Source organism: Pinus tabuliformis, chromosome 3_1, assembly GCF_031772625.1.
Source record: "Pinus tabuliformis cultivar Carrire ecotype Pingquan chromosome 3_1, CPIR1, whole genome shotgun sequence".
Taxonomy (NCBI): Eukaryota; Viridiplantae; Streptophyta; class Pinopsida; order Pinales; family Pinaceae; genus Pinus; species Pinus tabuliformis.
The window spans coordinates 244,481,711-244,625,889 of NC_142301.1; the positions used below are offsets into that span (position 1 = coordinate 244,481,711).

Sequence of the window (144,179 nt, forward strand, 5' to 3'; positions counted from 1 at the left end):
AGCTTAAGCATGGTATCCCTGGTCATCACATTAATGGCAGCCCCCAGATCAATCAAGTTGTGAGGTATAATAGTGCCATTGATATGAACATCTACTACAGGACTTCCAGGATCTAGGTACTTTGGGCAGATGACTTGTCCTAGCATAAGGTCTGACAGTTGTCCTATGACATTGATGGTCGAGGCATCTTTCTTCCGTCTGCTTGGGTGTTTGAAACACTTCTCCTTCACCAACTTGTTATATATTGGCACATCCTTGATGGCTTGGAGAAGTGGTATTTTTACACACAACTGCTTGAGCTCACCCAGAAGCTCATCCTCCTCTGGGTTGGGTTGTGTGGCTATTAGTCTCTCAGGAAAGGGTGGAATAGCCTTTGGTTCACTTTCCTGTTTATCTTCCTCATCCTCTGGGGGAGGAGGTTGGCGATCTGGTAGAGTCTTTCCAGATCGAAGATTGATCTCCTGGATCTCCACAGCATAGGTAGGGCATGAGGTTTCCCCAGTGTATACCTGCTGGGCCTGTCTATTGTTGGGGTTCGGGTTCGGTTGAGCAGGCATTTGAGGCTGCCTTGGAGGAGCAGGAGGTAATGGCTGAGGTTGAACTGGTGGTGGAGGCAAGATGGCAGGAGGAGTGTTGTATTGGGGCCTCCACCCCGACTGAGGTGCATTCCATTGAGGCTGAGGCTGGGTATGTGAGTGATATGAATGAGAAGTAGGTTGAGTGGGGTACTGAGGTGGATAAGACCATGGAGGAGGCATGGACCATGCAAGATGAGCAGGGGGACCCCAGGAAGGCATAGGAGCCGATTGGTTGGGGCTATAATAAGCTTGAGATGCCCCTTGCATCCCCTGCTGATAAGGTCTAGATCCCTGTGGCCTCCTTTGGTTGAGGTAATAGAGAGGCTCTGTGGGAGCTTCTGTCCCTTGGTACATGGCTTTAAACCCAGGTAAGGTTGGACACTGATTTGTGGGATGGTCCTCCTCACAAACGAAACACACTTCAACCGAATGCAATGGACATTCGTTCTTAGGGTGCCTCCTTGTGCACCTAGGGCAGAAGACAGCCAAGGCTCTCTCAGCCTCTTCTTTCTTTTGCTGAATCCTGAATGTGTCAAGCTGCATGGCAATGGTTTGTCTCACCTCACTCTTAAGATCTACTAATTGATTTGCAAGCTCATGTTTGGAGAAAGGGACACTAGTTGAGAGGTGGTTTCCTCTACCTCGTTTCTGAGCTGCCTTGGAGTGGTTTCTAAACACTGTCTTGATGTCCTCATAAGGCAGTTGGTAAATGTCCCCCCCAGCTAACATGTGAAGGGTATCTAATAGGTCTTCAGGGACTCCTCGGAGCAAGACCAACTTGAGGGATTCAGGGTCAAGTGTGCACCTGGCCCGCTTATAGCTTAGTTGGAACCTCTCCTCATAATCCTCTAAGGACTCATCATTTCCCATGGACATCCGAAAGATTTCCCCCTTTGTTTCCTTGGACCTACAGTAATCCCGGTACTTGGTGTTGAAAGCTTGCTGCATCTGAGCCCAAGTGGTGATACTATTCCCAGGTAAGCCCATGAACCAGCGTAGTGTTGCATCCTTGAGAGTGGAAGGGAAAAGTTTCAACTTTTGCTCATCTTCAGTATAGTCATAGGTTCTACAAAGGACAGCAAACTCAAACAGGAAGGTGTCTGGATCTTCAGTGGTTAGTCCATGGAAGTGAGGTAAGGCAGAGGGGCTAATGTTCTTCATTTTCATCTCTCCATTGGTCTCTCGGATGGGGAAGGCACCTTCTATTCTCTCATCTTCTCTTCTATTGTCAGCCATAGCTTCAGATGGATTGGTCTCTAACTCTTCTTCTACTATAGGGTCTTTGGATATCTCAGGTTGTTCACCTATAGGTTCTTCTGGGTCACTGTCACCAAAGAAGAGAGAAGGGTGACTCAGTGATGTGGTGGGGGTGTTTGGTAGGAATTTGCCTGATCTATCTCGGTTCCTACGAGGCATGAAATGGAAAAGACTTTCTTTTTCTTTTTGATTGCTTTTGCTTTGCTTTTCTTTTGGTACCTGCAAAACTGAGACAGATTGATCTACAACTAACTATGAAAGATGCAAAATTAACTGAAAGCAGGAAAGAACTAATCTACTTTGCTCAAACGAAATTGCAGAAAGGAAATGCTAGTCTACGCTTGCATAAAGGAAATGCTAATCTATGAAAGCAGGAAATGCTAATCTATGAAAGTAGGAAATGCTAATCTATGAAAGCAGGAAATGTCTATGCTACGTTTGCAGAATGGAAATGAAGTAAACTACTCAGCAGAAGGCAAGAGTAAGGAAATAGAAGAAAAGCAACAATAACTAATACTCTGACGCTTCCCCGGCAACGGCGCCAAAAAGATGGTGGGCTCCAGTATTGTAGCAATAATGCTACAACTCCTGGAGCTTCCTGTCTCTTAATTTTATCAACCCGGTAGTTCGTACAAACTTGGAAGCGACGGTGCTGTATGCACAAGTACTAGCTCTTGTCGCAGCTGTCACTTGGTCAGCTGGCACAAGTCCGCTAGGGCTCAAGCCAACTTCTATAGGCTCACAGAAGAAGCTTTATCAATGATGGATGAAAGCTAACTCGAAGGAGACTAGTCTAATTGCAGAAGGAAACTGAAAACCAATAAAGCATGGAAACCCTAATTTGACTAGCTAGACCCTAACTATGCAAAACTGTGAATGAAACAACTACCAATAATGCCATTACTTGCAGTGAACTGAAATACATGCATCTAAGCTACTTGCATCTGAAAAATCATGTTTTTGTACTTTTTCATTAAGTGGTTGGATTTATTGTGATGATGCTTTTGATTAGGGTTTGGTTGTGCAGGAGTGGTTGGAATGGAAGGAAAGCATGGGCAAGGTCAGGATGGCTAAGGGAGGTCCCAGAGGGTCTCCAGCATCAGTCCACAGAAGCCTACCACGTTCGGATGCTCAGCAACCGAGTTTGCAGGTTTCTACAGGAAGTCTGCAGGGGATCCTACAGGAAACTCAGGGGTTTCTACAGGAAGTCTGTGCAATTCTACAGGATGATTGGCCGTGGAGGTTTTGGGAGATGGTGGAGTGTTGGAGTGGTGTGGAAGGATAGGTGAGATGGAGATGGAGCTGGTGATGGCTCAGGAGCAGAGAAATCAGATGGAGGAAAAGTGCATGCAGAGGGTTGATGATTGGAAGGATGGAATCAACGAAAGTGTAAGTAAATGGAGCTAAGCGAATAATGGATGAGTTGGAGGGTAAATGCGTTGGTCAGAGGCTGAGTAGGGCTTGAGGAGAAGTCAAGATGAAGAAGAAGAAAGTGGAGTGATAAGGAACAGCGTAAATGAAACAAATAACTTATGCACCAAAACGAGAAATTCATTAACCTATGATAACTGTGCCATGAAACCTATGAGCAGCAATGGAAAACCAAGAAACGAAACTTATGCGTGGAAATGGAATGAAGAAGTATGGTTCAATGTCAAAAATACATGGATGGATCTTCAATGAAAATGTTTATGTTGCAGCTTGCATGGAAATGAGAAGAACTGCTTTTCTTTTTGGTGGTTGGTTATGGGCTGCACCCCAATCCCTAACAGAGATGGCAGTGAGCCTTTACAACCTTTTTGCTGGAGCTCCAAGAGATTATATCTATCCTCCTATCGAACTTAAGCAACTGAAAGCAAATCACCATAAACTAATCCTATCTAAGCTCATGAAAAAGACTAAATTAACAATCTGTAAATTCGAACTGCATGTGGAAGTAAACAAACTCAAAGTGCTGGAACGAAATGCAAACACATTACAACACTGAGGAGATCTATTGCTCTCAGGTTGGGCCCTAACCTGAGAGCTATAGCTCCCTTAGAAACTCAAAATGAAACCAAAATCTGACTGCCTTTATTCATAAACGAAAGTCTGATGACATGCCAAAATGGCTTACAAAACCGAGCTGTAGCTCGTACTTCCAAATTACAAGAATAATACCCAGGTTCAAAAAGCTTCTATCCAAGGCTACGGCCTCAGTATTTATGCCAAAACGATCATCCAACAGGTGTCCTTGATTTTAGGAGCTCGGCTGTCCAACTGAAGTTTAACTGCGGATCCTGTAGGACAGTCATAACTACTGTTCCTGTAGAACAGTTATAACTGCTGTTCCTGTAGAACAGCTGGCTGCTTCTAAGCTCGGTGGGGAGATGGATTGGAGCTCGGAGCTATGGTGGGAATCACGAGGAAGGTCCCCAAGACCGTGGACATCCTCTCCTAAAAACCAGCAGTGCCACCTCATTGTCTCCTTGTCTCCTTTCTCGTTGTCTTTTCTCCCTTTTAATGCCAAAAACCTGAAAGCATCATGCATTAGTCACGTAGATAGAATGTCTACCCTTCTTCCTACAAACAACACGAATAAACCAAGAAATGAATGCATAAGCAATAAAAAATGAATGGTTTGAGCAGAGCAAGTAGGCCAAATGAGCCCAAATTGTACCAAAAATTGGGGCTCATCACCTTCCATGGGGCTGGGCTATTTGCCCCTCCTTTCGTTGCGGGATTGAATTCTCTATAACATGAGCTGCTGCTTGAAATTATGAATGAAATTTTCAGCCATTGCATTCAGTTTGTCCGTGGATAGGCCATCTGGGTTTGTGCCATCTTTAGTCCTAACACAGTTGGTCATATCTTCATTATGAGGAACTTCCAAGACGTTGGATGCGGCCGCGGCCACTTTAGATTTGTTCATTCCCACATGAGAAAAGCTTTGGGTTGGCTCAACCAGAGAAGAAAAATCATGGGTTTTTCCTGAAAACTGAGGCGGAAATGGAGGATCAATTGGAGGAGAAAATTGATGGGTTTTTCTCAGAAACTCTGGAGGATTTGAAGACTCAAGCTGGGGAGACAAACGATGGGTTTTTGGTGAAAAAACGGGTGGGTTTGGAGCCTTACCCTTAGGAAATTTATGTTTTTTCGGCCTTGAAGGCTCAACCGGTGGAGGCCTAAATTGCAGCTCCTTTTCTTCTTCAAAATTCTGTCCATGTTTATCAAATGTAGTCCTACGCATATTGCCAGCTTTCTTCTTATTATTATTGCCATTGGTGGGACCTCTGCTAGAGGTGACTGCAATAGTCCCAATGACCAGATTTAATTTGTATAATTTTGATTAAGGATTTATTTTATTTTGGTTAATTTATTGACTAGGTTTAGTTTGGATGATTGAATTATTATAATATTTATTATTTTGAACCAAAATACAATTCTTCAATTTAACATTTCTATCGGCCTTTATTTGCACCTTTTGGGGCAATTGCTAGTTATTCAAATTACACTTAGTTAAATATTTGTACTTTCCCGTCACCCAAATTTCCACAACAAAAGATGTCTTTTAAAATGCTTTCTTGAAACTTCACTCAAGACTCTCAATATTTGGCCTTTTTAAAACAAGGTTGCCATTTAAAATATTTTCTTGGAACTTTTTAAAAGTAGGTTGCCATATTTTCTTGGAACTTTAATTAGGAAGAGTGTTATTATTTTATTTTAAAATTATTTTTGTATCGAGAGTAGTTATATAATTTATATAATTTAGTATGGAGTAGATCTCAAGTAAATATGTAAACGTAAATGTAAATGTAAATATTTAATTTGTAATGTTTAATATTTAGTATTTTAATCTAATGTTGGCCTTATACATGATAATCTAATTATCATAGGTTAATTTTTTTATAAATTATCATTTAAAATTTTTAATCTAATGTCGGCCCTAAACATTTTTAATCTAATATTTATACATAATAATAATTAGATTGATTTCTAAATAGGGTTGACATTAGATTAAAAATGTTAAATGTTAAACATTACATGTTAAATGTTTATGTTTACATTATGGTTTGTTAAACATTACATGTTAAATTTTCAGTTTACATTATAAATTTAAAAGATAAAAAGATTTATGAACACATATGGTAAATAAATATAAATATAAATAAATTGGAGGTATGGTAAATAAATAAAAATAAAAATAAACTAGAGGCATGGTAAATAAATAAAACCTCTTTTTATATTTACTCCATAAACCTATTTATATTTACGAAGGCTCAAAAAAGAGGTTTTATTTAAATGATGCCTATGGGTCAAATACCATTTTAATACCATGGGCCAAATACCATATTTATAAAAGATGTATGGTAAATTAATAAAAATATAAATAAACTAGAGGTATGGTAAATAAATAAAACATTTTTTTATATTTACTCCATAATTCACTTTATAGGTAGGAACATTCAAAAAAGAAGTTTTATTTAGGTGAAGCATATGGGCCAAATACCATGGAAATGGAGATGTGTTTTCTAATATATATTGTAATGTAATATAACTAGCATTTGCACCAGATGTTGCAAAGGAAACGATGTAAGGCATAAATTGAAGAACACAAATACAACAAAAGAATACTTTGATAAAGAATAAAAATATATTGAATGCTCAAATCAATGCCCCATTAACTGGAACCACTTAGTAGACATATCTATCAACATTATGATTTTACACAATGATCAAGAAATTTCTCATATACAAACAACACCTTCCACAACAACCCTTTGTCACATCCACATTTTAAAAAATGCCTTGGAAAGTGATTGGAATCTCCCATATTGCCTTTTTCATTATGCAGATAAATCTTCCCTATTGATGTTTTCATTATGAATACTGTTAGTTCGTTGTTCTAAAGTGTTAGTGTGTTAAATTCAGTACTATAAGTTCCAGAAGTGAAAAACATTCCTCAATTAGCATAATATGCATTTTTCTCTCACCATGTATTTTCAGTCAAAGAGCACAAGTAACAAATTAACATGTATTTTCCTTTCATTATTTTTATCATAGAGCCAAGAAATCTACGCCTTATCTATAAAGTAACAAAAACATTTTGGAATAAGTTTAATATTTCAACCTAGTGTCTAACCTATAAAGTAACAAAAACTTTTTGAAATAAATTTAATATTTTAAGCAATTGACTAACCTAATTTAATAATTGAAAAATTCTCAAAGATGAATTATACTCCATAATAAGAGAGCCAACATTGGAGCCCATACTTTCACTAAAACCAAAAGAAACACAACCACTTGTTAAGAAGAAATTCAAGTAATAATAATAAAACAAAAATAATAAACATTAAAGTATAAAATGGTATTTCCAACACACACGTATAAATAGACATGCTCTATGTCCATTGTTAGATTAAATGGGCGTGGAGAAAATTAGTAGAGAACCCAAAATTGTATTTCTAATTAGGAGAGGGGTGGAGAAATGCTTTAAATGCGGGTTGTTGTCATTCTAATGAAACCCTTTGCAAAGGGGATGTTAAGATTCTGAGAGAGAAGCTAGGCTTGGTAGAGAACACCTTCCTTGTGAAGACAGAATGTCAGTGTTTGGTTGCTCAGAGTTGTTCTCCTAAAAAAAGGGGCAGATGAGTTTTGAAGAGGAGGGGCAGATGAGTTTTGAAGATTTGCAGGACGACTTATAGATCTATGAAAATTCCTTCCATATAGATGCTTGGCATCTTCTATTTCTGACCAATGTAAGTTTATGACATATTATATGAAAGTTGTGACCGATACCTCTCACATTATGAGCCATTTATGATGGGAGATTCACATGCTAAGTAGGGAACATCTCTTGAGGAACGATTATTTGTTATATTGGCTAATGATTCCTTTGACAGAGAGATATTTTTGTAATTTCTGTTTCCTTTCTTGTCAAGTCAAGTTGGGAGAGCATTGTAGTTAGGCTTATATATAGCTAGAATGAGTAGAGTGAATCTATATGAAAATTCCTTCCATATAGACGCTTGGAATCTTCTATTTCTGACCAATGTAAGTTTATGACATATTATATGAAAGTTGTGACCGATACCTCTCACGCTATGAGCCATTTATGATGGGAGATTCACATGCTAAGTAGGGAACATCTCTTGAGGAACAATTATTTGTTATATTGGCTAATGATTCCTTTGACAAAGAGATATTTTTGTAATTTCTGTTTCCTTTCTTGTCAAGTCAAGTTGGGAGAGCATTGTAGTTAGGCTTATATTGTGTGGATAGGAAAATATTAGCTGTTGTTTCAAACCACGCGGTGTAACTTTTATATTGTGTGGATAAAAACATATTAATTGTTGTTTCAAACAACTGTGTGTTGTCCACTATATTCATGTTACTGAATTATTAGATCTAGTTATCTTCTGATATGCCATGTTTGTGGTCTTTGAGTTCACCATTCAACAGATGTATTTAAACAGATTGGAAATTTTGATTGAAGTTTTAGTATTGGAGTTTTTGCTCTTATCATGGAATCATCACAATGATCACTATAAATTATTTGAATAAACTATCATACAAGAAAATAAAGAAATTCAATGGAAATACAAGGCAATCTAAACATTCTTATCATGAAGAAAAATAGGCATATGCATTTCTGATAAAAATCCCTTATTCTCCACGGTGCAATCAACAATAATTGTATAACACCTTGCAAGCTTAGCATAGTCATTCAAGAAAATGCTTACCTCTGATAGATGAATCCACAGAGGCGATATTTGCACCGTAACGAGGTTTTATTTTCCCTGTTTCTTAAATTTCATTTCCATAACATATATTTGAAACCAATTTATCTAATAAATTTCATTTACACTACCTAAATAATTTAAAGAGAATCCTTAATCTATGTGATCTTTCCATTTGAACCATCCTTATTTATGACATATTATTTGCAGGTCGTAGATATTCCACAATATCACATATTCTCACCAATGACTTTGATTCTACACAATATCACACATTCCCACCAACGACTTTGACTCTACCCCACATAGCTGCATGGTCATGATTACAGAAGATGCTTTCAAATATTTTTAGCAGTTTCTTACACACTCACATGTCCTTATGGACAAGAACTTACAACATTACATACATACTTAATTATGAGACAGATAAACGTGAAGGCCAACACCACTACATTACAGTTCTAACTTGATAGTGCCAAAATACTTCAAGTTTACTTCTTTGCTGCATTATTCCTATTACCAAAATGAGCAACAACTTTGGCTGCCCTGTCAAGAACCCCAGCAACCATCAGTGCTCCTGTTGCAAAATAACTGTTGTTGACAACTGTTGTTCCTGCGTTGCAAACTGCATGCCCAGCTATAATCAAAGCTGCTTTTGATATCTCTCCGAAGAATTTGCCAAAATCTGCCACCATTGTTGCAGCAGTGTCACTCCCAGTGGCCACTAGTCGACCATTGTTGGCATTTTCTATCATGGAGATGAGATGGTCATCGCCTAGATCCAACAGTGAGATTGGCAGTAGAGGATCTATGAGAATGGAATTTATGCCTCTGTGAATTAAATCTAAGCAGATTGCAACTCGGAGAGGCCTGGTGAGAGCCACTGGTTGAAGAATATTTCTGTAAAATTGATTCGCAATTCAACAGTTTTATTGATTACTTGTTGCATAGCCATCGGCGTCACTGCACATAGTATTTTTGTCCATTAAGTCAATCCCAGGAGGCGCAATATTTTTTTATATCCATCTCTCGAACATTGTGGAGATTTCTGCATTTGTGAAAGCCATTTATGGAATTAGTACAACGCTTTGCTGCCCATGAAGTCAACACCACCCGACACCTTGTGGACATTTCTGCATCTTTTGAAAAGCATTCAGGGAATTAGTATGGTGTAACATCCCATACCCAATTCGAATTACCTGTCAAGAAAGAAATTAGAGTCAGAAATGGAAATCAGCGCCGAGATTCATAAGCAGTAGAAGCTAATCATTAAACAGTCCAGGAGTGGGAAGGCGGGACAGAACTGTGGTCCAAGTACTGTGATAGAGAGCTCATAGTGTTTCCAAACCTTCGATCTGTACAGCAATATCGTTTACTACAACAGACCATATAGCAGGCTATACAGTTTTCCCTGTAGGTTGTTTCTTCTCGATTTTTGTGCAGATCTGTTTCTGAGGTGAGTTTGATTAATTGTGGAGCTGCTAGATTGTAGAGCCAAAAAACATACCATAAAATTATGCTTCTTCTTGCTGCAGTTGCTCTTAAGATTCTGCATCTCCTTCTTGGGCTAATGTAGACACATATGAGTTGTTATTTTGGTTCTGTTCTCACTCATGTAAACCCTTCAATCTTGCCCTTGTGCACTCTATTCACACATGCTGAGGCACTCAACCTCCTTCAAGGGTTACATCAACATGGCTCGATCTCCTTTATTGGCCTTAGACCAAGCCCTAAACCAAACTCAACCTTGCTCTGGTGACATATTGTTGTATTGAAATTCATTCTGAATGTAGTGATGAATGCGTATGTTTTGTGGAAAAAGGTGCGAGAACCTTAATTGACATGTTAAGATCCATTTTACACAAACTGCTCCCTGTGGAAAAATGTCTACTTGCAACACATTGTTGTGTTGATATAAATTCTCAATTTAGTGACCATTGCCTTTGTAGAAAGAAGGTACGGATTAATCCAATAAGGCATCAATAAGTTTGAATCTCAGTATTTGAGACGGTTCATAAAGCATTGTTGGCACATAAAGCTTTACCAATTGGAAGCTAGCTTTGGAGTACAAGTTCTTGGGTTGATGTGATAGCCTCCTTGCACAAACTTCCTTTGTGTAGTGCCATCATTGCTGGTGGCTTTAATGGCATGCCTCATGGACCATCTTCAGCATTTGATTGTGACCTATGTGATGTTATAGGGTATGTTTCCAAAATGGCATATCCCTTTGTTGAAATTCCATTCCATATTAGTATTCTTCTGTCTTATCTTTAGCTTTAATCTTGTGACATCTAATTTATTGCTTTTTGACCTAGCTAAGCATTTTTGTTACACAACTGTGGCACACTTGGGTTGTGTATAGTACAACTTGCATTTGAAACAATGTTCAAATCATATTTGTATCGATGCTCATTAACCCCAACAACAAACATAGGCACATCCTTGCGTGGAGTTGAGATAACAACTTTTTTAGCACCTGCCTGTTAGAAATCAACATAAGAAAATTATTATATGGAGTTCAAATTGTAATTTCCATTGTTGCACTTTATACCGTTTGAAATTTACAAAATTAGATATGTTAATAGCCTTTCAAATATTTTTGAATGCACCACAAAAAAATCATAAAATAGATTGTTCTCCAAAGAAACTGAAAACAAGCATGTTATTTTTTAATCACCTCGTCAATTTCGAATAGTCACAACCATGGAGCAATTTTAAGGTAACCTTTCATAGGTGACTGCTCAATTTGAAAGAAGTTTCAACTTAGAATAGGGTTGGTTATGCCGATATCAGTCAACAATGTCAATTTTATAAATTGAGAAAGAGCCAAAGCGGACATGTTATTGCCAAATTTCCTTACTCATGTAGGGAGGGAGCGGTATTACATGTGACAACTACTTAGTTACCTCAAATATCATTTATCAACTTTTGGGTACACAATCCTGAATCCTAGGATAATAAATGGAGTCAATTTGGTGGGAGTCCAATTGTAAATTGGCACCTAAATCGTTTTAGATTTGGTGAGTCAGGTTATATGTTTATTCCAGCAACTAAATCTCTGAGTTTTCTTTGAACCGAAGAAAAAACTGAGAGAAAAGTTTCTTATTTCTTTGATGTGAGAGAAACTATAAAGAAGGTTCTAAACTCTTCAGTTTTCTTTGAACCCAAGAAAAAACAGAGTAAAGTTTCTTATTCCTTTGAATAGTGAGAGTAACTTTCTTGGAACTTTCTCAATAGTCACTGTAAGGGAGGAGGAATATAATTGCTTATCAGTCAACAATGTCAATTTTGTATAGTTGTACAGATCTGTACAGCAGTATGGTGTACTACAACAAACCATATAGCAGGCTATACAGTTTTCCCTGTAGGTTGTTTCTTTTCAGTTTTTGTGTAGACCTGTTTCTGAGGTGAGTTTGATTAATTGTGGAGCTGCTAGATTGGTAGGTAGATTCTGGAGGTTTTATTGTAACCTTTGAATAAGGAATTAGAAGCTGATTCTGAAAGAGAAATTACCTATGTATGCGAAAACTGTTTTATGCTTCCTATTTACTTTTCCAGCTATTCTATGATTGTTGATATGGTCCGAAATTATTTTCTACATTAATTAAATTCAATAATTGATTTGTTTGATTGAGATCATAAGGGAAAGAATCACTTAGGGCTAGAATTTTCTACAATTGGAACAATGTACAATGGATTCATTATTGAACAATTAGAAGCTAAAATGCTAGAAATTTCACAATGGATTCATGATTGAAACCATTATGGAACCATTAGAAGCTAAAATGTCAAAAATTTCACAATGGATTCTCCACTTCCTTAACCATCACCTCCATCTGCACGTCCTTTGGTTCCTTTGGTTCAAATCAGATTTGTATTGGATACAGAGACGATTTCGGACTGCAAGTTGGCCTTTTCAATTTTGTTTTAATCCCATCCACCTGGCTAAGCATTTTTGTTACACAACTGTGGCACATTTGGGTTCTGTATCGTACCACTTGCATTTTAAACAATGTTCAAATCAGATTTGTATTGGTGCTCATTAACCCCAACAATAAACATAGGCACATCCTTGCTTGGAGCTGAGATAACAACTTTTTTAGCAACTCCCTGTTAGAAATCAACAAAAAAAAAATTACTATATGGAGTTCAAATTGTAATTTCCATTGTTGCACTTTATGGAAAGGCAGTGTTATGGCCTTTGAACCAAGACCAGACATGAGGGTTCTATGAAGCATGGTATGCATTCCTTTTCCTTTCATATCACCACCTTCTAACATTTTAAACATGATTTCTCTCTTATTTAGATCTACATTTTTCTCTACAAAGTTGCCTTGCTCTGCAATGTTCTTTGATATCGATAGTGATACGAACTTGTTTTATTTTGGTAATTAAAAGATGTTCTTAATACTTATTACTGATCTAAAAAATTTATTACAAAACTGGGGTGGCCAAAGCCAATCCCCCTGTTGTGGTTTGGAAGTGGCTTTTAAAGCTTTTATGCATGATATTCTAGCCATATTTACAATGGCATGATATGAATTTCTCTAATATACATATCTACCCTGTAACAAAATTGGCCTCCTAATGGTTGGACTGATTTGCTTTCTAGAGATCAGATTGATAGCCTTTAAGATTTTAATACCTTGGATGGCCCCATCTTGCAACCCATGATAAATATTTTGATAACATAAGAAAACCTTCTTAAATGGCTGCAAAACCTTCCCAATGCCTCAGTCCTTTTTGCTTCATTCTTCGCTCTTTATCAGTGCTGTGTTTGCAATGTATGTACTCTGTTTTGTCTCTATTTGTAGGATGGATTCTTTGTCTTTCTCATCTCAATGGGATACATGCATGATGGGATTCCTCAAGTTGTACAACCTTAATTCCACTTCTTCCTTCTAGTCCTTCATCAGAGCTCCATTCTCCAACATTTCATTTGCAGGATTGATGGTCCATTCAGTGTGCTTGTGTTGTGCCTCATAACACATTTTCAGCCAAGTATAGATTGGCTAGCTTGGTCAGCATGAATGTGAATGAGAGTCCAATGCAACCTAGTAAAAATACGTCCTGATTCTCTGTTTTAAGGTTCAGGGGAATGGGTCTGTGGGGGATACATTGGGGATTCTCCTGTTCTTTATTTTGGGTTCCCACTCTGCCCCCAGTTTTGAGCAAGATGCCCATTCTGTCTACCACTCGCTTCTTTGGTTTCTCCTCATATCTTCCTCTTGCTTTGTAGGTTGCTCCTCATATCTTCCTCTTTTGGAGGAGATCTTTGCTACCCTTTGAGGATGAAAGTGTCCGGCCCTACACATTTTCCTTTCTCGCACATGCCAAATAGATATAAAGAGTTTTCCCTCTTATACTTAGGACAAGGATCAAGCAATCAAAGAAAATCACAAAGCCTAGGGCTTGACAACTAAAGGAAAGAGGAAGCATGACATGGTCTGAACTTATAAAATTAGGTGGAAAGACACCTTAGAAACGGAACTAAAACTATGAAGCTGCAATGGATAAACAATAGAACCTGCCTTTAAAATCTGAATCTTCGAGAGAACTAGGCACGATGTTAAACTATCCAAGAATGGATGACCCAACCCTTTTGGAAGAACTCTATTGCACACTTACTCAACACGATGTTAAACTATCCAGGAATGGAAAATCCAACCCTTTTGGAAGAACTCCATTGCACACTTGATTTAGAATCCCAAGCCAAATAAAAAAGCAGACGCCATAGAAGTGCACTTTGTAATATCCACAATGCCATAGTCTAACGAGGCCAGGGTTTCGCCCAGAAAATGATAGAAATTCTGGCATAATTTTAAGAAAATTTTGCCAATTTTTTAAGCAATGCGGATTACAGCTATCAACGTCGCCTGCTCCACCAACGTTGGTGATGAGGACCAGATTGAAGTACGAATGACCATTAATGGTGAAACGAATTCCGCCCTTTCTTTGACAGGGTACCCTGAATCAAGAAACCGACACCAATTCAAACCCCATATCAAGAAACTCAAAACAACTTTTTAACAGAGCACTGCCTCTAGTTCAAAACCCACATCAAGAAACTCTAAACAACGCTAAAGCTAGCAGATACAGACAAAATCCACAAACCTTCTGTATTGAACAGGGACGATTACATATTCTGAGGGCAAAATGATCTACAGGGAAAATGGCTTACGCGGCCCTCATGCAGCGAAGAAAGAGTCCCCTCGTCCTCTGTGGCCCTTGTCCAAACCCTTCTCCCTTCTCTGTAGGTCCCCCGCCCTCCTTTGCAGCAACTGCACCCTCCTCAACACCCTCGCCCTCCTCAACATCAAACGCGGATATTTGCGCGCATGACGGGTTCATTAACGTGGTTAGGGTAAAGTTCGGTAGGTAATATAACTGATATATTAACTAATAACTAATACGTTAACCTTTTTTAAGGGTTTTTAAATGTTTTATTACATTTTTTATTAAATTAGACCACTGATTTCTGTTCAATCGTCTAACAATAGATCCGATGGCTACTATTAGGACAGAAAGGCATTCTGGAGGGTTTATTTCAAAGGGAAACGCCTTACGGTGTAAACATTTTAATTTGGTTAAAATAAAATAATAATATAAATATAAAAATAAAAATAAAAATAATAATATAAATATAAAAATGATTTGTATTTATGTGGAATATAGTTTATTTAAAAAAATAAATTAAACTAATTTAAATTTATTTTAATTCTTCATCTCTTAGAGAAATCAAATTTCTTCAAATTCAAACTATTTTTAAAATGAAAAAGATTTAATCCTTTTACATTTAATAAATTCATAATTAAAATGAATCTATGTTAATTTAACTATACTTTAAAAAAACATTATAATTTAACTAACTAAATTGAAAAAATCTATTTTAAAAAATAAAATTAATTTTAAAACTTTTTATTAATAAATTTTAAATTTGATTTTAAATAAATTTATGTGCATTAGTAAATTAACTTATAAAATAAATTGCTCGACCATAATAAATAATATATAGGTATTTATACATATTTTCCAATTTAGAATAGATTAGAATATACAATATTTACACAAATATTAGAAATTTAAATTGATAACCTATTCAAAAGTGTACCTATCACTATCAACCTAAAATCTCACGAATTTTAATCAATATAATGTTAATATTATTTAAAAATATGATCATTTTTATAATTTAAAATTATGTTGTTTGTTTTGTTTTATTTATTTATATTAATTTTAATCGATATAATATTAATATTATTTAAAAATACGATAATTTTTAAAATTTAGATTTTTTTAAAAATGATTTATTTGATTAATATTCAAGTGATTATGAAAAATTTTGAATATGTATTTATTGTATTTTATAATAAAAAAAGGTTAAATGATTTTTTAAAAAATTCTATTATACAATTTTAAGTAAGATTATGATTTTTTGTTTTTAAAAATATATTTTTGAATGTATAAATAGATTCAACATTTTAAAAGGCCACGTAATCTAACTAATAGAAGAAATAACCCTTTTCCAAAATCAAGTTGTTTAATATGTAAAGATCAAGTGCCACAAGGATTTTTTAAGGTGTCGAATTCATTTATGCATTCAAAAGTCCATTTTAAAGAACAAGAAATCACAATCTTACTAAAAATTGTCGGATTCCGATCAAAAAGTCATTTAGTATATTAATTGGACAATGCCCTAACCCCTCGAGACACTTTAATTCTACATATTAAACAACATAAACTCAAATTTTTAAACTTCTCAACCATATTTTAATCAAAATTAACCATTAAAATACCTTGAAAAATGCCATTTCATTTATTATTCTTTTAATAATTCAACTAACCACTATTACAAACCATAACGTTTACAAGAAAAAGTGGAATCACATGGCATGAATCACAACCTCAAATAATTGCATTGATACTTGAAACTTTCCAAGAGGGTTACCTATCCTTTTTGAGAACATCACATAATAACCGAGAGTTTCTAAAACATCATCCATCATTTACGAAACTTGAACTTTATAAGAGAAGGAACCCTTAATGAATGATTCTATGAACCACAATACTTATAAGGTCAATACTTATAAGGTCTTGTAAATAACTAGCAAATTAAGTTGGCATGACCATGGAGAAAGACCACTTGGTTAATCATGATGAGAGTGGATGGGTGCAAGTCTAACATGTTATAATAAGTTATAATGGATGCTCCGCAATTTATTTCATTAATTTCAATCTATTTCTTCATCCATGTGAGTATCATTTAATGAGTGGCAAGTGGAACATGCAGGTAAATGATAAATAGATGCCAGCTGTAAATGTGATTTTTTTTTATTAATTTTAAGGAGCAGTTTTTAAGTGGGATTTTTTGGAGTTTTGATGGATTTTTGGCTAGAATTTGGTGAAAAAATTTGTGGCTAAATCTTGATTTGTGTTGTTTAAACTGTTTTTTTGGATTCAACACCCTCAAAAACCCGTGTGGCACTTCGATTGTTAGGAGTTCACCTGCCAAACTTGCGATTTCAATGAAACCTTGCCAGATTGTAGACAAATTAAATCGGAAAATATATCGGAAAACTTTCCAAAAAGTCAAACTTAAAGACTACTCAGTTTTAGTCCCAGTTCTTCACCTTTGTGAATACCACTTAATGCAATAATTGTCATGTAGATTTCAAACTCATGAGAAATAAATCTATATGTACAAATCTCATAGAGGATTATCAATGCTATGGGGTTCACTTCATTAATTTCAATTCTAATTTTCCACCTACTTCACTATTTTCAAGAGGCTAACTATTTTCAAGAGTGTCATTTTATGGTTTTTGACTTTTTTTTTTTTTTTTGGGCCAGAATCATAAAACAATTTGATCTTAATACAATTTTTTTCATTATTTAAATTACCTTTTCAAATGTATAAATAAATTTAGTGTGGTGAAAAATCCTTAAGATATTGAAATTATGTAAACTACATTTTTCAAACTCCCATTTTCAACAAATCCCTATGAAATTTTGTATAAAATTAACCAAAAAAAATATAACAAATAAAAAAATTAAAACATAAAACAATTACACTATTATCTTTTCAAAAATAATAATCCAAAATAATTCATTTAATTATTCTCATTTTTTTTTCTTTACATCGTGGGTCACTCCTCTTTTGCACTAGCCTAGATCCATCTTAATTCAGTGTCCAGCGAACTTAGCCTGGATCCATCTTAACTCAGGGTCTATCAAACTTCCAAAAAAATTAAATCTCTTAAGGTGCAAACCTTTTTTGAATGTAAAATTTGAGAAAAAAATTATACATAATAGATTTTGTCCCTCTAAACACGTGATACATCCAAAATTAAAATAAATCTAAATTAATTTAAAATTTAAAAATTACAATTATTAATTTTATTTTGATGTAATTTGACAAAGTTAAAATATTTACCAAACTTATTTTTACCACATGTATTCCATTAAAAAAAATATTTATTATTCCTCGGGACACAATAACTATCCTAATATAATAATATTAAAAATAAATTTGCATTAATAAAAATATTTAAAAAATAATTAATTTAATTATTTTCGCTCCTCCTTTCCTGCCATGATACAAGTACAATAATATTACAATTAGATTTACATTAATAAAAATATTTTAAAAAGTACTTACCTTTTAGCCGCGTGCGAATTTCAAACTTACCCTCCTTAGAGTCGGTTCTCCTTCTAGATGAATTTGTCAACAGAATCAGGCCCGATTTGTGGTTCTAATCCTCAGTTCGGCTAATGACATTTGTTACCACAATATTTTACCTGAATCCAATCTCAACCTCGAGCTGAAATCATGGATCATGCACAGAGTGCGCCCTATTTCCTTGCCTTAACCCCAGTATACTCTTCGACCGCAATCTAATCCTTGGTCAGGTCAAATTCAAGGCGGATCTCAATTATGATTCACAGTCAAAGCTTTGAACTTATAATCTACTGCCCACGGTCGAAACAATTTTGCTCTTCGTAGGTCGCGGTAAAAGGTTAGGAGTTGGGCCCTGCTTTCTTTATAAAAGAGTTCCGAAATTTGGCTGAGTATTGATGTCCAGCCGAAAAGTTTGGTCAGAATGTCACAACAAATCTGACATTACATGTAGAACCCTTTTTGTTCGGGCACTCTAGTTCCTTATGTTCCATCTGCTTCCTTCAACTGAATTCAACTCTGTATGCCTTTTGGTGGGCAGAGCGCAGAAGTAACTGAACAACAATTGCAAGATTCTGAATGGAGTAAAGATTCACGTCTCCTTGGCTACTCTGTAGTGGAAGGAACAACGGGTGTTTACATCTTCTACCAGGAGACGAAGTAGATCATGGACTGAAGGTATGTTTTCAGCTTATCAATCTTCTATTTTCTTTTGAATCCGACGATTTCTTTTCCGTTTTTTTCTCTCTTTTCTTCTTTTTGAAATTTGAATAAAGCTGAGCTGAGCATTGTGATGATATCTAGTTTTGTGCTTTTGTCGCCAATGAAACAGCCTAATTGCTGCCATGATATGTTGGTTTGTAGATCAGTCCATTTTTTATTCTAAATGGTCCCAAGTCAATATCTGATGTGGGTATATCACACAATTTCATGCCTAGACGAAGCTCATGTTTAAGGAGGCCATTGTGTAGAAATCATAACGTGAATAGAATGAATAAGAAACAGTGCAAATTCAGATTCATATGCTGATAATCTTGTTTCTTGTTTGGCCAGATGCACATTAATGTGAAACCACATAACATAGAACACATTTAAAGGTGTTTAGCTTTGTCTAACATGATTGATTTTCAGATATAAGCCATTCATCTGCCTCTGTTGCATGCTTTGTGTTCTATAGGCATTTGTAAGCATTTTTATGTGCTTTCTCTTTTAGTTATGGATCGGTAGTCTACAGCCTGGGTATCCATCAACATTTCATCTGAGCAGTGCACTGAATCTAGATGGTGGATCGTATACATTGAATATGGATACTAGCACAGAGCCATTTAGACCAGGGTTTGACACGCAGCTTGATGTTGCTAAACTCGAGGGTGACGTGTCAATAACCGGAGTTCAAGATATGCAACCGCGAGGTTCATATCAGACCTGGGCTTAGATAGGTTTGCACTAGCTTATAATCTTTCAAACGAAATCTTAATGTGTATAGCTTTCATTGCAGCTGCACTTTATCTAGAGGAGCATCAGGAGAACTGAATCACTGTCATCTGTCTGATATGGCTCTTGGGAAATATGGCCGCAAGGAAAAACGTCCGTCTTCTTGTTTTTCATCAGTGGCAGTGGTGGTTTTTGTGGGATTCTGCATGCTTGGAGCGTGGGCGTTAATGTCCATATCTGTGGTGCCAGCACAGAGAATTAGCTCACCTGTTGCAAGTACTAATGCAAAAGTGAACGAGAAGATCAATGATTTGCATGATTTTGAAGACAGCCAAGGAGACCTACCGGACAAAGCCATCAAAGGGGATGACAGTGCCGAAAAGACATCAGAATTTGACCAAAAGGCGCAATCTCTTTCAGGTACTGCAGATGAATTAGGAAAGGTACCAAGAGAGCAATCTGATGAAGGAAAAACTGGTGAAGAAACGAATATCAATCAGAGAGATGATGAAAAGCTGACTGCAGCGGGGAATAAAGATGCTGATGAAAAATTATTTGAGAAATTAGACGATAAAGATAAGAATTGGGAAAACGAAAAGATTAATGATGGTTTACCAGGAAAGGTTGAAGGTGATGCCGGTGATAGTAGGGGTGGCCAGACTAAGGAGGATGTGGCAAATCTGAATGAAAATGGACAGTCTAAAAAAGGAGAGAAGGTTATGGATTCCGGGTTGGATGATACATTGCCAAATACTGGAAAGTCTGAGATTCTGAAGGAAAACAAACTTGAATCAGCGGACTGGGAGACACATGACGCTGAAGCTAAGAAAGAAAAGTTTAGTCAAGCCGTATCCAACTCAGATGATGAGAAAAAATCTTCACAATCTGAGGATCGGACTACAGATCAGAAGTTCTCGGTGGACACAAAAACTAGCAAGCAGGCTGAATACGGTGAGGAAGTGTCAAAGGAATTGAAGAAGGAACAAAAAGAACAGGGTAATGGAGATTTAGGGCACCAATACAGCTGGAAACTTTGCAATGTCTCATCTGGTCCAGACTACATTCCTTGTCTTGATAATGAAATGGCTATCAGACAACTTCGCAGTACTGCACATTATGAGCATCGAGAAAGGCATTGTCCCGAAGTTCCCCCTACATGCCTAGTTCCTCTTCCTGAAGGATATAAGAAACCAATAACATGGCCCACAAGCAGAGCTAAGGTTCTCTCTCTCTTCCCTAATTGCTTGACTGAAATTAACTCATCTCTGTACCATTTTATCTCTATTATGACTTGTAAAATAGACTTAGAACACATTACTGATTGTTAGATTCTTATTTATTGTGCAGATATGGTACAACAATGTTCCTCACACCAAACTTGCAGTTGTAAAAAGAGCTCAAAACTGGCTTAGGGTATCAGGGAAATATCTTACTTTCCCTGGTGGTGGAACACAGTTCAAACACGGAGCTCTTCATTACATTGATTTTGTTGAAAAGGTGAATCCTTATCTGAATACACATTTCAGACATTGAGGTTTTCTAGCGTACATGGTCTGTCATTTTTTGCACATTTTTGTGTAACATCCTAATAATGTTTTTGTTCTCATTCTTTACCTCTGCTTGCATGTCCAAGTGTACATGGATCATAAATAATTTTTGTTGCCTTGTATATTTCTAGAGAAAATTCATGGGGCAAACTCATGGGGTTTGTTTCGAGTGCATTTCCCCTATTTCACACTTACAAATATTTCGACTCAAAAGGCAGGATGTATATACTATATATACTTGTTTTGGGTTGTTGTGGGTATTTCTGATGGTTGAATAGCGAGTAATTCAGGCAGGAAGGATTCTTGGTGACCCCCTTCAATTCCTGATTCAAATTTTCCTTAGATGTGGCCACGTCTTTTGGTTCATGTCTGTCAGCTCTCCCTTTTTCTTTTTTCTACAAGGCATCCCCAAATCTCGTCCTTTTTTATTCTTTTCACTATCTGCTTTTATTGGCTCTTCTACCTTATTCTAATCTCCTTCTGTGCTGACCCCCACTCTCCATAATGTAGATCACCTTTTGCTTTGGTGGGTAATTGTTAAATTGTTTCATTTACTTGATTGCTTCTACGTAATCATCCCTTGTCCTTTCCATGTCATCTCTGTGCTTTTGGATCATGATGACATTGATGTGGTGTCCTTCCCCACCATAATTGTGGGAATGCTGTGTATGGATGTCCCTGCATTTTGAATTATCTTTGCTGTCTCTCTCTTCATCAGCCTCTCTCTCTAAGCCATGCCTAACTAAATCATTAATTGATGTGACCTTTGTCTCTCTCTCTTCATTATATGCCAAGTGTAATGGGGGATCATGGCAGGGTGGAGCCCTTGATTTTTTTTTTTTTTTGGGAGGGGGGTAGTTTTTTGCATTTTTTTTTTGGTGGTTCTTGTGGCACATGATTTTCAATTTTGGTAGTTTTGTTGCACATGGTTTTTAACCCATGGTTTTTTAATTTTGGTTAAGGAATTAAAGTTATAATCTGTTGGAAACCTAATCCTTGAAGGGTTATGGTAATTTGTCATATTCACTTGAGCAGGAACATGGAAGTCTCAAGGGAATATGAATAGGTGTCGGGAGTCCAAAAGACCTTTTGAAAGATGAATCCAAGTGTTAAAACTTAACATTGTACTTATATGTGTATCATTTCAATAATATGCATTACATGCTTGCCTTACTCTCTTCTTCAATCTTGTGTCTCAAACAGTGGAATCAGAGCTCCATTATTCCATTATTCCCGCTCCATTATTCCATTATTCCCGCTCCATTATTCCCACTCTGTTTATCTAACTCCATTATTCCTGCTCTGTTTATTCTAACTCCATTGTTCCTGCTCTGTTTATCTACCAATCTCTAAGTGGTGTGTAGAAAATCCTTTGCGCATTGTGCTTTTGGTATAAAGGCCTCTACTCATTGTGCTTTTGGTAGCAACATCTCTGAGGTTTGGCCTTCCCTTTGTCTGTTAGTGTAGAACTGTCTCTCCTTTAGGTATTTTTATAATTCCTGTTCCTTCGCCCCATGTCCAACAATCTCAGTGTACTTTGTACAGGTGGGCTGCTTTTTTTTGTCTCCCATGTGTGTGTCCATTTGTGTCTCTGTGGCATTACCTGTCCTATGTTCACCTCATTTGTCATGCATCCTGAGAAATTCAAGCCATTTTCAAGCACAACTATGAGAGGGGTGCCCCACCGGGCTGATGGAGATGAGGGAGACATAGTAGAAAGTGGGTATCCTATGCAAATTTCAGAATACTGAAGGATTTTGAGAGCCAATTAACAAGAGAGTAGGAGAAGGCATGGCCCATCTACATGTTGAATTGTACAGGGAAGGAGAGTATCCCAACATTGGGCTTGGCAATCTTGTGAAGAGGTTGACAATGTCATGACCAAAACCCTAGAATAAATTAATATGTAGCGACATTCATTTCCATAGGTTGTAGGAGGTTTTCACCTAATTCTCTATTTAAGTTCTTACTTTGTGAGCAAAGAAAAAGTAATGCCTCCAAAGATTTTAGCGGAGTATGCAAAATTGGCTAGGGGTTGCATGAGACATGGAATTGTGAGCAAGTAGGGTTGCATAAGACTTAGAGTCATAAGCAAAGTAGCCAGTGGGTTTGATGTGACTCCCTATTATCATTTTCATTGCTTTCCATCACAGGTTCAAAGATAATCACCTCTTGTATAATGTTTTCAATTATAGCAGAAGAAAAGTTGCATCTTCAAATCTATTAAAAAACTATATATGCATATTTGTTTGTAAACTTTCAACACATTCTTCGAGGTCGATGACCTCGATTTCCTTTATGTTGTTATCGGGAAGGAGACACAGAATGAAGGGACGTTTGGAGATGTTGTGAAAAGAATCTCAGTTGACTCCCTTGAACAATGCACAGTTTTTGATGTGATGAGCTTTGTGGCAGAAGACCAGTCTCTCCTCTAGTTCTTTTTCCAGCAATCTAAGAAGGGGGGATTGTGTAATGATATCTAGGGTTCAATGAATTGGGATTTCTTGATTAGGATATTGTAGAAAGTTTCCTTTTGAATGACCCCTTTGAAGGGTGTGTAACCGTAGAGCATCCCATAGAGTGGAATTTGGTAAACCTTGCCTGTGGTTAATCTCATCAAAAGCATAAATTCATTGAGCAATAAGTATGAGACATTAGATTTTCTAGTGAGTTGTCTAACAATAGCTATTTGCACATTTCTGTTGAAAAAGGTACCAAGGAGGTGTTTCCTAGGCATTTATCTTTTTGGCCTAGGAAGACACATTAATTACCTTTTGCCTAAATGACGTTATGAGTTTTATTAATGTCAAAGGAGCTAAAGTATTTTGTATGAGTCATGTATTATGTATTTTTATTTATTAAAGTCACGTGTTTTAAAAGTGACTTTATGAGAAAAGTACTAAGTACGATTTTTTTTGTTGTTGGTTTCCTAGGCATTTATCTTTTTGGCCTAGGAAGACACATTAATTACCTTTTGTCTAAATGACATTATGAGTTTTATTAATGTCAAAGGAGCTAAAGTATTTTTTATGAGTCATGTATTATGTACTTTTATTTATTAAAGTCACATGTGTTTTAAAAGTGACTTTATGAGAAAAGTACTAAGTACGATTTTTTTTTTTTTTACTTTAATTTTATTTTTCGTAAGGAAAAAATCGTAATTTCCATTAATAAAAGTGAAAATTAGATGCTGTAGATGCTAAAAAGCATATAAAAAATGAGGACTGCTGTATCAAATCCTAACAGAAGTTCAAACCATCCAAAAAGCCAAAGTTCATATATCATGTTACAAAAAACATCAGAGCCTGTTATAACAGGACTTTATAATAGCAAAAAACATATAGACATATCTGCATATATTGTTCTAGAAGGAGCCTGTAGTAACTTGATCATATACGCAGTAAAGCCATAGAGAAAAAACAAGACTGTCAGAATCATTCCTGTTCTGCCGCAACCTGCAAACCCTCAATAAATGGTTGATGGTTGTACTCGAAATGATCTATGCCAACCTGTTCTGTAATCTGCCAAGTACTCCATGCTTGCTGTGCACCCAGCTAGGAAAGCTCGTCAGATTTAACATTTCGTTCCTTGTAAATGTGTTGACAAAAAATGTAGTCAAAATTTCCTTTAATCCTTAAAACATCCTCAAGAATAGGGCTAAGTGTGTGCATGTGACATACAAAAATGTCATTGAACCAATTTATTACCACCCTGGAATCCCTAAAAACTTGCAGCTGGCGGCACCCTTTTTCCAAGGCAAAAATAAGGAGAAATTTCAAACTTAACAATTCAGCAAAGTTATTTGAGCCCTTCCCTAAGCCACTTTTGAGTTTAAAAGAATGATGCTCATTTAGATGAAGAATGGCACCTCCTCCACATTGACCTACTACTTGCAAGGAACCATCAAAATAGGCCCAAAGCCTGCATCTGTCCACTTGTTCTTTGCAAACCTGATGAGTTCTGTTGACAACAGGATCAGCCAGAATGAGTTCATATATGGCAATAATATTACCTGTCATCCTATCATTGCACATCGGTTTATCTTGAAAAATAATATTATTTCTACCAAGCCATAAGCCCCAACTGATGATAGGAGGAAGATTTCACAACATTTTAATATCAACCGCATGCCACCAAGCTTTCCATGCTTCCCCGAAGGACTTGCCTTGCCATTGATATCTCACTGCCAACGCCTCACATACCTTCCTCCACACCTGGATAGAAACAGGGCCCTGGAGGAATAAGTGATTCCTCTGTGTTTTTACAAAAGGGGTAGCTGTTCGGACCAACAAAGCAACGCTTTTGGAGATTTTCAGCTGTAGGAATTCTGTTTTTGAGAAGGCACCACTGGAATAAGTGGGCTTTCACCGGGCATTTCAATTTCCACAAGTGTTTCCACCACCATGCAGGCTCCTCAGGTGCCTTGTCTGCATATATGAAAATATATACTTAGGAAAGTACACTTTATGTTATTAAAGTGACTTTTATATTTTAAAGGTGATTTTATTAGAGAAAAAGTGCACATGGTACAAAAACATTAAAAAGTACTAGGAGGCTCATTAATTGAGGGGGACCACATGAGGGAGGGGGTCAAGTGGGGGCTTGATCTCATCCATTTATCTCATGGGCTGAGATTTAATCTTAGCCCTTGATTTCAAGGGTTAGGGTTCTCCTAACTTATGGAAGACAAAAAGGGAAAAGGAAGAGAACGCTTGCATTTGTTATTCTCATGAGCCATTGAGAAGAGAGCAAGGAGAGAAAGAAGGCAATATTGCAGCCCAAGGAGGAGTTCAAACAGTAGGAGGAGCCTGACATGTTCAGCTGATACCCAAGCACAAATCCTGAGATTCTAGGCACGAGTCTCAAAAGTTTTGGGTAGTTGTTCCAGGCAGTTTTTAGAGTGGTTTCCAGGCAGATTCTCTGAGTGTTTTTCAGGCTGAGTTTAGGCCAAGTTTGCAGGGTCTTTAGGCTGAGTTTAAGCCTAAAATTTTGGGTGGAGTCTAGGTTGAGTTCAGGTCGAAAACAATGGTGATTCCCATATCCTAGCAGTGCAAAATTCAAGGTCTATCCCAGTTCTAAATTCTGGGTTTATTTGTGAGAAATTTTGTCTTCTACGAGCACACAGTTTGAGGTGTTTGCGGTCAAATAGGTTTCAGAAATACCCACGAGATTTTTACTCAGTTTGGCAGTTAGTCAAGCCATTGTTAGTTGCATAGAAAACAAATCAAAGACAGTTTGAGTTTATGACTGAGAGAAGGCTTATTTCTCAATGTAACCAGAGAGTGACTTCAACAAGCTAAAAGGGGAGATAAGTTTGATTTTCTCTGTGTGTATTATTCTCCTTATAAGCAATCTAAAAACTCATCGAAGACTGGTTTTCCCCTTGTGGGTTTTTCCAGTGTCTTAGACCAAGAATAAATGTCTAAATTTATGTGTGTGTGCTTGCAATAATTTCTTGTATCAATTGTTGAAGTGAAAAGAGTAGTGTAGTCTTTTGTTTTAAGTTAAATGCAAATTTTATTTTATATCAGTCATATATATATGATGGGTTTTGGGCATTAAACCATGCAAAAACTTGAAACTGGGTGGGCTACAACAAAGCAAAATTTTCTACATGGTATCAGAGCCTGAGAGAAGTCAGACTCGAGATTTGTCATCAGTTGATAGAAAAACCAACAAGCAAACTTCTGCCATATCAGTGAACAATAGTCACTAAACTCCAGTTAGAAACCCAAAGAATTGTTGGTTGAGAGGGAGGAGATTGCCTAGTAGTAGATTTGCTCCATTTGTTGGTTGAGAGGGTCATGATGACTCGTTTGAGGGTGGAGGACAGATTGAGTGGGGCTGATAATTTTGGTCCCTAGAAGGAGAGGATGATGCTTTTACTGGAAGAGGTTGAAGTATGGGACATTGTGGAGAGTCCTATACAACCTCCTACTGATGCTATTGAGTTTGTGGAATTCAACAAGAAGAATGTGAAGGCAAGGAGAGTCATCCTTGATGCCATCAAAGACCACTCTTTCCCTCATGTGACTGGGAAGAAGTTTGCCTACGAGATGTGAGAGTCGCTAGTCACACTACACTAGAGTTCCAATGAGAACAGGAAGATAGTGTTGAGGCAAAAGCTAAGAAAGACTAAGATGACCAAGATCGACAATGTGACCTCACACCTCACCAGTATCTCATAGGTGAAGGATGGGTTGGCTGCCGTGGGAGAGGCTATCCTAGAGGACTAGTTGGTTAGGATTGCACTTGATGGTTTCACCTAGAAATGGGATGGACCCATTCATGACATTGTGGCCAGAGAGCACATCTAGATTGGGGGAGGATGTGGGACGATTTTATCTAGGAGGAGACCAGGAGGAGTGCCAAGGAAGACAGTCAGAGTGGTGGGGGAGGTGAGGAGGAGAATGTTGCTTTTGTAGCAAAGGACAAGAAGAAGGCCAAGAAGGGGTCTTCTAGTGGAGTGAAGCAAGAGAAGGGGAAGCATAAGGCGAAGGACAAGGACATTAGCAAAGTGAAGTGCTTTGCTTGTAGGAAGATGGGTCACTATGCTGTTCAGTGTCCCAACAAGAAGTGTTAGAAGAAGAAGGGAGTTGCAACTTTAGTAGAGGTGGACGAGTTCACTCCTAGATTTGACACAGAGTTTGCCTTATCAACAGAGGTGGATGAGTTTGCCTTGGTGGTGAGTTTAGCCACTCATGTCACACCTTCCCATGTGTGGCTTGTTGACAGTGGAGCATCCTGCCATATGACTGGAGTGAGAGAGCTCTTCATGAGTCTCTCAGAGGATGATATTGACTTGGAGGTTGTGCTTGGAGATAACTCCAAGGTTAGACCAGCATGACTGGGGACAATAGCACTTCAGAGGGAGTCATTACCTCCTCTGAAAGTGACAAATGTTTTTTATTTTCCATGGCTGAAGAAGAACTTGATATCAGTCTCCAACTTGGAGGACAGGGGGTATGAGGTGGTGTTTTGAGGAGGATAGGTGCAGATATATCCTAGAGGATCTAGTGTCAAGCATGCTAGAGTGAGTGGAGTCCGCAGTGGGAGGCTATACAGGTTTATGTTTCAACTTATTAAAGCCTTGGTGACAACATCAATGAGTTGTGTGAGATTTGGCACAGGAGGATGGCCCACTTGCACCATGGAGCATTTAAGATGCTGAGGGAGATGGTTACTTGTTTACCGGAGTTCAACACTGAGCATCATGATGTGTGCAGGGGGTGTGCTTTGGGAAAGTACACCAAGACACCTTTCCCGAGCAGTGACAACAGAGTTGCAGGTATCCTTGACTTGGTACACTGATGTTTATGGTCCTATGTCTCATGTATCGCCGAGCAAATGTGAGTACTATGTGACCTTCATTGATGACCACTCCAAGAAGACTTGGATTTTCTTTCTGAAGACCAAGGATGAGGTCTTCAAGAGGTTCCAAGAGTTTAAGGCTCTTATGGAGAACCAAACAGGGAGGAAGATCAAGGTGTTGAGATCAGATAATGGGGGCGAGTATACCTCCACAAAGGTGATGGATCCCAGGAGAGTGCACTCAGTGGCTGCGAAACATTTATTGAGGTACCTATAAGGCACAATGGACTATGGTTTGGACTATGTCAGGGGAGATGGAGTCAGATTGATTGGTTGCATGGACTGAGATTCGGGTGGTAGTGCTAGTGACAAGAAGAGTACTTTCGGGTGTTGTTTCTCGTTGGGCTCAGCAATTGTGTCATGGTTCAACAAGAAATAGACGTTAGTGGCATTGAGCAATGCAGAGGCAGAGTATATGACAACTAGTCAGGCAGGTTGCAAGGTACTTTGGCTTCGTAAGATGCTACATGGTTTTTTGGTTAGAGGCTGAGGCCAACTACGATAGACTATGATAATTAGAGTTGTATGAAACCCTCTGAGAATCCGGCATTTCATGACCGGTCAAAGCATATTGAGATCATGTACCACTTCATCAGAGACTAGGTCAGAGGGGAGCTGTGAAGCTTGAGTATATATCCACTGATGAATAGGTAGCAGACATTCTCACCAAGTGTTTGCCAAGGGGCAAGCATATATTTGTCATAGATAGGATGGGAGTGATGAGCAACACCTTCCTCGGTAAGAGGGGGTGTTGAAAAGGGTACCAAGGAGGTGTTTCCTAGGCATTTATCCTTTTGGCCTAAGAAGACATTGTAATGGCCTTTTGTCTAAATTACATTATGAGTTTTATTAATGTCAAGGAGCTAAAGTACTTATTATGAGTCATGTACTATTTGCTTTTATTTATTAAAGTCACGTGTTTTAAAAGCGACTTTATGAGAAAAGTACTAAGTACACTTTATGTTATTATAGTGACTTTGTGAAAGGAAAAATGCACATGGTACAAAACATTAAAAAGTACTATGAGGCTCTTTAATTGAGAAGGACCACATGAGGGAGGGGTTCAAGTGGGGGCTTGATTTGTTAATTTTAGGTAACAATGGTATGTTCTATGCTTGAGAGCAATTTACTTCAATTTTTTTATTAGCCCAATATCGATATCCAGTTTAGCAATCACATCAGCGTGATAGTAAAATGCAGATAGAACATAAACATAAACAATAGAAGACAAGCCAAGACAAGAAGACACAAGATGTGGCACTTGCCAGGGACAAACCTCAATGTGGGGAACCCTTGATCAATTCTTCTTATATTCTTCAATTGTTCAGCAGAGAGAGAGATAGTACAAATTACAAATTTGATAACTTATGATGACAGCAAGAATCCCTAACCAGAAAAGTCAACGTTGGTCAAACAGGGCAAAATTCTTCCTCTAAGCAGCTCGGTCAAACCTGGTGAACTTCAACCTCCAAAAACAAGCCCAATCAGCCCAAAACAGTCCGGAAAAATCAAGTCAAAAGCTGGTCAACGAAAGTCAAACTGTAGCCAGACCTAATGCGCAGTCAAAACAGGTCACACTAGAGGTCAATGCAGTCAAACAACAGTTCTGCAATTCGACCAACGCAGTCAAACAGATCCTCCTTTCTTTGTACGTGTGAGAGACAGGTACTCAGATTTGCGTACACAATCAAGTGAGGAGAGAGAGATGTGTGAAGATGAGATGATGATGAAATGACTTGAGGTCTCCTCTTTTTATATGCAACGTTGAGGATGAGCTGGGGGTTTGAATTCTTGTTTTGCTTGCTGGCCGACCTTGACAATTTGTCCATTATATAAATAAATTCATATTTTCATTTTTACATGTCAGAATCGGAAGATTTTTAGATCAATCCTACACCTCTCGGAGAGAGGAATCCAAGAAAAATATCAGGTGTCATTAATAAGATGACCCATGTGGAGTTTGGCCCTAGTTGCCAATTTTAACATGATCTCATTCATTTATCTCATGGGCTGAGATTTAGTCTCAACCCTTGATTTCAAGGATTAGGGTTCTCCTCGCTTAAGGAAGACAAAAAGGAAAAGGAAGAGAACACTTAGATTCATTATTTCTCATGAGCCATTGAGAAGAGAGTAAGGAGAGAAAGGAGAGAAAGAAGGCAAGATTGCAGCCCAAGGGGGGAGTTTGAATAGCAGAAGAAGGAAGCCTGAAATGTTCAAATGATACCCAGGCACAAATCCCGATATTCTAGGCCTGAGTTCCGAAAAATTTGGGTAGCTATTCCAGGCAGTTTTTAGAGTGGTTTCCAGGCAGATTCTCTGAGTGGTTTTCAGGCCGAGTTTAGGCCGAGTCTGCAGGGTCTTTAGGCTGAGTTTAAGCCTAAAATTCTGGGTGGAGTCTAGCCTGAGTTTAGGCCGAAAACAGTGGTTATTCCCATGGCTCAGCAGTGCAGAATTCGAGGTCTGTCCCAGTTCTAAATTCTGGGTTTATTTGTGAGAAATTCTGGTTTCTACCAGCACATAGTTCAAGGAGGTTGTAGTCAAATAGGTTGCAAAAATGCCCAGGACATTTCTGCTCAGTTTGGCAGATAATCAAGCCACTGTTAGTTGCGCAAAAAACAAAGCAAAGACAATCTGAGTTTATGATCGAGAGAAGGCTCATTTCTCAATGTCACTAGGAAGTGACTTCAGCAAGCTAAAAGGAGAGATAAGTTTGATTTTCTCTGTGTATTAATCTTCTTATAAGCAATCCAAAAACGCCTTAAAGACTGGTTTTCCCCTTGTGGGTTTCTCCAGGGTCTTAGACCAAAAATAAGTGTCTAAATTTTATGTGTGTGCTTGCAATAATTTCTTGTATCAGTTGTTGAAGTGAAAAGAGTAGTGTAGTCTTTTGTTTCAAGTTAAATGCAAATTTCATTTTATATCAGTCATATGTATATGATGGGTTTTGGGCGTTAAACCATGCAAAAACTTGAAACTGGGTGGGCTACAACAAAACAAAATTTTCTACAATTTCTATGTTTGAAAGCTATGCAAATTTGTTGCAATTACTCTCTGCTTCGAGTGATCAACAGAAGATCTTTGGCAATCCTCAACAATCCCAACATCATTGGCATTCTCTGATCATAAGCATCAAGAACACATTTATAATCAAGAATAATGATGGTAACTTGCAAATAGTTTGTTTGTAAGTTCACAACCTATTGAATTGCATTGTAAATGTGTGCATTTTCGGTTGAAGCCAACACCCATCATTTGCTAAACTCGAGTTGTTGAGAAAATAGCCATAATTGATGTATTATTAGAGTTATTGAATACTCTAATACTCTCTACTGTTGATGATACAATCAAAGTCGACAAAGCCACTCCTACAGATGTTCTAACTTGTTTACAATATTAGCAGGACAAAATTGAATACCTCTAGCTTGAATCACAGCTCCCATGGGATGATTTTTTTTTTATGTATCTGCCATGGGATGATTTTTTTTGTATGTGTCTCCCATGGGATGAAATACAACAAAATAGTCATCATTCTAGAATCTACACTAGTCTTTGTTCAGAACAATTCTCTCTTTGAACTTTAGAAAGACTCTTATTAGTAACTAGCACATGATGCCACCTCGAAAGTAGATTCAAATGAAGATGAAGAAGTTCTACTTGCACTTCCCAAGCCCATCATCGGACCCTGGGAAGAAATCATCAACAACAAGCACAAAACCGGTATTGGATATAAAAAGGAAGTAACCTTTCACATTTCGATTACGTCAAACAAATCTAGTTTCAAAGTGCTAGGTTTCTTCAAGAAAGTTCATCTTCACTTGCCACATCAAATTTCCCAAATGTCAACGTTGTCATTGAGTTTCCCACGTGAAGGATCAATGTTTCAGTCTTCATCCTCGTGAGCATTGTGGAGGACATAAGCATCTTTTAAACAGATGTTTCAAGTACCTTACAAGAGCAAAGATTCACCTTGAATGGATTGCTTCTTGGCAGTGGTCATCAATAGCCAAGAAGATATATCAGTCATACTATAGAATTCATTCTAGAGTATTGACACATCTTTGCAGTGGAGAGATTTTTGAATTCTCACCTTGTATCCAACAAGGGGGGATATTGATGCAGGAGCATGTGACTTGGAGGGAAAAATCTTCAAACTTATTCCAAAAAATAAAAAAAAATCTATAGGCAAAGGAGTCGGGTCCTTTAGCCATCAATTTCCATGCTTTTCTAGTTTAGGTAAGGATAGAATTTAAGAAGAAGATCATGTTGTAATAATCGCTTTATGGATAAGTTGTAATGGAGGTTCTCGAGAGGGATGTCTCGCAGAACTGTTACTCATAATAACTAAGTTTCTGTTTTTAGGAACTGGTTGCTAAAATGGACCAGTAGATATGTAATTGGCATGCTTTTGTAAAGGGATAAGGACCGAGTGGGCTTTATCTATTAATTTCAAAAGGAAATAATGGGACTTCTCTGTGTGGGTTGATCCCGGAGACATTGTGATCTTCAAACACTCTCTCTGTGCATTTGAATTTATGGTTCTTTGTTAACTGGTAATTGTATGTGTATTTGGTTGCAGTTCTTTTCTTCTGAACCTTGTTAATGGTGATTCGGCCCTGTTTTCTTATTAATACTTGCTGTAAGCTTATTGGTGTGGTTTTTCCATATATCGGCACGCCTTGTTTCCCTTATAAGCATTGTTGAGTTCCGCAAGCGGAGACTCTATTTTACACCAGAAACCCGTGAAAAGACTTAGCCTGAACGAAGTTCTGGACCTGAAATCTTATTAAATCTGGTTCATACCCGTATCAGGTCTGAACCATTATTGCATCGCAGAACCACAGGGGAGTAGGAAGGACCTTTGGAATTGCCGAAGTCCAAAACTCCGATAGCTCGGACCTGAAATACTATAGAGCAGGGTGAATAAGTTGTTGGGTCCACGAGGCTTATCACATCGCAAGATCAGAGCGGGAAGAGCCAAGCGTTTGGACTTTTGGAATCGCCGATAGCGAATTCCGATAACACTACCATTATCGCATCGCAGAACCATAGGGGAGCGGGAAGGACCTTTGGAACTGCTAAAGTCCGAAACTCCGATAGCTCGACCCGAAGAAGGTGAATAAGTTGTCGGGTCCGCGAGGCTTATCGCATCGCAAGATCGGAGCGGGAGGAGCCAAGCGTTTGGACTTTTGGAATCGCCGATAGCGAATTCCGATAACACTACGTGTTATCGCATCGGGGAGAATAACATTGAAAGGCCGATAGTTAACCGCCGATAGTGTTATATGCATATAACGCATCTCTTTAAAATCTTGCGCCGATTGTGTTATTCTGTTCCTTTGGAACAAAAGCCCACCGACTGTGTATCTTGCGGTTAAAACACATTTTCCTTGTTTTAAAGCAAAGATAGTCTATTTTTATAATTCCTATGGGATTATAGTCCTGGTAAAGGAAAACAGGCCTATGGTATGATTTGCGTCCGATAACGAGGGTTGAGGGTGATAAAAAGGGAACCTCATGAAGCAGTCAATCTAACAATAGATGACTAATACACCAATTGAAGCAGAAGGAGAAATTCAGCCAAAGTTAAAAGAAATTATATCAGGTTTCGGCCGTTTGTCCATATCGCCTGCACCCAGGCCACCATTAGTGGTATCAGAGCAACCTGTTGACACTGAATTGAATCTCAGAAGTAGGAGAAGGAAAGTTAATATGGCTTTCAGAGTTGGAAGAGGACGAGGACGTGGTGGAAGAGGACGGCCTGTTGCAAATGCTGAAGTGATGGAAGCTGTGCAACAGATGCAAGCTAGATTGGATGCATTAACAACAGGAAGAAATATAGATGATGGAGATGTTAGTGAGCCTGAGGTTGAAGCTGCAGAGGAAGAAGCTGTAGCAGTTACTCCTGAGATGAGATTCTTCCAGTCAGTGTTGAGATCCACAGCTAGGCCAAAGACCGAGGTTTCAATATATGAAGGAGGACTAAATCTAGAAGAATTGATAGACTGGATTAATGGCATGGAGAAATTCTTCGACTATGAAGAAACAGAAGATGAGAAGAAAGTAAATTTTGCTGTCACCAAGTTAAAAGGCCATGCAACACTTTGGTGGGATGGTGTGGAGGCAGAAAGAAAGAGACTAGGCAAGCAAGCTATCAAGAATTGGAGCAGGATGGTAGCAAAGCTAAGAGGTAAGTTTCTACCCAGTAATTATCAACAAACCTTGTTCAGACAGATGCAAAATCTTAGACAGAGATCTATGACAGTGAAAGAATACACAGAGGAATTCTATAAGGTAAGCATAAGAGCTGGAGAAACTCAGGATACAGATGAGAAGGTGGCTAGATATGTGAATGGTCTTAGGATGGACATTCAAGATGAGATAAGTATACTGTCTCCTAAAATAGTAGAGGAAGCTTATCAGATGGCACTGAGAGCTGAAGAAAAACTCATGAGGAAGCAGTCTGCCAAAGGGAGAGGTACTTTCTGAGGAAGGGGAAGTCAAGGTGGTAGAGGAAGATCTACAACACCTAAAGATGGAGCTAGCAGTAGCTCAACCCAGCATGCACCCACAGGAGGTGATGCAAGAGGCAGAGGGAGTTTTTCTAGAGGAAGAGGAGGCAGAGGAAGAGGAAGAGAAGTAAGATGTTATAGATGTAACAAATTGGGACACAGAGCTTTTGAGTGCCCAGAGAAAGCAAAAACAAGTCAGAGGAATGCCATTGTTGCTCAAGCTGAGGGAGAAGCAACAACAACAACAGTGACAAAGGAAGAAAATATACCAGAGAGAGGAGAATCTTTGGTAGTTAATAAAGTTTTGCTCAAGCCAGCAAAGGAGATAGTCAAACAATCACAAAGAAAGACTTTATTCAGAACAGTGTGTAAGGTTCAAGGGAAATGCTGTCAGATGATCATTAATAGTGGCAGCACTGATAATTTGGTCTCTACAGAAGTGGTGGAGAAATTGAAGCTGAAGACAATGAAACATCCAACACCTTACAAGGTGTCATGGTTACAAAAGGGACATCAACTGTTAGTGAATGAACAATGTGAAGTGGAGTTTCAGTTGGGTAAGTATAAAGATAAAATTGTATGTGATGTGATGCCAATGGATGTGTGTCACATACTCACATATTACTTGGAAGACCTTGGCAATATGACAAAGGAGCTATGCATGATGGGAAAAGAAACACCTATAAGTTTAGAAAGGATGGTATCAATCATACATTACTGCCTCTGCAAGAAGAAGATGCATCAGGAAAGAAGATTGATCCAAAAACTCTGTTCCTAGGAGGAAAGGAATACTTGAAGTAGATTGAAGAGAATGAGGTAAATTTTGCTGTAATTTGCAAGCCTAAGGTAATAATGACTTCTACTAAAGTTTCTGATTTACCCATTGAAATTCAAGAAATGTTGGAGAACTATTGTTATATTATTGTTGATGATTTTTCTAATGAGTTACCACCCATTAGAAGAATTAGCCATCATATAGATTTGATTCTTGGAGCAAGTCTACCTAACAAAGTAGCTTACAGAATGACTCCTACAGAAAATGAAGAGGTTAGGAAGCAGGTGCAAAAATTGCTTGACAAAGAGCTGATCAGAGAAAGCTTTAGTCCTTGTGCAGTACCAACAATGTTGAGTCCAAAGAAAGATGGAGGCTGGAGAATGTGTACAGATTCAGGAGCCATCAATAAAATCACAATCAGGTAAAGATTTCCTTTACCTAGAATTGAAGATTTAATGGTTTGCTTGAGTGGAGCAAAGTATTTTTCAAAACTGGATCTTAAAAGTGGGTATCATCAGATAAGGATAAGAGAAGGGGATGAGTGGAAAACTGCCTTTCAGACAAATGAAGGATGCATGAGTTGAGAGTATTGCCTTTTGGATTGTCAAATGCACCAATTACGTTTATGAGACTCATGAATGAAGTTTTTAAAGAGTTTATTGGTAAATTTGTAATAGTATATCTGGACAATCTATTAGTTTACAACAGGTCTAAGGAGGAGCACATGAGACATCTGAATTATGTCTTACAAAGGCTACAGCAAGAGAAATTATTGCTGAATTTGAAGAAGTGTTCATTCTTGAAAGAAGAGCTAGTGTACTTGGGTTTTGTTATTTCTGCTGAAGGACTGAAGATGGATCCAGAGAAGATGAAGGCAATCATGGAGTGGCCTTCACCTAAAAGTGTTTTTGAGGTAAGAAGTTTTCATGGTCTTGCTAGTTTTTATAGGAAATTTATAAAGAATTTTAGTAAGATCAATGCTTCTATTATTGAGACCATAAAGAAAGATAAGCAACCATTTAGATTGATTGCTGAAGCAGGAAAAAATTTTCAGTTGTTAAAGAAGAAAATCACTGAAAAGCTAAGTCACCGGATTCGTCCTAAACCCCCTACGAATGCCGAATCCAGCGAATCCGACACGATTTGGTCCGGATTCGTGTCCAAATCATATGACACGTCGTGTCCTTTTCCGACACGTCGAATCTGAGGTCGTGTCACGATTTTCAAAAGCGTGTCGTGATTTTGGGAAACGTGTCCTGTTCATGGTAATGTTAAATTCTTAAAGTGAAAGTGACATCTAATCTTCATTTTCATCCTTTTACTTAAATTTTTAACATTACCATGAAATGACTCAGGATGTTTGAGAGTGGTTCTGGCCTCATTGGATTTCATATGGAGAAAGTAGAATTTTAGATTTCATTCAAAATCCAACAAACTTATCAGTTTTTCAGGATTTTAGGATTGGGGGATTGCAATGTTTCCATTGAATTTTGTCATGTATTAGGGTATGGAACTCGTATTTAATCAAGAGCACCAATCCCTCTGTGTACCTTGATGTTAGTGACATTGGTTGTCGAACTCTTGTATCATGACCCTCCTAAAAATGTACGCATCACTCAAACAAAATCTTGACTTGACATGTTATGCTTGTTCTATCTTATGTTAATGCTTAAAGGGTGATATTAATGACAAAGATCCCTATACAGATACAGAGGTAATGACAAAGATACCTCTGGATATTAATGCTTAGAGGGTGATATTAATGACAAAGATCCTGATTTTCCAACAAGACTAAAAAATTAGACATTTCTCGTGGTGGCAAGGGGGCTAAGCATAAGAAATAGACAATAGATTGACATGTATTTGAATTTTGTATGTACTATGCATGCTAATAGCTATAGATGAAGAACTATGTTTGAAATCAATAAATTTGTATCATTAATTAAAATTTGTGTAAGAAATATGATAATATCTAATTTTTAATATATATATATTTTTAATAAAATAATATATAACGTGTCCTAACGTGTCCTGTTCCGGGGGGTCAGTGTGTCCAAATCCGACACCACGAATCTCGAATCCTACGTGTCCCGAATCCCCGTGTCAGGTGACTTAGCTGAAAATCCTATTTTGGTTCTACCTGATTTTAGTAAACCTTTCCAAGTGAAGTGTGATGCCAGCGGAGAAGCTATTGGAGGTGTATTAAGTCAGGAAGACAGACCTATAGCTTATTTTAGTGAAAAGCTGAATGATTCAAAGAAGAAGTATTCTTCTTATGATAAGGAGTTCTATGCAGTTGTGCAGTCATTGAAGAAATGGAGGCATTATCTAATGTCAAAGGAGTTCATACTTTATTCAGATAACCATGCACTACAATATATTATGCAGCAGCCAAAGCTTAATCAGAAACATGCCAAATGGGTAGAGTATCTTCAAGGTTTCCATTTTGTCTTGAAGCATATAAATGGCCAATCAAACAAAGTTGCAGATGCCTTAAGTAGGAGAAGTGTATTATTTCAAGAGAGTCAAATCCAAGTGTTGGGTTTTGATTTTCTTAAAGAATTGTATGAAACAGATCTAGATTTTAAAGAGGCATTTGAAGCTTGTAAAAATCCTATTTTGGTGGATAGGAGTAAATGGTTGGATTACTTCTTACAAGATGGACTGTTGTTTAAGAGAAATCAGCTGTGCATACCAAATTGTTCTATGAGGGAGAACTTAATCAAAGAGAAACATAGTGGAGGACTTGCAGGACATTTTGGTGTAGAGAAGACTTATGAGCAGTTAAATAGATTTTATTTCTGGCCGAAAATGAAATATGAAGTGGAGAAGTATGTGAAAACTTGCAAAGTCTGTCAATATGCAAAGGGAAGGAGTTAAAACACAGGTTTGTATATTCCATTACCAATTCCAGATAGGCCTTGGGATATGGTAAGTATGGATTTTGTTTTGGGCTTACCAAAGACTCAAAGGGGTAATGATTCAATTTTTGTTGTAGTGGACAGATTTTAAAAAATGGCACATTTTATTCCATGTTATAAAACTAGTGATGCTTCTCACATTGCTAATTTGTTTTTTAAGGAGGTTGTAAGATTGCATGGGTTGCCTAAGAGTATTGTCTCAGACAGGGATTCCAAATTTGTTGGACATTTCTGGAGGACATTATGGAAGAAGTTGGGAACTAAACTAAGTTTCAGCTCTGCCTATCATCCACAAACTGATGGACAGACTGAAGTTGTGAACAGGAGTTTGGGCAATCTTTTAAGGAGTCTTACTGCAGAACATCCAAAGCAATGGGATCAAGTGTTGGCACAAGCTGAATATGCATATAATGACTCACCTAACAGGAGTATAGGACAGAGTCCATTCCATATTGTTTATGGAATGCATCCAAGAGGAGTATCTGAGTTAAGAAACTTGGGAAAAGATGAGATGAGAAGTGTAGAGGGAGAAGATTTTGCTTCAGAAATGCAAGCAATACATGAACAAGTGAAACAACAGCTGCAGGATAGTAACATCAAGTACAAAACCAGAGCAGACATGAGAAGAAGAGAGGTGAACTTTGAAGTTGGAGATCTGGTTTTAGCACACCTTAGAAAGGAGAGGTTTCCAAATTGGGAGTATAACAAATTGAAGTTCAAGAAAATTGGACCGTGCAGAGTATTGAGGAAATTTTCTGCAAATGCCTATGAGATTGAGTTACCCCCTAATGTTGGAATATCACCAATTTTCAATGTTGCTGACCTGTACAAGTATGAAGGTGAAACTACAAATGATACAGAAAAGGATCAAGAGACCCAAGAAATTGACTGGGTAAAACAGTTACCTACAACAAAGGAATTGCAGCCAGAAAGAATTATGGACAAGAAGGTGTTTAAGAAAACAAGGGGACGAGAGTACTTCCAGTATTTGGTAAAATGGAAGGATCAGCCAACCGCTGAAGCTACCTAGGTCACATAAAACATGCTATACAAACTGGGCAGTTCTGTAGATGAGCTCATGGACAGGAACCCATGAAGAATTTTGTCCTCAGGAGTTTGATGCAGGAGCATGTGACTTGGAGGGAAAAATTTTCAAACTTATTCCAAAAAATAAAAAAAAATTCTACAAGCAAAGGAGTGGGGTCCTTTAGCCATCAATTTCCATGCTTTTCTAGTTTAGGATAAAGATAGAATTTAAGAATAAGATCATGTTGTAATAATCGCTTTATGGATAAGCTGTAGTGGAGGTTCTCTAGGGGGATGTCTCGCAAAACTGTTACTCATAATAACTAAGTTTTTGTTTTTAGGAACTGATTGCTAAAATGGACCAGTAGATATGTAATTGGCATGCTTTTGTCAAGGGATAAGGACTGAGTGGGCTTTATCTATTAGTTTCAAAAGGAAATAACGGGACTTCTCTGTGTGGGTTGATCTCGGAGACATTGTGATCTTCGAAACACTCTCTCTGTGCATCTGAATTTACGGTTCTCTGTTAACTGGTAATTGTATTTGTGTTTGGTTGCGGTTCTTTTCTTCTGAAGCTTGTTAATGGTGATTCGGCCCTGTTTTCTTATTAATATTTGCTTTAATCTTATTGGTGTAGTTTTTCCATATATCGGCACACCCTGTTTCCCTTATAAGCATTGTTGAGTTTCGCAAGCGGAAACTCTGTTTTACACAGCAAATTCGTGAAAAGACTTAGCCTGAATGAAGTTTTGGACTTGAAAACTTATTAAATCTGGCTCATACCCGTATCGGGTCTGAACCATTATCGCATCGCAGAACCACAGGGGAGTGGGAAGGACCTTTGGAACCGCCGAAGTTTGGAACTCCGATAGCTCGGACCTGAAATACTATAGAGCAGGGTGAATAAGTTGTCGGGTCCGTGAGGCTTATCGCATCGCAAGATCGGAGTGGGAGGAGCCAAACGTTTGGACTTATGGAATCGCCGGTAGCAAATCCCGATAACGCTACGTGTTATCGCATCGGGGAGAAAAACATTGAAAGGCCGATAGTTAATCACCGATAGTGTTATATGCGTATAACACATCTCTTTAAAATCTTGTGTCGATAGTTTTATTCTGTTCCTTTGGAACAAAAGCTCGCCGGCTGTGTATCTTTCGGTTAAAATGTATTTTCCTTGTTTTAAAGCAACGATAGTCTATTTTTATAATTCCTATGGGGTTATAATCTCGGTAAAGGAAAACAGGCCTATGGTATGATTTGTGTCTGATAACGAGGGTTGAGGGTGATAAAAAGGGAACTTCATGAAGCAATCAATCTAATAATAGATGACTGATACACCAATTGAAGCAGAAGGAGAAATTCAACTAGAGTTAGAAGAAATTATATCAGGTTTCGGCCGTTTATCCATATCGCCTACACCCAGGCCACCAGATATTAGCGATTGAGAGTTGGACTTCCAATTGCAAAGTCCTATAAATAAAGCAGAAACAAGAGAGCTAGAGCGACAACTAAACCCTAGAGCCAGTTTTGTCAAAGCTAGAGTTGAACCTATAACTAGAGTCATGTTCTATGAACACGATTTGGTTTGTGGTCATTCCAAAGCCACCATTTGGTTTGCGGTCCTACCTAAACCACCACCCAGTAGAAGCCTTACTACTTTTTCTCGACTTCAGTTTGTGGTCATCTTTAAACAATGTTGCATGAGTTTCTGGAACGTGGGAACTTTGGGAACATGGGTACGGGTGTCTGGAATGGCTAGAGGTTTCTCCAAAATTTACAGGAAACGGCTAATCGGGAGCAGTAATATTATATAATAAAAAAATAAAAATATAAAAATTAAAAATATTTTTTTAATTATATAATTGATATAATAATCAAAATTAATATTGAATCAAAATATTCAAATATTAAAATCAATTTAAATATATAAATAATAAATATATAATCTCTCTTATATATAAATATATTCTCTCGGTGTCTCTCTCCCTGAGTCTCTCCCTTTTATATATATAAAATGTCAAGTTCATTATCAGTTCTCTGACACATGACTAGTCTTTGAAACAATCTAGCTTAAAAATACAAAGGAACAATTTTACATATGTTTCTCTAGTTATTCTTAAGAGAAAAAAGCAAGCAACTTTAATGTTTAAGCATTGATTGCCACATACAATATGCACACACAATCTTCTGCCATATATGTACATAAACAATAAAAGAAATACTCATCAGCATGACATCCCAGATATCGCCCTTATGTTGAGGTGCCACACGCTTCCTTAATCCATCAAGAGATTGCTCCACTTTCTCAATTAAGGATATCAGCGTTAAGGATGTCTTTGGCCTTTCTTTCTGCTAAGGTTTCAACATAGGCTCATGTTTTGTGGGTAGTTCATCATATTTCTCTATAGGCTAACGCTGAAACTCCAAAAGAAAAACAGTCTTTAAAGCTCTTGGAACTTTCCCCAGCTCCCATTGCAGCTCCCACTGAAAAGGTAACGTTCCAATACAGTTCCAAAGCTCTCGGGAGCACGGGAACCATTGGAACGAGTTTCCCACCTCTAGGGAGCGGTTCCAATGTAACAGAGTCTTTAAACCACCATCTAAGAGCACTTCCATTCCGCAAAAGACATCGACTTCTAGCTAGATTTGGAATTGTTTTGGGAAGTGCTTTAGGCCACGTTCTAGAGTTGGTGGTCAACTTTAAACCGCCATTTAGTAGAAGGCTTCAACGTCTATTACCACAATTGGTTTGTGGTCTTCCGTAAACCACTAGATCTAGAGAGCCCATTCAACTATTCGCTGTTATCCACTTCCATATTTCAACTTTCTACTTGAACTCAGACACGCCCCTATGGATTAAGGGGGGAAATGCTGGAAACCTAATTGTTGAAGGGTTATAGTAATTTGCCATATTCAGTTGAGAAGGAATATGAAGAGTCTTAAGGGAACATGAAGAAGCGTTGGGAGTCTAAAGGACTTCTTGGAAGATGAATCTAAGGGTCAAAAACATTATACTTATATGTGTATTCTAATGAATGCAACACATGCTTACCTTACTTTCTTCTTCAATCCCGTGTGTCTAACATAATCTAATCTAGGTCAAAGGATTAGGGTTTTGGATATTGTAGGATCTTATATATTTTATTGTAAATGATGAAATTTATTGATGATAAAAATTAGAGGTGGGACTCTAAACATTTTGCGGCTTTTCTCGATTAGGGATTTCTAGGGTAGATCTCTAAGTATTATGTGTGATTGCCATTGTTTACTTTTCGGTTTATAAAAACCTGTGTATGCATTGTCTACAGTAAATGTTTAGAAGTTACAACCCTAGTGTTACCTTGATATCACAAGGCATTAGTGATTGTAATTTTATTTTGAGTTGGAGTGTCGAGTGTGTGTGCAATCATTATGAATGATCATCTTCTAACTAGTTTTGGTCATTTGGATTTGAATTTTGAATCAAGGATTTCTTATTTCAGAGTTTTTTGGCTTATCAAGTACCTCTCTTATTATTTATCTTTCTAGGGTTGCCTGATTCATTGAGTTCTTCAAGGCATTAATATTTTTTGTGTTGTTTAGTTCATCTGGCTGCCATCTCTAAAATGTGTAGTGTATCATATTAAAGGAGTGTCCCAATCATGTATCAAATTAGATTCCCCACATCACATTCAAAGTTACAAATTTTGTTGAGATTGAGTTGCAGTGTCGTCTAAATTGTATAGTGCAAACTCCTACAAAATACCTTGTGATCTAGTAGATTTTATGTGGTTGACGTCATTGCCAAATTGATTTTGCTTTGCTCTGGTTCACCTATGTTCAATAGTGTGGGCTACCCTAGTTTCAACCTAATCTCCATATTGAGTTCGTCTAGTTGCCATCTCTAAAATGTGTAGTGTATCATATTAAAGGAGTGTCCCAATCATGTATCAAATTAGATTCCCCACATCACATTCAAAGTTATAGATTTTGTTGAGATTGAGTTGCAGTGTCGTCTAAATTGTATAGTGCAAACTCCTACAAAAATACCTTGTGATCTAGTAGATTTTATGTGGTTGACGTCATTGCCAAATTGATTTTGCTTTGCTCTGGTTCACCTATGTTCAATAGTGTGGGCTACCCTAGTTTCAACCTAATCTCCATATTAACTTTGAGATATGTTGAATTTTTTCATCTTTTGATTAAAGGTTTTTGTTTTTCAAAGTGCCAAAGACTTTTGTTTTATGAAGAATCTTCAATTGTGGTCTTGATACTTATATGTCTACAATTCAGTTTTCCATATGTTCTTTTTAAAGTTAAAAATATAAATACATATCTTTGGATCACTTTACAAAGTTTTCCAACTTTGTGACTAAAAAAAGAATAAAAAATATTGACCACTCATTCACATACTATTGTTACCCCCCTTGTTGGAGAATCTAGTAGGGAAACTATATAAACAATTTTACTTATCCTTAATAATTGCTTGAGAACTTTAGTTAGCGTCAAACAATTATCAAGAGCATAAATAATATAAAGACAATAGACACAAGAAGTAGGCTCCAAGCCAACGAAAAACTCCTCCAAGGGGAAAAGCAAGAAAGAATCTCTTTTCTTTTTATAGGATCAATTCAAATGAGAAATCCAAGATCCAAAGACCAAAGTCAAGACCTCCTCCAAGCACCAAGTCAACCCTCCAAGAAATCCTTCTTCAATGAGTCAAAGTCAACTTAAGTCAAACCCTACAAATTTGCTTAAAACTTGGATTTTTGTGCCCCAGTCACAAAATTTTGGACCTACAGTGATTTCAGAAATCTCGGCCCTTGCAGTAGCTTCTCAAAAACCGTAATTTCGCATGTGTGAGAGAGAAATAGGTCAAAAACTCAAATTCCTGTTTCTTTCTTGATTTTGACTTCTTTGACTTTCGCTCTTCTTTTCTCCTTCTTGCTTGAGATCGAACTATTGAAGTGTGTGTGCTAATGAGGTCGAAGCTTCTTCTATATATATGCTTCTCATGAGGTCAAATCTAAGTCACCAGGTTCGAGTTCGAGTTCGAGTTCGGCGCCCATGAAATTCGAATAAAGTTCGGCAACTAAAATTTTGTCGATAAAATTTGACATATAGAAATTCGAAAAAAAAAATGTATATTAAAGATAGATATGCATATGAGAAATTAATTTAATTAAATTATATAATTTAATTAATATACTTAATTAATATACCATATGCATATCTATATTTAATATACATTCTTAATTTAATTAATATACTTAGCGGTATCTCGTAAGCGACATAAACGCAAAATATTGCTTTCAACTTTGAGAGTGAAGAAATATAACATTACCCGACACATTATCAAAAGGAATAAAGATGGTCGATTTTGAGGATCTAAAATATATTACACTATAAGTCTAATGCCTAATATCTCGCAAGTGTGAGCAAGTTGTTCTAACTTCTAGTATATGTAATATAAGTCTAATCCCTAATAGTGCAGAGCACAATAATATCCTCACAAGTCTATTAATTGTATGAGCCAATTAAAAATGAAATTGATGTAAGATATCTTGTTGTGTGAGCGAATTAAAAATCAAATTGATGTAAGATATTTCTCTAGGGGTGAAGGATGGTTTTATTCTTCCATCATATATATATATAAACCGATTCAAATTATACGATTATTTTTTGTTATGTATAATTTAATTTTTCTTCAATAAATTTATTTATTTAATTATTTCATATGCGTAATAAAGTCATTTATCTAGTTATTCAATGTGTAACAAAATTGAGATTTTATGCCATTTCTTTCACGCCTTGTCTTCCAACAAACTTCTCTTACACTGATTTGGGAGATATCAATGCCTGTTCAGGAGATACGAGTCTTTGTTTCTGGAAAAACCCGAGCCCATCAAGGTGTAGTCTATGGCGTCTGCAATGACCAGCGGCGGCAATGAAAACTTGAAACAACGAAACCCGAGTCAATGAAAGTTGAAACCAATGAAACCTAAAACAGGAACACTCATACTCGCGGGCGCGAAAAAAAACGAATTTAATCTGCTGCCGGCGAATTTCAACGCATCGAAACGAATTTAATGGCGATTTTATTCGGCTAAAATTCGAATTCGGCATGAAATTCGAGTTCGCCGAATTTAATGGCGAACTCGAACGAACATATTCGTTTGACCTTCAAATTCACCGAATTTCGAATTTTATGCATAAAAAACGGCGAATCTGGTGACTTAGGGTCAAATAGCCCTCTCTTAGGCTGACTTTTCACTGGTAGGGCCAACTAGGTCTTAGAGGTCATTTTGATTTTCTAGACTCAAAAATAAATTCTTTTACATGTTACAACTAGCCCAAATGGGTTTTTTAGAAATGATATTGACTTTCTTGACTTATGACAATTATTCTTGTGACTTGACAAACCCTAGGAGCATGAAATGCATGCTTGACCTAGTTAACCATCTAAATGGAGCATGAAACCCATGCTTGAAAATAATATTTTTCTTTCTTCTTTTGCTTGTTACATAAGATATATAGAATGACACGAGTACAATGACAATTATGAAGACCGAAACTAGTTACATTTTCCAGCACCCCCACCTTCTAAAAATGCACAATTATTATTGACTTATGAGCACTTCTGTGGGCACCACTTAGTTAGGCTACACAAGGATTTTTGTGGACACCACTTAGTTAAGCTACACAAGGATTTGTTTGTATAATTTATTTTTTCATTATCATTTTCTTGTTGCTCAAGCAACTTGTTTTAGCACAATATTATAGGAACACTTGAGATGCATCTTTGCTCATGAGAAGTTGTGTTTTCTCTTAGTGGCACAAGAACATGGCCCACCTACATAATTAGGAAACAAATTTCAATAAACATCTTCCATGTCAATCTACCCTTTCAAGTAATGCTAATACAAGGTAACTATAGGTCTCCATATTCGTTGATGATGGATCAATTGATTTGGATGAAGCAATGACTAAGGTTGATCAAGCTGCATCTAATACATGATTATCTATTGTTTCTGATGCCGACAACATCGACAATCTCCAACTGGTGGCCCAATTTCAAATGCTATCGTGGTTGTGTTACATTTGCAAATCTCAAAATCTCTACTTTGATAGTCACAACTGTGTTGGGGCTAATTTCGTTTAGTTGTAAGGAACACCTAGAAGTCACAATAGTAACAACTTCATTCCATGGCTTGAAATTTAGAAATCGTGCCCAATAAAACCTCAATACACAACAATGGGTCCACGATGGTTTTGGCCTGGATTTGCTTTCTTCATGTGTTTGGCTCTGGTTGGGAGTTCAGGTTAATTAGTGATGGGCTCTTTTGTTAAGGTCCAAATGGTTCGGCCCCGGATTCGTTCGGGTTGGGTCCCACCTAGGTTCAGGACTTTTGTAACAATCCTTATGCTGTTTGGGCCGAATGGCATATTCGGGACTCTGAACTTTTCGGACCCTCAAATGGCTGGACTTAGTATAGGGGCCCACATCAGTTCAATGTCTAACACCTGTGAGCTCTGTGCTTCTGATAGCCCCGCTAATCCTTGATCTGATCTCTGACGAACAATAAGATCTTACCTTGATCTTCACTAACTGTTGTTCTACTGTTAGAATAAGGGATTACTGAGAGGGCGGGTGAATCAGTAATTAGTGAGGTTCTTAAACTCTACACTCAATTCTTAATTTCCTTTCACTCTTGGCAATTATTTATGTGAGTATTCTTAATACAATATGTTATCACAGTTTAATTTCAAAGTAATGGATTTAGGGGTAATGGCTGAGAGCATTTGTTTAAATTTTTTCACAAAACTCAGGCGCACTGACAATTAATTTGTTAGTGTTGGTTCAGAAAATTTGAAATGGTGGCGCTGACAAATCAAATGTCAGCAAATATTTAAATTTGATAAAAGGCACATGCTGCCAAATTAAAAGACCGCAATGATGTATATCATTTCAAATGGTTCATGTGAAGTTGTTACACCAATTTTTGTGAGGTTGTATGAATGACCTAGTGGATTGGAATGTTGCACTATCCTCAGGAAAACATGGTTATGACATAAATGTTCCTAATAACATATTAAGTCATAAGAAATATGGTTGATTTTTGTTGAATTGTTAGTCTTCAAAATATTTTGTGGTGCCATCATTTGGTTACGAATGGTAACGGTCCCTTTTTAACTTCCAAACTTACATCGATGAGCTGACAACTCTAGTAAACTCAAGTGTGATTTCTATGAGCAGAATAGTCATTTACCAAGTGTCAACAATCAAAGGCAAGGAATGACGATGAGGGGAATATGGGTTTTACAAAGTGCAAATCACTCAGGAGAAATGCCAACTGTATATTTTAATTTACAATCTTCCCAAATTGACAAAACTTTGTTTTTTCCTATAAAAGACAGTAACTTCGGGCACAGTTTCCAAACAAATGGAAATGAATTTTTGAAAACCAAAAGAGGTTTTTGTTGGGAAATGACCGATTAACAAAAACCTCTCTCATATTTTACACAACTATCACGGTTTGGGAGATTCAAATGGCTTTTTGAAGCCTATTTTTCAGGAATTTGCCTAAAAAAGCTCATGGACAGCTGTTGATGAGCCACCTCATCAATTTGACTTGGGGATTTCCTTCAACATCTTAAGGCAACACTTAAATGGCAGTTGACATTCTTTACCACAAAATCAACAAATAGAAGCAATCCCAGATTCGAAGGCATAAAGTTAGTGGATAAAGGATGAAGTGGCAGCAGGGCATGCAGATTTTATGGTAAGAAACCAACAGTCAAAAGTTCAGTTGGCAGATTGACAAGCACATAGTTAATGAACACAGGTGGCAGTCAGATGCATATTTCAAGACAGGAAATTAGAGAATAGATCGAGCATTTCAAGGAGATTTGACTCCAGTAGCCTCAACAACTCGAGACATATTGCAACCACATTTGTTTTAGTTTATCTTTATGATTTTCATTTGATTTAATTTCCAGCAAATGCTGAGCAGATTGTTATTATTTTGGCCTATTTATTCATCACTTTGTAATAATATAGGGTTGAAAAACATTTGAAAGGGACAAAACTCTTTGTGGTTTCAGATATTTATATATTGCTATATGCGGTTTTACATAGACAATTTGCAGAGATTCATGTGCGAATGACTTCTGATCTGTTTTTCTTATGGTATTTAGTTTCCCTTTATGCTACATATCTTAATCATCAAGTCTTTAGTATTTTGGATAAAAATTATGAATTTGAATTCCTTATGAATGCTCAGATTCAGGTTATTTGAATATTTTCCATGTTTTCTACTTAAATATTTACAACATAAATCTCTTTGCTCTGTTTTGATATTTATTTCTGTAATTTGTCTCCACATCTTCATGGTAATTTGTTTAAGAAGGGATATCCTATCTTGCCTCTGTTAGAGTTGTTTATGTGCACTGTGATTAACATTCTTTTCACTAGACTCCAGAGTCCATGCCCAATGGTCCCTGTCCTTTCATTCTAAATTCATTTCACCTATTACCAATTAAATCTGGTCAATGAGCTTAATGAGTGAGTGGTATAGTTTTAAGGAGAGATTCATCTCCGGATTGAAGGGCCAACTTCAAATCTCAAAGCAGTTTAGAGGTTACCTCAAGAGTTTCTCCAACAACCAAGATAACGTTTTGAGTGATAACACAATACATGTACATTGTAAACCATTCACATGAACATAGAATACGTCAATTGAGCAACATGCACATATTGACACCGGTATTTTTATGTGGAAACCCAAAGGGAGAAAACCACCAATTTGTTTGTTATTATGATGTAATTTAAGCTCCTACTTAATTACATCATGTTGTTTGTGAGCACCCACTCTTAGAAGGCCCCAACCCCCTTTAAGATAGAAAGCCACTACTTGCCAAGAGGCACCAACCTCTTTTGAATGCAAGCCACCACCTGCTCTAGCTCCTTGTTCTACTTTACATACAATTTTCAAACTGAAAATAGAAGCCTAAACAAATGCTCAGAAATATAACACATGATCAATTGCTCCACACATCACCTTCCTCTCTTCCCCGCAGTCCCTCTTTGCGTTGCACACTTCACTGCTCAAACAACGTTGATCTCGACCCTCAGTTGCTCTATATAACAATCAACTCTCGGCTCCAATCTCCCTTCTGCTCACACACACATGCATCACCTCGCTCTTATCACAAGCTCTCAATACTACGACTCACAACAATGCTACATCGCCCCATACACAGTTATAATCCAGGGTTTTGTTTCTTTGTTACATAGAGAATGATGTTATCTCAACTGTCAGCCACTCTGCCCGAAAGTGTACTCTCAGCATGGTTCTCCATCCTGCTATTGTGTCCATAAACTTGGCCACTGCAACAACATTAAACCTGGTAATGGGCACCTGTGTGTTACTCCATGCCGAGGATTGAATCTCAGTCAAACTAGGCACTACTGCAACGTTAATCATAGAATGGGCTCTGAGAGTTTTTCATTTTGAGAATCAATTCTCTGTCAGAGTACACGCTTCAACAAAGCTCTCCATGCTTATTAATTGTTCACTGAGTAAGGCTTGTACATAAGGCATGGCTCATCTTATCTATATTCAGTTCTTCTGCACCCAACAATGTTTTTCAATTAATTTTTCATGGTGTGCAAGAAAGACTTGGTGTGGCTTGTTTAATTTGAACCAGGCTGATTCAATTGTTCTATACATCGTGGTTCTTACAACCTCATTTTATTCTTCTGGACGATTGCCCATTATGGCTCATTAACACTGATTTTGCCATTGCCGCTACTTTGCAGATCTAGCTGCCGACCCATGCAACCTCCGTTATCCATGAATATGGCATAATGCCACATTTGGCCCACCTGCCAGAAATGGAGGACATCTCCCAAAGCTGTTGATTGATCCCTCTATTTTTTCTTTATTGCTTTTGGCCATAAGACTCTTGGTCTCAATATCATGCAACAATGCCGCGAAACCACTATAGACTAGCTCTTGGGCCCTTCTTTGAACTATAGCCTTGAGGGCTTAAACATCATGCAATAAACCTTTGCGTCCTTGGTCACATGGCACCCACACGGCCAACTCCTAGGCTAGCCTTAGCCTCCATCCTTCTTGTCCTGACGCCTTTTTTTTATTTGGCTCGAAAGCTCATCATCACAATAACACACAAAACCTTGACCTGGATGCGCCTTTCGTCATTTGAAGGGACCGTTAAATGTCAACAAAAACTTTGTCTCCCGGCCCTTTACCCTGACAATATTTTCTGACACTTGTTTATTTCCTCCAGGGTACCAATCAACTGCTTATTGGGCTGAGTTGGCTCTGACAACTACCTTGTTAGCCCGACGCCTAGTCAGCTCACCAGTCCCTTTTCGCTTTGCTCCAAAACCTTCTGGGTTCCTGTCAATGGGATGATGTCATGCTGATGTCATACATACCATGTGTTGTTACCAGAGTGGTGACATGTGTCAACCGAATTTGGCCCATTAGGCCACCCAAAACCGTTGAATTTGCTTGCCACGTGTCCCTTTTACTGGCGTTTTGCTGATGTCATCACCGACCAATATGATGTTGGCATGTGCTTGCTATGAGGAGAGAGAAACAGTGTCCCGAGCCTTGTGTTTTGCGGCCAATTCCTTCGTTAAATTTCTAATGGAAAAACCACTGGATTCATGCTTTTATACCTTCACTTGTTGCCACACTGCCTGATTGTTTATGATCCCGACCAGGGTTGCGAGGGAGCGCCCCCCCCGCTCCCAATTTGCGCTCTGAGCGGGAGCGACTCCAGAGCACCTCAGGAGTGCGCTCCCTAAAAAAAAACGCTCCTTGCCTTTTCGGGAGCGTTTAGCCTTTTTTGCAAATTTTTTTTGCAGTAATGTTCCAAATGCAATTTTTTTCAAAGAAACAAATAAGTTTTGAGTGAGGCAGCGTAATGATCAAGCCTATGGCCCTAGTATTGATATGTGATTCACGGTAATGTTAAATTCTTAAAGTAAAAGTGACATTTCATTTTCATCCTTTTACTTAAATTTTTAACATTACCATGAAATGACTCAGGATGTTTGGGAGTGGTTCCGACTTCATTGGATTTCATATGAAGTAGAATTTTGGATTTCATTCAAAATCCAGCATGTAGAATTTCCTGCAAATTCTCTACAAATCTACCTCTGAGATCTATGTAGAAAATCTCACTGTAGATTAATTCGATAATGCAATATACCAAAGCAAAATACTATAATCTACTTCTACTATCAAACTTATGGAAGCTTAAAGATTGAGCTGAACACATATAACCATAAGAAGAAGAATCAATGCACATGAAACACATAAAATACTCAGGGGAAAGCCTTAGCTAAAAACCCCACTATTTGTATTATCATACAGGGTGGAAATACATCAGAATTATACAAAGCCTTTGCTCTCACATCTAGCCAGCTCTCAGTACAATCCTCCTGGATGCTCACAGGCAATCAAATCTTCTCACAAGCCTTCCCCTCTGCCCTCCAAGCTCCTATTTGCTTACACAGTTGCCTCTGGGATGATCTCCTTCACCCAGTGTAACACTGTTCTCACACACTGCTCTAACACACTGTCAGAACTGCACAATCCTCAAGGAACCTTTCCTTGACTGCATGGATGAGTTTCCTTTATAGGAGAAAACATGCAACTGATAGTACACTGTCCTTGACATTTAGCTCAACTGGGTCTTTCTCAGAACAGACATGCATGAGTTATTGATGAGGGAATCTTCAGTTATATGGAGTACACTGGTTGAGTGCATGCATGTATCAACTGACTGATAACTCACAATTAGTTCCTCAAACAGTTTGGAACTAATTTAACTGGACTTAACTCAGTAAACTGAGCTAACTAATTACAACTCAAATATAACTCAATCTTATCTCCTTAATTAAGGGATAATCTCCTTAATTTAAGGGATAACTGTTGCATGAGTTCAGAAAGACTTCTAACTTGAATTTCTCCAACTAATTAATCCATAATGAATTAATTAATTATTTCCAAGCAACTGGTGAGACTAAATTCGATTTTGATTCACAATTTTAATTCAAGGACAAATTAAAATTGGAATATTTTGGATTCTATTTTATCATTTCTTGTTGCTATTTTCAACACAACAGACTTATCAGTTTTTCAGTATTTCAGGATTGGGGGATTGCAATGTTTCCATTGAATTTTGTCATGTATTAGGGTATGGAACTTGTATTTAAACAAGAGCCCCAATCCCTCTATGTACCTTGATGTTAATGATATTGGTTGTCGAACTCCTCTCATGAGCCTCCTAAAAATGTACGCATCACTCAAACAAAATCTTGACTTGACATGCTATGCTTTTTCTATCTTATGTTAATGCTTAGAGGGTGATATTAATGACAAAGATCCCTACACATATACAAAGGTAATGACAAAGATACCTCTAGATATTAATGCTTAGAGGGTGATATTAATGACAAAGATCTTGGTTTTCCTAGAAGACTAAAAAATTAGACATTTCTTGTGGTGGCAAGAGGCCCAAGCATAAGAAATAGATAATAGATTTACTTGTCTTTTCTAGTTTCTAGTAATTTTTATAACTATTGACTCTTTCATATTTATTATGATTTTTTTTTAAACAATATATGACAATTTAAGTTTGAAGTTGGCAATTATAACTCATTAGTAATGAATTATGAATATGATGCTTCATGAAAGTTGAAAGTTGTTTCATTTCATTTCATGTTAGATATTATTTTTTGTAATGGTTACACTTAGCTTACAAGTACAACTTTGGCGATCAATTATGATAAATGTTATATATTGAATTTTGAAAGCTTGAAACTTTAAGATTGATGAATCATGAGACTCAATATGTTTTATGTTACTATGTTACTAACATGTGGACGTGGTTGATGAAGATTATAACTTCTAGATGATTGTTGTTATATGGTTCAATCTTTTTTTTTTTTTTTTTTTTTATATCTAATTCGTCATTCTACATGTTTTTGTTGGCATATATGTATCAAAATATAAAAAATATATATATTATATAAAAAATGCTCTAGATTCGCTCCCAAATCGGGAGCTTTTGAAAATGTCGCTCTTGCACCCGTTTTCGCTCCTGCTCCCAAGTAACACTGATCTCGACCCTTCACCTTCACATCCCTTTAAAACATCTGGGGTACTCCCATTGTGCCTACGTGTAGGGAGGGCTCCACCGCCGACTAATCAAAACATTCCTTGTTGCTGCCAGGTCCATGTCCCCTGATGCTTCCATCTCGACGCTCATCTTTTGTACCCCTTTAAGATTTCCGGGGTCCATCCGTCGGGCTTCGCTGTCAAATGGGACCTTCCACTAACCAACCAAAAATATCTTTGCCCTTGCCAGGTCCACGTACCATCTTTTTTTTCTAGTTGTTCGCCTGCATTGGGTCCCACATAGGCTGATGGTCGAGGGTCGAGGCTTTGTTCTCCACCCAAACTCTGCTATGCAACCCGACTTTGGATGGTCTCGACTTGGCCAAACTCTGACTAAGTCCTTAATGAAAGAACCTTTTGTCTGCAAATTTCAACTGGATGTAACTCCTGATCCACAAGCCCTTTTCCAGACTTCAATATACTGTTGGAAAGCTCTTTCCAATCACTATCCAACTATGCCACTTTTAGGAGCATTTGAAACGATCCTCTGAGGCAAAAATTCCTTCAAAGTCTGGACCAACAAACTGTCATAACCATAAGATTTTATAGCTTCTTTGCATGTCTTGCTACTATGATGGTTCTCTACTTGAAGACTACAATAACCTTAGGACTCCCCCTAAGCTTGACATCAGTGCTAGCTTGGTTGGCATCAATGCCAACACACAGGATGCCACCAACCATTCAGACAATGCCAACTGCCCAACAACCTCCCCCTTTGGCATTGATGACAACAGACTAAGCTCCTCATGAAACCAGACCAAGCTCCCCCTAAAACCAAGCATGGTTTTCTCCATCTTTATACTTCCTTTGGCATTAATAAACTTCTCCCTCTTTGACATCAATGGCAAAGGATGCACCCAAAAACTCCCCTAAAACTTTGCAGCCTACTCTTCAGTTGATCCCACAAGCTGAGTAGCTACCAATGCTCATTGTGATTGAGTCATTTGGCTGGAGGAGAGACAACTCTTATTTGTTGCCTAAGATATTCAAAGGGTTCTCGTGCTAGTGGCTTAGTGAAAATATCTGCAAGCTGCTCATTAGTGGCCACATATTCAAGTCGAACAACATTAGCAACAACTTGTTCTCTTAAGAAATGAAACTTGATGGGAATGTGCTTGGTATTTGAGTGCACGTTAGGACTTTTAGAAATGTTGATAGCGCTAGTGTTGGCACACATGATTGGAATTGGATTAGTCAACTCAACTTTGATGTCCTTTAAGGTTTGCTTCATCCAGAGAATTTGTGAGCAACAAGTGACAACTACCAGATATTTTGCTTCAGTTGTTGATAATGAGATGGAGTCTTGTTTTGCTGACCTAAGATACTAAACAACCTCCCAAAAAGAATGTTGCGCTAGAGTTGCTTTTCTTGTCATCAATACTGCCTGCCCAATTAGCATCAGTATAGGCCTTTAACTTAAAATCTTTACTTCTAGCATACCATAGCCCGTAGTCCGCTGTGCCTTGCAAATATTTGAAAATCCTTTTTACATCAATGACATGGCTTTTGTGGGGACAGGCTTGAAATCTGGCCACCAAACCTACGGGTTGCATGTATCTGGTCTTGAGGATGTGAGGTACAACAAACTTCCGATCATTGATCTGTAGACTGTCTGATTTACTAGCGCCGTCTCATCTTCTCTGCATAACTTACAACCAGTAATCATGGGGGTACTAACTGGCTTGGATTCCTCCGTCCCAAACTTGTTAAGTGTTTCTCTTAAATATTTGGATTGGGAGATGGATATGCCATCTTTGGATTGAGAAATCTGCAGCCCCAAAAAGAAGGATTATTCTCTTATCAGGGACATCTCAAATTCTTTTTGCATACAGTTTGCAATTCGGTGTCCCAACTATTCCAAGACACTGTCGAAGATTATGTTATCTACATAAACCACCACAATCAACAAGTGATCATATTCAGATTTTATATACAAATTTCTATCTGCAATGCCTCTTTTGAAGCCTTGTTGTTGCAGGTATTTATCCAACCTAGCATACCAACCTCTAGGAGGTTGCTTGAGCCCATACAAAGCCTTTTTTCAGTTTACAGACACAATCTTCATTCTCTGAGAGCATGAAACGTTTTCGCTATTCGATATATACTTCTTCTAGATCGCCATTGAGAAAAGCTGATTTCACATCCATCTGATATACTTTGATGTTCTTGTGACTGACAAAGGCAAGAAACACTCCGATGGCTTCTAATCTGGCCACAGGTGCAAAGGATTCTTCAAATTCTATTCCTTCTATTTGGGCATACCCTTTGCAGACAAGTCGAACTTTGTTCTTGACTATTTGACCTTGCTCATTTAGCTTATTTTTGAAGACCCATTTTGTGGCTATCATGTTTTTCTCTTTGGGTCTTGGAACAAGCTTCCATGTATCATTCTTCTCAATCTGATCCATTTCTTCATTCATTGCCTTCACCAAGAACTTATCTTCACTTACCTAATTGAGGTTCTTAGGCTCAATTTGAGACAACATAGCAAGGTTTGTGCATCCTGGATTGCCAAGGAAGCTCCTCCTACTTTAAACACCAAGTCTTTGATCACCAATGATTTGACTTTAAGGATGTTGTTTCTGTACATACCTTGAAGGAGTTTTGGGCCTTTGCATTGTACTTCTTTCTTCACCTTCTGCCTCTGTTTCTTCTTGGTATGAGAATCTAGTTGCTGAACTTTCTTCTCCATATGAGTTTACGTTTTCTTTGGATGTCTCAGATTGTGGTAGTATTTTATCCACTACAATGTCAATGCAACCTTCAACCCTTTTTGTTCTCTCGTTGAAGCATTTGTAGCCTTTGCTTTTGACTGAGTATCCAAGGAATTTACCTTCATCTACTCGAGAGTCAAATTTTCTAAGATTCTTATCATTTCTTTTGATAAAGCATTTTCTCCCAAACACCTTGAAGTGTTCCACGATGCTGGTCTCCCTTTCCATAACTCATAGGGAGTCTTATCACTGTTAGGCCTGAGGTGTGTTCTGTTTGCTAAATACACTGTTGCCTGTGCTGCTTCTTCCCAAACGGTCTGTGGAACATTTGCCTCATCCATCATAGCTCTGGCCATCTCTTGAATTGTCCTATTCTTTCTCTCCACTAACTCATTTTGTTGTGGAGTTTTGGCCACAAAGTATTTCCTCCTTGTGCGATGCTCTTCGCAAAACTCTTCAAACTCTCTTGAAGTGAATTCTCCACCTCTGTCTGACCTTAAGCATTTGATCTTTAGATCTTTCTCATTCTAAACTTGAGCTTTGAATATCTTGAAATTCTTCAGAGCTTCTGATTTCTCTTTCAAGAGCATTATCCATGTGGGTCTGGCAAAGTCATTAATAAATAAAATAAAGCACCTTTCTCCTCTTGGGCTTTTTGCCCTTGTTGGGCGACAAATATCAGTGTGAATCAACTCCAGAGGTTTAGAGGATGAGAACTCCTTTGTCTTGAGTTGAGTCCTTTTTTGCTTACCAAACTGACAGGACTTGCAGATTGGATTATCAGACTTTGACAATTTTGGTAATCCTCTTACAACTTTTGACTTACTGATTTTTCTTAAGCTGTCAAAATTTATATGACCATGTGTTTTGTGCCACAACCAAGTTTGACTTGTTTTCTTAGGCAGCAGCTCACTTTGGAGTCATTAAACACATACATTATTGTGAGTCCTTACTGCTTTTCTCACTAGCTTACCATTTTCTTCCTTTTGGATTTCACAGTCTTTAGATCGGAAGTTTGTAGCCATTATCGCACATTTTACTCACACTGAGCAAATTATGCTTGAGTCCTTCCACATACAACACATTCTGAGCCTTGGTCTTTTCATCAAGACTGACTATGCTCTTTCTCTTATTTCTAGCTGGAGCATTGTTTCCAAAAGTGACATTGTTCCCTCTGTCCTTTTCCTTTAGAGACAAGAATTTATTCTTATCCCTAGTCATGTGCTTGGAACCAACACTATCCACATACCATATATTTTCTTGATCATCTATAGATAGAGAAAGTCTACACTCCATGGTTTTCTCAGTCTTACGTTTCCAACTCTTATTGTCTTTTGGAAAGGTTGTTTGCAAAGCAAACTGAGATTTAGAAGCATACTCAAACGTGCTTTTGCACTCACTAGCCTTGTGCCCAAAAATATTACATTTGAAGCACTCAACTTCATCCATCAGGGGGAAAAAGGGTTCAAAAGGGTTCCTATTCCTGGGAAATGAGTTTTGAGAACTAAAATTTTGATAATTTCTGTATCTTAAATTTTCATCTCTTTCAATTTTGATTCTTCTGCAATTAATAACTATATGTCCAAAGATATGGCATTTATAGCAATGACCATAAAACAAATTTGGGTGCTTGAGATTGGAGAGTTTACGAGTTTGGGCCGGTTGCAGGTACCTTTGTTGTCTTGCTGATTGGTTCATATTTTTTTGGTGCGAGTCCTTTGAGAAGTTAGAATTCTTGTTCTAATGTTGGGTGCCTCTCTAACTTGATCTTTGTTTGTCTTCATTGATTCTTCCTTGAAGCACCTTTGCGTAGCTCTAGGGTTCTTCAAGTCCTGCGAACTTGAAGTTCATCTTTCTCATAGAAGACTCTTGTTATCTAGAATATCCCATGCCTGTCTTGTTTTCTGGAGACCTTTGACTGCTTAGAATATGGTTTAACTTTCTTGTCCCTTCAACAAACCTTTTATCCAAATCCTTCTCAGTCTCGAATCTCCCAAGATATGCTGTCAAGGAGACACTTTCTGCCTCTAGACGTTGACAGTTCTCTTCCCATTCATGAATGGAATCATTAAGAACTTCTTCTTACGTTTTTCTTCCTCTAGCTTGAATTTCAAGGACACAATCTCTCCTTTACCTATTTCAAAGATCATTTTTGTTGAAAAGTGTAACTAGGTTCGGTCTTCATAATGACACGTAATTATGATTTTATGTAATGTGATGTAAAGAAGAAAAATAAATTTATTGTATTGCTCCCTTCATGGGTTTCATGAGCAAGAGATTTTATTTTTATGTCAAGATCCCTTTGAGAGTCTTTAGGAATTACTTATCATCTAGTCATAAAATGATAGAGTCATTGTCATGAAGTCATGTTACACTTTGTATAGAGTCAAACTCCTCTATGTAAAGTATCCTCCAAGACCTTGTCACTTATCCTCTTCAAGTCAGCCTACAACGATGGAAGAACATGCTAGAAGAAGTCGACCTAACTCTTGTGATCATGTCGGCCTAAAGGACATGAGATGAAGTGTATATATAGCCACACTCGACCTCACTTGAGGGCAAGCAACTGGTCAAGCATTCGGTGAAGAAGTGCAAAGAAGAAGGCTACAAAAAGAAGTGCGAAGAAGTGAGGAGGATTCTTCTGGGCAAGAAAAGAAGGTTTCTTCTGGGGCAGCGAAGAAGGTTCCTTCTGGGGCAACGAATAAGGTTTCTTCTGGGCAACGAAGGAGGTTTCTTTTGGATCAGCGAAGGAAGGATTCTTCTGGGATACTTGTTCTGGGTAACCGAGAGAGAGATCTAGAGATTGAGATTCTCTAGAGGAAGCCAGTGAGATCATAGAGACCGAGTTTCTCTAGGAGAAGTCGAGAAGAAGCAATGTGAACTATAGAGACCAAGTTTCTCTAGAAGGAGCCGAGGAGATCAGTTCGAGATCAAGAAGAAAGTTGAGAAAGGGAAGGTGCAGAGCATCAAGGTTGTGACAAGGTTCTTGGGAGGATACTAGAGTCAAAGGTCTTTGTCATCGTATTGGTACTCATCAATTGAAGAACTAGAAGAAGAATTTGGATCGGGTTTTCCTCTCAAGAGGTGAGATGTTTTGGCCCTGGCATACTGTGTCACTTGTCTTTTATTGTGCATATTGGTATTTGTCTTGATGAAAATAACACAATAATAACATAACGTAGAAAAGACTATAAGCTAAGAAGTAAAAGTATATCACAAGCAATTATCAAGCAGAGAAATCTTTTAACTGTTCATGCCCTAGACTTATCAACAATTTCCTCCTTTTTCTTAATTAGCTCCTGCTATAAGAGTTCATTCTCCTTCTCTAGCTTCTCACATGTTTTTTGTTTTTCTTCTAATTGGAGAGCTAAGCTATCTTTACTTTTAATGGCTTCTTCAAGCTTTTCTTTTTGATAAACAAATTCCTCGTTGTCTGAGTTATACATACCTTCTTCAGCTCGCAACAACTGCTCTTTTAGTTGCTTGTTCCCTTTTTTGACCTTCTTTAACTCATCAAGAGCATTGATAAGCTACCTTTCAAGGTCCACTACTACTTCTTCTTTTTCTTCTTCAAAATCTGAGACATTTTGTTTCTTGGAGTCAACTTCAAGTGCCATGAGTAGACATTCATTTGACTCACCCTCTGAAGAATCCTCGCTATCTGATTCTGGTGCAGAGCTATCCTCTTTGGAGTAGAGCCCCTTCTTCCTGAAGAACATCTTTTGATATTTCCGAGCTTTGTCTTTGGGCTTTTGATCTTTGTCCTTTTCTGACTTTTCTTTGTAAGGGCACTTGGATGCAAAATGTCCAACTCTTCCACAATCAAAGCATTTGAATGACAACTTGCCTTTATACTTTCCTGAACCACGTATTAGTATCCTGGCAAAGATTCACAACTAGAATAGTCTTGATGATCTTTGTGCTCCTTAGCCTTCTTAGACACCTTGAAAGCTGCCTCCTTTGGTTTGGTCTTCTCTTTACCTACTCTCACCTCATAGGCTGTGAGAGTACCAATCAACTGGTCCATTGTGAGACTTTTCAGATCAGTCATCTCAATGGATGAGATTTTTGCATTAAATCTCATAGGTAGAGATCTGAATACCTTCTGAACAATTACGTCTTCTTTGATATCTTCACCAAGTCCTCTAATCATATTGGTTACTTCATCAACTCTGAGGAAATACTTTGTTATACTTTCTTCTTCACTCATTCTTAAGCTCTCAAACCTCATTCTGAAAGTTTGAAGTTTGGTCTGCTTAACTTTCTCATCTCCTTCATGACTCTGATTGAGTTTGTTACATAATTCCTTAGTAGACATAAAGTGCATGACCTTTACAAGTTCAAATTGACTAATACCGAAGATAATGGCATTCTTGACCTTTGTATTATTTCCATACACCTTTTTACCATCTGCATCTGTAAGAGGGATTGCAGGGACAACATAATCTACCAACACAGAGCTCCAAACATATACCCCTAGGGACATGAGATAGGCTTCCATCCTGACTTTCCAAAAAGCATAGTTTGTCCCATCAAAGACTGGTATCTTATTTGAGCAAGCATCATGATTCTCTTGTCTAGACATGATTCCTTATAGATCTACCTTCCAGTGGTTACACTGTTTTTGAAGGAACTTGGCTCTGATACCAATTGTTGGAATAAGGAATTACTGAGAGAGGGGGGGGGGGTGAATCAGTAATTAGTGAGGTTCGTAAACTTTAAACCCAATGCTTAATTTCCTTTCACTCTTGGCAATTACTAATGTGAGTATTCTTAATACAATGCATGTACAACAATGTAAACTATTCACATGAACATAGAATCCATCAATTGAGCAACATGCACATATTGACACCGATATTTTTATGTGGAAACCCAAAAGGAGAAAACCACTAATTTGTTTGTTATTATGTTGTAATTTAAGCTCCTACTTAATTACATCAAGTTGTTTGTGAGCACCCACTCAGAGGAGACCCCAACCCCCTTTAAGATAGCAAACCACTACTTGCCAGTAGGCAACAACCTCTTATGAATGCAGGCCACCACCTGCTCTCGCCACCTGTTCTACTTTTCATACAATTTTCAAATCGAAAACAAAGGCCTAAACAAATGCTCATAAATGTAAAACTTGATCAGTTGCTCCACACAACACCTTCCCCTTTGCTTAACAGTCCCTCTTTGCACTGCACACTCCACTGCTCAAACAACTCTGATCTTGACCCTCAGTTGCTCTGTATGACAGTTAACTCTCGGCTCCAATCTCCCTTCTGCTCACACACACAGATGCAACAACTCACTCTTTTCACATAGCTCTCAATACTACGACTCACAACAATGCTACATCCCCCCATACACAGTTGCAATGCAGGGCTTTGTTTCTCTGTTACACAGTGAATGATGCTATCTCAGCTATCAACCACTCTGCCTGAAAGCGTACTCTTAGCATGGCTCTACATTTTGCTGTTGCGTCCATAAACTTGGCCACTTCAACAACGTTAAACCTGATAATGTGCACCCGTGTGTTACTTTATGCTGAGAATTGAATTTTAGTCGAATTGCGCACTACTGCAACATTAATCACAAAATGGGCTCTGAGAGTTTTTCATATTGAGAATCAATTCTTTGTTGAACTGCACGCTTCAACAAGGCTCTCCATGCTTATTAATTGTTCATAGAGTAAGGCTTGTACATCAGGCATGGCTCATTTGATTTGTACAATCTTTTCCATTTAATTTTTCATGGCGTGCAAGAAAGATTAGGTGTGGCTTGTTTAATTTGAACCAGACTCATTAAATTACTTTGTACATCGTGGTTCTTGCAGCCTCATTTTCTTGTTCTAGACAATTTCACATTATGGCTCATTAACACTGATTCTGCCATTGTCACTACTTTGCAGATCTAGCTACGACCCGTTCAAGCTCTGTTATCTATGAATATGGTGCAATGCCACATTTGGCACACCCGCCAAAAATGGAGGACTTCCCCCAAAGCTGTTGACTCATCCGTCCCTTTTTTTATTGCTTTTGGCTAGAAATCCCTTGGTCTCAATATCATGCAACAATGCTGCAAAGACTGCTCTTGGGCACTTCTTTGAACTATAGCCCGAGGACTTAAGGACTATGCAATAAACCTCCGCGTCCTTGGTAAAATGGCACCCATAGGACCGACTCCTGGGCTAGACTTAGCCTCCAGCCTTATTGTCCCGACACCTTTTTTTTGGGATTTGGCTCAGTCTCTAGCCCCATTCATCATTTTCCCCATCCGGGCCCACATGTGTCCACTGGGTCCACATAGGGATAGCCTCCCCCTCCCCTTACCTACACCTTGGGTTGGGCTTGGAATGATGCCCCAAAGGTTGACGCAACTAAAAAGGAAAGTTGTAGTCTAACCAATGTGCAAATTTGCCTTGAAAATCATGGAAATTCCGGCAAGATTTTGATAAAATTCGGCAAGGATTTTTGTAAATTTAGGTTACAACTGTCAAACTTCAAGATTTTGGGTGCCCCAAAGTTTTTGATGGTGCTGAATCCATTTCCACCATCAAAAACATGATTCAAACACTGCTTCTACGAGGCTTTTTGAATTTTTTTGGCTGGATTCCAACCACTTTTGACCGTTTGGGCAATTCCTCCGGCTCGGTAGACGACGCCAAAAGAAACAAAAAAGCATAATTTGGCCACTCTCAACAGGAAATGTACCACAAAATGCAAAAGATGGCTGGGACATACAAATTTAACACGTGGGCAAAAGCCAAACATGAGCTCTACCCCTTATTTATGGCCATCACCCTGGTTCCTATGGGCCCTAGATGAGCCCCCTCCACATTAAGAACCCGTGATTGTCCCAACCCTTGGTGGGCAATGAAATGCCCTACCTTAAATTCTACCCACCATGCTCTGATCCCTTGGAGCCCCGAGCAGTTATGAAGAAAAATCAATCAAACGCAAAAGGCATATGAAGAAGCGTGGAAAGGAAAAGGCCGGGGTAACTCATGTACCACCATTTGCTCCCTCCTACACTCATATATCCAAGTGTGGGCTTCACTCATCATAGCTACCCTTGTGCCATGACATGTGGCCTGGAGCACTCCCTTGGTCCCCACCCTGTTCTGTTACTTTATCATTTGCCACCTACCACTTGAGGGATGTACCATGGACATGTCACCCCCTTTAAAGGTTGAAACCACCTAATAGGGTCTTTGATTAATCCCCTGTTGAACTTGAAGACACTTTTACATGCCAAAGCCCATTATGGAAGGGCATGCCACCATGAAGTGCCCCATTGATTCCATGACTTGTAAGCTCTTTTACTTGATTATTCTAATGATTTTTTGTATGGGAGGGCAAGGGGACGCATTGGATCTTATGCAAGATTGTAGGTGGGTCTCCATTTGGGGCTTGGTTTCCCTATACAGGGTCCTAGCCGTCTAGAGGGCCACATTGGCACTTGTAGGGTGAGTGTTGAGAGCCATGGGCCTCCACCATAGCAGAGAGTACTTCATGGATCCCCAACACCACTCAACGATTGCTCGTGTTCCACCTTTTGGATGAGGATGATGCACTTGGTTCACCATGTCCAATCGACTCAACACTTGCACCACACACTTGGCAGATGATCCGGGGTCCAGATGAGGGCTTATGTCATCAACCTAGCTCTTGCAGATGGTTTACAAGCACTTTCGTTCCACTTGGAGACCCATGGGGATGTCCTTGTGCCCCTCACACCCACTTGGGGGCACCACAGTGACTTGCTTGGAGAACAAGGTGCCAACGTGTCCACTATGTTTGGAGTCTGTTCGCTCATCATGGCACACTCTAGTCTTCATTAGGCCTCCTCAAAGGCCCAACGATTCATTTTATTGATCCTTATGCCCTCTTGAGAGGCTTATTTTTATGTTATTGAGCTATCTTGGTGGGCTTGCTACCAAGGGATGTTATCGTTGCACATTATTTTATTATTTGGGGCAAATTAGGCAAATCAAACTCATTAGAGATTGTATAAATAGATGAGAGGTGATTCATTCTCTCATCATCACTTGGATTGGATTAGTATCTCTTGAGAGATTTTCGCACTTTTTGCTGGGATAACTTTTGGAGCTTTCTTGATGCACTATGATGTTTAGATTTTCTCTATTGTCTTTGGAGCTTCTTTCTAATGCAAAGTGGATGAATGGATATATTCTCTCTCTCTCTCTCTCGTGTAAGCCAAATTTTTGATGCTATTCTTGATGTCTTACTTGTCAAATGCATGTATATTGTTATCATTATTCTTGTATGGGTTAATGTAATGCAAAATTCTTCTGGGACCTTGAATAAATTATTTAATGCATGTGTGGCTCTTTGAGGGATTGGGTGAATGTTCCTAGAAGCACCTCTTAGGTTGAAATACCTCGAAACTTCATCTCTTTGGCAAATTTGAAGTTTAAATCCCTATTGACCTAGTTGTTTCCCTTGGAGAGGCTATCAAAGATCAATTAAGGCTCTTAGCTCACGAAAATTCCCGAACTATGTGTATCTTGACTCCATTAAGCCCAAGCAATAAGACACTATCCTCGTATCCCTTTGGTGGTCAAATTTACCTCTCTTTTCTTCACTTTTCCAATTTCTAGTCCTAACCCTAGAGGGTCGCCTACGACATCAAGTGAAATCTTTTGTAGCCATCCAAACACCTTGAAAATTGGTCCATAACTTCGTTGGGGTCTTCTCAAGGGGTCCTCCAAATTTGAGCACAATCTGACGTGGAATCTTGAGATATCGCAAGCCCTAGCTCGAGGATCATTTCTCTCCTTAGGCTGATTTGGGTTAGTGTCCTCATTTGGATCATTGCATTCAAATTTCAAAAGAAAATTAGTCCTTTGATCCTATTCTCTCCCCTAATTAGGTCAAGACCCTCCTTGAGTGATCAACTCCACACTCTTGACCTAGTTTGGGTCCACTTGGCTTCTTTGTGGTCCCACAAATCTACAACTCAAATTCCACAAGGATTACTTCGAAGCCATTCCTTCATTGGGATCCATCTAGGAACCTTCTTGTCAAAGTATATTCCTTAAACCGAAACTCAAGAGTCCCTTTAGCCCTTCCTTGTGAGCCCATCACCTTGCTTCTCAAGCAAGTAAGCCATTTATTTGAGCCTCTCTTGTGAATAGGCTTTAGGAGTAACTCTTTATCCAATCATTGATCTATTCATCATTGTGATTCCTCCCATCGGTGAAAGTTTGTAAAGAGCAGGGAGCCTTAGCTGAGGTGACAGTGGGCTATTGCTCCATTGTTGCCCCTTGACTTAGTAGTGGCTCTATACCCTCCTAGGACCCCTGCTAGTTTGAGTGGTAACATGCCTCGTTACCCCAATGATATTTCCCGACGCTTGTTTGTTTCCTTCGGGGTAAGCCTTACGGGCTTATATGTCTAGTGGCACTGTCCAACACCTCTTTTCATTGGCTTTGTGCACTATTGCACTGGCCTGGCGCCATGTTTGCCTGCTTCTTTCACCTGTTTGCCCCTATTTGCCTCCGGGATGAGCCGTGCAGGATGGTGTGTAATGTGGGGTTTGCTCAGAGCTCACATCAACCAATCCACTGCTTATCGAGTTGAGTTGGCTCTAACAGCTGCCCTGTCAGCTCGATGTTTAGTCGCTCGCTGGTCCTTTTGCGCCTTGCTCCAAAACCTTCTGGGCTCTTGCCAGCGGGATGATGTCATACATGCCACGTGTCGCTTTCGGAGTGGTGACATGTGTCACTCAGATTTGGCTCATTAGGCCACCCGAAAAGGTCGAATTTGCATGCCACGTGTCCCCTGTATTGACGCCATGCTAATGTCATCATCAACCAATATGATGCTGCCACGTGCCTACTATGAGGAGAGAGAAACAGGGTCCCAGGCCTTGTGTTTGCGGCCAATGAGGAGAGAGATTCTCCTGCTGCCACATTTCCTGACTATTTATGATCTCGACCCTTCACCTTTACATCCTTTTAAAACTTTCGGGGTACCCCCGCCGAGCCTACGTGTAGGTAGGGCTCCATCGCTGGCCAATCAAAATGTTCCCTCTTGCTGCCAGGTCCATGTCCGCATGATGCTTCCATCTCGTCGCTCATCTTCTGCGCCCCTTTAAGATTTATAGGGTCCATCCACCAGGCTTGGCTGTTAAGTGGGACCCTATGCCAACCAAACAAAAAGCTCTCTGCGACTGCCAGGTCCATGTACCAACTTTACCAGTGGTCTGCCTGCGCCGGGTCCCACATAGGTTGAGGGTCGGGGGTTGGGGCTTTGCTCTCCTGCCAAACTTTGCTGTGTGGCCCGACCTGGGCTAGTCCCGACTTGGCCAAACTCCGACTAAGTCCTTAATGAAAGAACCTTTCTGTATGCAAACTTCAATTGGTTGTAACTCTTGATCCAGATTGCCTTTTCCAGACTTCAACATATAGTTGGAAAAGTCTTTCTGAGCACTATCCAACTATGCCACTTCTAGGAGCATCTGAGATAATCTTCTGAGGTAGAAATGCCTTCAGTCTAGACCAACAAACCATCATAGATATAAGATTGTATAGCTTCTTTGTATATCCTGCTACTATGATGGTTCTCTACTTGAAGACTGCAGCAACCATAGGACTCCCTTTCAGCTTGACATCAGTGCTAGCTTGGTTGACATCAATGCCAACACACAGGATGCGACCAACCATTCAGACAATGCCAACTGCCCAATAGCTACTCCATGCATTGGATCTCCTCTGCATTGTTGGTCTTCCATTCAAATGAATGACCCGATCTTCGTCGGACTTCGTGCTGTCAGGTGATCACTCCACTCTTTGAGTTAGGAAAAGTCCTAATTCAATAAGCTATCATTATAGCACCTTCTGTTATGTGGTCTACTGTACATTGTTGATCTGTCCTTGATTTGGATGGTCCGATGATATTCTGATGTCAGACTATAGGATGTTGGGTGTCGCTTTCCTCGTTCCTCCCTCTTAATTCAATTTTGATGGAATCAATGGTCAAAATTGACCCCGATTTAGGTCAATTTTCTCCAACTTAGGTCTGTTTCTCCAACTTCAACACAATCCTTGTGTTGTGTTCTCGACGATGAATTGGGATTGTTGATCCCTATGGTTGATCAATGATAAATGGCTATTGTTTGCACCAACTATAACAAAGGTTTTTTTTTGTGAGATTTGATGGAATTCAATCGCGATTCCTCCCTCGGTCGTATCCACGAATGCTTCACCTATAAACACAAAGAGGTAATTGCTTTCTAACACATGAACAAAGGATTAATACATTCACACAGTCAAACGCTCGAAAGTTGAAACAGAGTGATTTTCATTAATCAAATGCATACACTGTATATAGGGTTTACATAAGGCTTCTCTCCTCTTATTGGCCTGATTTACATTCAATTGGCCTCTTTCTGGACTTGCTTGGCCTACCTGTGCAATCTTCCCTAATTAGCCTCCCTTTCAATTCTCTCCCTATCTATCTATCGATGCCTTTTTATTACAATATTTTACATCAAAAGATTCTGAAAGCAGAAGTGGTTCAGATCCACAAAATCCTCACTCAATCAGTCTCTAGGATCCTTTAGATCCACAAAATCCAAAAGATATCTACAACTCACCCTAAGATCTCTCTGACTCTCACAAACTTTCAAGATCTTTTCCAACAAGACCGATCTGATTTCAATGTACTTCAATCCTCAATACAACTAATACAATTCTTCTAGAATTAAACAGAGAAACATAGGAAATTTGCAATAATTTAGGAATTAGGGAACCTATTCCCTTAGTAAAAGAATGACCTATGAGGCCCCATCAACTTGGTTGATTTTGGAGGTAAAATACTTCTGCATCAGACTCTCAGGGTTAAAAAGTTTCATGACCTGCTGGTCAGGTGTCTTCAATTTCTCAATCCCTCCTGGATCCCAAACTTTATGTTGTTGTTGTTCACTTATTTCACTTTCTTGTTGTCTTGTTATTGCTTGCAACTTTCCAGGATCCCAAATTGGACTTTGTTGCTGCCCAATTTCCTTGCTGATGTAAATCTATATAATCAACTGTAGCCTGTTGCAGATCACCCTTCTTACTTGAATTTTCCTTCTCAAATCATTTTCATCATCAATATCCACATCTCATCAATTTCTTTTTCGAGTTTATCGTCTTGCTGGGAGATGCTACTGCTTCTTGGATGATATTTGCTACTGTTGCTGCATACTAGTTGTTGCATCCCTTCTTCATTCATGCCATTGCTGTTTGGCACTTTGTTCTGCTCCTCAGAATTAGTTTGAACTAATTTTGCAAACTCATCACGTGTGTCCTTCATCTTCTAAGAACTTCATCTCTTACTCAAAATTTGTCAACCTCAACTCTGCTGTCCTTGGAATTTAACTTTATCTTTAGGAAATAGTTTTGATTCTATTTTGCCTAACTACAATTTCATGTTCATCATCTTTCTCTGTACCTGCACACATATGATTAGTGTGACAACCAAAAATCATCTTGCTATGGTTATCTTTCTTTACTGGGTACTTGTGAACATTTCCTATCATTGGCTGTAATCTCTTTTTCTGACTCAGGTTTTCTCTGTAACTCTTCCAACATCTTGATCTCTTCATCAAAATCTGTGAGCATTCCATCTGAATGCTGATTTTGACTGCCTTTATAAGCCAAAATTTCTTTGATTTCCGCATCAACAAGTTCCTGCAACTGTTTACCATCAATCTGATTTTGATTGTTTATAAGCCAAAATCTGATTTACTATTTTATCTCATTTTTGACTGTTTAAAAGCATCACTGCAATCTTTCCCTTAATTATAATGACATCTTATAGGTATCTTCCGTCGCACTGTTTATGTCTGCAACATCTAAACGAGTAGTTTTAATATGCTCTGATACTACTCTGATGCCAACGACATCGACAATCTCCAATTGGTGGCCCAATTTCAAATCCTATCCTGGTTGTGCTACATCTGCAAATCTCAAAAATATCTACTTTGCTACTCACAACTGTGTCAGGATTAATTTTGTTTAGTTGTAAGGAACACCTCAAACTTGCAACAGTGACACTTTCGTTCCATGGCCTAGAATTTAGAACCGTGCCCAATAAAGCTTTAATACACAACATTGGGTCCACGATGGTTTCGGTTCGGATCTGCTTTCTTTGGGTGTTCAGTTCTATTTGGGAGTTCGGGCTAATTAGCAATGGGCGCTTTTGTCAAGGCTTGAATGGTCCGGTCCTAGATTTGTTTGGTCTGGGTCCCACCTAGGTCCAAGTCTTTTGTAACGACTTCAACACGATCCTTGTATTGGGTTCTCGACGATGAATTGTGATTGCTGATCCCTATGGTTGATCAACGATCAAAATGTACTGTTCGCTCCGACTGTAACAAAAGGTTTTCTTTGTGAGATTCGATGGAATCCAGTCCTGATTCCTCCCTCAGTCGTATCCATGACTGCTTCACCTCCAACCATGAAGTGATTGTCTTCTAAGACATGAACAAAGGATTAATACATTCACACAGTCAAACATTTGAAAGAGAGTGATTTACATTAATCAAATGCACACACTGTATATAGGGTTTACATAAGGCCTGTCTCCTCTAACTGGCCTGATTCACATTCAATTGGCCTCTGTCTGGCCTCTTGGCCTTGCTTGGCCTACTTCTGCCAATCTTCTTTAATTGGCCTCCCTTTCAATTCTCTCCCTATCTATCAATCGATGCCTTATTTATTACAATATTTACCATCAGAGGATTCTGAAACCAGAAGTGGTTCAGATCCAGAAAATCCTCGCTCAATCAATCTCTAGGATCCTTTAAATCCACGAAATCCTCAAGATATCTACAACTCACCCTGAGATCTCTCCGACTCTGACAAACTCTCAAGATCTGTTCTAACAAGACAGATCTGATTTCAATGTACTTCAATCTTCAATACAACTAATACAATTCTTCTAGAATTAAACAAAGAAACATAGGAAATTTACAATAATTTAGAAATTAGGGAACCCACTCCTTTAGTAAAATAAAGACCTACGAGGTCACATCAACTTGGTTGATTTTGGAGGTAAAATGCTCCTGCATCAGTTTCTGTTAAGATCCACTTGTTGTCAATAACAGGGAAGGTTGTATCTCTCTTTGGGGACAACATTGGCTTAGTAATTCCTATTCATCCATCATAACATGGGCAAGCTTCTTAGAAGTTCTTTGAGAAATCTAAAAAACGTAATGCTCCATCTTGCACAGCGTAACTTGTTCCATTCAAGATGATATTTTTGTCGAGCATTTCATTGAAAAGTTGAAAATCTTTTGATCCTAATTAAAATCCTAGGTTTTTTGTAAAATAAAAATGGATACCTTTTGTGTTAACTACAAAAATAGGGGTGTTGCTGAGCCTTCTCATACAAACAAAAAAGGAGATCCACAGTTCAAATTCTCCATAGATATCAAAAAACCAAGGGCTGATAGGTAATCCTTGATTGCCATATGTTGAAAAAACCTGTTGCAAGTATGAACTGATTGGCTTGTATACAACCTTACTAACTGCCCAAACAGAAATTAAGTCTGAAAACTGTAAAGATAATCAAACATTTTGGTTACTAGTGCCCAGCTGGGCTGATTTATTTCTTCCCGTCATTGAAGATGGAAGAGAGGGGTCTGTAGTCCTGGTCCATTCCATTTGCTGGTCCACTGGGTCCTTTCCCATGGCTGCTGCTTGGTCATGTCCAAAAGAACCAACTGAAGTTGATGGAGTTGCAGTTCTCAACTCTTTCAACCCAAGCTTTCGCTCTAATTCCAAGTACTTTGCTTTCTCCTGAAGATCCTCGATCATGTCTTCGTCTTCTAGCTTTCTCTTTTGCTTTCTTCTCAACCTCCAAAAGGACGATGTTCCATTTTTGTTTTTCTTATTGGGCTTTCATCTTAATCAATTGACTCTGGGTTGCCTTTATACCCGTTCCATAATTCTATTCCCAATCATTTTTCCAGGTTTCTTGTCTTCCAATTCTTAAAGATAATGTTTCTTGACTATCATCATTGTGTCATTCACACCTTCAGTTTGGATCTCAAAGAGTAGGGTGCTGACAGAATGCACATCTATTTGGATGGTCATATATATCCATTTCACAATTTCCAGAGATAGATTCCAGAGCTAAGGCCCCATAGTACACAAATTGAACAAATATTTTGTTATGCTTGTTACATCAAAATCTAGCTCCCTTGTATGATGTCAAGTTCCAAGCATCAATGAGCTATTTTTGTGCACAAGGATGCTTGGAAGTGAGGAGCGGAAGCACAAACAGGGAACAACAATTTTCAAAAGCATTTGGGTCGGGAGTGATTCAGGAGTGAATTTTATATAATATATATTTTTATATATTTTGATTCATATTTGTCAACAAAAGCATGTAGAATGATGAATTTGTTATAAAAAGCATAAAAACATGGATAAAACCATATAACAACAATCATATAGTAGTTATAAATTATAATCTTCATCAACTGCAGGTCCACAAGTTACAACATCTCGATTCTCATGATTCATCAATATTAGAGTTTCAAAATTCAGGGGATCTCCCCGATATGAAATCCCAATCAAACCTCACATTGTTTGGTGTAGGAGTCCTATCCGGTATAAAGGCCTGGTTGCCAAATCCTTAAAGATTTGCCTTGGCTCTAGCTGTTAGCACAAAAGAGTGATGCAATGGTGTCTTCAAAAAGTAAGGGAAGTGTGCCTGGTGAGTGTGCAGTTGCAACTGTGTCGAGGTTCTTCTACTGCTAATGGGAAAGAGAAGTAAGCCTCTAAGTGAGAGGTAATAGTACCACCCAAGAAGAGACATACATGAACCGGAAGGATCTGTCTAACATCCAGCGGAATAGTCCACAGTGGATGCGGCGGTCGTTACAACCAACAAACAAGGAAAGATCTGTCTAATATCCCGCGGAATAGTCCATAAGGATGAGACGACGATAACAACCGTTACAACACATTCTCAATAAGATAAGCACTAAAATAACCGAAATAGTTCAACTCTCTTAGTACATGTGAAAGCAAACATGAAATACAAACGTCTACAAAATAGTTTTACAAACATTCATAGTCCATGCATGAAGAACGCGCTAGCCTTAAAAGGCTTCTGTTACTAAGCAAAAGTTCCAAGACACATGTTTACAATGTACATCACTAGCCCCAGTAGTGGGGCAGTTGAGCCACTCCTTGCTCCTCAAAGAGCTAGCCGATCTCTCTAATGCCTTGTGGGAGGAGCCAAGGTGAAAAGTCCTTGCTCATACAATGAGGGGGATATATATATATATATATATATATATAAAACCAAGGGGTGATGCTTCCCCCTTGTGACTCTTTGACTACCCTCATCACTGTTCAACTTCCTATGACTTTTCAACTTACATGACTCTTCTTATTCATGTGTGCCCTTTGGACTTACACTTTACAATATATTTGAATACAATACACATGGTCCACAATAGTGATGTGGCATATGGCTAATCATGACATGACATGACACTGCTGACATGGACTGCTTGATGATGTGGCAATGTCAGGTCATTGTTACTACTGAGTGCTAAATGTCTTCTTGGATATGCTTTCTCTTCTCCTCCGCATGGTAGTTGCAAACTTGTGCCCATTTGCTTCCTCTTGATAGATCTGCTTGTGAGTTCAACTGCAAGAGAGTCTTTAAGCATGCTTCCCTCCTTCTCCTTCTTCATCATCTCGCCATGACTTGATAGTGTACCTGTTCCTGCAATTCACTCATTACGGGACGACATCAATCCGAAAACCCCCTAGTCTAAGATGATGCATTATTATCCATGAACTGAGCCCGGGACAAGTCACAGGCTAGGAGAAAGGGCTCAGTGACTACACATTACATAGTTCCAAGCAGACAAGGGGAGACCTTAATCACTGAGATTGTGCAGTGCGCACTCAGGCTAGATTGAGGGATATTTCTGCACAGTCCTCACTAAAGGGAAAAATTGCGCAATGCCCACTGAGAGAGAAAATTACACAGTTCAAGTAGGCAGTGGAGGCTGCGGGGTGGAGCCCTGGGAGGACAGACTGCGCAGTTTCAGGAGGCAAAGGGGACTGAGCAACTGGGAGGCTTGAAGGGCAAAATTGCACAGTTTCTGGAGACAGTGAGCTTCGGCTGATGGAAGGACACTGGAGGAAGCATCTCCGCAGTTTTGGAGGCTAAGGGAGGCTGGGTTTTCTGTGCATTGCACAGTCCCAGTAGGCAAGGAAAAGTCTTGAGGGTTGAAGATGCGAAGTGCGCATTTCAAGGCAAACTAGGAGGCATAATTGCGCAATTCTGGAGGTCAAGGGAGTCTTCTGGACTTAGGGATTGCGCAAAACAACCTTCTTGAAGGGCAAGGACTGCGGACTGTGCAGTTCCCGGCAACGGGCTCACTAGCATGGCTAAAGCAAAATACATTGCTGCTAGCATGGCTAGTTGTGAGGTAGTATGGCTAAGGAAGCTCTTTGGAGAGCTGTTTGAGCAAGTATTGGATACTATAGTGATTTACTGTGACAATAAGAGTGCGATTCGACTTGCTGAAAGTCCCATGTTCCGTGACAAGTCCAAACACATTGAGATCAAATATCACTATATCCGAGATATGGTGCAAAGAGGAGCAATGAGACTTCATCATATAGCGATTGATGACCACATTTTCGACATTCTTACCAAGCCTTTGCCTAAAGGAAAGTTTTTGATTTTTAAAGAGCAACTTGGACTAACAGATGTGACCCTTCCTAGAGAGGGTGTTCATGTATGATAAGCCTTGGATGTGCAACATCCTTGTCATGTGTTGGCAAGTGGATCCCCCCAATCAGTGATGAGCCTTGGATGAGCGAGATCCTTGTCATGTGTTTACAAGTGGTGTTAGGCCCCTATACTACTAGTGTAACCCCTTATTGTTATTAGTACAACCCACTTATTATATTGATGTACCCATGTAGTGCCCATATTGTTACCATTGTGCCCCATAGAAGCCCACTATTGTTATTATTGTGCCCTTACATTATTATTGTTATGTCGGCTCTGATTATGTTATGACCCCTTGGACTCCTATATATACAAAAGAGGTCTTTTCATTTGTATCATCGAAGAATTGTTCATTTATGTAATGTAAAGGAGGTTGCCCCCTCGAAGAGGCTGAATTATAAGGCGTTGATCTATCTTTTCTATCTTTTCTTGAGCTGGTTTCATAACATTTGGTATCAGAGCTTTGGATTCTAGGGTTTCATTGCTCCAAACAGGTCATCGTGGCATTTTCTCTATAACTTTTTTTCAGCGATGTTTCAAAAGTTGCAAAAAAACCCATTTGAGAAGAAATCGCACTGAACCTCGGGTCCGAATTTCAGAGCTTTTCGCACTATATTTGCAGAGATATGATCTGAGGAAGTTGGTCTTTTTGCAGACTCCTGAATTACATTCCAAACAGATGACCTGGGGAAAATCGTCATAACTTTCTCTCTAGGGATCGGATTGAAATTTCGTAAGAAGGTACAGAAAGAGGACGGACTGTAGTTTCTTGTATGCATTTTTCAGATCCAAAGGTCGAAATAGTGACTCGTGGCACGTCGTACAAGTTCGCTCTACTGAACTAGTCTATAATCAAGTCACTGTGGGAGATTTCGCATAACTCTTCCTTGGAGAATCCAATTTGGGTCAGACTTGTGGCATTGGAAAGAGGACACAGAGGGCTACTACAGGTCACAATTTTAGAACTTAAAGATCCGAAAGTACAGAGTTAGAGTCATTTCAAGATCGAGCTCCTAAAATCAAGAAAAAACAAGATGAGGAAGTTTGATGGCAAGGATCCGGTAAATTGGATACTTCAGATGGAGCAATATTTTGATCTACATGGTGTACCACTGTTACAAAAGGTATGTATTGCATCTTCATATTTAGAACCAGATCAATTTTTATGGTATGAAGGGCTTTGTTCTCGTAAACAACTTGTTACGTGGTCAATTTTCACAGAGGAAATGACATCACATTATGAGGATACAAAGAGCAACACCTTCTTTAGAGCAACACCACAACAATTGGAAAGAGTAAAAGGGCTTTGTGACATATTGGAAAGAAACCAGGAAGCATACCCCTCACAACTATAAAGATGGAAATGTTGTTTCTCCTAGCCTTCCACAACCTACAAGGGTTACACCACAACAATTGGAAGAAAAAAGAGAAAAAGGGCTTTGTTACAATTGTGATAGCAAATGCACTAAAGGTCATAAGTGTGCTGAGAAGAAATTATTTTACATAGAATATGAAGAGGAGGAAGAAAAGGATCAAGAAACATAAAAAAAGAAGATATACGCCAGGACCCCACCCCAGAGAAAGAAGAAATGAATCAAACCATATCTTGTAAAGCATTGGCAAGAATTACCACTCCTCAAACTCTCAAGATAGAAGGACATATCAAGAAGAAAAAGGTGAAAGAATTGAAAGATCACATCGATAAAGAAGAAATGAATCCAACCATATCTTGTAATTCATTGGTCGAAATTACCACTCCTCAAACTATCAAGATAGAAGGACATACCAAGAAGAAAAATGTTCAAGAAGTGAAAGATCACATCGAGCATCAAGAAATGAATCCGACCATATCTTGTAAAGGATTGGAAGAAATTACCACTCCTCAAACTCCAGAGATAGAAGGACATATCAAGAAGAAAAAGGTTCAAGCAGTGAAAGATCACATTGAGCATCAACAACAAGTTCTCCAAATTTTAAAGGATAACGCCACTTCGGTGCAAACTCAAACGATACAACAAGTAGATCAACATCGTAGTGAAAAATGTTTTGATGTAGGTGATTGGGTATTTTTACTGCTACATCTCAAGCAAGCTATTTATGAGAAGGAAATGTTGGCAATACTACATGCACTTAAAAAATGGCGACCTTACCGAATGGGAAGACTCTTCAAGGATGAGGATGTGGAAGCATTGTTTTGTGCTATTTCTATTATCCAACCAGATTGGATAAATGAAGCAAGGGATGAATGGAAGAAGGACGAAGAAGTATGGCCACTTATTCAAAAGTTGCAAAAGATCCCAATTCAAACAATATTTCCAGAAATTGAAGAGGAAGGAAAAATCATATTGGAACCTGGAGCAGTCACAGAAACAAGAACCTGACAGCTACGAAATCGATCAATTTCAGAGTATCTCATCAAGTGGAAGAACTTACCCGCTGAAGATTCCACATGGGAGGAAAAGAATTTTATACAGAAGTATCAAGAACTACTCAAGCGTTGAGGACAACGCTTTTTGAAGGAGAGGGGCATGTTAGGCCTCTATACTACTAGTGTAACCCCTTATTGTTATTAGTACAACCCACTTATTATATTGATGTACCCATGTAGTGCCCATATTGTTACCATTGTGCCCCATAGAAGCCCACTATTGTTATTATTGTGCCCTTACATTATTATTGTTATGTCGGCTCTGATTATGTTATGACCCCTTGGACTCCTATATATAGAAAGGAGGTCTTTTCATTTGTATCATCGAAGAATTGTTCATTTATGTAATGTAAAGGAGGTTGCCCCCTCGAAGAGGTTGAATTATAAGGCGTTGATCTATCTTTTCTATCTTTTCTTGAGCTGGTTTCATAACAAGTGGATCCCCCCAAGCAGTGATGAGCCTTGGATGTGTGAGATCCTTGTTATGTGTTGACAAGTGGATCCCCCAAGTGTGTATAGGGTGATGGATGTATCTCCCCTATGACGATTCTTCTTCATTAGATTGTAACATCATTGTTCCAAAGCAAAGATAACAAAGATCTTTGTATCAAAAGGAAATTTATCCCTAGCTGAGAGGGAGTGTTGACAACTATGGGATGAATTTCCTTGAATGGAATTTCATTTTTGGCGTTTCTAAAAAAAAAGTTATGTCTATCTTTGCAACCATGAATTTTCAAAAATAGTAAATCACCTGCCATCAATTCGTAATCATATATACATGATGGACATTATTACTATTGTCCTCTTTACGATGTTATTTATTATTATTAAAACGAAATTCAAGTCTTTCAATCATGTCATATGTTCTTACACACCTCTTACACACTTTAATGACTCGTCATAAAAAGATTCCTCTTAGACCTCTTTAATGCATAAGTTACACTTCTATTTTGGCATATGTAACTTTTCAAGGCATATGAGTTACTCCCTCATGAATTGGTCCTCTTTGCTCTTCCAATATATTTGTGCCTCTCATCCTCAATTGACACACTTGTGCTTGTGAGAAGAGAATTTGAAGTTGAGAAAGAAAGAGTTGGAGAGTCTAGAGGAAGATTGAGAGAGAGAAAAAGAGAGTCTTGAAGAGCAAGATCAGATCCTGGAGATCCAAAGTGATTCAGTGTTTGCATCAGCTACTGCTATCATAGATCTTATTCAGATTTGGGTGAACTTCTTCATTTGCTCATTGTACTTTGTATCTTTGCTGAACAATTGATTTCTAATAGAAAAAGAATCTGGTTGGGTTTTCTCCTTGTGGATTTTGCCCTGGTCATTGGCCTAACTTCTCTGTGTCTCATTGACTTCTTGGTTGTTTTCCATTGTGCATATGGTTTATATGGTTTAAGTTCTATCTACAATTACTTAACTTATTTTGCAGCATAAAGAAGTTCTGGCTTTAGGTGATTGTAACAACACAGAACATCAAAATTTCAACACTCGAACAACTAGGGAGATGCAGCCAATCCAAGTTTTTTTGTTGTAGGTGACTGACACAAATCCTTAAAATTTCGGGCTAGACTTGCAGGCCGTGATTCCAGTGTTTGTTGACTGAGATTCAAGCCGCAAGTCAGCGCTGGTTTCTGGAGCATCTGAGAGGGAGTCTCAGCGTTTTTCAAGTTGTGATTAGCAGCTGTTCAAACTAGTTAAAGTCTTCCATAGTTACAGTCTTGGGCTGAGCATTAAGGAAGTGGTCAAACAACTTTATTTCCTACCCTCCCTAGGCATGAAACTCAAGGCAGATATGAGAAAACAGTGGTGTGAAATTTCTGAAAGGGTACAACTCAGTTTGACAAAAAATCAAGGCATTGATAGTGGGTATTTATGCACAGAAATCAAAGCATGTATTAGTTTGAGCTTATGACTGGGGGCTCAATTTTTTATGTAATCTGTCAGGGACTTCTACAAGCAGGAAAGGGAGATAAGTTGATTGTCTCTCTGCTGTACAAATTCTCTTAAGAGCAATTAAAATACTCCTTGAAAATTGGTTTTTCCCTTGTGGGTTTTTCCAGGGTCATTGGACCAAATCACTTTGTAATTTTCTGAGTGTGTTTGCTTGCATTTATTCCTTGTATTAGCTGTGAAAACAAAACAGTAGAGTAGTCTTTGATGTTTTGAGTTAAATGCATGCTAACATGTATATAAGTTCATGTGTTATGATGGGGTTTGGCCATTAAACCTATGCAAAAGCTTGAAATTGGGAAGGGCTATAGTATACAAAAATTTTCTACACAAATTCCTCTAAACAGCTGAACCAAGCAGATTAGAAACAACTCCTTTGCACTTCCTCTATCGTACGGCCTCTCTCAGCCGTGTATGCATTGTACGAATGCGCAGTGCGGGCTTCCTCTGCGCACACTAGCTCACTGCATGGTCGCGCTGATTCTGGGCTAAGTTAAGGCTGTTTGGCCCCTTCCTTTTCTGCCTCTTGGTCACTGATCTTCCTTGCTGCCTGCTGAAGCCGTAGCTCCTTTCACGGAGTCAACAGACACTCTTTGTGCCTTCTCCAAAATTGGCCACTTCTGCCCCCATTCCCTCGTATAATTCAACTTAGGCCCCACCAACTCTCTCAATGGCTAAGATTAAAAGCTAATGAAGTGCTGAGATTAAATCATAAGTTGACTTTTGGATTTTGTTTTAAGTCCAACTTTAGGAAATGGTTAATTAAATTAATAATTCTGCTAATTGGCTATCTTGTGGGTCCCTCTGCTAGCCTTGGCACCTAGACAAGCAGAACCCTTACTGTTCTACTCCAATCAATTGGGCAAACAAAGGTTGTTTGGTTGTTGCTACTCAATTTCCTATTGCATGCAATAAAAGCAAGTAAGAGTCTACAAATTTTAGAAGTCCTGATGAATTGAATACAAGTAATGGTTTCCAAGAAATTTAGTGATAAATCTTTATTACCAAATCATTGCTAGGTAGGAACACCAATCACTCTCAAAGATCTTGGAGAAGCCACAATTTTTCAAATTGTCCACATCACATGGGATAAAAAACTAATCACATTGATGACTGTTGAGTCATTCAACCCACACCTATACTCTATTGTTAGCTTTCAATCACACACTTTCTAGAAGTTATGAACCAAGAAGTGGAAAGAAGAAAGCGTGGGTAACCTTTATCCATGTTAGTTTTCTTGAACCCAAGTCAGGTTTTATGTTCAATAGAATATGTACTCAGAATAGAAACAAAATTACTTTCAGTTCTGAATTTTATAACACAAAATATTCAGGAATCATAAAACCAAGCACATAAATTGTTTGACACAGTTTTACCCTGAAACCATAATGTGGGGAAAACCAGCAAATTAGGGCTTCTTTTCAGCTTCAGAAAATTGATTACAAGTACTTTCCAGGAATTTACAGCAACAGTTATACTCAGAAATTTCCTGCATTGACCAGCCCGGTGCAACCTCCATCAACCTAGCTGATTTGTTGTACGACTTGTCTCTGTGACTCAGCTATCTCATTGTTACAGCTTGAACACAATTCAGCATGTACGACCAAGTGTTTTACGGCTTCTACGACCCAGCAGAATTGGCCTATACAACCCAATTGAAATCATTCCAGAAATTTTGCTGGTACAGCCCAATCAAATCGGCCCAGCTCAGCCAATGTCAAACCGGCCAAATTCGGCCTTGTCAAATCGGCCCAGTTCTACCCTGCAGGATTGACCTGTACGGCTTGGGTATTTGGCCTCCTTGCCTGCTGGCTGCTCCTGAACTAGCCTGTTCGCTGCTACTCACTTTGCTGTCAGTTCAACTCTCTGCTCCAGCTGATTGCCCAGTTCTTGTGCCAATCAATCTGCCTTTCCAACGACCTATTTCCTGTTTTATAATTATTTGACCTAATCTCCAGAGTGATGGAGGGCTGAGATTGCATCTCCACGCTTGAGATCTACGGTCAGGTTATTATTTCAAGTTGACCCTTTTAATTTTATAAAATTTGGACAATAATGTCAAATAATTAAATAATTGTTGTGAGAGAATTACTGGTGATTTTCTGCATGTCATGGCATCTGACAAATGCAGAATCACCTTCCAAGCTACATTTTCAACAATCTATTGCTTGCAAAATGATTGATAGAGGAGAGAGAAGTGTAAAAATAGAGATCCACCAATAAGAGGCTCAACTGCCTAAGATAGCACTCCAAGAATACTTCAACCACCTACCCCCAAAAATATTTGGCAAATGACCCTCATGTAGCCTCCAATAATCAGCCTTCCTAGAATAGCCCAATTACATGTAAAGTAGACGATTTTGGGCACTAACAGTTACCATATACACACTTGGATTCAGATTTGACACGATTCAGAAGAAAATGTATTGAAATTACAATTGGAACAAAAATCGAAAGTACACATTTCATTAAATATGAAAAACATATCAATGATATTTAAAATTCCTGGGAGAGCATATTTTGAAAGTGTTCCCTATAGGGAAGAACTTCCTAATTTGCCTTATTTATTGAATAGTTTACACTGTCCATGTTATAAATGAAATCACATTTCTATTTTATAATCATTTTTTCTAACCTATTTGTTATTGTTTTTGTCATAACCGAATTTGAGGGTATTTGGGTGAGTCAATTCTTAGCTGAATTTCCATATCGAATGCCCTAATTCTGCTATTATGAATATGATGTTTGTCATATGTATGACTTTCTGGCCACGTGTATCTGTTTGCTGCTTTGATCATATCAGCTCTACCTTTATTGTCCCTATGGTTTCTTATTTTATTACATGGGCTTGCCACACAAGGTATAATCTGAAATTCCAGGTAAGCTGAGGGGGTGGCTGTGCTCTTGGGCACCACACTTGTATTTGTTGTTGTGAAAAACCGAGTCTTATGTTGCAAAGATATAAAAAATGCATCAAACACTGTGAATGGCTTTGCTTCCTCTTCTGATTCAACCTAAAAGGGTCAGCGTATCAGACTGGACACCCTGCTTTTACCACAACCCTGCTTTTATTATTGCTTACTGTGGTATAAGCTTTGGTACACTAAAGCTAGTTGTCTTGTGCTTGGGGTTATATGGTGATATAACGTAAAGTTGAGCTACTTATTTGACGGTTTTTGATGAGAATTGGCATTAGATGTTTGGAGTTAGATCTCCATTGGGAGGTCTGCAGTTTGGCTTCCTATTGTGGAGTTACACGACTCTCTTCCTGTTGCTTGAAGTAGTTCAAAGATGATTATCTGCTCTTGATCTGTTGTCAAATTTCAATTGAACTGATGCTGAATAATAACACAAAAATTGTATTAGCACTAAGATGATAAGGAAGAGATCAAGAAACTCATTTATATTTTCTGAGTACCCACGTTTTTGGAGCTTTTATGATGGTTATAACTTAAGGTTGGAGTTTTCAATATCTGTACATATATCAAAAAATTATGGATGTATCTCTTATCAAAATACTTCAATCCATGAATCATGATACCGCTAATAAGGTTTTGTATACTGCTTAGTGAGTACCTTTGTCATCTCTTGATTACTTGTTCAACTGCATGTAATCCTTACACAATTTCTATACATGGATCTCAGTGACAGTGGCAAACTATTCCCTGTACCAAGGGTTTCTGGTTCATGAATATGAATTTATCGGAGGTTTTTTGTTGATAATGCTGCCATATGCTGCATTATTGACCTATTGAATATTGATTTATAAGTGCTATTGTACATAGTACTTCTTTATTGAATTGTTTAACTGTCATCACTTTTGCTCACTGCGTGTTATTCTTTCATCTTCTGATTTGATCTATTTTCAGTAAAACAACTCTTCAAAGTGATTTATAAACTATATTCAGCAGTGCAGTCACATACTGTATCTTTAGTTTAGGATAATCTAGGGTCATGTTAGCTATTGAATCACTCATTTTGAGCGGTAAAGGTATTGATTTAATTTGATTTTTGGTGTTAATAGGCTCTACCAGACATTTCATGGGGTAAGCATAGCCGAGTGGTTCTGGATGTTGGCTGTGGTGTTGCCAGTTTTGGAGGCTTCCTGTTTGAAAAAGATGTTTTAACCATGTCCTTTGCACCTAACGATGAGCATGAAGCACAAGTTCAGCTTGCTCTTGAACGAGGAATACCTGCAATATCAGCTGTGATGGGCACCCAAAGACTTCCCTTTCCAAGTGTTATCTTTGATATTGTGCACTGTGCAAGATGTCGGGTTCCATGGCATGCAGATGGTATGTTTGTAAGAATCTAAGTAAATATAGGCTGGGAGTAGATGTTCTATTTTTTCAATAATATGCGTCAATCTGATGTGGAGAAGCTTCTCAGGTGGAAGGCTCCTTTTGGAGCTAAATCGCATTTTAAGACCTGGGGGTTATTTTATATGGTCAGCTACTCCTGTTTACAAAAAAGGTCAAGAGGATGTTCAGATCTGGAAAGGTGAGTATTTGTTCTTGTTAATTTTAACATGTTCTTTGCTTAGGTCAGTTACTTCATGAGCCCATTCTTTATTCAATTAACATATTAGCAATCATATTAGTCATTGACTTATAAGATGAAAGAACATTCAACATTAATGCAGAAGACAAGCCAAGACAAGAGAACACAATAATTGGCACAAGCCAGGGAAAAACCCCAAGATGGGGAAAACCCTAGATCAATTCTTCTTATTATTCAATTGTTCAGCAGAGAAACAGAGAGAGAGAGTACATCAATTCAAAGTCAAAATTGACTTGCAAACTCTGACCTTAGGTAAATAGATGGCCTGTTTAAAGTTGCAATTCTAGAGCAGTCACATAATGTCCTCTGAAGCTGGTGACATACGCTGCTGCTGCCCAAGGGTTCTGTGCAAACTTCTGAGCTTTAGTTAGGGCATCACAGTGACCCTAATTCAGCTCCAAGACACTGTGATTCTTTGTTCAAACTAACAGCCCTTCAATGCTGCCTTCCTGCACTATGTAGGCCTTGGAACCATCACAAGTCACTCCACAATGAACAGATATGTTACAGTATTGTATGCGGCCTACCTAGGATGTGAAAACACCTTGATTCAGCCTTCGCTACCTCTGAACATATGCGACTTGCTGTAGGTTGACTGCGGCTAGATCCAATGAAAATGTTGCAATCCCATCAATTATGAAATCCTGAAAAATGTTATGTTTGATGAATTTTGAATGGTATACGAAATTTTGTTTTCTCCGTATGAAGTTCGATGAGGTTGGACTCTTGGAGCCACTTTCAAACACTAATCTCACCTGGTGAAAACAGATTTCTAGACTTATTTACCTAGATTGAGTATATCTTATCCCTATTGGATATTAAATGAATAAATAAATAAAAAATAATTAAATAAATTAATTTAATAATTAAATAGAAATATATAAATAAAATAAAATATAATAAAATACAAATATATAATATTAAAATATATAAATTATTAAATTAATTACTAAGAAGAAAATTATTTACTATGATTATAATATTATATTATTTATTATTACTATTAGTTTTTGACTTATTAACCCATCATTAACATTATAAGATTATTTTAATATAACTTTACAAATCTAGCCGTTTTTATATAGCCGTTGATGGTCACACCTAGCCGTTTGGAAGATCTGCTCTCCCTATTTAATATGCAGTCATGATCCGACTCTTCAACTCGTCCTGACGATGAACCACATTGGTTGGTTCGAAACGCGTCGACAAATGTTTTCTACATGTGATTTATGCCGAAACCCTTCTTAAAACTGTTATGGATCACAAAAGCCTCAATTCAACAAGTCAGCCAATCAACAATAAGGTAGATATGCGCCTCATAGGTGAAAACATATTGACAATCCTTAGAACAAATCAATCACCTATCATGGGTCCTCCTATGCATCTCACCATTGAAAAATAAAGCCATACTAGCCAATAATCACACAGATCTACCACTTATCTCTCCAAAATCTTAGCTTAGGGAGAACCGCAGAAGACTTAGCTCCACTTAAGACCCTCCACAAACTATTATCATACTAGCAAGACTCCTTGGCTTCAAGTACCACCAAGGGGTCTAAACGACAAAACCTTATCTTCAAGTTTCCAAGCGATGAAACTCTAACCGTAGTATTCAAGATACTAAAAGTGCTCAAACAAACCCTATCACCTTCAAGACGAGAAATATATTGTACAAAGAAGAAAACCTAAGAGAGATCAAAACACTCTTCTCTCCACATTCTAGGGTTTACTCATGAACTATAGCACTCCATCTCTAAACACAAGATGAATGATGAGTGATGGAGAGACATGATTCTCTCCTTCCTCTATATATATGAAAGGTAAGGGAGGCTAACAATACAAATGTGGGCCTCAACCTTTACAAGCAACCAACAAGAAATGAGTGGGTTCTCACATATGAAGTGCTACACTCCTAGGGCACACATGTCAAGCTCAAAGGTGATGTTCTACACAATCAAGGCTACAATGTGATGTCATTTCAAAGATGTGTCCATGCTCCTCTACCCCAAGTCCATAGACTCCATTGCTTCTCCCAAGCCATTTGCTACTGAGTGTCTATTTCATGTACATGATCACTGTTGCAAACCAGGTTTCCTTAAGTCAACTCCAAGCCATTATGCAAGCATCCAAGTAACCCAATGCTATTGAGGGCTTAACACCCTCCTCTAGAAAGTCCAACACTTTCTTAGTGCAAGGAGTCCTCCAAGCAAGTAACATGTTGTCACAACATCTCCAATGCCCCAAAGAAGAATGCCACATAAGCATCTAGTTGAGGTATAGCAAATTAAGAGCAAGTTGCCTCCATATGTGCATGCTCATCCATACATCACATACCTTATATCCTATGGTCAACTGTGAGGGTAAATTGTGCGCCTCTAAGTGCACAATGCTCCTCCTCCTAGGTTGATTCCTTTCGTAGTCGAGCAAATCACTCCACCATTGTGTGAACCTAATGGGTTAGTCAATAAACCAATTAAGATACCATCCTCCTAGGCAAAGGCACCATCTCAATGCTCTAGCCAAGGTCAATCATCCACCCAAACTAAACTATCCATGTGTCCATGAAGCATCAACGAGGTCTAGGAGACATGATGCTCTCCTAGCAAGTTGAAGATACTTTTGGAGTACCCCAAAAGCTACTAGGGTGGACCATGTATCTAGGAGATTTGCAAATTGGTGGGATTACATACCTTACCCTTTTTTAATATCTAACCAAGATCCCATTGATAATTTTCTCTATTTTTCTTAAATATTATTAATTCCTCCCCATTATTGTTTTGATGGTCTCAGTGATATCCCTCTATTGCATAAATCCCTCTGTTACATGGGAACCGCTTCCAAGAGTTGGAAACCCGTTCCAATGGTTCCCTTGCTCCCGGGAGCTTTGGAACAGTATGGGAACGTTCCCTTTTTAGTGGGAGCTGCAGTGGGAGCTTGGGAAAGTTCCGGGAGCTTTGAAGATTATTTTTTTTGGAGTTCCGACATTCCCTGGGTATTGGGAATACAAGGTCTGTAGAGAAATATGCCGAACTGCCTACAAAACATGAGCCTAAGTTGCAACCTTCACAGGAAGAAAGGCCAAAGACATCCTTAACACCGATATCCTTAATTGAGAAAATGGAGCAATCTCTTGATGGGTTAAGGAAGCGTGTGGCACCTCAATGTAAGGGCGATATCTGGGATGTCATACTAATGAGTATTTCTTTTGTTGTTTACGTATATATATCTCAGAAGATTGCATGTGCATATTGTATGTGGCAGTCAATGCTTAAACATTAAAGTTGCTTTACTTTTTCTCTTAAGAATAACTAGAGAAACATATGTAAAACTGTTCTTTTGTATTTTTAAGCCAGATTGTTTGAAAGACTTGTTAATGAACTTGACATTTTAATATTTTATATATATAAAAGGGAGAGATTCAGGGAAAGGGACACCCAAAGAATATATTTATATATAATAGAGGTTATATATTTAAATTGATTTGAATATTTGAATATTTTGGTTCAATATTAATTTTGATTATTATATAAGTTTTATAATTAAGAAATATTTTATATTTTTATATTTTTAGTTTTTATATTATATAATATTACCGCTCTTGATTAGCTGTTTCCAGTAAATTTTGGGGAAACCTCTAGCCGTTCTCGACACCTGTAGCCAAGTTCCCAACGTTCCCACATCCCAGAAACTCATGCAACATAGATAACTCCAAACAACTTGGAGTGCTTGAGATTAATGTTGCAAATATTGATACAATATATCATTGAGGATCATGGACTTTGGATAGTGAAAAAATTAGGTAAAGCATAGGCAAAAATAAACCAACTTAAGCCTAACAACAACATCGAATAATCACATATATTTGGAAAGAAATTATTATATAAGCTGAGTAAGATGTCAAATAATGGTACATCACACATCAGTTGTTGACATTGATAGGTATCTTGTCAACACTAGAACTCGAATTCAAAACATAAATTCACATAAGGAATATAATTAATGTATCTCATCACCCCAAGTCATCTCCAATGACAGAAATGCTATTGATTCCCTCTTGAAAATAAAATAAAATTAAATACAAGCTGAAAATTTGACACATCTTGGGAATAAGAAAACACTTGATGGGAGATCAATCCCCACTCCACAATATATCTGCGAATGACAATAACAACATTTGTTTACCCGTTTCAATATTGTTGGAAGATAACGAGTAAGCTCCTTTGTGTTGATCTGCTACTGCCCTTTGCAAAATGAATCAAAAAATCACATTTTGGGATAATATTACGAACTTTCTTATAGGAGTGAAGATTTTTTTCAATCAACTTAATATATTGTCAAAATAATTGCGATATTTAGTAAAAAATCACAATATTTTAAGGTAGATGAAAAATCATGAATTTTAAAGGGTTTGATATTGGCTTGAAGAATAAATCCCGAAATGTTGCAAATATTGTGATATCTCTGTGATATTTGCATTAGTGCTTGAGATTACAATGGTTCACTTTATAGTTCACTACTCGATGATGTTTAAAAATGATTATTATCAATGCTATTATTTTCTGGTGCTCAATTATTTTCTTCTAATGGGTATCTCCCATCTAGTTGAACTACTGCCAATTGCATGGTCAGTGGCATGTAAGGTCGTGATCTTAGGTGAAATGTTTTTGGTAACTGTGTACTTTGTGTTTTTTCTCTCTATTTTTTTGTATTTGTCTCATTCTAGTTTTTATGCTATTTGATAGTATTCTTTTGCCAACATTATGAGGGTTAAATTTGTTGATTTTTCAAGTGCAATATAGACAAGCACAATTCTCTGCTACTGATAATTACTTCCAATGACATTGCGATTACTTTAGCACATTCCAGATTATCATTAAGCAATTATACTTCAGAAAATTCAACCATAAATGCAGTAGGACAATAGAGATCACAATAGAAGAACAATGCAGAATAGACACCAGAATTTACTCTAGGAAAACCCTAATTAGAGAAATACCCACCAACCTTTTCTTAGGCGAAATTGTCCAATTCAACAAGAAATACATTCTGATTTTATAGTCAAATTTGGTCAGCCTAGACCAAAAATTGTTGTGCTGATCAAACCTGGTTAGACAGACCTCAGAACTTGTGTAGATCTTCCAGTTAGCAATTCCTTGTCCTTCTGCTAGCCTTTAGGGCTACGTCAACCAGCTGTCAACCTTCTGCCAAAATTCGGCCCTAACAGACATTACAAGTCAACTCATCAACACAGAATGGTAGTGCTGTGTTGGCTTCTTCTAGGCCTGAAGCATCTCGGCCCCTATTGTCTACCTGCAGTCCTCTTGTCTCAGCCTGTGGCCTACCTCAGACTGCCTGCAGCCTTTTTCTATACTGCTGTTTAGAGAAATCCGACGCCTGAAGCTTCCTTGTAGGGCTTCAGCTCCTCAGAACAGATTCGATAGACTTCTTCCACTCCTCTCTCACGTTAAGTAGACAGAGATAAGAGGAGCAACTTGGCCTCCTTTGCAAGGGAATATTTACTTCAAAAACAGATAGACAGACTTCAAACTTCATCCTTCACTATAGATCTGTGGTTCCTCCTGTACTCGATGTTCTCACAAGATGATCCGAATTGTGTGTGCAATGAGAAAGACGAATTGGTATATATAGTGGTCTTGTGGTGCCCAAGGGGCACATCTCTTTGTGCTGGGCTGACCTATATGTTAAAGGTGGCATGAGCACTTTTAATTCAAATTCAAAATTTAATTTTTCCCTCTTTTATTTGGAGCCGACTTGAATTCAGGTTTGTTGTTTTCATTTCTTTTATTTTTGTGGGCTAATATAATTGAAGAATGCCGATCACAGCTACCAAAATTCAACAAAATTTAAAAGTGACAATTTGTTTACTTTTTAGAAAATGCATCTTATATTTCATTAACGATCAAAGGGGAGTACTTACAAGTCATATCAGTAGCCCAAACCTGAGTATGAAAATTGTGTTTTCTTGCATAGGCAAAAAAGGCAACATATCCACTTTGGCTTTAGTGTCTTGAAAATCTTTGTCTTTTGTGAAGATCCGTATCCTAGTTGCAATCTCTATTGCATCTGAACTGAAAGTTTTGATTCTCCAAATGAAGCACACAACATCCCCATTAAAGATGGTTCTAAATTGCCTCTCCCAAAAGTAGATACCATTCAAGCTTATGGTGTCCCATATGCTTCTATCCACCTTTCCCAAACATCCATTTGATTGGAACGATGACTCCTTTCCAATGAAGAAAGTGGATAGAGAGAATGTAGTGCTCAGTAGTTATCCATTCCCAAAAGGGTTTGGCCAATTTGCATTTTTACATAAATGTTGAAAGGCTTATGTTTTTTGAGAAAATAAACAATAGACATTTGTAAACCTAGTATGATGGAACCTATCTCTAACCATGAGTGTAACACACTCTTTGCCCTTCCTTGGACACGAAGTGAAGATTTTTTTATTCCTTGAAATTAGCTCTCATGAAAAGTCTTTACACAACAACATAACCTCTTCAGAACACAACAGGATACTAGCTCATGATTTCTGTTCTCTCAAAACCATTATATGGTCCATTGAAACAATGTGCAAACAAAGTCTAGAAACATGCACAAATGCATGAACTACAAAACAACCAGATCTAATCAAACATTCCACATTATTATCAGATCCAAGTTTAAAGTAATGTACACCTGCAAATAAACATTAAGGTAAAAGAAAACACTTATTTTCCATGAAATTCTATGCACAATGATTTGCTTTGGAGGATTTAGCACCCACAATATAGTGCAAAGTGATCCTTGTGATGATTGTCTACATATGACAAGGGAAACTGTGTCTCATTCCAAACCCCAAGCTATCTGTTGGGTAAACAATAGTAATACATGACACAAACCCTTGTTGGTTAGTGAAATCAAATGACTACACAAGGAAAAAGAACCCTGTTGGGTCCAACCATGAGACAAAGTAATCTTACCTAAATTAACCTGCAAGTTTCACTACCAGCCCATGATGTTAAGCATTCTTTGCTTGCACCACTAAATTAGAGCTATGCATCCTCTTTGTTGTTGTTGTTGCACCTTTCTATAGAGATCAAGATTGTGCTAGTGAAGTCCCTTGCTTCTTATCCACACCAATAATCCTTCACAAATGGTTGGATTGAGCACCTCCACAAGGTTGAAAACTAGAATTCACTCTCCCACTATGAAAGCTCCTCAACCACCATGATAAGATGAGAAAAAACAAAATTGAGAGTGAGAATTAATAATAGAGAATGGAATCCTTTTCCCTTTTCCCTTTTCCAAAGGGTCATATCTATGAAAGGTTTCCCATTGGTGTTTGCCACTTAATAAGACTTCGGATCTTACATCTCATTTCCCCTCCTCAGTGTTCATGTGCATTATTCTATAAATAAAAGCATAGGCAACTTGCTTTTATTACATCATACTTCAAAGGCTTTTTGTTGTATGCAATAAGCATAACTGGTGGGGCATCTTTACTAGTGACCATTCATTGTTTGAAATGCACATCAACGTTTAATGCATTTCACATCTAGGATATTACACAATGACAATCTTGATGTGGTCTTATTTTTCAGAATATTGTGGGTACTACTCTTGGATATCTTCCTCAATTTCTTTGGATTCATGTTTATATTGTTTCTGTTGAAACTTTACCTTCACAATGGCTTGCTTTTGATGCAAAATTTGACCTTCCTATAGGGGATTTGAAAAGGGTTCCACTTGGAACTTTTCCTTTGGTTCCACCCATATCAAAGACCAATCAAAGCTTGATTAGGATTGTTGTCACACAGAATGTCTAGGCAACACGACAACGGCTCAGATCAGGGGCTGTCACACTGATCCCCAATCACTTTGTTTGAGTTGTCTCCCAATAGGAGATTAAGGGGGATAGACCCTATGGAAATGGAAAAATGAAAGATTAGTGGGAAACCAACCAACTTGGGAGACACAACTAAGCAACCAATACTTGTTTTAGATTGCGCAAGATTTTAAGGATTCAAAATGATTTGAAGAAAGTGATACCGGTGCCTTGTGGAGTCAACTATCTTGCGAAGAAAATAAGGTTCAAGTAAAGGATGGGAAACTACTGCTGAAAAGACTCGACTGTCTCATATGCAAATGCAAAATTTAAAGCTATGTGAAATGCAGGGACTTGGTTAATTTTAATTAAAGGAGGGCCTAAAATCATTTCTAAAATGTCTAAAATGTTACTTAACTTAAGGCTTAGAAAGGTGGTGATCTAAATGTGAAAACAACTACTTATACTAGCATTGCAAAATGTAAAATCTGCACAAATAATTACTAAAATGCACAATGGACTGAAATGTAAAATGCTGGAACAAAACACCTTTAAATTCAAAAATTCATTTGTATGAAATACTCAATCAAGATCATTAGATGCATAAGTAAAACTAGATTAGTCCTACTTGCATAAGCATGTAAAAAACAAATGAACTTTAGAAATTAAACTAAATGTTTTAAACTCAGATCACATTAATGAAATATCAGTCTAATAATCTGCTCTTACATCAAATGTTAAAACCAACAATATATTCTAGTACAACAGTCCTGTAACCATGCAATATTCATAAATTTCTATGTATAACAACAGAAAAATTTAAATGACAAACTGATAGCTACAATTCAAAAAATTTATTAGTTTAATTTTTTCTGACCTATTGATGTATTTGATCTAAAAACTCAGAAATAAACTACTGAACAATAGTAAAACAATTTTCAGAAATTTGTTTGCAAAAGTTATTGAAGCTAATTCTATTTCTGCAATTATACAACAGTAAAAATGTAAATTAAATCTGCTGCTAAATTCAGAAAATTTACGAGTTTAATTCTTTCTGATCTATTGATGTATTTGATCTAAAAACTCATAAATAAACTAATGAACGACAGTAAAACAATTTTCAAAAATTTGTTTGCAGAAGTTACTGAAGCTAACTTCTATTTCTGCAATTATACAACAGTCAAAATGTAAATTAAATCTGCTGCTAAATTCAAAAAATTTCCGAGTTTAATTTTTTCTGATCTATTGATGTATTTGAACTAAAAACTCAGAAAATTACTGGAAAAAATTGCGAAATAATTTTCAGAAAATAGCATGTAAAAGTTTCTGAAAGTAATTATATTTTTGAAATGTAATGCAGTGAAAGATGCAAACTAATTTGCTGCTAAATTTCAGATAACTAAAATTTTATGCTAGTATTAGTTTTGCTTTCAATTAGATCAATGAAAGAGGTAAGGGTTTAGAAGATGTGCACTAGTCAGCCCCTAGGGGCTTGAAGACACTTGAAGATGGGCTGCCCAAGTCATTGAAAATTCTCCAATGCAAATGCCAAACTCGGAATTTTTTTGTTAAATTTTCTAGGGAAATTTGTGGAGAAAATTTAGTGATGAAGGAGGGTGAAGAAAGGGAGGCTGAAAGGAGAATGATGGGAGGCCGTAAGGAGGTGGGAGATGGCCAGCGCAGGGCCTCAAGGCTTTAAAAAATTTGCCCACAATCTTTTTGCAATTTTTCTTCAACCTGCAAACAAAATGGAGATGCCCTCCGGGTCTCAGATCTCTCTCCGGAATCCACAAAAATTACTTGCCATTTTCAGATTTTTTCCTGCACAAATAAAAGACAGAAAACCCCAAAGCATGTATATACAAAAATATGAAATACCCGAAACCCCAATGAATTATAAATTTGATATTTACAAATCGACAATAATATTCTACAGATCTAGTAGATCTGCAGATCAAAGAGATTAGCTAGATTTAAACAAATTTTGCACAAATTTAGAAATAATTTTGAAATTTTAAAGAGGTATAAGTCTAAGAACAACCCTGTAAATAAAACATTTTATAAGATAACTTCATAAATTAAAAAACAGTGGGCTCTTTAGATTATGTAAAATGAGAGTCAGTTGGTCCAACTGAGGACTTCCCCAAATGCCCAAATCCTAAATGATAACTTCTACATACATAGATTTGATTGTTAGATTAATAGAGATTTAAAATTAATCATAAAATGACCAAGAAATAGAGATTCCTGCTACTTCTATCAAATCAAAATAATATTCTAAAAGCCCAGAAATCTATGCAAGATACCTGTACACAAATCAATCTTCAAAGGCTATTAACCATCAAATGCAAATAAAAACAACAAAGTATTAAGAACAATATTATCACATAAATCTGAAAGAGGAACACCACAATCTGAAACCCCAAGGTCTTTGCATTTTATTAACTAGAAAAAGTTACAGGTTCTTTCTTAGAGCAAGTACACGATTTAGAAATCGGATCCAAATAATGGAGAGAGGCCGCTCATTTATAGAAAAATTCTCCAACGACTAGTTGGCTTGATCCTCGTCAAGGCAATCTCAACCGTTGATGAAAATCAAATAATCTTTTAATCATCACCATTGAAATAAAGTTACTTTTTAAGGAAATTCGAATTTCACTTTTAATTTTCTTTTAGTTAACTCAAAAATGATTATTTTGAGTTAATTGCCGCAAAAAATTGACTTTGACTTAACTACTATGGCCCAAGGGTTCAAAATATCTTGAAATTTTCAATATTCCCTTTGCCTGGGACCTCCAAAAATTTAAAACCTTAAAACCCACGAATTTTAAATGTTGGAGAATTTAATTTTTCGTAGGACCTAAATTAATTAAATTTATGGCTGTAGCATTTTAAATTATTTTAAGCAGAATTTTTAATTAATTAATTCATGAGGGGATTATTGATTTTTCTAACCCTCTAATATTTAGCCATGGTGTCTAACTATGAGAGACCATACACTAAATATTTTTTACATGAAATATTACATTTTTAACCCATGAAGGGGGAACAACCGTTCGTTATAGACCCTCAAAAATTACCGATTTTTGCGACACAAAATATGATCTAATAGACTAAGTGATTTGTAATAAAATAATCTAACTAAATAGTTAGAATTATTCCCAAATCATTTTTACAGAGACTCGATAAATAACACTAGGACTCATTTAAAATCCCGACGACAAAATCCACCCTAGCTTTAGGGTGAGGCTAGAGGGAAAAACTCTTCCGATCGTCCGTGTTTAGAAACACACATGAATCAGTGAGACTAAAAGCTTCATATGATAGAAATCATCATTAGAAAAATAAATTTACCTAGGTTGGTACATACATTTGTCTTACTAGGATCATTTACATTACAAAATGCACAATGGGTTTACAAAACTCCAGTGTACATATAGCTAATAATGATGAATCTATGGATCATCTGAGTGCTCGGACATGATGGAAATCCATGCATGAAAAGATGTATAACTATGGGGTAGTTGACATGGAGTGGTCAACAAGGATAAAAAACATATATCTTCAATAAAGAAACATGTATGATGAAACACAACGAGCAATATGAAATCATGTTATTTTTGTGCGGACATTAGCCCTTGTATTGTCATGCGTGTATTGTTAAAAATCATATATGGTATCAAAACAAAAGGGATTCTAAGAGCCAATGACACGAGGGAGGTGTAGATCGTTTGTGGAGAGCATTGAACTTGAAACCTAAAAAGGGATTGTTGGTCTAGTAAGATAATATAAGATAAGTTGACCAATGTATAACAAATCACTATAAATAGGTGAATGTAGTTGCTAAGTATATCATTGTTGATCTAAAATGGGAATGTAAAGGTTACTCCTATAAAAACAAGATAAAATGCAATGTAATCTATAAGAGGTAAGAAATAATACAAGAAAGCAAAGTACAAAATTTGAGTGCGAATACAAGGTGTGGATATTGTTTGAAACTAGAGTCTTGGAGGAAAGGCTTGTATGAGGGTACAGAGGAATGAACATCAATGCTTGGTGAAGCTGTTGCTTGAAGTCGGGGATGGAATTCTTCCCTCCTAGCCAACAACCTTTGTGTGTTTATCTCTCCTGACATTCAATGCTGTAGAAAATAAACTTTTGATGGACGACTCAATGGAAGAGTTAGTCTGTGATGTATCTTTCTGTTTAGAAGAGACAACTTCTTGTTAAGAAATGGTCCTTCTAGGTTTCATAGATCTAGAAGTTGAAACAATATTATTGTTTGCTTGTTTCTTGGTGCCTTTATTCAGTGGGAGCACTAGAAAGAAATATGTGATTAGTTGGGATACTTTGGTTGGAGGGAGGAGGGTGGCTAGAGTGAATGAGATTTCAGTCGGAGGGCCTCCTCCATGATCAAGGAAAGGCATTGCTGGTCCACTGTTTGGAGATGGAAATGGAGTTTTGGGGAACCTTGAAGAGGTAGTAGTATCGCCCTCAGATTTAATAGTAGGTGGGGCAACAAAAATTGAAGTGCTCCTCAAATCAATCTCTTGAATATGGTAGAGCTAGTCGGGTCTATATATAAGAGATATATGGTGTTTGGCTTCCACTCGAAGTTAGTGTCAACCAACCTTGAAATGGCCAAGAGGTATCTTTATAGTTTGCATTGAATGAAGTGTGTAAGAAGGTTGAACATTCAAGCCATCCTTTAGCTCCATGAAGTGCTCTACATAGAAGGCCCTTGGGACTCAACTAGCCTGGTGGGACGATCCGAGTGACATGGAAGTATTGCCTTATTGTCTATAAATGCCTTCTTTCATATCCTATTCAATTCTTGCTTGGTCGGTAGGATAGGACCAAGAGTGTCTAAAGAATACTTGATCGAAGAGAGGCAAGTCCATTGTGATGCCAATTTATTGTAATAAACATTTGACCTCCAAAATCCAATGATGGACTTGCTTGTTAGGGTTGGTTAAGGCGATGGCCTTATAGAGGAAAACTATGTGAGGTAAGGATAATGATCCCTACTAACAGTCAAGTCATCGAAGTTGTGAGCACGATACAAAAGTGTGAAAATGGTTTTAAACTAGAAGGGATAAGTTGCAAACTTTGCCTAGATGATTGCTAGGGAACGGTCCTCTTGCTCGTGATAATGTCGTGAAGTACGAGAAGTTGAATTCTCTTTGTCTTGTCCTAATCAAACTCAAATGGACTAGGCACCCAAACCTTTCATCCATAAAGGATTTTATGGGCCTGATAATAGTATCCAAAAGATCCATCTTCAATGGGTTTGTTTTATCCTAGAAGTAGCTGTTGCCACACCAACAAAATTGTTGAGAATCACAGTAGCAATATTTGAAGGTTGTTGTTGTCTATCATTATGGAAGTTTTGACTTTGGTTTGAGGCCAAAAAAAATTAAGTTGTAGGATTATTCCTTTTGTAATCCAAGCCCATTATTCCTTTTTTCCTTTGTTTTTTAAATAGGGCTTCTCAAGGAAAATTTTATTGGGCTATGATGTCAATTGTTAGCTTCAATGTTGCATGGCTGTGTTGCTCCCCCGTTTGCACCCACTTTGAAAACGTGCATTGGATGGGAACAAGGTTATCAAAATTGAGACTTAGATTGAGGCTAGAATTAGCTAAGGGTCAAATTGGGATTGGATTGGAATCGACAACTAGAATTAGCTAAGGGTCAAATTGGGATTGGATTGGAACCGACAACTAAAACATACATAAAATAAGCAAGTTTTAATAAAAATGATATATTTATGTACATCAATATGAGTCTAAACCATTGGACATGAACTATGCAAAACTTACTCATGTATATAGCATGTAAGGGTGAATATAACAAATGTTAATTTCTTTCCTCCATTGAGAAAAGGAATTAACTTGGTATATAGCTTGAAGAAAATTTTCTATGCATTCTTATCTTTCCATGTAATAGAGTACTTTCATTGGTACTAGTACTATTTGTTGGGAAATGTAGGGTATTGGAAATCAAAGTAGGATCCATAAATTTTATGGGAAAAAGAGTTCTTGATCTTTTCCTATTTTTGGCTGCATTGGTGCTTAGCGAGGGTTGGTCTAAATCAGAATATGTTGAATTCGCTAGTTTGTCCAATGTTCTTCGAACAAACCTCTGGTCCAATTTGACAATTGGGTTGGCTCCCTTTTGCTGGGAACCACCTTGGACCAATTGGTTTTGGCTCTATCCAAATTTTTTGGTAACATTGGATGCTAGTGTTGTGAGAGCAACTTTGTGAGTGTGCTATCGAATTTCCCCCATTCTGGAGTGTTCTTTGGAGCATGTTGCTGACTTGGGCAAAGGTACTCCCAAAAATGCTCTCCTTACCAGTGGGTCACACATGATTTTATTCTTGTTTTACTAATTAGGGTTTTGAAAATTGCTCATGGCAAGATGAAACAACTATAGGTAGTAGCATCATCTCTTTTTTTCATCTCTACCTGGTTACCTTTTACCAACCAAACAAAAGATGAATACAATCATTCGAGAGGGTATTTACAGGAGCTATATATAGGTCACTTGCTTAGACCCTCAACAAGGGTTACATCCAAAGGTGGCCTTGTTACCCCTCAAACTAGCAAGGGTTCTAGGAGGGGATCCTATAGAGAAACTACTAGGTTAAGGGGCAACGATGGAGCGATAACACACTGTCACCTCAACTAAGGCTCCCTTCTCTTTACCATGAATGTAGCTAGCCTGCAACATTCAAGTTAAAATCTTTTGGCTACGAAGTTGCAAATCATGGTAACTATTTTGCACAAGTGCAGGCATAACCTCAATTTGTCCACAAGGGTCAAATATGTTGCTAGGGAGACTTTAACCTTGGGGAGCATAGGTATTCTTGGAATATATATGCATTATAATATATAAAAATATATATTCATACATGTGTGCAAAATACTTTTCTCCCATGAATTTTGTTGGGAAGGATAACTTGGTGCTTGTGCTGTCAATTCGTACTCTCACTTATGCTTAGCTTCATTGCTTGGCAAAGCTAGTTTTTTATTTTTTGAATGTGTGGTTGATGGACACTGGAGATCGGTGGCTGCTACGTCCACAAAAACTATTTGGGCGGATCCACACGAAGGGATCACTTCCCGCTAGCTCATCAGTTGTAACAAACAAAGTTCGTATACACAATAAACTACTTCAAAAGATCTGATATATCTAAACATCCATGATAGGACAATAATATATTAGAGAAGAATATTTGAATACAAGTGAGATGATTGAGTTACAAATGAAGGTCTGCTTTATATACCTAAGCAGTTCCCTTTCATGAATGGTCATATCCTTTGGGGACATGCCTCTTGATTAACTAATTACTAATTTACTATTTAGTTAACTATTCCTTATTATTATTATATTTATATTTTATTCATAACATTGCCTTCCTCTTCAAAAAGCTTTGTCCTCAAAGCTTATTGTTGACAAGGCACATCATCTGTTTCTTTTTATTTAAATCTTTTCGCATCTTTCAAAACTCTTTCAATTCTTGGAGTTGTCATCTTCGTTGATACAAGATGATAGGATATTTTAAGAGATAAACAAAACTGTCACACTGAGAAGGAATCCGACCATCCTAAATCAATCTTTTGTGGACTCTTGCGGTTACTGAAAACTTGAGATGGATTTTTATCACAAGATTGAATTATGGTGACATCGACGTTCTTGAGAACATAAGTCACTTGTTTCTGGTTGAGATATCTGCTTTTATAATTTGAATGGCGATAATGAGTTCTTGTGATGTGATCTCTCAATTTGTTTGTGGTAATTTCGCGGTTTATTGAAGGAATCTGATTTCTTTCAGGTACAATAGTCACTTAATTAATTGTGAAATCTTCACTTGAAATTTCTATTGGTTGAACTGCAACTTCTGAGTACATCTTCGCTTCATTTGGTTTATCCTCTTCTTGAATTGTAATATTGATTGGATCCATATTTGTTCCCTTAGCTTCAACTTGGACTGTTATGACTGTGGATTTCGATACTTCTTCTTGTGTAAGTTGTTCTAACTTGTCTTTTAGCGACTTTTTTGTCACTTTTAACCTTCTTTATTTTCGTAAGAAGATTTTGATTACGTGAAAGTTCTTTGTTTTCTGAATTGTTGACTTTAGCCTTAATATCCTTATTTTCATCTTTTAAACTTTTGATTTGTTCTAATAATTTTTTATTAAGGTTCTTTAAACGTAAATTTTCCTCTTCTTGTCAGATAGGGGCTTCTTGAGTTTCTTCTTTGTGACCTTAGTCTTCTAGGCTTGTGTAATTAATTTTTCAACGTGCTCCTTGAGGCGAGAAATTTCTTCACCTTTTCCATTACTTCTCTGTAATGCATATTTGCAAGATCTTCATATTCTTATAACGCTTTCTTGTTTTGCCGAAGTTTGGTTATTTTGTCTTTTTCTTGATCTTCCAACTGCACTTTCTCGGTACACTGGATTACATCTTTTTGTAAGAGTGATGATGATCATTCCACTTGCATTTTGGATTCTGTTTTCTTTGTTTCCTCATTAAAATCTGCATGTTGCCGCTTAAATATTTCCATTAATTGTTCTATATCTCTTGAGATTGATTGTTTTTGTGCATCACTTAGAGATTCGACTAAGGTAAAAGTTTTGTAACATTTTTTGCAAACCACATTTTTATTTCGAAATGACTCTTGACAATTAGAATATTCCTCTGAACAAAACAAACATTTTGAAAAAAAGCCACTGCTTCTTGTGGACGCCATCTTTTTTGTTTTTTCTTCACTTTTGTCTTTTAGTGAGTATTTGGCCACATGAATTTTTAGTCACCCTAATAATAATGATTCAATCAATCACATGAAGACCTTCCCCAAGTGGGGAAGAGAGGGATGCCAAGGGGAAAAAGTCCCCAGGCTCCCAAGAGAAAATGTTAAATTTTATTAAGGGAGGATCCCCTTATATGATGAGAAGGATATGGAGTTTTTGCTCATTGGGAATTGTTTACAAATGATTCTCTCAAAGGGGAATGGTACTTTTTCCCAAAGAATTTTGTTACAAAAAAGGGACCTTAATAAAATAGGAAATTACAAATCACCTTTGAGTTTGGCTCTTCAAGACCCACAACCCAAAAGCAATAGAAAGAAAGAGTTCCTTGGAAATTAAAGAGATCCTTCCACCAAAATGTTAAAAAAGGAAAAGCTTTCCTCAAAAGGACTCCCAAGAATGGTGGTTTACAATGATTTAATTTCAAAGTCCTTGGATGGCTATTGGCAGTACCAAGCCTGAAGGAGAAGGAGACTTGAAGTCTGTCCAAGAAAGAAACTTTCGCTGCCACAAAGCAGTCAACAAAAGATGCCTGAAAAGGCTGTCAAATCAGCCCCTAAAGAGGGGCTGATTTGCTGCCCAAAAGCCTCTAATGAAATAGTCCAAAAAGAGCTTCAAGAGAGGGCTTTCCTTGCTTGCAATTCAACCCTATGAACCGGTGAAAAAGGCAGCCAAATAACCAAATTGGTAGGGCTCAAATTCTCATGAAAAACCAAAAACAATCATGAGCAAAAATATAACCTAAGCTTTGTTAAACTGTTGATTTTAATCATCTACAGGAAAAGGTTTTGTTTGTTCAAGGATAAACGAGGAAATATTGACTCCCTTGGACAAATGGGACTGATATTAACACAGCAGCCCCTTAGAAGAGCCTAGAAGCTCTAAATCTTCAATATAAGCGCAAACAAGTAACCAAAGTTCATGAAATTCATTTGATGGAAGAAAGCCAAATAGTGGCTAGTGGAACCCTCTCAAATATTCCTCGAAGATCAAAATGTGGCAGCCCTTTGGAAGTGGTTCGAGTGAATACTCCTAATCTGCTTGGATATTAGAGACAACCTGCAAGTACACATCACAACTTCTCCAAATGCTTGTTAGCAATAGCTAGAGACTTTGCAAGAGAAAAGGATCAATGTAAGCTATTCACAAGTACCCACAATGATTAGATCAAATGTAAAGTCTACCAAATGAAATGTAAATACTTACTAATCACTTCCCTGAGATAACACTATCCCTCTAGGGATCTAAGCTTACAAGCTATGAAACAAACTAAAACATCAATAAGTTACCTCCATCAGCAAGCAAGACAAAGCACCTTCTGACCTCCAAAGTCTTTGATTTTATTAGAGAAATAAAAGAGTACAAATTCCAACACCGTTTTCCCAAGCATAAGCTTTTCGACCGTGACAATAATAGAGCCCAATGGGTCTCTTTATACAAGAATGGGAGGGAATCCCAATGTGAAATGATGAAACAAGTGTCAAAGATGGTGATAATCCCAAGGGGAGGTCGAATCTCCATTTGTAGCAAAGACTGACCAAGTGTGAAGTCGAACTGCTGTAGGATCTCAAAAGACTGGCAACGTATTCTCCAATTGTTGTGTGTATCTCCATGTTGGCTGGTGTGAGTTAAGAAGTCTGCCAAGTGTGGAGATTTAGTGGAGATAAGTGGGAGCCATATCCAACTAAACTAGTAGCTAACAGAACGGCCCAAACAGGTGTCTTTTTTTAGCTTGCGTGAGGAATTTCTTTGCTGTACATATGGCTGAAGTGGACTGCTGCATGGACCCCTTGTAATTGTGTGTCAATAAGTGTGGATGGGTGAGAGTTTGAGGGGGAGTTGAATCCCACTGCAAGTCCCAATCATATCTGAGTTTAACTGCCAGCCAAATCGTAATCATCAAGAAAGGAACTCGACCTTGCCATGTAAGCAAATCGACCCCCACAAATAGGCAATTAACTCGACCTCATCAAAACTTGTAGCTTAGTCTTCCAAGGTGGCTGCCAAGTCATGTTTGAACAGCTTCCCAACCATCTTTGTCTTGACTTTATTTTGCACATCATTTTCACTTGGTGACACATTTATTATGTTCACAATTTATTAATTTTTTGCATTTTTTTCCACCACTTTATGCCACTAACATAGGAAAAGTGGGTTTTGAGGCGGCATGGTTGATTTTTTGACCCTCAAAGTGGACCTTAGAAGGATGTTGGGATGGAGAGCATGATTTTTGAGTATTTATATGCCCCAACATCTTCTAGGATCATTTATTTACAATTTTACAAGGAATTTAATTAAAAATTCCGTTTTGCGAGAATTTTTAATAAATTAAAAATTTTGCGACGCTTTATATATGTCCTAGTAAGGTAATATACATTGAATCTAGGCATTAGGATGGACACAAAGCTTAATCATCAAGCCACATTCTAGCTTTGGAGGTGTGTGAGTGAAAAAACTCTAGTTATTCATCGCTGAAAAACAAGAATAATTAGCTAAGTGAAGAAAAACACTCTGGAGTGTACTCACTTGATGATTGAGTGCCGAGTCACCTAACCTGTTACAACAGTTCATCATACTAGCGACATTTAATACAATTTCCTCTAGCTTTGTGAAATTTGAGAGAGAAGAAAGTAGAAAGAGGAGAGAGAAAACTTCAGCAGGTGTCTGTTGACTTCTGGACTTCTAAAAAAATTGATGAGTGCCCTGTACATTGGGCCATGGGGTCTTCAGATTCTCTTTGGTGTAACCTAGCAGATAACACAGCTCCAACCCTCCGCAAGCCTTAGCCTTCTGAAATCTGTTTTGCTTAGGTGACAACTATGACAGGTTCAAGACTTTGCTCTTCAAAATGTGCACATAGGACAGGCCTTTATGTCAATGTTCTAGTTTCTTTTATAATGGTGTTTGTATAAATAGAAAAACTTACATTGAGTTGTTATTATTGAACTTACTCATTGTTGAACTTGAACCATGTGACATAGCATCCCACTGAGAGCCCACGGCACAATTGAGGTTGAGGGATAATAGACATTTAGAAGCATTTGAAAAAAATGTTGTGCTGTTTTGAGGTGTTAATAGATTGAAACAAACTGGATCATTTTTGAATTGCATCACAGCTGATTCATTCCCATTGTGTTAGCTTGTTTCAAGGACCACTCATCTCCATGTGTTTCTGATTCATTTCTTACATCATGACTTTAAATAAGTTTCAAAACCTAACACTTTTTATACCCTATGTTTAGTTAATTAAATCGTCTTGCATTTTATATTGGAGTCTGCCCCAGTTATAGTTGCAAAAGTCATGTGGTTGTTTCCATTTCAAGAGGTTTATCAAAAGGCCTATTCCAGCTTTGAGGAGCTAAGCACACTTCTTTTGGTGATCATATATTACATTGGTTTGTACAATAAAATTTACTTTAAAAAAGAATAAAAAAAGGATAAAGTGTTAGAGGCCTTGTTTGTGTTTTTAACTGAAACTAAGAAATTTGTATTATATAATGCTGTAGCTGTGCTAAACAGCGAATTCCATATTACTTGTTGAAAATAATACCAAGGAGAGGTGTTACTAGGCATTTATCCCTTTTAGCCTAGTAGACACATTAATGACTTTTGACTTGGTGACATTTATGAGTTATATTAATGTCATGGGTGGAAGAGATACTTAAAAGTGGTGTACCATGTACTTTTTCTAATATTAAAGTCACTTGTACTTTATAAAGTGACTTTATGTGTAAAGTACATAGTTCACTTTTCTAATATTAAAGTGAGTTGAGAAAATCACTTTATGAGAAAATTAGAAAAAGATATACAACTTGAAAAAGGTACTAGGAGGCTTTTAAGTAATGGGGCCAATGTATGAGGGGGTCATTTGGGAAAAGTGATCTCAACCACACATCTTGAGATTTGGAGATTAAATCTCAACCATTGAATCCTAGGGTTAGGGATTCAATCTTTTCCAAAAGACAAAAGGAGAAAAGGGAGGCTCATTCTTCACTTCACACTTGAGAGAGCAAGAGGAGAAGAGGAGAGGAGAAATTCAAGGAGAGTTTGTAGCTTGAGGAGGAGAGCTTGAATTCCTAGGCAAAGGAGGCAGCTACAACAACACAGAAATCAAGGAGTAAGGCAGCCATAGAGAAGCACAGAAATCGAGGCAAAAAGGCACGCATTTCGAGGCTCAGGGCTGCATGATTTCTGAGGAGACAACTGCACGAATTCTGAGAATTCTGGGCACAAAATTCTGAGAAAGGAAGGTGCAGAAATCGAGGCACCGCCCAGCACAGGTTTCAAGGCACTGCTGTCACCTATATGCACAAATTTCGAGGCATCTTCAGCACAGATTTCGAGGCTGACTTGGCACAGATTTCGAGGCTGCTTTCAGAGCACAGAAATCAAGGAGCTGCGCTGTGTGAAAGTGCAGGAAATTTCTGGGCATGAAATTTTGTAAAATCTGGAAATTATTTCAGTGGGCGCAAATTTCCAGAAATTGCATTTAAAGCTTTAGCTAAAGGGAGATAAGTACTGTGGTTATTTTTATGTACTTAGACTAATTTCTGAAGCAATAAAATCCTCTTTTGAAGACCGTATTTAGAATAATTTCTCAAGCAATAAAATCCTCCTTTGAAGACCCTTTTTTTCCAAAAGGCTGCAAGGTTTTTCCGGGGTCACCTTGACCAAAAATAAGTGTCTCATACTTGAATGCTTGCGTAAATTTAGCATTAATTACAGCTGATAGGAAATGTGTTAAATAGTAGAAATACTATTTGAATGTGTACAAATAATGCATTCTGAAATTTATATCAGCAAGAAAAAACATGTGGATTGGATCAAATGAACACATGCAAAATTGTAAACAGGGGTTAGGGTGCAGATCATTAATTTTCTACAGTTCTATCCATAGTTTTATGCAAAATAAACAGTTTCTTTCATGCAGAAAGCAGACCTTACATATGTCAACAGGAAAAGTATCCCAGTATTTTTTACAGCTATATATGCTGAATACTGAAGTAAACATAGAATATCCTAATAACTTCAAAAAACATTAAACTTGATGGAAAACATGTTGGCTGATAGCCTTTGAAGGGACATGCTCTGGCTTCCCAATCTCCATGTCCTCAACCAGCTGATGCACTGTTCCTTTCTTGAAATTCCCTTGGGCTGAGTTCACTGACATTTTTGATGGGAGGCCCCTGGCGAAGTTGCTTCACTCAATTTGACAACCATATCTCTCGGCAAACTGCATTCAGCTTCTAGTCTAGCAATTTGTTGTTTCTGCTGCACAAGATTTCTCATGATTGGTGCAAATTGAGAAATGGAATGATGCTCATTGTCATTTAGCTCTGTGGTTAGTAAAGTGATAGAAATCCTGTTATGCTGAATTGATTATTCATGATTCCAAAGAACTCTTTGAATTTCTTGTAGCTCCCTGAAATCCTAAGGGCAACACAAAGACCAGAATGCTGTCTTAGTGGATCCATTGATCCTGGGGAATGGATCAGCGGATCCCTGGGTCAGATCCTGATCCTGATTTGGAAACAGATTTGGACGTGCTTGGATCTGGTAATGGAAAGGGATCATCCACCACAAAATGTATGCCGACATTAATCTGTGCTCCCTGCAATTGAGAGGTTTTTTTTTTCAAATACTAAAATGAAAATTATAGCTTGCCATTTTATATTTACAGAATCTTGGTCTATGCTCACTCACATGTGCTCACTTGCAGCTAGACTATAAGCCATGTTTTCACCCAATTCTGTCTTGAAATTTAAATTCAGTCTTATCTCAATGGTCAAAGAGTGTCGCGACACGGTGAACGGAAAATAGAGACATGCAAAATTTACAGTGAGCAGCAAATGGAGCTACAAAAATATACAGTGAACAGAGAATGGAGCTATGAAAAAATAACGATAACTGGGGAATTTAATCTTATAAGATAACATATATAAATAACCTTAATTCTATATGTGTATATTTTTTGCATGAGAAATATCATTACATTCCATATGGGGAATACATGTTTTGATCCTTGTGGGATTGCTTAGACAACAAGACTCAAAGCCATTACAAGAAATACTCATTATGAGCTCAACTTTGACATGTAGGATTTGAAACCTGTGGGGAGGATAACAACATATCTCCCAACCACCCAAGCTAAGCCCAATGACTATAATAATAATAGCAATTATTATTATTATTATTATTTTAATTCTATATATATATTTATAGATATATATATTATCAATATTAAAGTCTTTATTAATAAATATATTAAAAATTTATGTATATAATTATATAAATAACATTATATAGATATGTGTGTGTATACACAGCTGTATATATATAAGGATGCACACACATACACACATATATATAGCTTGTACTGACATCTTCACAAGACCGTTGAGCAAGGAAAAGTTTCAATAGTTTAGCAGATTCTGTGTGTAAAAGGAAATAAAATGGTCATTAAGAGGGTGTATAAAAGGTTGTAATTCCCATTTTAGTTGGATTCCCTAGTTTACTGAAATTAGTAATGTTGGCTTTACAAGTGTCAATTTTGGAGGGGAAAAACAATTTTTGGTAAGAGGGTTTTTGGATGTAGGTCTATATTTTCTCTTATCTAGACATTCAGCTTGGAGTTGCTTTGCTTGTACTTGCCATTTCCCTGCAGGCATCTTCACAAGAGCGTTGAGCAATGAAAAGCTTCAGTGGTTTAGGGAGATTGTGTGTGTAAAAATAAATAAAATGTGTTAGGATATTCTGACACATAGGAAATAGTTAAGTACAACTTGGTCTAGTGTAGAATTAGGTAAAGTGTGTTTCTTTATTATGTACTTTTGTAACTTACAATCCGACGGTCATGATATGTTCTAGACATGAAGTGATCCGACGGTTCATTCTCTCTTTGGTATTACCGACACTTGATCTGTGGCTTAACATCAGATTGGTCCATGATCTCTATTTAAAGAGCATGGAGGGGTCATTTGTAGTGTAACCATTCATGAGAGAAGCTTATGTAAATTTTCATTCTTTTATTAATAAATTCCCTGAAGTGGCCACGTTGGCTCAGGCCGTGGAGTGTTTCCCTCTTTGAGGGTTTTAACCACGTCAAGAATACTAGTGTATTGATCTGTGATCTGTTTGTGAGCGATGTCCTTTGGTGTTCTATCTGAGGAACTTACCCTGTAAATTCCTACAAAATGATCATTAAGAGGGTGTATAAAAGGTTGTAATTCCCATTTTAGTTGGATTCCCTAGTTTACCGAAATTAGTAATGTTTGGTTTATAAGTGTCAATTTTGGAGTGGAAAAACAATTTCTGGTAAGAGGGTTTTTGGATGTATTATCATGTAGGTCTATAGTTTCTCTTATCTAGACATTCAGCTTGGAGTTGCTTTTGCACACTCGACATTAAGATGATCAAGGAGTTGCTTTCCCACTCCACTTTTTTTCTGTACACTGGATGTATTTTTTCTCTCATTTACCTAGTGTTGTGGTCATCCATAAAATTATCTATCTTATCTTATCCTTGTCTATTTTAATTTTTTATCCATGACAGCCAGTTTTGAACTATCAATCTGTGTTCTTATGCAGTATGAATTCAAATGAATTGAGGGTGGAACCTTTTTCTTATCTTCTCATTTATGTGTTCTTCCAAAAATTCCTGAAAATAATGAAGAATCAGTCCTATTATTTTCCCGCACTAGTCATTTCTTCTATTGGTTTTCAACCATTGACTCAAATTACTTCCACTTAATGGTGAGTAGGTTGTAAGGTCATGAGCTTGGGTGAAATGTTTAGAAGCATCTTAAAAATGTATATTTAGGTTTTTCTCTCTATGGATTGCTTTCATTTTAGTTGGCATGCTATTTGAGAGTTTCACTTCTTTCCTTGTCCTAATTTATGAGGATATAATAATTAGTTTTGATTCTTTCTTATAGTTCTTAGTAAATTATGCATGCGAGTTATCTTCAGGCTAAATATTTTTGTTTAGTGATGTTTTGCAGCTATGTCTGATTTGACGGCATCAATGTGTTGGAACCTCGTTGCAAAAAAAAATGATAGGGTCAATGCAGTTGGTGTTGCGATTTATCAAAAACCTACATCAAATTCATGTTATGATTTGAGAAGGAAGCAAGATCCTCCTATGTGTGATGAGACTGATGATCCCAATGCTGCATGGTATGCATTTCCAAAAGTGTTTCCTATACATCCGTTGAAATTAATCATCTATAAAGTCTTGTTTCACTTTTTTTTTTATTCTTTGCCAGGTATATTCCCATGAAGAGCTGCTTGCATAAGGTGCCAACTTCTGATGGTGAGCGTGGGACTGTGTGGCCAGAAGATTGGCCTCTAAGGCTCGAAAAACCTCCCTTCTGGTTGTACAACATGCAAGCTGGATTATATGGAAAACAAGCAGCAATAGACTTCACATCAGACACTGATCACTGGAGACGTGTTGTCACCAAGTCTTACCTTACTGGGTTCGGAATCAACTGGTCTACTGTTCGGAATGTTATGGATATGAAAGCAGTTTATGGAGGGTGGGGATATTTCACCCTTTCCCATACTTTTGCCTATGAATATCATAGCTTCTGCTTTTTGATATTCTGTGGGTGATAAATTCCCACAGAATTTTGCATGTGGGCTTACTAGTACGACTTTTAATTTTTCAGTGGTTTTTTACTATACACGATCTTAGCTAGTGACACCTTATCAATGGATAGGATGAGTAGTTGCATTTTTATTTGAACTGCATTTTTATTCGAACTAAAGAGATTTACATAGTAAAATCGCTAACTTATACTATTAACTTACGTATTAGCGGCTTTTTTATCAGCTAGCGGTCTTATTCTTATGTTCTAGAAGTAACGATATTTTATTCTCAAGTGTGATATAAGATGGTATACTTGACAGGTTTGCTGCAGCTTTAGCAGGACAGCATGTTTGGGTAATGAATGTTGTGCCAATAGATTCTCCTGACACACTTCCAATCATCTACGACCGTGGTTTATTTGGTATTTATCATGATTGGTGTCAGTCTTTCAGTACATACCCCAGGACATATGACCTTTTGCATGCTGATCACCTGTTCTCTAAGCTTAAGAAAAGGTTGGGATAAATAAATTACTTAACCACTTCTGCCGACATTGTTTTTGTTTAATCATCTTCAGACATTTTTGGATTGTCTCACTGTCTGCTCAAATGTTATGTTAATAATTCAATTGTTTACTATAGGTGCCAATTGGAACCTGTAATGGCAGAGGTTGATCGGATATTACGGCCAGGAGGCTCTGCAATTTTTCGAGATAAATTAGATATAATAAATGAATTGGAGACCCTGATAAAATCATTGCACTGGGAGGTTCGACTCACATACTCAAAAGAGAAGGAAGGGATCCTGTGTGCACAGAAGACTATGTGGCGCCCAGCATCGTCCTGAATGTTTGCAAAAAATGTTTCATTTTTTACCAGGTTGACATGATATACGTGGCCCTGGAATTTAATCTACCTTGATTTTTTTCGCTCAAGCAAAGGGTAGAGCGGGTGTATGTTTTATCTTTGTTCTTACTGACATGGTCATTAGATTGTTTGGCTTTATGTGCGGAGCCCCTCAGATGAAGCAGATCAATTTTATTCAAAATTTGTAAGGTGGGCATAGTCTCCAACCTTTCGTGTTATCTATTGATCCTTTAGGGCTTTGGCTAAATTCTGCAAGGAGTTGGCCGTGTTGAGAAAATCTATTGATTTATGTAACATTATATGAAAGCTTGAATTGAATTTTGCATTATTTTTACTAGTGGTAACTGTACTCCATAGTTGAATGCATTCGATAAATGTCCACGTGGTACCCAGCATTGTCTTGGATACAAAAAATGCTCATTTCTTACCAGGTCGATATGATAGATGTAGGCCTAGAATTTAATCTACCTTGACTTTTTTTAGCTCAACCAAAGGTTGTTGTCGTGTATGCTTTGTCTTTGTTCTAATTCTCAGATAGTCGTTAGATTGTTTGGCTTTATATGCAGTCCCTTAGATTGACCATTAAAATATATTCAAAATTTATAAGGGCGTCACATTTTCCAATTTTCATATTGTTTATTGGTCCATTTGGGCTATGACTGAATTCTTCAAGGAATTGGCCATCTATAAAATATTTATTAATCTATGTAACATCGTATTATTGTTCTAAGTTGCATGGATTTGGTTAGAGGCACTGGCTATGGTATCTGTATCTGAAATAAGTGTGATGACTTTTTAAAAACTCAGGATTTATATAAAATTGTACGAGAGGTTTCACTTTTGTTTCAATGCATTATTTTTACTAGTGATGAGTGTAATAGTTGAATGCATTTAATAAATACACATGGTGCTCAACATTGTATTGAATGCAAAAATTGTTCATTTTTTACCAAGTTGACATGATATATGTAGGCCTGAATTTTAATCTATTTTGACATTTTCCAGTCAAGCAAAGGTTATTGTGGTGTATATTTTATCTTTGTTCTAATTCAGAGAGGAGTTGTCTTTAGTGCGACTTTTTGGACTTTCCGGTGTCGGAATCTGGTGGAAAAATTTGAGGTGAAATCTTGATTTGTGTTATTTAAACTAGTTTTTTCACTGTATATATGGATTCATCACCCTGGAAAACCCATAGGGCACTTCGATTGGACATGATTATCCATCAAACTTGTGATTTCAATCAATTCCTGTCGGATTTTAGAGAAATTACACTGGAAAAACCTACCGTAGAAGCTTCCAAAAAGTCACACTAAAGACAACTCCATTCAAAGATAGTCATTAGCTGTTTAGGTTTGCATGCAATCCCTTAGATGATGAATTTTTTTTTTCAAAATTCAGGTGGCCATAGTCTCCACTTTTCATATCATTTATTATTCCATTAGGGTTGTGGCTAAATTATTCAACAAGTTGGCAATGTGAAGAAAATCTATTGATTTATGTAGTCTCGTATTTCTAAGTTGCATCGTTACACATTATGTTTTGTCTTTGTTTGTAGTTTGATATGGTCATTAGATTGTTTTGATTTATATGCACAGTCCCTCAGATGACACATCGAAGTTATTTGAAAGTCACAGTCCCTCAGATGACACATCGAAGTTATTTGAAAGTTGTAAGGTGGGCATTATCAACTATTGATCTTTTAGGGCTTTGGCTAAATTATGTAAAGAGTTGGTTGTGTATAACTTTTTTATTGAGTTATATAAATTTGTATGAAAGGTTTCATTTTTGTTTCAATGCATTATTTTTACGAGTTATGAGTGTACTAATTGAATGCATTAAATAAATACCCATATGGAGCCCAACATTGTATTGAATGCAAAAAATGTTCATTTTTTTACGAAGTTGACATTTACTGAGGAATATGCTTGCTCAACATTTATGACCAAATCCATCATTACATGTTATGTTTTGTCTTTGCTTGTAGTCTGATATGGTCATTAGATTGTTTAGATCTATATGCAGTCCCTTAGATGACACATATCGAAGTTATTTAAAATTTGTAAGGTGGACAGTCACGGGGGCTTCACTCAATGAACTTCTGACATAACACATGCATTCATGGAATATTAAACAATACCCTTAATTTGACTACATATTGGAAAATACCTCTAAAAATCACATTATTTAACCCCCAACATTGTATTGAATGCAAAAAATGTTCATTTTTTTACGAAGTTGACATTTACCGAGGAATATGCTTGCTCAACATTTTTGACCAAATCCATCATTACATGTTATGTTTTGTCTTTGCTTGTAGTCTGATATGGTCATTAGATTGTTTAGATTTATATGCAGTCCCTCAGATGACACATATCGAAGTTATTTAAAATTTGTAAGGTAGACAGTCACGGGGGCTTCACTCAATGAACCTCTGACATAACACGTGCATTCATGGAATATTAAACAATACCCTTAATTTGACTACATATTGGAAAATAACTCTAAAAATCACATTATTTAATCCAATACACCTTTCCAATTTTAAAAACCCCTAATTTCACTAGATATTGTAGGTATCCATTTTTTCATTAACATTTTTTTATACCCCTTATATATTTTTTCATTAACTTTGAGCTTCATTTTTTATACCTATGAATATAAAAGCCCTTTACCTCCTATATATCCCTAATATATTATGTCATTTTTTTTCTCAATATATATCCCCCAATATAAACCCATGTTGTATGGCATTGCTCCCCCCATGGACATAGTCTCCAACCTTCAATGTCATCTATTGATCTTTTAGGGCTTTGGCTAGATTCTATAAAGAGTTCGCTGTGTACACAATTTTTAATTGATTTATATAAAATTGTACGAGAGGTTTCACTTTTGTTTCAATGCATTATTTTTATTAGTGATGACTGTACTAGTTGAATGCATTTAATAAATACACATGGTGCCCAACATTGTATTGAATGCAAAAATTGTTCATTTTTTACCAAGTTGACATGATATATGTAGGCCAAAATTTTAATCTACTTTGACATTTTCCAGTGAAGCAAAGGTTATTGTGGTGTATATTCTATCTTTGTTCTAATTTAGAGATAGTCATTAGTTGTTTAGGTTTATATGCAGTCCCTTAGATGATAAAATTATTTTTTATTTCAAAATTCAGAAGGTGGCCATAGTCTCCACTTTTCATATCATTTATTATTCCATTAGGGTTGTGGCTAAATTATTCAAGGTGTTGGCGATGTGAAGAAAATTTATTGATTTATTTAGCCTCATATTTCTAAGTTGCATAGATTTTGATAGAGGCATTGACTATGGCATTTGAGATAGATATGACAAGTTATTTGTTTTTAGATGGGGAACTAGCAACCTCCCTCGATATATACAACATCTCACAAGCCACATATATTAGAAACACATAGTTCAACCTAGGATCGAGATATCTGGAGACCATCGAAAACTGGAGCCGGGATCCCAAACTCCAATGGAATGCCCATCCTTTCAGCCTTACTATGATAGGCCATGTTGCTGGAGACTTGAACTTAGGTGGATGGGATGGAAAACCACTATCTCAACCACTTGAGCTAAGAATTGTTGACTAGATACGACAAGTTATTAGAATGTGCATCCACCTATATGCATGAAAAGAAATCAGGTGACAAAATTTAGATTACGATTCATGGATTTCAAATTAGGAAAGAAATCCGAAAGATGTGTTGTCATTAAGAGATGACCAAGCCAATGTTTTTAATTTTTATATTTTGATTCTATTATAAAAGCTAAATTGTGTTAGTTTGACTAAATTTTTGAAATTATAAAGAAATTTGGTCTAGTTTTTTTTTTTTGGAATTAAAAATAAACAATTTGTAGCTAAACTTATGATGATAATTCTCTATATATTTACAGTTCTTGTCTAGAAATAACACCTTTCATGAATGTTAAGGAATAAGCTTAACATTTTTACCAATTCCCTAATCATTCATTATAAATTTTAGGGAATATTAACTAATTCCCTAATCATTCATTATAAATTTTAGGGAATATTAACTACATCTTTAGATAGCTAATGATACTCTAGGGAATACCATGAACTTATAGGTAGCTAGACAATTTTTTATTTTCAGAATATCAAGAAATTATATTTGAAATCTTCTAAGTATTTGTATGAAAGAACATTTTTAAATATTTGTAATGATTTTAACTATTTGTATGAAATACCATTGAAGAGAAGTTTCTACGTGTTTCTAAATATGTTTAACATTTGCCATTGTAATTTGATTTCTTGATGTTTGATGAGTCATGTCTTATATCATTTATAAGAGATTAGAATTAGCACTTTTGTAATTGTTTAGTTTATTTCCTTCATTTGATTAGCTGAAATGTTGGATGAAATGGTTTATACGCTAACAAAAATGTTCAATAATTTGATTGATACACCATTTCAAAAGCTTGAAATGCCATTGCAATGTTTTAGTGGTGTTTCAATGGCATTTGGTACAAGAAAACACTTTTGAAATACTGAACACTTTTCCAACACTGTGGGGTGGAATTTCTTTATTTTCTTGAATGCATTAACTAATTGTCCATATCATTGTTTTGCTTGAAGGGTGTGAGATCATAATTCTGTATTGATAAAGAATTCAATAACTATTAGCAATGTTAGAGAAACAATTTGTTAGCCCTAAAATGGTCACATGTCCATTACTACTGGTTTGAATGACAACTTCAAAGTGTTTTCCAAAGAGATCCATTCTAAACAAAAAACATTGGAGGAATCATCTTTACACTTTGTCAAATGTTACACATATTAGTCTCTGGAGCATGAATTGAAGTAAGAAGTCAACTAGCGGAAATAAGGCTAGAGGGAATTGCAACATGGATCAATGGTAACAAAAGTATATAGGAATTATGAATAATTGTAGTTAAGGCATGAAGATGAAGATATATTATGGAGGTGTAATTGTGTTGTTAATTTATAGTAAGAACCGTTGAAAATAGCAACAAGAAATGCTCAAAATAGCATTGCTATAGATAGCATTTTAGGATATATTCCAATTTTAATTTGTCCTTGAATTAAAATTGAGAATTAAAATTCGAATTTAGTCTCACCAACTGTTTGAAAAATAATTAATTAATTCATCTTGATTTAATTAGTTGGTGAAATTCAAACATGAAGTCTTTGTGAAGTCATGCAACAATTATCCCTTTGATTGAGGAAGTTATCCCTTAATTAAGGAGATAAGGATGAGTTGTATTTGAGTTGTAATTAGTTAACTCAGTTAACTGAGTTAAGTCCAGTTAAATTAGTTCCAAACAATTTGTGGAACTAATTGTGAGTTCAGTCAGTTAATGCATGCATGCATGCAAATAGTGTTCTCCAGATAACTGAATATTCTCTCATAAATAACTCATGCATGTCAGTTCAGACAAAGACCTAGTTGAGATTAAAGGCAGGGACAATGTACTATCAGTTGCAAGAATATTCCCATGTGAATATCTCTTGCATGCAGAAGGAATTCATTCCTTGAGGATTGCCCAATTACTATAGAGGTCAGAGCAATGTGTGAGGTGAGAATCACACAGGTGGCAGTTGGAGGAACCAGGAGAAACTACGCAAGGAAATAGGAGGCAGGCATACGTGTTGTCTATTATGTCTATGAACAGCAGTGAGGGATCGTACTGAGAGCTGGATAGCTTGAGAGCTAAAGCTTTGTGTAATCTTGAGATATTTCCACTTGTATGATAATATAGATAGCGGGGTTTTTAGCTGAGGCTCTCCCCAGAGTATTCTTTTGTGTTTCATGTGTGATTGAATCTTCTTCTTTGTTATATGTGTTCTGGTTGATCTTGCTCAATCATAACCAATTTAATGAGAATTTCTACATGGTATTAGAGCAAAGGTGATCAAAGCGGAGAACAATATACAAAGAAGGGAGAAGTTCAAAGTTTGAGGTTCTTGATTGTAGGTACAAAATCGATTTCTTATCACATCTCAAAGTTCACTAATGGCGTTCAATGGCTTGAGACTCGAGTATGCCTTGGATGGCAGCTTGAATTACATAGCATGGAAGGATCACATGAAAGCAGTATTAGAAGACAACGGTTTGAAGGACTTCATTGATCAAGAAGTCCCCAAGCCAGCAACAGCTAATGCCCAAGAATTGGCGGAATGGAAGAAATGTGTGGCGAGAGCGAGGAGGATTCTTTTGGAGGGAGTTCGAGACCATATTGTCTCGAGTCTCCATGGGAAGGAGACTCCGTTTTCAATGTGGAAGACATTGAAGGATCTATATCAGAAGAGCAACGACCAGAGGAAGCTGGCGCTGAAGGACAAGCTTCGGAAAATCAAGTGTGAAAAGGGCGACATGATCTCTAAATATCTGAACAAGCTCACCACCTGCAGAGATGAGCTTGGAAGTGTAGGAATCACGACAGCTGATGATGACATGGTGAGTCTTGCTCTCCTCGGTCTTCCTAAGAGCTAGCATAGCTAGCAGGACTCAGTGAATGGAAGAGAGAAACTATCAGATTGGGAACGACTGTGGTTGAATCTGATGTAGGAGGAGACCAGGAGAAGCACCAAAGATGGTTCTTCATCAAATCATGATGATGAAGAAAATCTAGCCTTATAAAGTAAGGCACAGAAAGGGAAAGGGAAGGCTTCCCATTCCAAATCGAGTTCTTCCCATGGTGGGAAGAAGATTGACAAATCTAAAGTGAGATGATTTAATTATCATGAGGTGGGCCATTATGCAACTAATTGTCCATTGAAGAAATCCAAGAAGGGATCCTTGAAAGGATTAGATGGTGAGGCACTGGTCTCATAGTTCGAATTGGATTTTACCCTCATCGCATGCATGGTTTCATCGATGGTGGGTTGTGTTCGGTACCTGGATAGTGGAGCCTCATTCCACATGACCAGCGATAAGAGTTTATTCAATACCTTGGAGGAGAAAGACCTCCAGATGCGAATAGAGATTGGCGATGATGGAAAGTATCGTGTTTCAAGTGAAGGTACAGTTGTGTTTCAGATGGAGCATGGAGCTCCTCTCACCCTGACTGATGTAAAGTATGTGCCTGGACTGAAGAAAAACTTGGTATCAGTCGCAATGTTGGAAGACAAAGGCTATGATGTAGTCTTCAGTAAAGGAAAGGTGTTCCTAAGACACATAGCCACGGTTCAGACACATTACATAATCAGTTTAAGCTACAGTGAGAATTTCTACAAGAACTTGGATGACTCCATAATGTATAAATTTAAGGTGGGTACTATCATTGGAGATATTTTTAATTGATTATAGAGAAACTACAAAGTGCACCTTTATACTTGTGTGCATGCTTTGACCCTTGAAATAACCCAACATTTTGATTAACGAAGTAGGCAACAATGGTGAAATTTGTAGACTTTGGTGAGAGTGTATACATCTATGACTCTAGGAATGTAGATAATAAGTATGAACTCAAGTAGTTCAAATGAGGGTGTACTTGCATGAAATTTCTAACCACACTTAGAGAGTTAGCTTAGTGGTGGGAATATTTCCGACTTCCCCATGACCATGGAGAATCTCAACCTCATAAGGAGATGTTGGGAGAGATTAATCACTACATATCTAGAAAGTATAATATTGTAGTCAAGGATATGATAAAGTATTGTTTATCAGAATTAATGAGGTAGATGATCCATAGTGAATTCTTCAAGGATCCCTAATCCAACATATAAGTTGAAAATAATATTCCCACAAAATACTTGTATGTGATTATAATATAAGAATAAAATATAATAGTATAATAATGATGTAATTACTTGCTCCTATCCATAGCTCGATGCATTAAGAGCCTCAATAACTCACAAAGTGTGTCGGTATGTGGCCACAAGTGAAAATTAGCTAAGATATTTTGATATTGTTCAGGCTCAATAAATTTGAGGATGATTCAGCCATATAAACAATGATTCAACATATTTTGTAATTTTTGGAGATAAGTTGATAATCATTGTTTGAAAGAGGTGAAGGAAGAGATTTTGAAGGACTATGAGGAACACACTCATCAAATATAGCCTATACTTTGGTGAGTATAATGGATAGAGTATGTAGCACACATTCCATGAGGTAGGTGGCATTAGGAGAAATTTGAGGTCTCAAATGAGCATCTTATGGAAAATAATAAACTAATAGTTATAATAATTAATGAAAGATGAGTTTTCAAAGGGAAAGAAAGGAAACTACTATTTTTCATCTATTTTAAAATTCTTTTATATGTGTACTCAAATTTCAAGTGTAGGCATTTGTTGGATGCATAATTAAATTCTGCATCCAATGAGTGCCTACATTGGAAATTTGAAATTCACATCTAATGAATGCTTACACTTCTAATTTGCATAAGTCTATAGGGAGATAAATAAAAAAATATGATTAAAAAGAATTGTTTTCTTATTTCCCTCCAAAAATATTTACCCTTATGGTTGACATCATCATCTTGAATTTTAATGGTTTTTCAAAAAATGTTTTTAACGAATTTTTTTTACTTTTAAGGTCCATTTTGACCTCAAAATTCCCCTAATGACCTATGCTCCTCTTCCAAAAATCCTGAAGTGTGAAATAGAGGGCTTTTGTCTAGGCAACTGCTTATAAGGAGTCATATTAAAGACATTACAAGTAAGTGTGTGCTTGATGATGAATGTTACAAGCTTCATGCTTTGACAATGATCCATACAATGGGCCATTTTATTAAGTGTTATTATTCTATTCAAACACACCATTCCATTCAGTGGAAGGAACAATGTGTGGCCAAGAGATGTCTTGGGAGTGTAGACACTAATGGAAGGTGCTAACAATTTTTATTCTCCTTATGCATTAGACTTGAAACACTTGATCTTTTGTTTATATTAAACATAAACAAGGTTTTGTTGTGGAATAAACAACACACCCCCCTAAATTTTCTCTGTGCCACCAATGCATACAAAAATTTGATGGCCCCACCTACCCCAAAGTCTCAAAATATCCCTATCAAGTTTGATTTGACCTTTCCTTAGCTGAATTCACTGTTCTATTGGCCTTGACACGATGTAAGATGAACTTCGAGCACAATTTTGAGAATTTTATCAACCTAGAGATACATGGCCTCAAAGATGCTCAACCTAGCGATATAGTGCTGAGATGTTGGTCAGTCCAATGATACAACATTGGGAACTTGGTCATGCCAATGATACAATAATCCAACAATTAATTTCCACATTGACAAGACACATAGTGAAATGACTTAACTCAAATTTTTGTTTTGCAAACTTGCTTTCTTATGTGCTATATCACCTTGACATTCATCACCTAGCGATACAATGCTACAATATTGATCTAGCTAGTGATGTAACACTCAAAAAGTGATTTAACTGGACATTTTTCTTCTCGTATTCACTTCCTCCAACAATGTATCATTCCAAACTTGGTCAACTGATTGATATATTTCCCTCGACTAGGTTATCTCAACGATATAACACTCCCCCAATAGTCACTTAAATCATGAAACTTGCTTTACAATCATTAGTAACTTAATGATATATTGCTATGATAATGTTTATCTAAGTGTTATATCACTAGGATGATGGTTATCCCAACAATACACCCTCTCTCTTTTGGTTATTGTTGCTTAGCTATTTATCCCTTTTGTAAGATTGAAAGAATCAATTCCAAATAAAATTTCCTCGCTCCTTGATGGCCCCACCTACCCCAAAGTCTCAAAATATCCCTATCAAGTTTGATTTGACCTTTCCTTAGCTTAATTCACTGTTCTATTGGCCTTGACACGATGTAAGATGAACTTCGAGCACAATTTTGAGAATTTTATCAACCTAGAGATACATGGCCTCAAAGATGCTCAACCTAGCGATATAGTGCTGAGATGTTGGTCAGTCCAATGATACAACATTGGGAACTTGGTCATGCCAATGATACAATAATCCAACAATTAATTTCCACATTGACAAGATACATAGTGAAATGACTTAACTCAAATTTTTGTTTTGCAAACTTGCTTTCTTCTGTGCTATATCACCTTGACATTCATCACCTAGCGATACAATGCTACAATATTGATCTAGCTAGTGATGTAACACTCAAAAAGTGATTTAACTGGACATTTTTCTTCTCGTATTCACTTCCTCCAACAATGTATCATTCCAAACTTGGTCAACTGATTGATATATTGCCCTCGACTAGGTTATCTCAACGATATAACACTCCCTCAATAGTCACTTAAATCATGAAACTTGCTTTACAATCATTCGTAACTTAATGATATATTGCTATGATAATGTTTATCTAAGTGTTATATCACTAGGATGATGGTTATCCCAACAATACACCCTCTCTCTTTTGGTTATTGTTGCTTAGCTATTTATCCCTTTTGTAAGATTGAAAGAATCAATTCCAAATAAAATTTCCTCGCTCCTTGTTAGAGCAAGGTGTCAACTAACTTAGCTTGGGTATGGTTCAATTCATTCTATCTCATATTTTGATTTCTTTTGATTTTGATTTTTTATTTTGTGAACTAATTTGCCCACCTCTATCGATGGCCCGACTTGTCTCTGTCACTCTCAAACAACTTTCTCACCCCTTTCTCTCCATCGACTAAGCAAATATAATGCTCCTTTCCAAGTAGATTGTTGTACCATCACATTTCCTGTCAATATGCATCCTTTTATGTTGATATGTGGTTTTCATTGATGTTAACCCAAGCAATACCAAGAGATCCCCTACTGTTTTTTGACTAATATGACATGGAAATTCATGTTTTATCATGTCAATATCATCCTTGATGTATTCTCCTCGCTGAGCCATTTTCAGTGTTATGTAGCACGTCACAAGAGCCTTCATGATTTGTAAGTTATGCTTGATTGAAGTTGAAGGACCCAATTTGTGGGTAAAAACCCCATGGGGTGGTGATGTGGAACCTCTTTTTGGTCAAGTCAAATGATCAAATGATCAAACCCTTTCTCCATTATTAAAATAATAGCAAATGTTATACTTTAGAGGGATTTCATAATTATTTTTAAGAATCAAAATTAAAAGTGGTTTTTGAGTCCCAAATCTTATGGCTCAAGGAAAACTTAGCACTAAAATTCTCCAACGACTCATCTTTTGGAGGCCCCCTTTTAATCCAAGACAAAACCTATATAATGCCAATCAATTGTCATTCATAAGGCATGAGCTTAATGATTAATTCTATGTGATATTACTTTGAAATATTTCGATCCCTATGGATATAACGAAAGATGAAAAGAGAGGGTTTTGGGAATTTTGGTTTGCACTTGTTTTGGTTTGTACTTGGTGGCTAGTTGGTTTATTGTAGGAAGGAAGTCTCGGCCCTCTAACGTATCATATTTTGAAACAAATATCTATTTTTATTGGCCAGAGGATATCGTCTTGATTATTGTAGGACTACAAGGCCTCTTAGAGAAGACCCAAATCTATAACATTCACATTATTACAATGAAGGATCAATGAATAGTATTTTAAAGCCTGAGTCTAGTGTTATATCCCTACAATTAAGGACCGAACCACTTAAAAAATACCTTAACACCGAACTTAAAACACCTCTGTGGCTTGAAGGGACAAAAAATATAGTCCAGGTCCATTGTTTTAATTCTTAAAGGAGCAATCAATTCGACTCTGTGATGTCTGCAAGAGGTTTCGATTTTGTGTTTGTTTTTGAATTTTGAAAGGAATCATTCCATATCAACAACGGTGTTCTGAGCAAGAGGATTCAGTTCAAGTCTTTTTATTTAGCAAAGTAGACCTATCCCTGCGGTTTTTTGTATGGCATCTCAAGACCAAATCCATTGAAGTATTGTGAGATCATGACTATTACTTTCGGCCATACAGTGACATGCTAAGGTGAAGTCCTTTATGCACGCGCGCACACACATATACATATTTTTTCTAGTGACTGCTCCAAGAAGCTGACCTAAACAATAGACCAATCTTTGTGACTGTATAGTATGATAACTGATCAAACAATTGCCCTTAAAACTGAAGGAGGTATGTGTTGCAAGTGTTAAGTAGCCTATGTTTATACATATTTCAATAAACCATAGATTGAAGATAGAACATTGAAGATTTGTTATCTAATTACTTCAGTAAGAGTTCCATGATTAATGCAAACAAGGCAGTGACATCAACACTTCGACACAATAAACAAGCCTTTAGTGGCAAGGATTTGAAATGAAATAAGGGTTTCATCACTTAATGTTATTGCAGAACTACTTCAGATAAGGGTACAAAATCATTGGGATTAAGACTTAAAGAAGGTTGACAAACCTACCACTATGATAAGAAGATTATCAAAGGACCAGTGGCAACTCTTGCATACTCGAAGGTATGATTGCTCTTGCAATTTTTGTTTAGTGCTTGTGTTCTGAAGGAAAAGAAAAATGTTCTCATTTGGTGGCTAGTCTATGATGTATAAACAAGCAAGGCCTTGAGCAAAGCAAAAAGTGTAGTATACAGACTCACCATAATTTTTACAGTCATTACTATTCTTGAGTAAGTCTACTATAGTGAGGGTTTCCAAATTGATAAAGGCTGTAGTATTGTACTGAGGGATATATTGTATCATAAAATTTACTTGAAGATGTATTTTATCAGTTTATGTTTAGGGTTATTATTACAGTAGAAGTCAAGCAACATCTATGGGCATAAAACATCAACTATAGGTAGTAAGAGTTTTTTGTTGGGTTTGCATTGTCCTATTGGAAGCATATATTGACATGTTCTTTAGATGACAAAAGTTGAATATTTGTAGAAAGAATTTGCATCTGACTGCAATAAGGTTATCATCAACACTCAACCCTTCACCATTGGTATCTCCATCAGAAATACTTTTGTTCAACACTTCATAGAAGAAGTCACTTGGTTTTCAATTTATGTAAAAAGGGTTACATATTAATGTACATCTGAAGCAAAATAGACAAGAAGATAGTTGGAAATCATTGTAAGTGGGTCATTGTCCTTGGTATGGGAGCTGTGACAAACACCCTCCAAAATTTTGCCTACACTCGAATTTTGGAGCCTACTGTGGATCTTGCGATCGAATGTTCCGTAGTCACTTCTTGGATGGTAATGCTATGTTAATATTTCGAGCTCCCTTGTTGGATTTCAAGTGTTGAAATCACTTGCTCACACATGCTCATTTTGCAACAAGTTCATGAGCACATTCTTTTACGCAAACTTAAACAGGCATAACACAATCCATCAAGATAGTCTTGATGCAATTTTCAATCCATGTCGACAATTAGTGTGCACTGTCATTGACCTTCCCTCACTTTGGCTGTGTTTGTACTTCTAATTTGGTGAGTTTTTCAAACTGTCGCTTTTGTGCACCTTCGCATTCGCGAGTGTAGTTTGCATGCTTTTTGTTGAAATTTGGTACCGGAGGACAGATGGTTCCCTTAGGCTTTGATCTTTGGCCTAGGGAAAAATGTCCAAAAGAATTTAATTTTTCTCCTAAAGTGACTTTATAATTTTATAAAGTTAAATCTAATTTAAAAGTGACTTTAAGTGATAAAGTTACTAAGTCTAATTTTAAAGTGACTTTTATAAAGTCAATGAAAAATTAGAAAGGAAAAGTGATTTTGGAAATAAATGACTAAGTGGGTCTTTATTAAAGTGGGGTGAATTAAAAAATAAAAAGTGAGATTTAAATGAGCATTTAATCTCAACTTTAGATATCAATCTATTTCAGCCAATGGATTTAGGGATCACCCAAAAGTCACTTGGATCACCCAAAAGTCACTTGGGGTTAGATTAAAGGAGGAAAAGGAGGAAAAGGTCATTCATTCTTTCATGAGCAGATTGGGAGAAGGAGAGCAAGAGAGCAAGAGAGATTTCTGAGCAGGGAGGAGAAGGAGACAACAACTTGGCACATATTCCAAGGCAGCAGTTGAGCAGATTTGTACAACTGGTTCAGCACATAGTGAAAGACAGATTTTGGCACGATTTTCGAGGAGTGGTTTGCACAAAAATCGAGGAGCAGTTTGCTGATTTTTTTTGCATGCAAAACGAGGGCCATACATCGCATTTATTGCAGTCCGTACATCGCATTTAATTCTGGCCGTACAACATCATTTAATGCTAAAAGTGGGCACGAAAATCGAGGAGGCCGTACAACATTTATTGCTGTCCTGTTTGCTGTAATTTCCAGTTTGCTGTGAGGCATGAGAAAAGAGATAAGTTGTAAATTTGCTTGCTGATTTTTTGCTAAATATTTCTCACTGTGAAAAAGGCAATTTTCAGAAGCAAAGAAGAGCTCTCAAACTAGTTTTCCCCAAGAGTTGTAGGGGGTTTTTCCAAGGTCAAGTTGACAAAAAATCTCAGTGTTTAAATGTGTTTTAATGGCTGTTTATTACTGCTGATTTTTATTTCTGCAATTTCCAGCATTCTGTAAAATTTCCAGAATTTGTGTTTTCAGCAATATTTATTTTTTCAGCTTGTTAAATGTATGGTTATGGGAAAGGGCATTTAACTACATGGGAGAAATAAGGTGAAACTGAAAACCGGGGTGGGAAAACAGAAATTTCTACATGGTATCAGAGCTTGAGTGCTGAAGGGAAGTTTGGGACAACAGAAGGAAAAATTACAGCTGCTGATTTTTCACTCAGAAAATTCTAGCAAGCTGATTTTTTCATAAACAACAGTTTTATCTTTACTACAGCAGTGCTATTTTTCAGTTTTAGGACAACAGGATGTCATTGGGATTGAGGGTGGAGGATACGCTGGATGGGCATACAAATTACAGCGTTTGGAAGGAGAGAATGCTGAGTATCTTTGAGGAGGCAGAAGTTTGGGATATCATGGTGCATACCACACAGAACCCTGTTGTTGTGCCTACTGATGCTACTCAGTTGACAACTTATAATAAAAAGAACAACAAGGGTAAGAGGCTGATTCTAGACGGAATCAAAGACCATTGCATTCCTCATGTGAGAGGACAGAGCAATGCCCATGAGATGTGGACAACATTGTCCAATCTCTACCAGAGTACCAATGAGAACCGGAAGATGGTCCTGAAGGAGAAGCTGAAGAACATTAAGATGGGTAATGATAGTGCAGCTGGATATCTCACAAAGATTACTAATGTGAGAGATGAGTTGGCAGCGATTGGAGAGGCCATTCCACCCACTGAGTTGGTGCGGATTGCAGTGAATGGAATACCTCGTTCATGGTTGAACTTTGCTGATGGGGTTTGTGCACGTGAGACCCTTCCCACATGGGAGAGGTTTTGGGATGATTGCATTCAGACAAAGATCGGGAAAGGTCAGCTTGGGGTAGCCAAGCCAGTTGAGCAGGATGAGGATGTAGCACTGGTGGCAGGAGGCAAGAAAGGCAAAGGGAAGAAGTAGGCTTCCAAAAGCAGTGGTGGGGGCAAAGGCAAAGGTAAAGGTAAACATGGGAACACACAGAAGGACTATTCCAAGGTGAAGTGTTGGAATTGTCAAAAGATGGGACACTATGCAGTTGTGTGTCCGAAGAAGAAGAAGAAGAAGGGGAAGAACCAGGACGTGGCAGCTTCAACAGAGATTGAGGACTTTGCAGGTCGTTTTGACCGGGAGTTTGCATTCACTAGGTGTGAGTCCTCTAGTGCAGGGTCACCTGCCACACAGGTTCAGAGGGAGCATGCTTTTCCCCGATTAGCGGAGCATCTTCGGGTATCTGGTATGTGGACAGTGGGGCTTCACGTCACATGACAGGAGTCCGTGAGTATTTCTCAGAGATTTCAGAGAGTGGCACTGATATAGAGGTAGTACTCGGTGATGACAGAGTTGTTAGAGCAGTCGGGGTGGGGACACTGACATTTCAGAGGGAGTCCAAACCTCCCTTGAAAGTGTCAAATGTTCTTTAAGTGCCAAGGATGAGGAAGAACCTCATATCCGTCTCAGCTTTGGAGGATAGAGGATATGAGGTACTGTTCAGGGGAGGACAGGTGTTGATGTATCCCAGGGGCACTCCAGCTGATTCAACTAGAGTGATAGGTGTACACCATGCAAAGGTGTACAAGTTTGCATTTCAGCCCCTTTTGGCATTGAGCAGTAGTACCGACAACAGAGCTAGCATTTCTGAGCTGTGCGAGATTTGGAACCGCAGGATGGGACATATGTATCATGGAGCCTTGAGGACATTGTGGGAGATCATTACAGGTGTGCCAGATTTCAGTACTGATCACTTTGATACTTGCAGAGGTTGTGCGATGGGAAAGTTTGCCAAATCCCCTTTACCCAGCAGTGACAGCAGAGCGACTGGGATACTTGATTTGATTCATTCTGATGTGAGCAGTCGGATGTCTCATGTTTTCTTGAGTGGATACAAGTACTATGTTTTATTCATTGATGATCACTCCAGGAGGACCTGGATCTATTTCTTGAAGACCAAGAGTGAGGTCTTCAAGCGGTTTCAGGAGTTCAGAGCTCTTGTGGAGACACAGACAGGTCGGAAGATCAAGTCCATGAGGTCGGACAATGGAGGAGAGTACACCCTTGGAGAGTTTGTTGATTATTGTGCGGAGGCAGGCATTAGGAGGGAGTTCATTGTTCCTTACAACCCCCAGCAGAACGAGGTTGCGGAGAGGAAGAACAGATCCATCATAGGGGCTGCCAAAGCCATGTTACATGATCAGGGGTTGCCATTATTCTTGTGGGCAGAGGCCTGCAACACAACTGTTTACTTGCAGAACAGGAGTCCGCATTGTGCCTTGGGGCACATGACTCCGGAGGAGGCTTTCTCTGGGAAGAAGCCTGATATTGGTCATCTTTATATCTTTGGATGCATTACATACTCCTATATACCCAAGGATAAGAGGACCAAACTAGAGCCCACAACAGAGAAGGGTATCTTTGTGTGCTACAGTGAGACCTCAAAGGCCTTTTGGATTTACATTCCTGCACAGAGGAGAGTTGTTGTCAGACGGGATGTGAAGTTCGAGGAGGACAGGGCCTTTAGGAGGTCACGGGAGTTAGAGTATCTGGATCAGCTAGACCCTCAGCAACAGTTGAGTCAGTCGTAGGGATCCAGTGGGCAGGGATCAGGAGGATCAGGAGGATCAGGAGGTACATCTATGAGGATGTCAGGTCCGTCAGTGAGCAGTGGCTTGCTGAGCCAGAGGGGTGGTGCTCCGGGCAGCATGCAGAGCGGTTCATAGAGCAGTTCACTAGGGAGTCCACTGATGGACAGTTCACACGGTACCTCAGCTTCTACAGGTTCAGGTGCAGGCAGGAGGACAGCAGACAGACAGTCAGGAGTTCAGGCTCTTGATGATGATGATGAGGAGGAGTTTCATTCTTCGGTGGGAGAAGTGCGCTCAGGAAAGAGGAAGCCCAAGTGGCTTCAGGACACCTTGAGAGATGCCACATCTGTTGCTGAGTCGAAGAGGCCGGTCAGAGAGAGTAGACCACCTGAGAGGTTTTGTAGCTATATGGCGATGGTTACCAGCATCCTTGACTCTGAGCCTTCTAGCTATGAGGAGGCAGCTAGCCAGTAGGTCTGGAGAGAGGCCATGTAGGAGGAGTATTCTTCTATCATGAAGAATGATGTTTGGGAGGTGGTACCGAGGCCTAAGGGCAAATTCGTGGTTACTTCCAGATGGCTTTACAAGGTAAAGCATGCTGCAGATGGCAGCATTGAGAAATTCAAAGCAAGGTTTGTGGCTAGAGGGTTCTCCCAGGTAGAGGGAGTTGATTATGAGGAGACCTTCACTCCCGTGGCTCAATATACTTCGATCCGCTCCATTATATCGATAACAACAGAGATGGGTTGGAAGATCCACCAGATGGATGTGAAGACTGCATTTCTCAATGGCTTCATATAGGAGGAGGTGTAAATTGAGTAGCCACAGGGCTTTGAGGTGCATGGGAAGGAGTCCCATGTGTGCAGACTGAAGAAGGCCCTTTAGGGTCTGAAGCAAGCTCCCAGAGCTTGGTACTCCAGGATAGATATATATTTGCAGGGGATGGGTTTCACAAGGAGTGAGGCAGATCCGAACCTTTACTTTATTGTGATTGGTGAGGAGCCTCTCATTCTGGTGTTGTATGTGGATGACTTGGTCATTACAGGTGCAGAGAGACTCATAGAGCACTGCAAGAGAGATCTTGCGACAGAGTTTGAGATGAAGGACATCGGCTTGATGCATTACTTTTTGGGCTTGGAGGTGTGGCAGGAGGAGGGGCATTTCTTCCTGGGGCAGGGGAAGTATATTGTGGACATCCTTAGCAGATTCCACATGGAGGATTGTAGACCCATGTCGACACCGATGATCACCAACTGGAAGAAGCTTCATGCTTCGGATTCCGAGTTGGTGGATCCCACATTGTACAGGCAACTGATTGGTTCCTTGATGTATTTGGTCAACACTAGACCAGATATCTGTTTTGCAGTCAACACGATGAGTCCGTTTATGTGTGAGCCTAGGAAGGTTCACTGGGTGGCTGCGAAACACATTTTGCGGTACTTGCAGGGGACAATGGATTATGATCTGGACTACAGGCAGGGAGATGGAGTGAGATTGGCAGGATACACTAATTTTGATTGGGCAGGTTGTGCTTCTGATAGGAAGAGCACTTCAGGGTGCTGTTTTGGGTTGGGTTCAGTAGCAGTGTCATGGTTCAGCCGCAAGCAGCAGTCAGTAGCACTGAGTTCAGCGGAAGCAGAGTATATGGCAGCTAGTCTAGATAGTTGTGAGGCTATCTGGCTTCGCAAGACGTTGTTTAGCTTATTTGGTCAGCCGTTGAGACCTTCAGTGATTTACTGTGATAATCAGAGTTGCATTAAACTCACGAAGAATCCAGTATTTTATGACAGGTCAAAGCATATCGGGATCAGATATCATTTCATCAGAGACTATGTTCAGAAGGGAGCTGTGAAGCTTGAGTATATTTCCACTGATGAGCAGGTTGCAGATATTCTTACCAAAGCCTTACCACGGGGCAAGCATGTCTACTTCAGAGACAAGATGGGTGTGGTGAGGAACACCTTCCTCGGTAAGGAGTGTTGAAATTTGGTACCGGAGGATAGGTGGTTCCCTTAGGCTTTGATCTTTGGCCTAGGGAAAAGTGTCCAAAAGAATTTAATTTTTCTCCTAAAGTGACTTTATAATTTTATAAAGTTAAATCTAATTTAAAAGTGACTTTAAGTGATAAAGTTACTAAGTCTAATTTTAAAGTGACTTTTATAAAGTCAATGAAAAATTAGAAAGGAAAAGTGACTTTGGAAATAAATGACTAAGTGGGTCTTTATTAAAGTGGGGTGAATTGAAAAATAAAAAGTGAGATTTAAATGAGCATTTAATCTCAGCCTTAGATCTCAATCTATTTCAGCCATTGGATTTAGGGATCACCCAAAAGTCACTTGGATCACCCAAAAGTCACTTGGGGTTAGATTAAAGGAGGAAAAGGAGGAAAATGTCATTCATTCTTTCATGAGCAGATTAGGAGAAGGAGAGCAAGAGAGCAAGAGAGATTTCTGAGTAGGGAGGAGAAGGAGACAGCAGCTTGGCACACATTCCAAGGCAACAGTTGAGCAGATTTGTACAGCTGGTTCAGCACACAGTGAAAGGCAGATTTTGGCACGATTTTCGAGGAGTGGTTTGCACAAAAATCAAGGAGCAGTTTGCTGATTTTTCTGCACACAAAACGAGGGCCGTACAATGCATTTATTGCAGTCCATACAACGCATTTAACGCTGGCAGTACAACAGCATTTAATGCTGAAGGTGGGCACGAAAATCGAGGAGGCCGTACATCATTTATTGCTGTCCTGTTTGCTGTAATTTCTAGTTTGCTGTGAGGCATGGGAAAAGAGATAAGTTGTAAATTTGCTTGCTGATTTTTTGCTGAATATTTCTCACTGTGAAAAGGCAATTTTCAGAAATAAAGAAGAGCTCTCAAACTGGTTTTCCCCAAGAGTTGTAGGGGGTTTTTCCAGGGTCAAGTTGACCAAAAATCTCAGTGTTTAAATGTGTTTTAATGGCTGTTTATTACTGCTGATTTTTATTTTTGCAATTCCCAGCATTCTGTAAAATTTCCAGAATTTGTGTTTTCAGCAATATTTTTTTTTTTCAGCTTGTTAAATGTATGGTTATGGGAAATGGCATTTAATTACATGGGAGAAATAAGGTGAAACTGAAAACCAGGGTGGGAAAACAGAAATTTCTACACTTTTGACTACCACTTTATTTTGATTTCATTTTGATTAGTGTCGTTTTCATGTTATCTTCACTTTGGCATGTGTTGTTTCACTGTCGTTTGCAATTTTCTCTTCATCTAATAAATGTCGTCTTGTCACATGAGGAGTGTCACATAACACATGAAAGCTAGTTTTGGTGGTTTCAAGGGGTAATATTTGCATTAATGAGTCGTACTTACCATGTAAACATGTATCACACTCACTCTCAAAGTTTCAAGCATTGCTTCACAAGTGTTGTCACGGTCGTCGCAAAGTGCATCTTTAGTGTCGCACTTGTCGTGAGTCGTCACAAAGTTGTTGCACTGAGGGAGGTATGTTGTTCATGTGTCCTAGATGATCTATGTTGTTGTGTCATCAAGTGTTCTAAGTTTGTGATTATATTCGAGTCTTATCATTGTTCACATCAGCTTCATCGATCCCACACTTAGTCAAATTCAGAAAGCTCTCCGACCAAGCAACTTAGCCTCATTCGACCCTCCTGAACTACGCATTGTGTAGTCTCAGCGCTCTAGCTCCAACCATGCCTCTTGACACTAAGCAATGCACAATTCCTGCCTCTTAGGAATGCGCACTACGTAGTTTCAGTGCTTAAGCTCAGACCTTGGTCTCCAAAACCATGCAATACACCCCTCCAAGCCGGCCTCAACTATGCATTGTGCAGTCTTTGACCTCAAGCCTATCCCTTGAGATCACGAGCTGTGCAATTGTGCAATCATATGGCTTGCTCTAACTTCCAGAACTACGTAGTGGGAAGAATCATTGTTCAATCCCTCAGCCTGGCTCACTGAGCTCCCAAATTACGCAATCTCATTGATCAACCCAGCATGAATTGCACATTGCAAAGTCTCAAGGCTCAAGCTTGAGCTGCACAATTGCGTAGTGATTGAGCCTCTCCCTCAGCCTACCACCTGGTTCTAACTTAGTAAGTGGATTGTCATGCAACATCTTAAACTAGGGGATTATCAGACCGATGTCGTCTTGTCATGAGTGGATTGCAGATGCAAGTACTCTATCATGCTATGACAAGATGATGAAGAAGGAGATGGAAAAGGAGGACATGCTAGAAGACACCTAAGAAACTGAGGAGATAAGATGATCATAAGGCAAGAAGATGAAGGAACACTAGATTATAACAGAAGATGGAAGATCAAGACCACATTGGAGACTCCTTATCTTCAAGTCATAAGGAGGAGGAAGAAGAAGATCATGCACCATATTTTCAGAAAGACACAAAGAAAGCAATAGCAAAATGTGACTTGACATTGCCATGTCATCAATGTCATGTACTGTCATGTCATAAACCATCATGTGCTACATCATTCGTGGATTATGTAATTATATATTGGAAAATGTAATGTGAAGTGGAAGTCCAAGAGTCATCTATGTAATGTGAAGAGTAATGTTGGAAGTCAAAAAATCATGAGAATTATGTTGTCAAGATCAACATAGTTGAAAATTGAAAACCAATATACTAAAGTGAACACATTGTAAATCTCTAAATAAGTGAAAAACATTATTGATCTTGATCAACATAGCTGAAAACTCAAAACCAATATAGTCAAGGGAACACATTGAAAATCTCTAAATACTTGAAAACATTATTGATCTCAATCAATCAACATAGTTGAAAACTCAAAACCAATATACTCAAGTGAACACATTGTGAATCTCTAAATAAGTGAAAACATTATTGATTTCGATCAATATAGTTGAAAACTCAAAACCAATATACTCAAGTGAATGCATTGTAAATCTCTAAATACGTGAAAACATTATTGATCTCTATCAATGTCGCTGAAAAGTCAAAACCAAAAACCAAATATAGTGGGAAACTCAAAACCAATATACTGAAGTGAATGCATTGTAAATCAGTCAAAACCAAAAACCAAACATAGTGGAAAACTCAAACCAATATACTTAAGTGAATGCATTGTAAATCTCTAAATACGTGAAAACATTATTGATCTCAATCAACATAACTGAAAAGTCAAAACCAAAAACCATTATTGATCTTAATCAACAATCAAAAGTCAAAACCAAAAACATTATTGATCTCAATCAACCTAGTGGAAAACTCAAAACCAATACACTCAAGTGAATGCATTGTAAATCTCTAAATACGTGAAAACATTATTGATCTCTATCAACATAACTGAAAAGTCAAAACCAAAAACCATTATTAATCTTAATCAACATAGCTGAAAACTCAAAACCAATATACTTATGTAAATGACACGTAAATTTCTAAATACCTGAAAACATTATTGATCTTTTTCAAGATAGCTGAAAATTGAAAACTCAAACCCAATATACTCAAATAAACACATTGTAAATCTCTATATATGTGAAACCATTATTGATCTCGATTATTAATCTAGATCAACGTAGTGGAAAACTCAAAACTAAGATACTTATGTGGATGCCCTGTAAATCTCTAATACATTGTTGATCTCAAAAGTGCACATAAACATCCTTAAAAACTACTTTTCCTTAAAGAATTCTTTTATTAACCCCTGGGATCTATGGAACAAGGCTCACATTTATAAATAGCTGTGAGGCTTACCAATCCAAACTAAAAGTGCTGACGGTTCCTTAAGAAATTTCTAAAGCAATTTCGGCTTTAGTTTTCGAATGATTGGGTCACGAGGTCGTCCTTGGCGAAGGTGCACAGTGAACCAGAGATCCAACGGCCCGGTTGAACCAGAGATCAACAGCTGGAGGTTCATATTTAATATTTGTTCATTAAATGAACTTGAAGATTTTATAGATTTTTGTTTTGAATTAATTTTCTCAATTTGTATATGTTTTTAGTTTTATTTAGGTTTTGAATAAATTTATAGGTTTTTCAAACAGAAGTCGATCAATAATATTTTTCACTGAATTGGTTTATTCACATATGAATTTTTTTTCATATATTCATAACATTATAAACAAATTTACCTTGGAATTTAAAATTTATTTGATTATGAATTAAATATTTATAAAATAATATTATTTATTTAAATAATTTTTATACTCATGTATCCTAGGATTTCATTAGTGATGTTTTAGATGTTACTCTCTTTGTAAAATTCAATATACTTGAATGGAATTGTAATAAAAAATAAATTTGAAATCTATAAAATATTTTTTTGTTTCTTTCTATATATATTAGTTTGTTATTATATTTAGTTTCATTTTATTTAAATATTTTGAATTATTAGTTTGTTTTTGAAATTTTGAAAAATAATATATGTGCGAGATTTTTTTCACATTAATATTTTTTTTATAAAATATATGATTTATAAGTATATATAAATTTATTTGATTGGATTTTAGAAAACAATTTATAAATAATTATATAAAAATAATTTAATTAAAATTGGTGGAAACAATGGGTCTTAACAGGAAGGGAAAATTATATAAAAGTAATTTATAAATAATTTAATTAAAATTAGTAGAGGCATTGGGTTTTAACATTTCTTCGAAGAATGAAAATTGAAGCATTGCTTACATCCTAACTGAGGAATCTATTGTAATTAATGGAAAAATGCATTATTGAGAGAGTCTCTTTATTTGTTATGTGTGAGCCTTAGATTAGGATTTAGTTCCTATATTTGAGGAGGTTGTTCTAACTTTCCTATTTGCTTGTAAACTATATATTCTTGATGCTTAATGAGAAAGTTGTAGAGCATTATGCCAGAGGCAGTATCCAAGTGAAGCTCCTCACATGTGAGCTACTCAGTTTGATGAATATATCTTTTGTCTTACATTTTTAACATGGTATCAGAGCTTCAGGGTTGAGTGAGTCAAAACCATAGTGCTTTGGTGATTGGGTGAGTGTCTAAGTGGCAGGATTGTGGCCCTTAGTGATACGAAGGTGGTCTGGTGGTGAGGAGGCAAAGTGCTGAAGTATAGTACGAGTTTTTTTTGGGAGGATAATTGAAGCATCGCTGGATTTATAGCTGGAAGTCGCGCTCTCCTAGCTTTGGAGCAATGTGAAATTTATAGTTGGAAGTCGCGCTTATCACTCTTTACTCTACGCAATTCGCCTCAGTGCGAATCTGACTAGAGAAAAGGTGCTGCTCTGAGTCGACATGCATTGAGTTGGCCCGTTGACTGCGTGGTGGCCGTGGAGAGCTGCCGGAGGTGGGATCGAACCTGTGGAGACCTGTGGAAGTCAAGATTGGCATAATCGCTGGCATATTTGGTGGGATCGGGATGTCAGAAAAATTATGACAACGATTCTGCATGCGGAAAAAAACTTAAAGAATCGTTGAAACTTAATGCCCAGGGATACGAATTACCTCCAACCATTGGTGAAACTCTTAATGCAACTTCTTTCTGAAAACCATGCTCCAGCTACGCAAGCAAAAAGAAAAGAATGCAGAAATTCTGAAGGCACTTCCAAGCTCTGCTATCTCAGCTAGATGGTGTGAAAAACTGAAGGGGATTGAGATGCAAGCTTGGGGACGAAACAGATGAATTTATAGCTAAGCTTCCATCAAGCTTCTGATAGCTATGTGTCAGATGTCCCACAGATCAAGGCAGAGAACTCCAGATGGGAGTAATGGACCACTTCAGTAGCTCCCAACAATAAATTTATTAACTGTAGTTGATTTCCTTAACTTAAGGAAACTACTGCAGTTGGTTTCCATATGTTAAGGAAAGACTGCAGTTTAAATTCCATAATTGTAGGCAGCAATTGTGCAAAAATTAATGGAGCTTAACATTCTCCCACTTGGTCCATACTTCCAAACTTAATGTCTCAATCTTAAAAACCATTGATAATCCGTATTAAGTAATAGATACATGAATCATGGCGATAAGTCCTCTAATGACGAGTATTATCTTCCATGTATTACTATGCATTTATTCTTATTATAATTTATGTGGCAACAATTTCTTAATGAATAAACCTTATGTTTATTCTTGGTCCTTCTTAAATGAATTTTCTCAAATCAACTAAAAGTGCACATAAATATGAGAAAAAACATCACAAAACTTAAGAATTTCATTAAAATAACATTGTCCATACAATGAGAAACTACATATTGGAACCAAGTCCCATATTCAATACATGATCCTTGAATTTAAATGGTGGCATGCCCTTAGTCAAAGGATCAACGATCATCAACTCAGTGCTGACGTGCTCAATGACCACTTTCTTTTCTTTAACACGTTCCCTTATAGCTAAATACTTAATGTCGATGTGTTTATTTCGACTCCCACTTTTGTTGTTTTTAGCCACAAAAACAGCAGCTGAATTATCACAATATATTCTCAATGGCTTAGATATAGAATCCATAATTCTAAGCCCAGAAATGAAACTCCTAAGCCATACACCATGTAAAGTAGCCTCAAAACAGGAGACGAACTCGGCTTCCATAGTGGAAGTGGAAATCAAGGTCTGCTTGGCACTCCTCCATGATACAGCTCCACCGGCCATCATAAAAATGTAACCTGATGTTGATTTACATGAATCAACACATCCAGCAAAGTCAGAATCTGAGTAGCCAATTACTTCCAAGTTGTCCGTCCGTCTATACATAAGCATGTAGTCTTTGGTTCCTTGAAGGTACCTCATTACTTTCTTTGCAGCTCCCCAGTGGTCTAAACCTGGATCACTCTGATATCGTCCCAACATTCCCACAACAAATGCAATGTCAGGTCTTGTGCAGACTTGAGCATACATTAGGCTTCCGACAGCAGAAGCATATGGAATGTTCTTCATTTGTTCCCTTTCAAAGTCATTCTTCGGGCATTGGTTCAAATTGAACCTATCACCCTTCACAATGGGAGCTACACTTGGTGAAAGATCCTTCATCCGAAATCTCTCTAAAATTTTATTAATATAGGTTTCCTGTGACAGACCCAAGATGCCTCGAAATCTGTCTCTATGGATCTTAATGCCAACGACATAAGATGCCTCACCCATATCCTTCATATCAAATTTTTTAGAGAGGAATTGTTTCACCTCATGTAGCAAACCCTTATCATTGGTTGCTAGCAAAAGGTCATCCACATATAAAACAAGAAAACAAATTTTACTCCCACTAACCTTCAGGTATATACATTGATCCATAATGTTTTCTACAAAACCAAAAGAAGAAATTACATTATGGAATTTCAAATACCATTGGTGGGATGCTTGTTTTAAACCATATAATGACTTCTTGAGCTTGCAAACCAATTGCTCACCATCACTAGAGGGGAATCCTTCAGGTTGTTTCATGTAAACCTCCTCCTCTAGATCTCCATTAAGAAAAGCCGTTTTCACATCCATTTGATGCAACTCCAAGTCAAAATGGGCTACTAATGCCATAATAACGCGCAAGGAATCTTTCTTAGATACAGGAGAAAAGGTCTCCGTGTAGTCGATTCCTTCTTTCTGAGTGAATCCCTTAGCAACAAGTCTTGCCTTGTATCTCTTAATGTTGCCCAATGAGTCTTTCTTTGTCTTAAAGACCCATTTACATCCAATGGCTTTTGCACCATTAGGCAACTCAACAAGATCCCAGACTTCGTTACTCTTTATGGAATTCATCTCTTCCTTCATGGCATTGTACCACAATTCTGATTCTTTGCAACTCATGGCTTGTGAAAAGGACTCGGGATCATTTTCGGCTCCAATGTTGTAGTCAGATTCTTGTAGATACACAATATAATCATTAGGAATTGCTGATCTCTTAGGTCTAGTAGATCTTCTTAATGTTGTACCATCATCTTCCTGAGAAGTATGTGGTTCAACTTGTTGTTCAAAAGTTCTTGGAAACTCTTGAACTCCTTGATCTACTGGAATATCGTCAGCAGCTTGTGGAACTTCAACAATTGGTTGTTCAACACCAGTTTGTACTTGAGGGGTGATATGAACAATAACCAATCTATCACTTGAAGTGGAAGGTTGAGATTCTGAATGTCCTTCTCAGAAACTATGTTTCTGGTTTGATCGCTCCCACTGATCAAGTCATTTTCAAGAAACTTTGCATTTCTTGATTCCACAATCCTAGTGCTGTGAGATGGACAATAAAATCTGTAACCTTTAGACCTTTCAGCATATCCAATGAAATACCCACTAATGGTCCTTGGGTCCAGCTTCTTCTCTTGTGGATTATAAATTCTCACTTCAGATGGGCATCCCCAAACGCGCATATGTCGCAAACTCGGTTTCCAACCTTTCCATAATTCAAATGGCGTTTTAGGAACCGCCTTGGTTGGAACTCGGTTTAATATATACACTGCTGTCTTAAGTGCTTCAATCCACAAGGATTTAGGAAGATTGGAGCTGCTAAGCATACTCCGCACCATGTCCAATAAAGTTCGATTTCTTCTTTCTGCTACACCATTCTGGTCGGGTGAACCAGGCATGGTGTATTGGGCAACAATCCCATGCTCTTGAAGAAATTTAGCAAATTGCCCAGGTGCTTGTCCATCTTCTGTGTATCTACCATAATATTCTCCACCTCTATCTGATCTCACGATCTTAATTTGCTTGCCGCATTGTTTCTCTACTTCAGCCTTAAAGATCTTAAAGGCATCTAATGCTTCGCTCTTCTTATGAAGCATGTAGAGATACATATATCGTGAGTAATCATCTATAAAAGAGATGAAGTATCTCTGACTATGTGAGTCCATGTCTGGACTACATATATCAGTATGTATGATTTCTAATATGTCTGAACTCCTATTGGCACCTTTCTTTGACTTGTTGGTCTGCTTTCCCTTTATGTAGTCCACACAAGTCTCAAAATCAGTAAAATCTAGAGTATTAAGTATTCCTTCATTTACCAATCTCTTAATTCTATTTATGGAGATATGACCTAGTCTCCGGTGCCATAATTTAGAGGAATCTTCATTAATAACACATATCTTAGTGCCAGTGTGAACATGCATTGAATCATAAGTGACATTGTTTTGTAAATTAATGCAGTAAAGACCATTAGAAAAAATACCATTCCCAACATAATCAGATTTATAGAATAGACTGAAAGATTTTTCTGAAAAGTTTAAGGAATATCCAAAAGGTACAAGCCTTGAAACTGAAATCAAGTTTCTAGAAAAACTTGGAACATAAAAGGTCTTTTCTAATTCCAAAACAAAGCCACTACTTAAAGTTAAATAACATGTTCCTATAGCTTCTACATGCGAGCCCATCTTGTTTCCTGATAAGATGCTTTGCTCACTTCCCACTGGCTTCCTTAGGTTTTGCAAACCTTGCAAGGAATTCGAAATGTGAATTGTTGATCCAGAATCAATCCACCATGTGTTAATATTAATGTTAACCATATTAGATTCATAACAAACAAACGAGATTACTTCCTTAAGTTCGGGAATATCACAACGAATTTCAGAGAAATTTGCAGGTTGTACTACTGCATTAAAAAATCACATGCTTATGTTAAAATTGAGGCTTAATAAACTTTCATGTTTTACCAATGTAAATCATGCTAAAAAGAATTGAATCAAATGACATAAAAATTGCCTGTGGGCTAAATTTTCAATTCAAACAGATTCAATAAAACTTTATGATAAAACTTATTAATTCATAACTCCTGTGGGTAGGTTATGAAATTTTATCCTAATTAATTACATAAATATAATAAAAATTCCTGTGGGATAAAATTTATTATATTCAATGTAAATCATGCTAAAAAGAATTGAATCTAATGACATAAAAATTGTCTGTGGGCCAAATTTTCATTTCAAACAGATTCAATAAATTTTTATGATAAAACTTATTAATTCATAACTCGTGTGGGTAGGTTATGAAATTTTATCCTAATTAATTAGATAAATATAATAAAGATTCCTATGGGATAAAATTTATTATATTCAGTCTAATTAATTACAATTTAATGTCTAAATAATCTTTATGTGATCTAACCAATCAAAATATATAATTTTATTTAATTAAAGATGTTGTGGCTATTCTCTAATTAATTAAAATTATATGGATCAGTAGCCATCATTTTTGTTGCATAAACAAAACTTAACCAGAGAGAAAAATAATGTTTACTGAAAGAAGTCAAAATGACATTTTAATAAACTCCATATAACTGTAATAATTCTCCAGCAAAATCAAAATTAAGGTTAAAGCATTCAGCATTACCGCAAATGACTACAAATTGCATTGCAAGGCTATTGAGTTCAAAATAGAGATTCTCACAATTTAGAGTTATTTTCTTTAAGTAATACTTCAAAGGTCATCCCTGAATACAAAAACTCCAACCTCCATAAATAAATATAACTTGAAAACAATAAAATAATTTATACCCATAAGAATTCAATTCTCACATAACCAATCATTTGCAAAAATTTCCAAATATGCATATGATCCGAAGATCAAAATAGACCTAAGGTTTTTTTTTTTTTTTTTTTAATAAATAAAGAATATATTCAATATCAAAAATCAAAATACGGTCTGCCACAATTCCTTTATGACCTGCTTAATAATGTGCTTCAAACAATATTACAATACTTCCATACATTTCTCTCACATTATATATTGCGTATATATTGTATACGGTCTATATAAAACTTGTTATGGGTATAGCATAATTTTTAATCATAGTCATTTAGTTCGTAATGTTTCTTTTATGTGACTCTCGTCCAAGTCATGCTTATCTAAATGATGTATAACTGATGGAATGGAAAAACCGAACTATTTTTGTGAAAATCTTATGTACCGTTTTGTATCTATGTGAGAATGTGTAAAGCATGCGTTCCTATTATTGAGCTACAGATCTAAATTCATCGCATTCAGGGCTTTAGGCCGGTCGAGCGTGAGTACGGCGACTCCGTTGGGATAAACGTTGCCCCGAACAAATGATGCAGCTTCCGCCATTGTAGCCAAACTAACAATTGATCCCAAAGCCCTTGCGAATGGCCTCAAACTTTGGGCAGTAGCTCCTGTAAGCAAAGGATGAAGCAGAACAGAGCTTCTCGGCTACTGATAAAGGAGTTGGGGAGCAATTGAAGGGTTCTAATAAAAATAAAGCAGCTCTACGCCGGGTTCCGGCAGAGAGCCTTTGCATATTCAGAAAGGGCAATTCGAATAGCATTGTTGAAACCTGATATATTTTACGATGAATAAAAATAGCAACCTGGCTCATCTCCTCAGATACAGGACTTGGACAATACATTTTCTCACCAAAATAATTTTAAGGGTTCTAATGTCTTAAGGGATATTATGATTCTAATGTTTGTGCTAATCATTGTAAGTTTCAAAAGCCCTCGAGACAACCCCTCACTCGTTTACTTTATCAAGAAACTGAACTTTTGCGATAATGAAGATTGCCATTCTTGTAGCCATGGTACTATTTTGAAAGAGTAGTATGCCATATCTACGCATCATGGGGTCTGTCCCAACATCTGAAGAAGGTACTGTCGAGAAAGGCAGCCCACTCCCAGCATATATCATAGATATAAAATTTATCTGTGATGTACTATAACGGGAGCGGAACAAGAAATGGGTCTCCTGGTCAAGTTTCTGGTAAAATGCTTCTAAGATGAAATTTACCGTAATAAAAAATTTGGAGCGTGAAGACAAAGTGAAAAATGAATTCAACAATTTATTTATTTGCGCTTTGTTCGATATGGCATACAAAAGCTACAACAGTAACAGCGCTCAGACGTTTTCTTGGCCAACACACAGCAAGGCAGAGGTAAAAGGGCTCCGATACCAAATGTCAGAAAAATTATGACAACGATTCTGCATGCGGAAAAAAACTTAAAGAATCGTTGAAACTTAATGCCCAGGGATACGAATTACCTCTAGCCATTGGTGAAACTCTTGATGCAACTTCTTTCTGAAAACCACGCTCCAGCTACGCAAGCAAAAAGAAAAGAATGCAAAAATTCTGAAGGCACTTCCAAGCTCTGCTATCTCAGCTAGATGGTGTGAAAAACTGAAGGGGATTGAGATGCAAGCTTGGGGACCAAACAGATGAATTTATAGCTAAGCTTCCATCAAGCTTCTGATAGCTATGTGTCAGATGTCCCACAGATCAAGGCAGAGAACTCCAGATGGGAGTAATGGACCACTTCAGTAGCTCCCAACAATAAATTTATTAACTGTAGTTGATTTCCCTAACTTAAGGAAACTACTGCAGTTGGTTTCCATATGTTAAGGAAAGACTGCAGTTTAAATTCCATAATTGTAGGCAACAATTGTGCAAAAATTAATGGAGCTTAACACGGGAGAGATAGAATTGCATGGATTGCTTAGATCCTGTGATTGCTGAGCGGCTGAGCCGACGGTGTGTGCCTAGTAGTCAGCGGATTCCAGTCGACGTGATTAGAGCGAAGGGGCCGAGTGCCTGAAATCTGTGAGCTGCACTGATAACGAAGGATTGTCGATCTGTCGTGTGTCGATTTGTCGGGTGTGTGGTGAAGCGTAGGAAGTCTTGTAGATCGCTGAGGTGGAAATATTTTCCTCGTGTGTGCAACTGGTCGAACTGGCGGTGCAGCGGTGGTCGAGCCGGCAGTGCAGTGGAGGTCGAGCTGGCGGTGCAGCCGGAGGTCGAGCGATGGCAGTTTTCCCATCATTAGAGCTGTGGCATTCGTTTAGAGCGTTTGCAAGAATCGGTCTGGAAGAAATTCAAGAGGCCTGCTCCATACATTGGGATCCCGTCCCATCGCCCACAGATTAATGATCGTTTGAGTGTGTTTTAGTATGAATAAGCTTGCGATTTGGCAAGGGGCATCTGCTTTGTTGGATAGAAGAGGAGCCGATGGGTGCAACATCAAAACCTCCTTCAATACTGCGTACCTCTGTGCATGGTAGGAAGGCCGAAGGCTGAAGTCATCGAGAAGTCGACATTGAAGGCACAACGACTTTCCCAGAGGTCTGCGTGCTGTATCCGCTTCTCCTGGGTCTGCCAACTAGTGTAGTTCGTTAACTTGAGCGTGAAAAGAACAATTACACGAAGATTATTTCTGCTTTTTCTTAGCTTTGAAAAAAATAGCGTCTATTGTTTGGATCGTGTATTTTCAGGGCTCGAATGAAATTTGCGGTGTTGACACGTGTAACATGTTTTACCTACCTCTTACAATAAAAAAATATTACTACACATTTAATCCAATTATCATCAACCAATTAAGACCAAGGCATTCTATTATAACATAGTCATAACTTAATAGATTCACTCCGAATCAGATTGAATGAAAAACTTAAAGGTTTCATTAATTCAATTAATGTTTTCATTTAATTCTTTGGCTTACTAAACTTCTACTGGTACCATAATAATTGATCTCAGGGTACTGACATCAAATCTACAGTAAACCATTTAATATAAAATAACCTTGGTAATAGTGTTGTCCATTATTGATGTGGGCAGGTTTTACACAACATTTTGTCACTGTCCCTGTACTCCCCATTCCTTGATCTTGGAGGATCTCTACAGTGAACCCTACATGCTTTCCCTTCATGAAGAAACTCCCATTGTGTCCCTCTTCATGAGCAGAACAATTCCCTTTTACACCATTTCCCAAAATCTTCTGTTTTTCCCAATTTACAAGACCGGCGCTAATGACTCTTATACTCCTCGCACTGATATGCAGGGATTAACACTGTCCCTAGCGATGACCGGAGTGACCGAGTGACTGAGCTTTGTTTCAGTTGCGCCGATCTTCTTTTGGAAAGTTTTTTAAATAAGGAGTCGAAGCTTTCAGCACTAGAAGATTCATAACGGAAGTCTGGTAAATGGTTGAGCCAGATGGAGTCAAGGATGTCAGTTTAGGATCCTTTTCCCTATAAGGATGGAACTACCTCAAGAGATAAAACCTTCTCCCATGAGAAGGGGAACCATCTCCCATCCATTCATGCTATATAAACCTCAATTTTTCCAAAGCACAAGCTAGTGTTAATGTTGGTGTGCTAGTGCTAATTAAGTTTGGAGTAAACAACAAGCTATTCATAGTTGTAGCTCTCTAGTTGTATGTGAGGGAGAAGTGTGAATTTGGTTTAGTGTGAAGCCTAAAGGGAAGAGCCTTAAAACTATCATTGTTGAGGCCACCATGGAATGCTAACGGAAGTGTGTGGGAACCTGGTTTTGTCGAAGGATAACGAAAACGTCAAGACAATGGTTGTAATCTCTTCTTGATTCAATATATATGCAACTATTGATTGATTTCCTACATAATGTGTCATCTCATATGTTTATGGCTTAATGTTTCTTGACTTGTTAAGTAGGTTGAATTACAATTTGTCTATTATCACAGTTGTTGTTTGGTGTTGTTTACTTGTTTCAGGTGTTTGAAGAAGGAAACGGGAGATAGCTGGAGCGAGAAAGCAAGGTCATCACCAAACGAGATAAGTGTACTAAGAGGTAGGGCCTCTTAATTGGTTCTAACCTAAGGAAATCTTCCATAGAATATATCGGTTGTGGTTAGACAAATTATCGGGCTATAGGAATTGTTTGTGTTCGCACTCATAATTTTACTTCACCACAAATTGGCGACTCCGTTTGGGATCCAATCCTTTTGTTTGTTTTCTTGGAATTTCATGGTTTTGTGTGAAATTTTCTAGTTTCGCCATTTCCCTTTAGTTCTGTTTGTTTTCCTTTGCTTACTGGTCTAGGTTTAATATTCATAGTAGAAAGTCTGGTCCCAACTTTTGTTTCTTTTTTCTTAGCATCCTCGCTGAACGCGCTTAATTCGTTGATAATCTTTAGCACGATATGCTGAGAAACAGTCGCGCCGACCCCCTTCTAGTGTTTGTTGTCAGTTAGGCAATTGCATCGATGCCTGTAAGTGAAGATTAGGGTTTACCCCAAATCTTGGCCAGTGTGTTTTTCTCTCATGATTTCAATCCTGTAAGCTTTTTAGATCATCTTCTCCCTGACTAGAAAGCTGCTTTTCATTTGGTTTGTTTGCTTGTTGATTTGTCATCTTTTCGATTGATTTATTGGGACATTAGATGGTTAGTGGCACTAGGGCATCTAGGTTGTCATCCATTCTGCTGATTGTGAATTCAGTGAGTCAAGTTGTTGGTGTATTTACTCCTTGCGTTTCGTTTATGGTCCTTCTACGGATTTGACCTCCATTACACAAGTTTGAAAAGTTTTCATTTGCATGTCTAAACGTTTATTTTCCAGCATAGATCACATTGCTTGTCTTGTTTTTGGTAAAGTCGTTGTGTCATTAGTTTGAAAGAGATTCTCTTTTCATGTTTTTCATTTGCTTGAGAATTAATTGTCTCGAAAACTTTTTCATTGAAGTGTTTTATGAGAAAATTCATTTCGTCATTTCATGAAAAGTGTAAAATTCTAGTTTGCTGCATCAATATGTTACAGTAGTTAGCATCATTGAAGACTAGGAGTGCATTGGAATTTGAAAAGGAAAAATAATTCTCTTTGCTTTTGAAAGGACTGTTAGAGTGTACTTGTCAGGAAATTAGGAATTGAAATGTATTTTTCATTAGTTTATTTTCTCGA

The 144,179-nt window shown here is 37.6% G+C and overlaps 1 protein-coding gene across 1 annotated transcript; it reads left to right on the plus strand.

Annotated features, from left to right (window-relative positions):
* The first annotated feature begins 18,321 nt into the window (after positions 1 to 18,321).
* Positions 18,322 to 109,866, plus strand: LOC149186714 (putative methyltransferase PMT23). The gene is made up of 9 exons (XM_089411095.1): positions 18,322 to 18,908; positions 19,729 to 20,884; positions 21,012 to 21,161; positions 82,899 to 83,169; positions 83,264 to 83,374; positions 108,077 to 108,251; positions 108,341 to 108,613; positions 108,987 to 109,181; positions 109,308 to 109,866. Exons 2-9 carry the CDS (start codon positions 19,784 to 19,786, stop codon positions 109,510 to 109,512), a joined length of 2,481 nt encoding a protein of 826 aa, XP_089267221.1. The 5' UTR covers positions 18,322 to 18,908; positions 19,729 to 19,783; the 3' UTR covers positions 109,513 to 109,866.
* The last annotated feature ends 34,313 nt before the right edge of the window (positions 109,867 to 144,179 follow it).

Coding starts and splice junctions, on each gene's coding strand:
- LOC149186714 (XM_089411095.1), top strand. CDS start 19,784: ATGGCTCTTGGGAAATATGGCCGCAAGGAAAAACGTCCGTCTTCTTGT. Junction 83,170..83,263: donor GGTTCCATGGCATGCAGATG/GTATGTTTGTAA, acceptor GAAGCTTCTCAG/GTGGAAGGCTCCTTTTGGAG. Junction 109,182..109,307: donor TTCTCTAAGCTTAAGAAAAG/GTTGGGATAAAT, acceptor TGTTTACTATAG/GTGCCAATTGGAACCTGTAA.